The sequence below is a fragment of the Centropristis striata genome, chromosome 4 (genome assembly GCF_030273125.1).
Source record: "Centropristis striata isolate RG_2023a ecotype Rhode Island chromosome 4, C.striata_1.0, whole genome shotgun sequence".
In the NCBI taxonomy this organism is placed as follows: domain Eukaryota; kingdom Metazoa; phylum Chordata; class Actinopteri; order Perciformes; family Serranidae; genus Centropristis; species Centropristis striata.
The window spans coordinates 37,006,776-37,150,954 of record NC_081520.1 but is presented as its reverse complement, the minus strand read 5'-3'; the positions used below and the strand labels follow the sequence as shown (position 1 = coordinate 37,150,954).

The 144,179-nt window shown below is 37.8% G+C and overlaps 8 protein-coding genes across 12 annotated transcripts in view; 3 read left to right on the top strand and 5 right to left on the bottom strand.

Moving 5' to 3' along the window:
* Nucleotides 1–12,975, bottom strand: part of unc119a (unc-119 homolog a (C. elegans)) — a 29,658-nt gene extending 16,683 nt beyond the window's left edge. The window contains exon 1 of the mRNA XM_059330908.1: nucleotides 12,621–12,975. Within this exon, the coding sequence (XP_059186891.1) occupies nucleotides 12,621–12,744 (124 nt within the window). The 5' untranslated portion in view covers nucleotides 12,745–12,975. The remainder of the gene's footprint in view (nucleotides 1–12,620) is intronic.
* A 3,647-nt stretch (nucleotides 12,976–16,622) lies between these two features.
* crybb1l3 (crystallin, beta B1, like 3) lies at nucleotides 16,623–20,320 on the bottom strand. The gene is made up of 5 exons (XM_059330912.1): nucleotides 20,252–20,320; nucleotides 20,035–20,153; nucleotides 18,943–19,075; nucleotides 17,460–17,602; nucleotides 16,623–16,791 (listed from the first exon to the last, which is right to left on the bottom strand). Exons 1-5 carry the CDS (start codon nucleotides 20,315–20,317, stop codon nucleotides 16,623–16,625), a joined length of 630 nt encoding a protein of 209 aa, XP_059186895.1. The 5' UTR covers nucleotides 20,318–20,320.
* Nucleotides 20,321–27,236: 6,916 nt separating this feature from the next.
* cryba1a (crystallin, beta A1a) lies at nucleotides 27,237–32,124 on the top strand. Its single transcript, XM_059330909.1, has 6 exons — nucleotides 27,237–27,550; nucleotides 28,682–28,748; nucleotides 28,911–29,029; nucleotides 29,956–30,097; nucleotides 30,303–30,445; nucleotides 31,717–32,124. The coding sequence occupies exons 2-6, from the start codon at nucleotides 28,710–28,712 to the stop codon at nucleotides 31,862–31,864; spliced, it is 591 nt and encodes a 196-aa protein (XP_059186892.1). The 5' UTR covers nucleotides 27,237–27,550; nucleotides 28,682–28,709; the 3' UTR covers nucleotides 31,865–32,124.
* Nucleotides 32,125–35,088: 2,964 nt separating this feature from the next.
* Nucleotides 35,089–61,055, top strand: cpda (carboxypeptidase D, a). Its single transcript, XM_059330899.1, has 21 exons — nucleotides 35,089–35,870; nucleotides 37,667–37,914; nucleotides 43,844–43,986; nucleotides 44,099–44,268; nucleotides 45,325–45,761; nucleotides 46,728–46,919; nucleotides 48,913–49,080; nucleotides 50,491–50,600; nucleotides 50,804–50,906; nucleotides 52,352–52,494; nucleotides 52,583–52,752; nucleotides 52,842–53,141; nucleotides 54,030–54,225; nucleotides 54,885–55,020; nucleotides 55,844–55,990; nucleotides 56,342–56,440; nucleotides 56,530–56,594; nucleotides 56,755–56,886; nucleotides 57,094–57,279; nucleotides 59,178–59,280; nucleotides 60,367–61,055. Exons 1-21 carry the CDS (start codon nucleotides 35,221–35,223, stop codon nucleotides 60,591–60,593), a joined length of 4,125 nt encoding a protein of 1,374 aa, XP_059186882.1. The 5' UTR covers nucleotides 35,089–35,220; the 3' UTR covers nucleotides 60,594–61,055.
* On the bottom strand, nucleotides 57,514–58,900 carry LOC131969734 (uncharacterized protein C22orf31-like). 2 transcript variants are annotated; one of them, XM_059330911.1, is made up of 3 exons: nucleotides 58,742–58,896; nucleotides 58,552–58,656; nucleotides 57,514–58,419 (listed from the first exon to the last, which is right to left on the bottom strand). In XM_059330911.1, exon 3 carries the CDS (start codon nucleotides 58,408–58,410, stop codon nucleotides 57,880–57,882), a length of 531 nt encoding a protein of 176 aa, XP_059186894.1. In that variant the 5' UTR covers nucleotides 58,411–58,419; nucleotides 58,552–58,656; nucleotides 58,742–58,896; the 3' UTR covers nucleotides 57,514–57,879. The 2 variants fall into 2 exon arrangements, with proteins under 2 accessions (XP_059186894.1, XP_059186893.1); XM_059330910.1 differs by having other exon boundaries at nucleotides 58,552–58,900.
* A 3,768-nt stretch (nucleotides 61,056–64,823) lies between the features above and the next one.
* gosr1 (golgi SNAP receptor complex member 1) lies at nucleotides 64,824–93,405 on the top strand. Its single transcript, XM_059330907.1, has 9 exons — nucleotides 64,824–64,924; nucleotides 66,333–66,444; nucleotides 68,533–68,620; nucleotides 69,218–69,325; nucleotides 69,510–69,601; nucleotides 75,421–75,495; nucleotides 86,391–86,420; nucleotides 91,494–91,576; nucleotides 92,770–93,405. The coding sequence occupies exons 1-9, from the start codon at nucleotides 64,891–64,893 to the stop codon at nucleotides 92,892–92,894; spliced, it is 747 nt and encodes a 248-aa protein (XP_059186890.1). The 5' UTR covers nucleotides 64,824–64,890; the 3' UTR covers nucleotides 92,895–93,405.
* A 6,598-nt stretch (nucleotides 93,406–100,003) lies between these two features.
* Nucleotides 100,004–128,895, bottom strand: trarg1a (trafficking regulator of GLUT4 (SLC2A4) 1a). Its single transcript, XM_059330452.1, has 3 exons — nucleotides 127,953–128,895; nucleotides 105,034–105,160; nucleotides 100,004–102,673 (listed from the first exon to the last, which is right to left on the bottom strand). The coding sequence occupies exons 1-3, from the start codon at nucleotides 128,361–128,363 to the stop codon at nucleotides 102,663–102,665; spliced, it is 549 nt and encodes a 182-aa protein (XP_059186435.1). The 5' UTR covers nucleotides 128,364–128,895; the 3' UTR covers nucleotides 100,004–102,662.
* Nucleotides 128,896–133,489: 4,594 nt separating this feature from the next.
* On the bottom strand, nucleotides 133,490–141,370 carry aipl1 (aryl hydrocarbon receptor interacting protein-like 1). 4 transcript variants are annotated; one of them, XM_059330510.1, is made up of 6 exons: nucleotides 141,270–141,370; nucleotides 138,735–138,855; nucleotides 136,537–136,725; nucleotides 134,975–135,151; nucleotides 134,748–134,889; nucleotides 133,490–133,689 (listed from the first exon to the last, which is right to left on the bottom strand). In XM_059330510.1, exons 1-6 carry the CDS (start codon nucleotides 141,368–141,370, stop codon nucleotides 133,490–133,492), a joined length of 930 nt encoding a protein of 309 aa, XP_059186493.1. The 4 variants fall into 4 exon arrangements, with proteins under 4 accessions (XP_059186493.1, XP_059186491.1, XP_059186494.1 ...); XM_059330508.1 differs by having other exon boundaries at nucleotides 138,735–138,914; nucleotides 141,275–141,370; XM_059330511.1 differs by having other exon boundaries at nucleotides 134,748–134,817; nucleotides 138,735–138,914; nucleotides 141,275–141,370.
* Between the last annotated feature and the right edge of the window lie 2,809 nt (nucleotides 141,371–144,179).

Sequence of the window (144,179 nt, the reverse complement as noted above, 5' to 3'; positions counted from 1 at the left end):
GAGTAGTAATAAAAATCTTTTCAGATGCTCACTGTTTAGTGACAACACAATGAAGTGTGAGCTGTGGGAAGAAAGAAAGGAACAGAATACACACACTGAGCGATGAGAGTCATTTTCAGTCTGTGAGAGACGGGGGGTGCAGAGAGAGAGACATGGAGACAGAAGATGGTGCATATTTGAAGGGAAAATTTTTATTACGTCTTGACTGCCGTATCTGATGAATGTGGCCTCTTTTACAGCCTGTGGTTTGTCTTTTTTATGATGATCCAGGGCCTTGTTTCACAGCAAAAACAGATGTCTAGGCTTGCCTTTGGTAATATTTAGGATCATTGCATGATGCATTTCTAATTTTTGGCAAAACATTCTCGTTTCTCAAAGTGTAGACAGATTTCTGGAAAACATACAGCTGGGACGAATCTTTTAATTTACACATGGGCCCTTAGAGAATTTTATACTGCACAGTGGTTTTTGTAGAAATTAGTAATCAGAATAACAGTTGATCAACGACAAAATGACGTGCATGTCTTTCCACAAAAAAATGATAGACTTCACTATGGGAGCTGGTTTAGTGAGGTTTGCTGTTTGTCCTGAATATTAATCTCTAAAACATTAACTGCCTGGCTCTTCCCCCATGGGCATAAATACTTCCATTTTACACTAAAACACACATAATTGCATATTGTGAAGAGGAAGGTGAACCACAAACATGTAAATATGAAGAATCGTTAAAGGAGATATTTTATAAGTAACTCACATTTTACCAAGAGTGTCTGTCCTTTTTAATAATGGGCTACAGCCAGCAGTAGTTTAGCTTAGCTTAGCCTCAGCGTGGAATAGTCCGGCACTATACCCCCTTCAAAGCCACAACTTGTCGTTTTTGCTAGGATTACACAAACGAGATATGACATGTTAATTAGGGAGCTTTAGAGGTGCAAGTAGGCAGATTAAGCTTCTAGTTATAATGCTAAGCTAAGCTAACCAGCTGCTGGCTCCAGCTGCATATTTATCGTGCAGACATGAGAGCGGCATCTATCTTATCGTCTAACACTCGGCAAGAAAGTGAATAAATGTTGAACGATCCCTTTCAGATTTGCTCAGGTTCCGACACAGGTAGTCCTAGCAGTCATTGTTCTTCTGAAAGGAAAGGGCAGTACTGGAAGGAAATTTTCCTTGCAATAACATCAATGCCTAAGACATAGTATCCTACCAAAAACATTTTAATGATTATAACACTTTGGCAAATAACAATTTGTATGATATCTTACAAAAAATCGTGCATCATTTTTCATGCATTATCCTACAAATGTTCAGTAACATGAGCGATCGCTGGGCGCTGCGAAGGCAAAAAAACGCCCAATTTAAACGATCTATAACGCATGGTCCAAAGTGCATTTTGGTCACTTTTTATTTTTATGGCAGATTTGTCAATTTGGAAAAGCAGTTTTCTTCCTTTACTGTCAGTCCTCTGTCACATCACATAAACAACTCTATGTAATGCATCTTTGCGTGTGTAACAAGCCAAACGTACTTCATGCATCCTTCAAATAGATAAAAATACTACTCCATTGGCTTTAGACCAGTTTGTTATTTGTAAATGCCACAATGACTTTGTGCTGCCGACTTTGGAACGAACTGCCCGAGGAGATAAGGCAAGCAGACTCAGTGACTTCTTTTAAATCACTTCTAAGAACCCACTTTTAAAGCTTTTATGTAATCTTTTACATCTTATTCTTTTTTTAAATTTATTCTATTCTGTACTCTATATCGTTGTCCTTATACCTTTCAATTCTGTTCTTTTAACTTTATTTTCCTTGGTATGTGAGATTGTCTTGTAATGATCCTATGCTGTCTTTTATCGTTTTTATGTAAGAACTATTTTCTTATGCCTAATCTCTGCTCTGTTGGCCTTATGGCATCATTCTCCTTTATGATTAACTGCTCTCTGTCAGAGCAAGATGTTTTTAAAAGGTGATATAGAAATTAAAGTTATTATTAAGCTTAATTAAAACCAACACACCCACAGGACAAACAGCCTGAAACTACCACAAGTGTGACCTGTAGTGTCTTCTATGTATGTCCTCTGTGTACTCCAACAGTCAGCTAAACACCTTTCAGTCATGACCCTCGGTTAGATTTAGGAGAATATTTTGGCTTGTTAGGTACTTGTGTTAGTTAACTACCTGGGTTACATAACACGGGACACGAACAGCAGTCTCCTGGGTGAAAGCCATGTGTTTGTTTGACCCAGTCCTCCTCCCTACATGGACTTTCTCGCTCCTCACCAGACGTCCTCCTGATGATTATGTGTTAAATACCAATTATAGAGCATTACTTTTCATAGGTGGAGGTACGGAAAACTGAATGAGAACAGCCTGCTTGTAAACCACAATATGCATGTTCATACCTCAGTTCTTTCTTTCCTTTTTCCTTCTGTGTATCACCAACACACACACACACACACACACACACAAGTGCTCCACTTCACTTCCTTCAACACCGTCACCTAGCAACGCTCCTTCTGATAGTGTGCCAGCTCGATTAGCCTGTCTTTTTCCTTCCCCTCATCCACCTGGCTGCTCCGCAACAACAAGGTGCAGCAGCGAATCAAAAGAGAATATCTCAGGTTAGGCATCAGTGGTATGCAAATGAAATGTTTCACGTCTGATAAAGGTATATACCTGAGACATCCTCGTATAGTCGGAGGGCCTCATTTTGCCTGATTTAACAAGCTGGAGGCAGAGGAGGAATCAGGATCTGATGCAGAATATTAAGAGGGTGTGTGTCAACAATGGCTTCAGTTACAATACGACATGATAGATTACAATATGCTTTTTTGTCCCTGTAGGGAAACGCGTCACTAACTTTCATCACAGGTGATCTGCCATAATTACGCTCTCGTCTTTCTACATTCATCTGATTGTGATTTCCATGTGTCTCGTGTTGTGTTTTTCTCCCTACAAAGGGTTTTTCTGTGTGTTTTTTAACAGTCAATCTCATCTTTGCCAACACACATTAGTCACAGCCTCAAAGAGCGACAACAGATTCTTGTTAAACATAATCATTCTCGCTCTGCTGGAATACGAAGGCAATACAGTCCTGAAAAGATCCCTCTGGCAGCAGCCCCTCTAAAGAGAGTAAAATTAGCACCAAGTCTTGAGTCATGCTGTGCTCCTGTGTTCAGATACACAGAGCCTGTCTGACACCAGAGTGGCATTCATAAAGAGCAAGCGATCTGCCATTTATAGCTCCCTAATCCCCGAGATTAGCCCGGAGTTACAGACTTTCAGCCACAGGGATTGACTTCACATGCCTTATTCTTTCCATTTGACCCTGTGGTCTCCGATCAATGTGGAGACCGCATGTTAAATTAATCCCACAGCATGAGGAGGAACAATGCAGACATGTTTACTTATCTTCAAGTCATAATAATCCATAGCCGAAGGCAGCTAGTGACATTAGCCTTGATGTTCACATCGTGATGTACAGTGCACCTGCATGGCAGGCTGTTTCATGTCTCCTGGTTAACAGCACCTGTAGGCAAACTGGCAAACGCTGAGGTTGTCGAGAGGTTGCACTCTGAGCAGCTGAATGCAGATGAGATTTATTTTTTCCTCTTATCTTTCTCCAGCCTGTATTACCGAGTGGAAAAAATAATATTTTTCTGTGAGAGGGTTTTATGAGGACATACTGTGATTAAAGCTCACTGAACCACAAAGACAAAAAGATATACTTCCACATTTTTAGAAATGCTTACTCACTTACTTGTCGAGAGTGAGATGAGAAGACCACTCATTTCTGTAAATATGTAATAAAACTACAGCCAGTAAACGGTTAGCTTAGCATAAAGACTGGAACAGAGGGAAACATTAGCCTGGCTCTGGTAACAAATCCAGCCAACTGGCACCTCTTAAACTCACTGAAGGTGCAGGCAAATAGATTTTGTTGCCTTTGTTAGCCTTTTCTATTTTTATGGTAAACCCATTAAATTGTCTGTATCTTCCTATTTACCATAAAGACATGAGAGATGTATGTAGAGTGGTATTTTATTTTTATTTAGTCATATTTACATTTTATTGCTCAGAGTGTCTAAACAACACTGGGAAAGCTGTTTCCAATATAAGCAAAATAACAAAGAGCAAACAAAACAGATCAGGGGAACCATGAAATATGATTGGGAACAAATATTTCAGATAATTCCGACAGCATATAAATGCAGCACAAATCCTGCGACATAAACAAAAGTGAAAATATTATCTATCCTGTGATTTGGACTTGGATTCTTCCTCGGCCCAAGCTACAACCTTCCAGAAAGCTTAATGAAAATCAGGCAGGTAGTTTTTCTGTAATCCTGCTGACAAACAGACAACAACATATAACCTCCTTGAGGGGATTATACTTATTAAACAGAGAGAATTAGAAATAACAGCCTCTCTGTAATATAAGCCTGTTTATAAATGGCCTGGCACCTTCTGCAGTCGAAATAAATAAAGGCCCTGTCCACTGTTTCAGAAGTTACGGTAATCAGTGAGCTTTAGAGGTGCTAAAGCTGGATTTTGTTACCTTCTGATAGAGCGAGGCTAGCTTTTCTCTCCGTTTCCAGTCTTTATGCTAAGCTAAGCTCACCAGCTGTTGTTTGTTTACTGCTAAGACGAGAGAGGATGGCTTTCCATTTTCTCATCTGTGTAACTCTGTATAGCAGACAAGCATATTTCCCCAAATGTTAATACATTTTCATCTGAGGGATGAGATTATGTTAAATTAGAAAAATTGCAAAATCACTATGAAAAAGTTTTCCACAGAATATTTGGACTCAAATGTGCATAAAAGCAAATCAAGTGCCAAGAGGTTTTATAATCATCACACTATGGTTACAACGTACATCCTGTGCAGAACAATGTATGAATGAATTCATTACAGACACACACACACACACACACACACACACACACACTGCCATTCTCTCACATTTCGGGCTGTGAGAGGAACCTGGAGGGACACTAATGATTTGTCTGTCTTCCTCCAGTTTGATCTAAAAAGAGAAAAAGCCTTGCAGACAGTGACAGTTTGTACCCAGGAAGTTCTGAGAAAGAAGTGAATAAAAGTGTATCACTCAAATTAGAGCAATTCTGCAATATATGCTTTAAATATAGTAGAAACATTGTACTGTAATACAACACTGTAATATTTGTGCAGGAAATGCCCTTTTTCTATACGAATCACATTCACATTTGTTTGCAGCATGACTTTTGCATGTGTTATTTAAGCTATTATTGTCTGTTCAAGTGAGCTCAATAGGTTATTGGAAGTTTGCATTGAATGGTAGTGAAAAAATATTTCTTTCATTACTACATTATAAGATTGCACAGACGCAGACGGGAGTAGAAGCTAAGCAATATGCTGCTGTGGCCCTAAATAAAACATCAGTTTAAGTGTTTGCTTTATTTTTAATATTTTCACGACTTAACCTTCCCATCAGATAGCCAACAGGTGAACTGAAACTGCTATGCTCTCGTCAGTCAAACCCAACCAGACTCCATTGACAAAAACTGTAATTTTAACTCACAGAAGACAGAAGTTGCTGGTCTACCGCTCTGCCCGATCATTTAGTTTTGTGGATTCACCAAAGTCATACAAAGTACATCTTGGTGCTGCCTCTGTCCACAAGTGTACATTTAGTTTCCCTGACTGCATCCTACTGTAGCTAATACGCTGAAGTGCCTCATCCAACCTCACTTCAGTAGCTGTCTCTTTAAGGATAATTCACCTCTTACTGGTCCATGGAAGGCCTTCTTTATATGTTTATTTGGGCTATTATGATTTAGAACCAAAATTTGAAAGAACAGAGAATAATTATGGATTGTGCAAATTTTCTGGTTTTGTCAATTGAAATCCAAAATGCACACAGATGGAAAAAGTGTGGGACTTTAACACAGAGCTTCAGCCAGAAACATGAGCCAGTAATCACTGAGTAATTTGTATTGATCAATAACCTATCAAACTGTACAGGACGGTGCAATCTTACATAATGTACTCTGAATGTGATAACGTCTCTAACATGGAGTTCATATGATCGTCTGTGTGGTAACAGCTGCCTGATTCACAGAGTAAGCACTAGTAAAAGACAGTTTGCATGAGATCGTGTTGATTACTGATGTGGATGCAACAAGCCGTCTCTCTCCATGTCAAATCACTCTGAAAGAGTAACCTTGTGACAGCTGCGCATGGGAGATTAAGAACCGGCTGCACCAATCAATTTTAATTAAAGCTGTATCCATTGTGTTGGCAGACATCACAGAGTGGAAATCCCGCCCGATGTAGATAAAGCACTGCTCTGTGTCCCAGACTTATTAAGGCCAAATAATTGATCACCCATTAGTGTAAAAGGAACCGGGCTGTTCTGAGTAAATCATTTGGATGGAGCAAAATTACACACTAGTGTAGATTCTTTGAGTCAGAAAATACCTGCAGCATAGCGGAGGTTCCAGTGTGATCAAGCTCCTATATCCTATTATATAGTACAACATACTTTTTGAGCGCATCATTCCTTTAATTTCAAATATACTCACTTTTATGGTGAAGGCATTGTGATGCAAGATCCCCGAAAAATATGTAACTTTTAATACTGACCCTCTGAGGAGCATGTCCACCTCAAACAAGAAGTTTAGGATTCGAACTTCTCTCCCAAGCACTCGTTTCCCACTTTATATACGTATATTAGACACATGCAATGTCCCCTAAAATCCAACAGTTAACAGCTTTACACCTAAAACTAGAGCCCGACAGATATATCAGTTGACAGATATTATCGGCCGATATTGGCCATATATTGGTCAATGCTGTCTGAGATGTGCTGTTATGAAAACTTTTTTTCACACAATATATAATGCTATTAATGTTTTTATTATTTATAAATAATAGCATTGACTGACACAGAAGAGTAATAATGTTTATTTACCTTTTTATTTAATTCCCACTTATTCTTTATTTTCTCAGTTATAATTATATAATTGGCTGACAGCATAATGCATCGTATAATGTATAATAATGTATATTAATGTTAAATATTTAATAAAGTTTTATGTTAAGAAAGTAGCTCTCTGGGAACATTTGCAGAGTGGTGAAAAATGTGTGCACGATCCACATAAAAAAGGTCTATTTATTGTCCGCCATATTGGTTTTCGATTTCTGTCCCCCCTCTAAAATTATTATCAGTATCGGTCTCAAAAATCCCATATTGCTCTACCAAAACTAAACACTAAACTTGAACTAATGGACGGGTCTCTGGAGAGTCTAGCTCCATCCCAGCAGAGAGCAGCCACAGGTGTCAATGTGAGGGGAGGCAGAAGCGAGGCAAGTGAGCCAGGATCCAGGCTAGGCTGGAGAGTGGCCCTGCTGTAGCGTCGTACATGCACATGCTAGCTCGCTGGATGACATGCAAATAACCAAACACCGCACAGATAGCTGCATTATGGTGATAACGGAGATCTGGCTGCATGAAAACATCCCCGACTTAGTTTAGCCTTAGAGCTAGCAGGCCACATCATCCACTGAACAGAATGCACACCAGACTCCACATCACATCACCGCCTCTGCTGAGAGAATAATCTCCATTGGGATATAGCAAGACTCTCTGTCCATTGCTAGCCTGGGTATACCCATACTGCCTTGCGTGCTCAAATTTCATTTCGAACCTCCAGGCAGTCTGGCAACCAGAGAGGTTTCTTCGCCCTGGATCCAATCACAGAACGGGGAGGGACGGCAAGACGATGACGCGTACTACTCGGCAGACGGAAGCTTGTAGTTTTCTTACGGATCCAACATGGCTGCAGCAGACGCAAAACTCTCTTTAGCTGTAGATGGTGTTTTAAATAGTTTAGAGCGAAAGTTGAAAAGCGAAAGGTCTCTCGGCGGCTCCGCTGACCCCTGGCTCGTAGCGAGATCACCGGCGTTACGGTAGCGGGGCTAATAGCGGTAGCGTAACGCTACCGTTACGGTAGCGGGGCTATTAGCTATTGTTAGCCAGGCTAGTCCATTGCAATAGTTTCTTAAATGCAGAATCGCAGTTTGGGTGTAGGTCTTAATTTTTTGACATTTTAAGGTATTGCAGCTGCACTGGAGAACTCAGGGAGGAGGCGGAGAGGGTGATAATAATGAAAATAAGATGCAGTTCACTAATAGTACTCTTAAATGGAGAACGTGAGATGCAGTGGCTGCTAGTGAAGAAAACACAATGAAGTGCGCCCTCAGGTGGCCCTGAAATTGAGGAAACATGATGTGGTGCCACATAGGCGGCCTAACATATTGGACAACTTTCTGCAAAAGCAGCAGGTTAGTTATATTTTTTAAATTTTTTATTGAATTAAAGCCAAAAATCTGGCAATATCTTACGCATTGCACCTTTAACAATGTGTGCAGCCCCTGGCCAGGATCTGGAATTCTGAGGTTGCTATGATCCAACTGAAGAGTGTATTTTTTAAAATTTGTGGTTCACATTTAAAAAACTGAAAGAGCATATCCAGTAAGAGGCATGTTTTCACTTTCTATCAACAGGAAATCCTCCGTCTCTTGCTCTGACTGCTCACTCCAGAGCACTTAACATGGGAACACAATTAGACATGGTGGATGCGAGGGAAGCGGCTACAACAGAAATGTAAATAACAATTTCAGAAATGCACTGCATAAAACAATTACATTTATGAATTCAACAGCAGTTATGTTGATTATAACCAAGGGTAATCCAATTTTAAACTTGCAACTCTTGTTAGTAGAAGGTCACAATATTGTCCGTAATAAACGTAACATTTTGTCTGTAACAGCAGTATTTCTGTTTCTGTCTGCCTGCCTGCACATCTTAAATCATTCATCATGTAAACAGTAAACTGATAATATGCCATTTTTCATATCACAGCAGCGCTTCTCTGCTGCCTCCTGGATTATATTTCTTCTCCTCTCTCGCGCCTGTGTGACAATGAGGCACTGTGCCTCGCTTATCAGCACTGAACCACCGTGACAGACTGGAGCTGGGCTGCCCCAAAATGGTGGCATTTACCTCCCAAAAGCACAACTGGAAAAGTCATTTACACTGCAGGCTGAGGCATTTTCTGCTTCCCTCTTTTCACACTGCGATTTTCGTTCTCTTGCAGCAGAAAATGATAGCCTGAATTGTGCCGCACACTATGCTTTTCTCGGTGGTGCGGCCTGTCGTTTAGAACGGTTGGGCGTTGGAGGGAAATTTTTGTGCTCTCATCACTCAAAAGGAGACAAGGAAGCAGATTCAACATCATTTGTATAAGACCAAACATCTTACAGCTCACTGTTGACCATCACTTATCTAACTTTGAGTGTGATTCCACATATCATATCTTCTTTTACAATTTGCAGCTGTGTGAAGTGTAAATGACCGGTTAGAGGGCTGATATCCACCATGTGAACGAACTCACTTACAGCTGCAGGGTTATTAATTACCTGAGGGGTATCACGTCATCACTGCGTTACGGCCCTCCTGACATAATCCAGATTACTTAGATGTCAGTGGAGAGCGGAGTTTACTGCACCATCATGAGTGATTTAGGTATATTTGCACTGGTGGAGCCGTAGTATTGCTTGTTCGTTTAGGACGCAGCAAATGAAAACAGGAGTGAATGTCTGAAAGCGGTTCAGTGTTGGCTTCAGATGTCATTTGCTGGTTTAAACCACAGACTGTATATAAATAATGGACGTAGTCACGGTCAGGTCAGCCATTGGTTTGTGGACTGACCATTTGAGGCATTGAGTTCAGCGTTATACTCGTCGCCATCTTGTGTCGCCATCTTGTCTCCGATACAGGAAGCAGACCATATTTGGACTGTGGAGGAGGAGAGGGATCTGATCACTGACTACAGCCTCTCTACACCTCAACCTGACTGAGAGAAGCCACTGCTAATTCATGTTAGCATTAACTGGAACATTAACTGGGATGTTAATGTTGGCTAGCAAAAACCAAAAACAACAAAATGTACGTTACTTACCAAAGAAAAATGAACAGCGACTCCTTGGACTGTCTAATAGTACAACCAAACACTGAACAAGACATTAATGAATGAAATTAACTGAAAATAAACTGTCATTTAGTGAAAATACAGTGTGCAAGGGTCAAAGTTATGAGACGAAACCGGTAATGCTGTGGATGCGCATTGCTTTTCTTCTCTCCTGATGACAGCTCACCTTGTTAGTGACCTGTCAATCAAAGGTAGCCACGCCCCAAATCATACGATTCTTTATCTTCTATTTTCTTCTAAATGGGCCATTATTTGCTACTATCAACTATTGTCTTGAAGATTTCTTTTTTCTAGAGATTGAGTTAAAAAAAAAATCTGAGGTAATAAATCAAGTGAGAAGTTTTCTCATTTTGTATTAAAATGGATGGACCCAAATGCTTCTGCAGCAGCCTTCAGCCCCCCCGTTGGGATTTTTGGTAGAATGCAGCTTAAGGGACTTCTGGTTTACCTCACTGATCAGACCCGGAGGTTGCCGCTTGGTTTAAACACAAATCAATGAAAATTAAAGAAAATGTATCTTTCACAAAACAATGATAACAAATTTGTTTTGGTGTTGTCAGGTCATACAAACAGGTTTCTAATAGCAACAAAAAATACAGGTATTTATCAATTTTTTGGGAACCTAATGTGGGTTTTCTTCTTACGGGTGTATGTATTTGAAACATGGTGTAGGGTTAGAATTGAGGAGGAGTTCAGAATATCGTTAGACTTTTACAAAAAGGAAACTCATTACACACAAATCTTAACACAAGACTCACTATAGTATTTTTTCCCTCAACATCAATTATCAAAATGGTTGGCAAATAGTTTTCTGTTGATCAACTAATCGATTAGTCCACTAATCCTTGCAACTCCAGTCTCTAATGATAGAGTTTACTCACGTTTACTGATGGAGACCTTGAAATGAGGCTGAAAGCTCCAGAAAAAAAGCAAGTAATAAGTCAATGAGTTAAACTAATATTTAGCTACAAAGAATTTTTAACCAGTTATGAAAACATTGTCAATATTATATATATATATATATATATATATATATATATATATTGCCTCTATAGGACATACGTAAGTAAACAAGACCATCAGCAAAAAGACCGAAGGTTTCTATTTAGTTATTCTTAGCACCTATGACAGTGTCTGATTCGCTGATTTGCAGCATCCAGACCCGAAGAACGAGACAATGTTATGCTGTGAGTGGTAGGTCAGCCACTTTAAACGGAACCAAGAGATTCTTCTTTAGAAAGGTCTATTTTTGACATATTTTTTATGGTTATGTCTAATGCAGGATTAGCAAAGAGGAAGAGAAGCAACTGTTTGAGGAACAAAAGGGCTAAAAAGGGAGAGTGATAAGTGAAAACACAAGTTATTCAACAGGTTGACCGAACAGATCCAGAATTGTCCCTCTTCCTCCGAGACAGGTATGTTATATATCTTTTTCTTTCATAAAATACACTGTGAGACATCAATGATCATTGACATCAATGATTGATGTTGGTGGCTAAAACAGAGTTTACTTTGTTTCACAATCGATAACTAGTTGTTGATCTTCCATTGCCACAAAAAGATAATTTACCTCATCACTACAGTTGGCTTAAAAAGAAAAATAGTATTTCAAATGAGTTGTGTCTTCAAATGCTTCCACAGCAAATGCACAAGCAGCCAGATAAAGATCTTTAAGACCCGAGATGGAAACACTACTGCTTTTGTCCACAGGGGCCGCCAAAATCAACACAGAATAAAAGTACCTTGTAGTTGCTTTAAACCCATGCCTGTTATACATTTAGTTTGAACTCAACCCTCAAAAAAATAGCAATAATTTTATTAACCGAAAATGAGTAACCCAGGTGGCACTATGTAGTCCTCATGAAATAGAAGTTAAAAGTTTATGAACTCTGCTAATATAAGAGCATGAAACAGCCTACACTGCCCTGAATCTATGACATAATCTGTAATCGGTTTCCATAATATGTTAACCAACAGGCTGATAGTATTTGTTCCATCTGTGACGAGCTATAATCAGTGGATCCCATCTCCAGCCACCTGTTACCTCAGAGCCACAGGTGTCTTGAGGTGAGGATGTAGTCGGAGCCAGATTATTATTTTTTTTGCCAGCAGGATTTGGGAAGCACACCAGGAAGTACATACAGTTCTCTCTCTTCCAATGCCTACACACTCAGACATAGCAGAGAGATGCAAACACCCACAACCATTAACACTGGGAAACTCCACACGCTGCTTCCTATCTAAAGTCCAAAAAAACAGTAAATAAATGAAATAGTGAAAATCCTTGGGCGAGACACTAAACCTGTAAATGCTCACTGACTGTGACACACACCGGTTAAAAGTCTTATTTAAAGCTATAGAGACTCTGAGCTCCCCACATATGTCGCTGTCCATGGTATCTGTGTCTAGTTCCTCGAGACAGCCAAATAAAACCTCAGAAAACAGTAAATGAGCGCATTGAGAATGTTACATATATAGAAAGACACAATGAACACGGAAGCAGCAGCAGATGGGTCGCACTAATCTCCTCTAAGGCTTTAACTACTCTTCCCATCGTGCCAATTACAGTAGCAGGTTACTTACTCTTGGTGATCTTCTGTAGCCCGAGCACATCGTCGGGCGTTATTACGGTATTTCTGCGCAATTCTTCTTCAGTTCTAACCGGGATCCCCATGTCTGACGAGTTGCAGCCTTGCTGCACTTTCATGTCCAACAGAAGAGGTGCTGTTCGGTGCGCAACCTGACCGGAGCTGAGGCTTTCTGATGCTCTCGGCGTCGTCGCCGCAGGAGCAGATTTACTTGCGTCGCAGCCTTTAGTTGCGCGCTGGCTAATACACCGTGCAACAAACAGGCTCTGCGCTGCTACAAGAATAACTCATTCTCCGTGCCTCCTCCCCTTCTCGATCCGGTAAAAGATAAAAATCAGCCCTTAGCTCCCTCCCCTCCCGCGCTCAAGGCTCATCGGTTCTCTCACAAGCTATTTAATCCAAATCCTGTGGCTTTAAACCGACCAGTGGTGCGTGGCTGACAGACTGCGCGCCTCGTCATCTGCTGCTGATACACCAGTGCGTGCATGGCCGGGCTTTACTCAGGAGCAGTAACTGATTACTCAATACTCCTCTCTCAAAGCAGAGATGAGCTCCTACATCCGGTGAGGCAGAGGTCCACAGGTGTGAGGAATAACATCTTGAAATTATATTATGTTCGACTGTGCTGTTACCACTGTGTGAAAACAGAGGGCTGCTAATAAATCAGAATGTTTTTGTTGCTTTACAACGGTTTCTTTCCATTAGAAATATTGGCTTATACTGTGCATGCAGCTAAGATAAAACATCCCCTTGAAGTTTATTTTTGTTGCATTGTTCACATCAACAGGGAAGATATGAACATGTGATCTTTGTTTTTTTAAAACAGAATTAAAGGTTGTATCAAAAAGTATTTGCTGTCTAAAGATCAGGCATGTAGCAAACGATTCTGGATCCTGTATGTCTCTAAGAGTCCCTTCTCAAATCCACAGCTACTCATTCTCACATTTTTGTGGGCCCTCCCCACATGAGGGCCCTGTTTACTCCCCTTTCCCCCCCAGTATGACGCCAATGGTAAATATATTGTGGAGTAGCCTTAATGGTGCTCTGAGCAGAAAATTAAGTCCCACTCCCACGTTGAAACCAGCTTCTCTGCTGTTTGATTTGGTAACAAGCTGGTCCGTGCATGTGCATGTGAATCTGATGTATATGTATAACGTTTTTTGGCCACCTGGGGGCAGTAGAACAACCTGTTAACATTACCATATTATCGTCTTGAATCATTACGCTCACAAACAATTCCCTATTCAGCTGATTAGTATTAATTGGGAAACATGTTTGTCACCTCCTCATGAATGTACTTTGTTTTTAGCTCTATTTTGGTTTCTACCAACTCCTGAAGGAAAAATCTGGAGCTTTAGCTGTTCAATGCTGCAACTAGTCTAAAACTTTGCTCTGTGCCGCCATTTGGCAGTGGGGTTTATAGAGACTATTTTTTGATGAAAACACTGGCTGCAGCTACTGGAGACCAGGTTTATGAGAGTGGAACGACTTAACCAAAAGAGCAAAGTTGTGGGCCAGAAAATCTCTATAAACAGATATGCAGAATATGTAGGTAAAAGGACAGGTTTTTAGTATTGCAAGTGTTTCGGAACAGTTTCTAGTCCAAGTAGTATCAACCAATCATGTTTGAGTGTAGCTTTGTCTGACGGCAGCTTCATGTGGAGAGCCAGAAAGGCTGAATGCATTGGAATAAAATGCAATGTTGGAAGCCATCTGCTTTAATCTGATTTTGATTGAGCTTTTTATTAGCTTTTAAAAGATTGTATGTGCATTCATATGCAAAGGAACAATATTTTGCTACAGTGGCGGACTCAGACTGTTAGAAGGGCAGGGGCGAAAAAATGAAAAGGGCACATTCTGCACAACATGGAGCCCCACCAGCATGCCAAATTATGATGCATCATGTATGATGAAATATTAGCATTAAGTTAAAAGGAGATCCAGATCAAAGTAATTAATGATATCATACTGACAATTAAAAGTATCGAACCAAAGCATCTAGGGGGGTCAGGGGGCATGCCCCCCCGGGGGAAAATGTGTACATTTTTATTTAAAAGGCATCTATTTTGTGCATTTTGAGAGCTAAATGAGAGCAAACATCTCACACATTATACACAGTTGGGTGATACCGTATTATAGAATCTCTAGAGGGCACATCATCATAATTTATTGTATAAAGGGGCACCCTAGAGGGCAATCAATACGTTTTTTTCATGTGTAAAGGGCAGCCAATAAGGCACTTTCTCTCATTTTCACCACTCTAGAGGGCACTTTCGTGCGCTTTTTCAACCACGGAGGCACCAAACAGGAAAAAGGGCACCAGAAGAGCTCTCATTAAGGCACGTTATCAAATTTTCTTGCACTAGAGGGCACATCATCATAATTTATTGTATGAAGGGGCACCATAGAGGGCATCCAATCATTTTTTGCACGTTTAAATGGCAGCCAATAAGGCACTTCCTCTCGTTTTCACCACTCTAGAGGGCACTTTAGCGCAATTTTTCAACCATAGAGGCATGAGGGGGGGGGGGGGCGGTCGCCGCTCCTGCCCCCCCTCTGAGTCCGCCACTGTCTTGCTGTATGGTGAAAGGTTTTTTTTTTTGTTTTTTTTTCTGTAAAGTGAAATGCAGACATCAGCTAAATTTGTAATTTAGACAGAATAATCCAGTGCTTGTGACATTTCTTCATTAATTTTACCAATTTTTTTTTTTTACGGTAGAACTGTGTTTTCTACATTTTATGAAATTAAAGTTCTATTGTTTCATGATTTATGGTAATTCAATGTGTCTACTATGGTGATATACAATTTTAGATTTAATGGTCTATTTATGTTGCAATTTGATAGCGTTTTACTGTAACTTCTACAATTGTTTTTTTACAGCGCACATCTCAAGTTGTGAATCAGACTGTAACCAACGACTGGCACGCTAAAGAAAATAAATATTATATATGTAACATAACATAATATACCAGCTTGAATATCTGGACAGACCAATAGCTGATGGGTTCCAAGATAGACAGAATGCTCCTTAGAGTTGATAGACACTGCAGAGTTCACATTACATGTTTCTTCCATCCATAGTAATTAAACATATAAAATAGAGACATTTTAAATAACACCTGAGTATTGGACCATTGTGACCTTTAAGGAAAATAAAGAGAAGCAAGGAAAGAAAGACAGAGATGAGACTATCTTTCAGCTTTATAATATTTTTATTTCATTTTTTTTCATTGGAAAGTTGCTTTCCAGATGCCAGCATCCCTGAGAAAGTGTAAAATGCAAATCTTGCGGACCGCCCCATTAACGAGCTGAAACGGGCCAGCCAAAAGATATTCACATCTGAAAAAACACAACCCTGCACAGCCACCCTTCTCTTGTTTAATCACAGACTGGCCGGTTCCCTCTTGCTGTCAGTGAAGTGAGCCTATTGCTTTGAGATGAGGAGATAGTGCCTCCCTCTGCTTGGCAAACTTACTGCAGGGCATGTGCAGAGCTGAGAGCTGTCCATGGTAGTACTTTGTGAGGAGTGATATGATTGTTTATCCCTTTACTCTCTAAAATCTGTGGATCCCAGGAGAGGGAGAGCGCTTCAGTTAACAGGCTTATTGGCATCATGTCAGCTAGAAACACATATTAAATAAAAATAAAATAAAAGGGTTATAATAGCATTAAAACAAACTGATAAATACAAACTATCAACTAATCCCCGATAACCGCCCTTTCATAATCTTTCTATGAGGTCTGTAGACAGAGAGCATTGCTACAGTTTTTACCAGTGTTACAGTAACTCTGGAAGTCTGTGAACTTCTCATGAGGATCAATCACGATGCCACAAACAACCGAATCCTACCAGTAAAAGCATAACAATATTCAAAAGCCATTAGCTTATGTGGCTAGGTGGCTATTGAAGAATTTCCAAGGGATGGTTAGCAGCATAGCAAGCCTGAACCCTTTGTCATTCCCTCCTGTTAGCCCACTGTGGTCTGTTGGACTCCTCTATGCGGTCATCTCGAAGCAGCCCCTGCGATGCGTCTGCATGTCTCTCACCCTACGGATGGACTGGATCTGGGGATGGTGGGCTCCCCACTCGTTCCAGTGCTTGAAAGGGCCAAGCTCAAACACGTACTGGTAGCCACGGTAGCCAGGATACTGGTAGCCCACCCAGCTGTGAGGGAAAGTGGAGACAAATACCCATAAACCAAACCAAACCAAAAAAATCCTACTTATGTTGGCCAACAGCTTTTAGCTGCACTGCAAAAAAAGAAAAGTTGGGTGAACTCAAAATTTCAAGGCAACAAACGTCGATAAAATTTTAAGTTGGACAATCAAACTAAATATTTTAAGTTTTGTTTTTGAGTTTGTCAACTCAACTGTAAGTTGTACTAACTTATAATTTTACATTATAAGTTATAATAACTTTTAATCCTTACTTCTGCAATGTGCTGAATTGCCACGATTGTAACGCCGCTATGAAATGTCAGCTGATGTTGCGACCACAATTTTGAGTTAGCATTGATACGCTAATGGCTACTCTTGTAGCTGTAACAAGCAGCGCCGCTAGCATCAGTTAGCCGCTAGCTTTCGCTAATGACAGAATTTCACAACAAAGAAATAAGAGTATTGTCCCTTGTTGTGAACCCCAACTTAAAGATATAAGTAACAACAACTCATCAACTTGTTTTTGACCATACAACTGGTATGCTTTGTTTTGCTAAATTACATTATTGCCCTAAATGTCAACAATTTATATTTCCAAGTTTTACCAACTTAAATCACTGTTTTTGGCCAAAAAATACAAGTTTTTTTTTTGCAGTGTGGACAGAAAAGACTTACGTTCCACCGGTGACCTGAATGCTGGCAACGCGGTCCTGGAAGCCGTAAGACCACAGGCTGGGGATGTCCTCGTCGCACACCTCCATCTTACGACCCTCGAAGTTTGGACACTCAAACAGGCAAATCTTGTGATCCTGGGGATCCTATAACACACAAACATCCCTTTTAAATTAGTAGCTGTTGAACACTTCTTATACAGATACTGTACGACTTGTACATGCACTGTCAAGATGTTCGAGTCCATCTTGAAATGCCTGGATCATCTGCTACACAAAACATTTATGGACCAAAAAAAACATCAGTGGACGGCTCCTCTCTCTCTGTTGCAGGACGGAGAGATTCAAAAGATCCTTCGCTCCTACAGCCATCAGGCTGTCTCATTCTTCAAGAGCTAACAGACTGAATTTCCCCGTGGGGATAAATAATGTGATTTTGATTTGATTTGATTTGATTTGATTTGATTTGATTTGATTTGATTTTGATTTGATTTTCTTTTATTCTGGTGCAGCTCTGTGCCCCAGATTTTAGCCAACAGAGTGCTGCAGTGATGATGTTTTTTTGTAGGCCAAAACAGAAGTATGCGTCTCCCTTCACTCACCAAAAGCCAATGTGATTTTTCAATTGGATTTTGAATTATTGCAGAAAATAAGCTCACTGTTGAACAAAAGTTTACTGTGCTTACACATTCTGTTCACATAATCTTCACAAATGAAAACCACATTGTATGATTTTTAAAGCATGAATGCATTTGCCAGGAGTAAAAGCTAATGTTAGCTTTAAATAAACTACACCATAACTACACCTCAAAGCTGATGCTAACACCCCTGAAACCTCTGTAGAGTCATTTAGCCACTTGTTAGTAAGCACCTTTTTTAAAACATGTAAAAGCTTCAAATTTCATAACTGTGGTATTAACTGACATATCTTATGTCTTAAAAAGTGAAAATCCCATAAGCTTGTGTTTACCACAGACCTTATGTCAGGCTGCTGACCAAAGATGTCATTCACTTTAAGATTAGGGAACCTGAAGTGCAAAAATGTCCAGGTTTAGGGCTCATTCCTGCATCACTATACAGTGATTTAAAACAACAAAAGTCCAGTCAGGATCACTGAGGTAGAAGAGGTACAAATGACTATGATTACATGAGTTATTGCTGTTTTAAATAGAAATGTTGTTTTAGAAGGCAGGACTAACTCTCTGGGGTAAAAGCATTCAATTCTTGATTTTGTCTTAATTTTTTCCAGTCTGAACATCGTCAAAATTAAACATAGTGGCACAAAAATGTCAGCTAATAAAAGCTCTAATCCAAAAATACTGGCAGCGGAGTGAGCCTATAAATACACGTATTACTGCATCCATAAAAAGCACTTTCCCTCCTGCCAATAAAAGATAGATGCAAGCTATGAATGGAGCTTGACAAAAGTGATATAAATCAGCTCTTGCAGCCACAATAGACAGGAAGTGCAGTATAAGAAAACTCACCATCCTGAGGGGCCTGACTGACATGAAGCGGTCACACCTGTAGCTGTTGGACCAGGTGTCCCAGCGGGGGTACTCTCCCTTCTCCAGGATGAACATCTCACCGGTCATGTTCTGCTGCTCATAACCCACCCAGCTGGAAAATCAGACGCATATGTTACTTCGGAAAGAGACAAACTGCAAAAACCAACTGACAAAAAATGAGAAATAAATAACTAGAATTAAGCAAATACATGCTTGAAACAAGTAAAGCAATCTGCCAGTGCAGTAAGTAAATTTTTCTTTGTAAGAATTCATTAAGTAAGTAAAAATATCTAGGCACTAGAAAAAACAATGTTTAAATAAGTCCAAATATTCTTAATTTGAGCAAGCTGAAAAAAACATTAAAATAAGCCAGCAATACTTGAAACTAGCATTCTTTTTCTTCTAATTTCAGTATTCGTGGGTGGATACTGGTGGGTAGAAATTAAAACTAAAACTCAACTGGAGCCAATATTTTAGGTAACAACTCACCATATTCAACAGTTGAATAGATTGAAAAGCATGAAAACGCTAACAATGTTAATCCTAAAAAGAAGTCTTTAAACAAGACTGAAATCCCTGTGAAGAAGGGTTATTCACTAATATTTGTTATGAAATGACTTTTTAAAAAATGTATTATTAACTATACAACACAAAAAAGACCCGTGTTTTTAAAATAAGCACATAAAGCTATGGTCAGTAGGTAAATTATACTCAAAAGATAGATAAGTTTAGAGATTAAAGTGGCAAATCTACAAGAAAAAAATGCGTAGATTTATGAGATTTAAAGTGGTGAATCTGGGAGAAAAAAATTGCCTTTTTCCCACTTTTTTCCCGTAAATCTGCAACTTTTTTCACGCAGATTTGCCACTTTAAATCTCTTAAATCTGCAACTTTTTTTCTTGTAGGTTTGCCACTTTAATCTAGTAAATTTGCAACTTTTTTCTCGAAATATTACCTGACTCAAACTACCAAATATAGTTCTTTGCCTGATAAAGGGTTAAGATACTATTGCTAGATATAAGAAGAAAATACATGTTTTTTGCAGTATTGTATCATATTTTGATGACTTACGGTCCACACTCCACCCTGATGGAGCCGATTCTCTCGAATCCCTTCTCAGCCAGGTTACGGCTCTCTCCGAACAGGTCCATCCTACGTCCCTGGAAGTTCTCGTATTCATAGAGGTAAATCTGAAAAGGTGAACCAAGCAGAATGCATTAATATCTGACATGTAAACATATTTAAAAGCCTCATTTAGGCTTCATTTTTAAGGATTTATTGTAAGTACCTTGCTATTGCGCAGCCCAATGGCAGAGTGGCTGCCAATGCTTCCTTGAGCACCTGAGTGAGACATGATCAGATCTAGAGGGGAAAAAGGAGCACAAAGTCAGTCAGACGTGTTCACATATCAGTGTGGCGGCAGTGAAGAGGGTAATTACTGTTTCTTGACTGCTGGAATACAACATGTACACCAAGAGTGGTGTGAAAAATGGCAGGTGTGTGAGCACAAGGATTCCTCTCGTTGATAAGAGTCTAAAAGGACCCTTCAGTAGCAAATGGTTGTTCATTCGTCATTTCTTGCTCTAAAAGGAAGCATTTTGGCATTTCCTCACACACTACCTCTACCCTTGATGTCCACAGAGCTTTAAAGCTAAATGAGAAACATTTCTAGATTTACTTTCAATTTGTGATGGCTATACTGGTAAGTACTGCACTAAATCTGTCCCCCTCAAGAACAAGTAGACAGTCACAATGACATCACCCACTGATTTGTGGACTAGGGTTTTGAAGCCTCAAGTGTCACATGTGTTTCACAATAAAACTCCGCTTGCTGTACATTATCTCTTTCTTGCTCTTTTGTATAACTGAACTCCTTTTAGTGTTTTACATCCATACCAAAAACCCTTTTTGGTGATTCTTATCTCAAAATGTTGCTTCCTCTATACATTTCCCAGTACATCCCCTGTTGTTGTTTTGTCCGTCCCTTGAAAGAAAGAATTCTCATTAACCAGCCATAAAGAACTAACCTCTCCAAACCTGCCATCATCCATTTTTTAAGGATAAAGGATTTGGTTCTCATCCATCTTACCTCAACTAAACATGACAGCAAAACATAAAATCATAAACTGCTACTTTCTTTAAAAAACATCAATACTCCATCTACTCAGTCCAAAGTTAAGGTTTAAGAGAAGAGCCAATCCTTTCCGTCCAAAGAGTGAGCAGACAGGAAACCCACCAGCTCATATCCAATGGTTCTAGCAGATCTTAAAGAGTTAAAAAAAAACTCAAAGTGGAAACTTACAGTTACAATTGCAGGTTGAAACGGACCGACCTTTGGAGAAAGTGATGGACGCAGGCGTAGTTAGCGGGGATATATATATACATTCACATGCGAGTTGAGTCTATAGAGGCCGGATTCTCGCTTCTCATTGGCTGCGAGCTCTTTGGAGCACGGTGCGGGGTCAGAGGTCACGCTGCTTATCTGCGGGCGAGTCATGCTGACTCTGCTGCCTGTTTTGTTGTCCAGCACCATTGTGGGGGGACCAGGGACAGTCACTGCCATCAGCAGAAAGTTTGCACACACACACACACACACACACACACACACACACACATGCACACACACTTTTGCAGACGCTGCTCTCATGTTCTGTCCCTCACTTTCTTTCGGAATTCTTTTTCTTTTTTCTTTATCCTTCTCTTCTGTCATTTCCTCCACTTTCTCTGTGATGTGTTTTTGTCTTTCATCTCCATATTCTCTCTCTTTCTCTTGATCCGTGTTGCAGCCGTTCCAAGCCTTTGAGCCCTGTGTGTGTAATGTGCTGACTGCAGGAGAGGCATCCATCTCTCTATTGTTTGGACAGACGAGTGTTGGACCCTCTTTTGCGTATTAATGTGCTGGACAGGCTGTATCCATACATGCACATCTCATACAGACACACTCACGGCATGCGCTCAGTGCTCACATGCATTTGTGCATTCACACTAACAGAATACAGTCATGGAAAAAAAATATTAGTTTTATTATTAGTTAGTATTATTATTGTTTTCTTCAGTTTCTTGTTCATTTTAATGCCTGGTACAACTAAAGGTACATTTGTTTGGACAAATATAATGATGACAACAGAAATAGCTCATAAAAGTTTAATTTAAGAGCTGATATCTAGACATTTAACATGATTTTCTTGATAATGATTTTGGTTATTATCAAGAAAACCATGGAAACTGCCTAGATGTTAGCTCTTAAATTAAACTCTTATGAGCTATTTTTGTTGTTATCATTATATTTGTCCAAGCAATTGTGTACAAATTGTACCAGGCATTAAAATGAACAACAAATTGAAGAAAACAATGGTCTAATATTTTTTTCCATGACTGTATATATATTTAACAGATACAGATAGTACTGATGTGACCAAAAGGCCACAGACATGTTTCTGTTAAATGTCCTTTTAGCTCTAAATGCAAAATTAAGAGCAGAGCAAGGATTTTTGCAAGGTACTGAAATGAAAAAGAGAATGTAATAAAAATAATCGTGAGATTTTTGGCCTTTTAAATGTTTTTTTTCTCTCTTTTACATTCTTGATTGGATGGTGTTGATTGTATGTAAAGTATGAAGAGGATGAAATTGTGGATTAGTGGTAGTGATGAATACTGGAGAGAAGAGTTGGCTTTTGTGCACTATAAAAAAAGATAAACAATAGCTACTCAATAAAATTGAGGCAACAGTTTGCACGCAATATTTTTCATTAAATCTAACTACGTTACAAGTTGAGTTAATAACAAAGGAAGTGACTGTCAATTAAATGATTATATTTAATGTGGTCAAAACAAGTTTATGACAAGTTTTAAAAATCTCAAATTAACGGTATAAAAAGTTACAAATTTGTGAGAAAAAAAATCTCAAATTTGTGACCAAAAAATCTCAAATAAATGGTAAAAAAGTTGACGAGATTAAAGTGGCAAATCTAGGAGAGAAAAAAAAGCGCAGATTTATGAGATTTAAAGTGGTGAATAAAGTGAAATAAGTAGATTCTATCTCATATACGTTTTATATTAAAGTTACTTAAACAACTGCCTCAAAACCAAGGATGCATTTATATTTAATACATTTTATCAAATATATGAAGTAAAATTAAATGACTACAGAATAATTGATTACAGTGTGATTGGGGTAAGATTAGACAAGTATGTTGCTCTTCTTTTTGGAGCTGAAATGTTTATCTATGTTGGTAATTGAAAGCCTGTTGTACATGTTCACTGTTATTTATTGGTTATTTCTGTTTTATACATTGTCCCTCATAAAGTTGGAATAAAATATTCTTTACCTCTTTTCATGAAATGATTGTTACAAAGCGATTTATCATTGACAGATAAAGTGTATATATTCTCAAAACTTTATTAATTAATCTCTTCCAAACATATCACAATGGAAATGAAACCACAATTAACAGAGGATTGTTTCTAAAATAACATTATTCCAACTTTATGGGCAACAGTGTGTGTATATATATATAAATATAGTAAATAAAGTATTAGCTCAAAAAGCAAAATAAAAGATTCCCATTAATCTGACTGCTTTCTATGGAGGGTGTATAAGTATTTGCCCATGTATCTCTTGCACCTGTGGCACTACGATTTTTTAAATGCAGAATTAATTGCAAGCAGATGGGTCTTATAGGCACATTGTGATTTACATCTGATGGTCATTTTAATTATTTGATGTAGCTGTTAGAAGTGGTGAAATGCCTGCGGGCAAATATTCACAGTACGGATTTATAAAAGGAATTATTAGAGCGTAGAAAAAGAACCCACAGGAAATGTCATATTTTGTTTTTATTTTACAAAACATTTAAAAAGGAGAAACAGGAGGAAGAACAGAGAGACAACTTTCTTGTGTGATCACCAACATGTTTTCCTTCCTTCTTGTACATATTGACATCGGACCCTTTTTTAAGGCCAGGACTTAGGTCTGTTTCTGAGGTTAATGGATCCTGTAGTTATAGTTTTATCTTTACCTTTGCAAGTCATGCTACATTTCAATAAATCAATCAATCAATCAGACTTTATTTGCATAGCACTTTTCATACAAGAGAGATGCAACACAAAGCGCTTTACATAAAAAAGAAAGGAGAAAATAATGATAATAAAAAGATAACGAAGCATAGAAACAAGCACCCTCCATCCATCCCCAACCCTCCACCCTCCACCCCACCCACCTTCATCCCACCCATCCTATTAAAAACAAAGCACAAACTGAGGAACTGAGGAAGCGCCATCTCAACATGGAGCAGTGAGGAAACACTGGAGGCAGGTTAGAAATAAATTAGATAAAGGATAAAGTAAGATAAAATTAAATTAAATAAGATAAAAAAGATATAAAGAGATATATATATAATAATAATAAAAAAAAAGTAAAAGTCAATAATGACAATGGGAAGTATATATATATATATGTATATATATATATATATATATATATATATATATATATATATATATATATATATATATATATATATAATACAATAAAAAGCTAGATAAAAAATAAAAAACAATAAATAAATAATTAAGAACTAGAGCATGATAATATATATATATAGAAATAGACTGATTAATAGTAGCAAATAAATAAATAAATAAAAGAGAAGATTTAATAACACTAAGATGCATGAGCAGAAAAATCCCTAAAAATGGTTCAGGTAAAAGCCAAGTTAAAAAGATAAGTTTTCAGTTTGCTCTTAAAAATATGAACAGTCTCTACACAGTGGTTTACAGTTCACACAGTGGTCGTAAATGTATTCAGATCCCTTACTTAAGTAAAAGTACTAATACCACACTGTGAAATTACTCCACTACAAGTAAAAGTCCTGCATTCAAAACTTAATGAAGTTACAAAAGTATCAGCATTAAAATGTACTTAAAGTATCAAAAGTAAAAGTACTCGTTATGCAGAATGGACCCACTCAGATTGTAGAATATATAATTGCATTGTTTGTATTGATACATTTATGTAAGTCATATTTTAATTTTGTAAAGACAGGGCTCATTTTAACTACCTAATACGCAGTATATATTAGGTAGTTATGAGCCCCGTCTTTTCAAAATGAGGTATGAGGTATCATTTAAGAATAAATCTAATCACTTTAAATGTATCATGTTTTTCATGTTAAATCTGGACCCAAAAAGTAACTAGTAACTTGAACTGTCAGCTAAATGTTGTGGAGTAACAAGTACAATATTTGTCTCAAAATGTCGTGGAGGAGAAGTATAAAGTTAAATAAAATGGAAAGACTCAAGAAAAGTGCAAGTACCTCAAAATTGTACTTAAGTACAGTACTTGAGTAAATGTACTTAGTTACATTCCACCACTGCATTTGAATTTATTTAAACAATACTAGCTCTCATAAATATTGCAAGCTAACTGTTATACAAAGTAACCTGGTAGAAAATGTCAACATTGTTGATCACATCATCTCTCTGGTGTGATGTGAGTGAAATATCAGACTGCTAAATAGAAAAGCTCAAAGTCAAACTCATACATGCACAAGCTGTTTGCTGAAAAGCTCAGCCTCATATTAAACCTAAATACAAATTAAAATGTGTATCATACAAGTCATACGAGGGTAGTAAAATAAAGAAACATATACTTATTTAACTTGATTGCTAAATGACAGTTTGCTCCCAAATAAACTAATTTACTGTCTCGGACATTTAATTAATTCCTCATCAAACCAGAGTATTAAGCAGTGGTGGAAAAAGTATTCAGATCCTTTACTTAAGTAAAATTACTATTACCAGACTGTGATATTACTCCACTACAAGTAAAAGCCCTGCATTCAAAACTTACTGAAGTAAAAGTACAAAAGCATCAGCATCAAAATATACTTAAAGTGTCAAAAGTAAAAGTACTCATTATGCAGAGTGACCCCACTCAGATTGTTTTTATATATGCAAAATATGTAATTGTATTATTTTTATGCATTTATGTAAGTAGCATTTGAATTTTCAAGATAGGGGTCATTTGAACTATTTAATATTCTGTTATTAGGTTAAATTAAAAAAATGTCTTATCACTTTAAATTTATGATGTTTTTTATGTTAAATTTGGACCTGAAAAGTAACTAAAGCTGTCAGTTAAATGTAGTGGAGTAAAAAGTACAATATTTGCCTCAAAATGTAGTGGAGTAGAAGTATAAAGCTGCATGAAATGGAAATACTCAAATAAAGTACAAGTACCTCAAAATTGTTCTTAAGTACAGTACTTGAGTAAATGTGCTTAGTTACATTCCAACAATTAAGGATAAACTGTTTGTAATGCTGCAAGACAATACAAATATATTGTGACTGACTCTGTTCTATTATATTAATTGCATCTCATTTTTTTGTCGAAAAGGAAATGTAATCTTTGTACTGAATCTTTTGTGGTGTTGTAGATTTGAAGTTGTTATTGCCTGTTATTTTTTATATTTGAGGTGTATTTATAAGTGTGAGCCTGTTGGATTATCAACCAACCATACCTCTCTTATTCTGAGTGTAATCTATTAATAAATACTATCTTTGAGTATCTTGGTGTATGCTGGGATTTTTTGTTGGAGCATTGGTTAAATCCGCCATGAGTTTAGAGTTTAGACAGTGAGTTGAACTAGTTTAAAAACACTGACCAGTAGGAAGTTTTAATTTTGCATAAAAATACAACATAAATGTACTTTTGCAACATGTTTAGGCTTATCGGTAGTGGCTGTTTTTATTATTAGATGTTTTTATTGCCATAAAGAAAAAACAAAGTAACATTTGTAACACAAAGTAACACAAGTTGATTACTGGCTACAGGGATGTGTAAGTGTGTGAATTCTTTTGTATGCTCTGAATGCATGTGTGACTGCATGGACAGGCCTTTGCGTGCCTGTCTCTGTCCATGACTGTGTGTGTGCATGACTGAGCATGTGTGTATAGGAGTGAGTGAAAAGGTGAAAGGACCAGAGATGTGGGGTCAGTTGAGGTGGACATGGCGTGCAGATCAGAGATGGAGCGCAGCACAATGTAGAAAGAACTCAGTAAGTAAGTACGTTATTAATACACAAATTTAGCTTGATGTTCGGGCAGCTTTGCCAAGTCAAGTGACCTTTAGAGGGCATAATTAACGCAAATATGAGGAAAAAGTCAAAATGTTTTGTCTGTAGTCTGCTAATTCTGTTCTTTGCTTTACACTTGGACTCTAAATGTGTTTTGCGTTTTTTGCACCAGAGTCCCTGGCAAGGCTAACCACATCTGTGATGATCTGTTTCCTGGACCAGGCTGTGCCAGGACCTGGTCCGGCCCACTGGTCATGGCCCATTTGCAACTTGCGCTTATCTGCACTGGGCACGGTGCCCTCCACGCAGTCCCAGTGCAGCGAACTAAAGCCCGGCAGCTCAGTGCTGAACAATGACTGGAACAGCAATGTGCTGACTCCTGCCCCGACCCACAGGCCCAGATGCTTTTCAGCACCAGCATGTATAAATAGGTCCGTTTTCTCCGGGGTCAGGACATCGTTTTTGTGGAGCCCCCTGTGAGCACTGCACTGCTATTCTTTGGGGCCGGTCAGGTAAGCCCTCCATCTCAATCCATTCATCCTATAGACCTGTGCAGACCATTGTCACTTTACATTTCTGTGTCTTTTGTCTCTGTTGTTTCTGCTGAGCCACGTAAAATGTATAGACTGAGGTCAGACACGCACATGCATACACATACTGACTGCGCTGGGAAAACAAACGGCATTGTGCCTACAGCAAAAGCTGCATCATCAAGTGTGAGCGTGTCGTCAACTCCAAGAAAGGTTTCATAACCAAGCACATTATATGCAGAGGCTGATCTGCTCTTTCACGTAGGTCAGGATTATTTGTGCTGTATAAAACATGCTGGCACAAAGAATATGAATTAGAGTCTGACAAATTTATCAGTCAGCTGATTTTACGACTTGATTTTGTCTTAACACATATGTATCAATATGTACTTGTATTGACATACATTTTTTGATATGGCCTGATATATAATTCAGAATGGATGATTGAAAAATGTTTTTTATATAGCTTTTTATGTATTCTTTTTTAACTTATTTTTAAATGTCAGCAATTGAATGATACTTAACATAAACTACAGTTGAGCTATTTTTAAGATGTAAAATGTAATATTTATTTTAATGTCAGCAATTGACTGATACTGTGATTTTTTAATCACTATTAATCATTAATCATCATTCATCATTTTTTTTTATTTTGTCAGTTCTAATAACTAGAATTGGTTTAGAATGTAATTTATTGTAGGTATAATGTATACATTTACTTAATATTCTTTTTTTGTTGCTTTATTTACTTGAAGTTATTTGTTTAAGTCTTCTAAGTACCTATAGATGGTCATATCAGTGCAACATCATTGCACAATCAACATAGAAGGTCAAGTATGTTTCCAGCTCCAAAAAAATTAAAATATATCTGAAGCTGTAACGGATACATTTTCCCCAGTAGAAACAGTATAGATATTAATCTCCAAAGTCACATATTTGTCACGCTCTAATATGAATATACCTCTTACGTGGACAGTTGGTAACAAACATTAGCTCTAAAACACTTCTAGTTCTTGTTGCTGCTGAGAAAGTGACAGGTTGTGTCTGAACTATGTAATTTTTTCCTCTGATATTAACATATAAATATGATTTCCCCTGCTCTCTACACTGAAGGTAAATCAGCATTGAGACACACAGTAGCATGGCTCTGAATAATCCCAACCCACTGGGACCATGGAAGGTGAGTGTGATGTTTCGCCACGGATGATTAACAAAAAGCAGATTACTTTCTTTTTAATTTCATGCCTGGCCTGATGATGTCAATGATGTGTGTGTCCGTACACACCTCAGTGTGTGTGTGTGGCATGTGCATACTACATGTATGCATTTGTTTCCTCTCCAGATCACAGTTTATGACCAGGAGAACTTCCAGGGGAAGCGTCTGGAGTTTACCTCAGCCTGCCAGAACATCATGGAGTGTGGCGTTAACAACATCCGCTCCCTGAAGGTCGAGTGTGGAGCGTAAGTCAAACTAAGAGCTCTGCAGAACACAGGTGCATTATGGGCCCCTGGGCACAGACATGCAGTAGGCCCCAACACTTCTCCTACATAGGCACAGGACACACAGACAGCATAGATGTTTTCCCTATTGTTGTTGTTGTTTTTTGTCTCTTTCCAATTTAAGTCTCTTTATAGTCATTTTAGTGTCACTTTTTATGGTTGTCTGTGGTTGTATTGCACCTTTTGTAGTCATGTGTGTCTCTTTGTTATTATTTTGAGTGTCTTTGCAGCAGTTTTGTATCTCTTTGTAGCTATATCTGTCTCTTTGTAGTCATTTTATGTTTGTTTGTCAATGATATGTGTCTCTTTGAGTGACATTCTGTAAATGAAGGCCAGAGGGGCCACATTAAGACACATTAAGCCCCTGTGTGTGTGCCCACTTGGCCCGTCCTATAACCTTTTCATGGTGCAGAATAGTTCACACAGGAGGAAAATACCTACAGTAGACACATCTACCTGTCAACACGTTTTAGTTCCGCAGCAATTGACATGTTCAGCAGATCTAATATCTGATAACTAATCAGTTTACAGAGTTAAAATGAGCATACAAAAATACAAAAACTACAAATGACATAATTACATTACATGGCAAAACATAAAACTTGTGCTGTGTGATAGGCTAAAATGCATAAAGTCAAGTCCTGCTCCTTCTGCAGGCCCCTGCCTTATGACCATATCACTATTAATCACAGTTCGTTTGAGGATCTTCTCTTGCAAAAGGCCATACATTGTAGATTTAACATCAAACACCAAACCAAGACCTTGCAGGCTGGACCAGACTTCCTGGGGTCTAAAACACTCTATTAGCAGGTTGGCAGGTCTGTTTTACGAGAGTCCTAATGGTTCTGCATGTTGTGTACACGTGTCTGTCTGATTGTTGGGGACAGCTGGGCAGGATATGAGCACTCCAGCTTCTGTGGACAGCAGTTTGTGTTGGAGAGAGGAGAGTATCCTCACTGGGAATCATGGAGCGGCAGCAACGCCTACCACATTGAGAGGATGATGTCCTTCCGCCCCATCTGCTCTGCTGTGAGTCTCTGTCCCACTCAAAGACTTCTGTTTCCACTCCATCTCACTTCTCATGTGACTCCAGTTTCTTGTGTGACTTATGCCAGCTGCTGGTGATCTTATACACTATAAGAATCTATAGATGATTCAAAGATTTTAGGACTTCCCACACAAAGTAGATGAATACGGTGAATAGCTTGTTCTTTTCTGCGTCATGTGAACACAGAACCACAAGGAGTCCAAGATGGTGCTGTTCGAGAAGGAGAACTTCATGGGACGCCAGTGGGAGGTAAACGATGACTACCCCTCTCTGCAGGCCATGGGCTGGGGCAACAACGAGATTGGATCGATGCAAGTTCAGAGCGGCTCGTAAGTCTCAACTTCTGCACTCGGATAGATTGTTCTTTACAGGTTTTTAACGTGTGAATGATGGAAGAAGCCTGATTCGACCAATCTTACAGTCAATTTGTCACAGTGGTGGAAAATTTTTTGTTAAAACTTTTAATTTTAATTTAAACAGATATATTATATCCATATAAACCCCTTTAAATGTATTTATTTATTGCCCATATTTACCCAGATTGCCATTTTTGCAAAATAAGAGGGAGCAGAGGCCGGTTAATAAACAAACATTAATAATATTTATTAAGCTTTGTCATCACATTTTTTACATATAAAATACAAAAAAAAAATCACATTATGAATCAATTTATTTTCATTGTGAATTAAAAGATAGTCAGTGATCTACCTGGCCCTCAGAATTTATATTGTATGTTGCTTAGTTATCTGTGCATAGTATTACAGCATGACCTAAAAAAAGAGTTGACAGTATCTTATTTCTGTCATATTCACTAGACAGAAATACAGAAATCAGATTTCCCATTTTCTGATTGTAATCAACTCCGACAATGGTGATTGTGGTGGAATGTAACCAAGTATATTAACTCAAGTACTATGTTTAAGAACAGTTTGGAGGTATTTTTCACAAGTAATTCGACATAAGTAACTTTAAACTTCTACTTCTCTACATTTTAGAGGTAAATATTGTACTTTTTACTCCACTACATTTAGCTGCCAGCTTTAGTTACTTTTCAGGTCGAGATGTAACATTAAAAAACACAATCAATTTAAAATGATTATGCATGTTTTTAAATAAAAAAAACACATAACAGTATATTAAGTAGTTAAAATTAGCCCTACCTGGACAAGAGTAAGATGCTGCTTATATAACTGCATCAAAAATAATAATACAATAATATATTTGGAATATATATACAGTATATAACAATCTGAGCAGGGTCATACTTTAGGTACATTTTGATGCTGATACTTATGTATTTTTACTTAAGACATTTTTGAATGTAAGACTTTTACTTGTAGTGAAGTATTTCTGCAGTGTGGTATTAGTACTTTTTAGTTAAGTAAGGGATCTGAATACGTCTTCCACCACTGATCATATATCTTTTTAAAAGCATCCATTTAAATTAACCTGATAATGTTTCTCCGCCTTTCATATTTCACTGTGTCTGAATGGAGTCATGCTCACATAGACAGTTTTAAAGAGCTCTATAGAATTTAACTGCTGCCATCTTCTCACATAGATCTGAATTGTTTCCTCTCTTCCCTCTCTCCTTCTCCAGCTGGGTGTGCTACCAGTTTCCAGGTTACCGTGGTTACCAGTACATCATGGAGTGTGATCGTCATGGCGGCGAGTACAAACATTACAGAGAGTGGGGCTCCCATGCTCAGTCCTTCCAGGTGCAGTCGCTGCGTCGAATCCAGCAGTGAGACCTGCAGCCTCCTCCTCCCAAAGTCTCACTCTTTACCTCTTCCTCCTGCTCCTCCTCCTCTTCCTCCCTCCTTCACCCAGTCATTCCAAGCTTCAGCCAGCTTTGTCAGACCTCAGTGAACTGAGGCCGGCACTCTGCTGGTGCTTCACAATTAAGATGTTTACCGCACTTTTGTTTTGTTCTGTTGCCAAAAGAAAAATAAAGAGAAATGATGAAAAGAATTAGAAAAGAAAGAAAAAAACAGTCACTGAACCTGACTGACGCCCCACTGAGGAGAGGAGAGGAGGAAGTCAAAGGCCTCAGGGTGGAGATGTCACTCAGAGTCATTGCTCCTCATATTTGTGGGTAAAAATGGTGCAAACTGTGATCAAAAAAGAAGGAATGGGCAACAAAAAATAAACAAAAATACAAGAGTCTGCTGCTAACCTCCATAGTGCTCATTTGTGATTTATTTTATTTGTTGTTGGTGGGAAGTTTTATGTTGCGGTTCATGTACATCAAGACTTCTGTATTCATAACTTACACACAAAAGATAAGATGAGATAATCCTTTATTAGTCACACAGTGGGGAAAGTTGCAGCAACAAAGGGGATATTTAAATAACAAGATGAATCATTAAAATAGCAACAACAAAAAAACACAACAGAAAAACCTTCCTGCAAAAAAATACTATATAAAGGCAAAATATACATTAAAAAGCGAAAAAAAAAAAATGATCGAAAAAGCCCCCCGAAAAGCAAAATAACAGTAAAAACTGAATACATGGTAAATAAATATTAAAAGAATACTAAAAAAAAAATACTAAAAAATACTAGTATTAATACTAAAAAAATATAAATACATCAAAAAAGCTAAATGCAGAGTAAAAGTTAAAAAAAGGAAAAAAGTTAAAAGACAATATATCGAGCAAAAGTAGACATACTTAATGGCTGAATTCATATTGTTGCTCAGGAAATATTGATAATGCACAATTTAACAATTTATTAAACAATCTGAGCAGTGTAAAACAGGATAATGCTTGTATTGCAGTTTGAGAAATAAAAATAATGTATGCATAATCATCACCTTCATCATGTAAGCTAGTCAGTGCTATTGTATTAGAAATCAAGTTCTACAGTTTTCTTATGTGGGAACTCAATCCTCTGATATGGTTGTAACAAAGGATAAGCTCTTAAATGGCATATTTTTCAAAATGCAAACACATTGAGGTGTATTGTGGTTGTTCCACCCATACACACAATAAGAGCCATCGCATAAAGGTTACTGATAACAGTTAACAGCATAACAGCATTGATAAGAAAGCCAAGCAGTGAAATCCATTTTCAGAGCCTTAATGTTTTTTTAAAAGACCATTAAGAAAATATTAACTCGATAATCTCCACACTTAGCCAAAATTCCCATTAGGTAAAGGATTACAGACTTTCTGCTACATTGATAGCAAAAACATATTGGGTATCTAGTCTTGAAAGCATTGAGGAACACTAAAATGGTGTTCTCTGTGGCAATAGGAAAATATTCAAGCAAGTGAATGATCCTCCTTGTCTCAATTTGTCTGTCAGCAAACAGAAAAATATCTAAAAGCTGCTATGTGGGTAAATGCACTACCAACAGGGTACAGAACCCACAACTAAGTATTTAAAATCTGATGAACAGAGAAACTGAACTTTTTAGAGGACAAAAGTGGATATAGACTTGAGACATCAGCAGTTACAGCGGGGAAAACTAGAATAGAATAGAATAGGTCTTTATTTGTCATTGTCACATAAAAAATTAAAAAATTCAAAATTCAAAGTGCTCTCCAGTAAGTGCAACATTTAAGAGTCTATAAAAATATAAATATAAAAAGAAAAATATGTACAATTCAAAATACCCAGTTTAGACAAACACATAAACACACCCAGACATACATGCATAGTCGCACAGGAAAAAAACAACAAACAAACAGCATGACACAGTCGAGACAAACAACTCAGAGTGAACTGAGATCCTGAAACTCAGTATATATAACGTTAACGTGTATGCAGTGCATTTTGTCACCAAGTCAAATATCCAGTCAGTCAGTTTAAGGCTGACTAAATTACAAAAAAAAAGCCAAAGCATTTGACACAATGTTACTTGTGTTGTAGTGTGCATGGTGTGTTCACTGGTGTGTCAAAAAGGATGGGTTGAACGCAGAGGTTGACTTTCCCCATAGAGGGATTAATAAACTAACCTTAATGCAGCGCTAAGTGCCTTATGTTGCAAACATATAGCTAACAATAGCTTGCTAACAGCCTACTTGTCCTTTCTGGGAGACATAGAGTGCTAAAATAAACATATGATATCATCACACTGTTAAAAATAATCGCCTAAGTCATTTTTTGTCAAAGTTGTTGTTTTTTTCCTAAATCATCTCCACATGACGCCGGCCACCTATGGTAAAATCACCTCATCCTCAGTTGATCAGATCATGTGATTTTACCCCTTTAAGATCATCACTTCTTTGATAATTTGCCACATTCATAGTCATCAGATAAGAACCCAGCAAAGAAGAGCTAGAGGGAGATTGTTTAGTTATCAGTTTAGTTTATCAGAGTTTTATTGTTGACACTAATATTGGTAACATTTTACTCTAAGGTGTCTACATAAGAGTGACATGAGCGTGTCATAAACATGATATGGGACGTGTCATGAACATTAATGACACTTTGAAGTAACATTAATGCTCATGATACTTGTCATGTCATGCTTCTGACAGGCTTGTGTGACTCTTATGTAGACGCCTTCAAAATAAAGTGTTACCATATCTTGCTTAAGTCACAAAGGCATGTTCAAAAAATTGCCTGAGTCATTTATTTCTCTTAAGTTACATAATTTACAAACAGTGTTATTACTATGCCAATAGCCATCCTTTGTTACATCATTTTTGAGTGAAATGATCAATAAATGTCATATGTTACACTTTTGGTGAAGTTTTTTGTGTTTCCTGCAAAACTTGAAAAAATAAATTAGGCGATTATTTTAACAGGGTGATGATGTGCTTAAATGTAACAGTTATGGCGAGAAACAGGCATTTTGATAGCGTTTCAGACCATTGTGTATATTCTCCATAGATTAATACCCCTCCTCTCTCGAAGTGGGCGTGGTCTTCGGAGTATGACGCGTAACGTGCTGTCGCTCCGGCCCTCATTTTAAATATGACGTCACGGTGTAGCTCCGCCTCCGTGAGATGAGCGGAAGTAGATGGAAACAGGCAGGCCAGACTGGCTCTGACAGCAAAAATACGCCTGTCGCTGGGGAGCCAAACTCTCCGGATCTGGTGTTTGTTCTTTAATTTGAAAGTCCGAATGGTGTCGAAGTAGTAGATACGTCAACATGTTACACATTTGGGAGCATCTCTCGACGACTCCGAAACTCCGGGTGTCACTTTTCGCCTTTCTTCTCCTTCTTGTTGTCTCCCTTGGTGACGCCAGACTGCGGCGGACACGAAGCGTCACCCCCTCGACGGAGGAAACGGTAGAAACTTACGACAAATACTACAATTATGTTGAGCTGACCGGGCGTTTACAGTCCTTAGCGCAAAAATACCCTCACATAGCTAACCTGTCGAGTATAGGTGAGTCTGTGGACGGCAGGGAGCTCTGGGTGATGCGGATCACCAAGGACCCCAACATGGACACACCGGGGAAACCCAAATTCAAATACGTCGGGAACATGCACGGCGACGAAACCGTGTCCAGGCAGGTGTTGGTGTACCTGGTGGAGTACTTGCTGACTAACTATGGAGAGGAACCGCGAGTCACTGAGCTGGTGAAGACCACGGATATCTACATCATGCCCAGCATGAACCCCGACGGCTTTGAGAAGTCCGTGGAGAGTGACTGCGGTGGCAACAACGGGGGTCGAAGCAATAGCAAAAATATGGACCTCAACAGAAGCTTTCCTGATCAGTATGATGACAAGAAAATCAATCAAGATAGTATCCCCGAGGTTGTGGCAATGATCAGATGGATCCAGGAGAAAAAGTGAGTGCCCCTTCTTCTATAACAAACACAAACATACAGAGGTTCACCCACAGAGGTCTTGTTGCCCAGAGCACTGGCTGGAATGACTTCAGTAAACTCAAACACTTTTTGTTCAATGTTTATCTCCCAGTTTAGGATCTGGAGACTGACTAGCATTCCTGTCAATGAGCAACTCTGTTCATTGTCTCCTTTATTTAGACCTCAGGGGGTAGCAGGTGTGACTCACAATAAAGCCAAGAACTAACTGTGCTGCAAGACCATAATGGCATGGTGTGCACCTGGAAGCTGAGCAGAAACAATCTGCAACTAATTCCGTAATCGATCATGCCACTTCTTAAGGAAAAATGCAAAACATTGAGTGGCTCCAACTTCTTGATTGTGAAAAATTGTATTCTAGGGCTGGGTGGTTAATCAAATTTTATTTTCAATTATGATTTTGGTTTACAACTATTAAGAACAGAAGATAATCATGATGAAATGATTATGGTGTGGCCTTCTGCTTCACAATGATACTCAAGTTTCATCCTGTAGAAATCCAGCACACCCCTGTCTGACAGTGGTGCACCTTTGCACAGGAATATGATAAATATAGTTTACCAAAATGGTAATATGTCTTGGAGATTTCAGTGGGCTGTGACAGTGCACCATACCACATTCTATCTTATTTATTTTGGTCAAATCTTTTTTTTAAATTATTATTATTATTATTTATTTTTTATATAGTGAATATATGATCTTATCCATCTATTTATTAATTTATTATTTTTCATTTAAATGTATAAATTATTTTATTTATGTATTTATTTAATTATTTTACATGATCTTATTATTGTTATTCTTCTTATTATGTTTAAATAAGTTTTTCAGTTGAATTATATTTAATTTCGTAATCCAGTTTTAAAAAGGGATGTTTTTTTTAACTAAATAAGTGCATGATGTTTCCATAGTCAGTGAGTAATCAATTTTAAATAATCGCGATTCAAACAAGCAGTTTCACCTAAGGAATTGTATTTGACATATTTTCTTTTTTTTCTGACATTTTATAGACCAAATGATTAAACACTTAATCCAAAAACATAGTTGAGGGGTCGCCCTTGCTGAATTTTCAGGGCATATGCCATAAAAACAATGGTCTGTTGAATGGTCTGTGCTATCCGTTATACAACCAAGCCATAACTTTTAACCAAAAAAAGTAAAAAAAAACAGAACATATTTGTAGATTAATCGTTAATGAAAATTACATTAGCTGCTGCCCTTATCTAAACATTGACAGAGTAACTCTCTGACCTCAGTGGCTAACAGGTGTGACTCAAAATAAAGTCGGCAAGAACTGCTGTCCTTGAAAGCCTTAATAGAATAGAATAGAATAGAACTTCATTGTCATTGTACAAGACAACGGAATTTTGTTTGGAGCAGTCCTCCAGTTGCACAGTACAAAAATAGAAAGAAGTAGAAAAATACTTAAACAAAACACAAAACACAACATTATCAACGCTGTATAAATAAAATGTATGTCTAAGTAACAATGTTTTAAAATGACATGGTGTGGAAGACTTGTCTCAAACCCTGTATGTTTACGAATACACACCCTACTGGCATCAGGCCAGCCAAACAAAAAGGGAAGTTCCCTCTAAGCGTCTTCCTAAACAGAATTATTTCCTTCTAATCATTTCAAGGATAGATCACATTTTTTCAACCTTATTATAATAGAATGCCAATCCGTTGAAAGAGCCCATTTCTGCTGTTTGTACTGACCCTGAAGAGATCTCTTACTTCTTCTGGTATTGTCTCTCCAGATTCGTGCTCTCAGGGAACCTGCATGGCGGCACTGTGGTCGCCAGTTACCCTTTTGATGACTCCGCTAGGCACGTGCAGCAGGGCAGCTACAGCCCGGCAGCAGACGATGCCCTGTTTCGCTACTTGGCCCTGGTGTATTCCATGAACCACCCTGTGATGAAAACCGGTGAACCCAACTGTCCCGAAGCCCCCGAGGAAACCTTTAAAGATGGCGTCACCAATGGGGCTCAGTGGTATGACGTGTCTGGTAAGATCTGTCATTTTCCATTGTTTCCATTGACCAGTTTAGTGATTGAAAACGTATTATCATTCTTGGATTTTGCGAGAAAAAGGTGGCCACAGTTTTTTTTGTGGGTATATCTGTCAGGGTCACATCCTGTAAGTGTCCTCAATGTACCTTCTCAACTAAACGATGTAACACTCAGAAGTGAGGCACTTAGGGTGTTGATTGCAATGGAGATGGCTTAGTGGATTGGTGTGTTGTTTATTTGAATAAAGACCTATTGTTGTGTAAGAGGATGTTTTTTCCTGTGATTGTTCTCTCATTTTCTTCAGGCTGATTTTTGTTGTGGGGAGCAGGAAATTAAAAACTGTAATGACAGTCCAACCTGTCTTGCTGCTTGATATCTCCCCATCTGAAACTGAAGAATTTACCTTTAAGTTGTGCGGCAGTTTACAACATACATAATGTTGGTTGTACAAGTGGTACAAGCTACAACCTACAAGCTACAAGCTACAACCTGTTTGAGGAGACTCAAAGAAATGTGATTACTACTTACTTAACATTTGATGTAGCAGAGCTTAAGCTATTGTCATGGCAACACAATATTTTGTGAGCCGAGTAACTAAAGTTACTATATTCTACATTCCAGAGAGGAAGTTGAACAACTTCCTTTCCCAAGCTGCTTAGAGAAAGACTCCAGTGGCTCTATTCCCTCATTTAATTAGCAGAGTTACAAGGCAACATGAAGCAAAGTTCATTGTTACTGTGAGTACTGTTGCACATCATATATAGTGCATTGTATAACTTGTTATAGACAGTTTAAAGGGGACATGTTATGCTCATTTTCAACTTGTATTGTGGGTTCCTACTAGAAATAATTAAATGTTAAATTAAATGTTTTATGAGAATAGAATTGAACTACATCATATAGCATATTGACTTATTCTTCTTCGTAAACAACACTAGTAAATCACCCCAAAATAATTTCAGTTGCATATTTAAGTCACTGAAGCGATGAATACTGTGGCCTGATTTACGGTTTGCCAGGTGTCAAAACGCTGCAAAACTGTAAGCACTTAAGCTCCGAGTGCTCTGCTCACTGTGTTTTTCTGCCAAAGGCTGTAATTACTGAAAGTGTTGGAGCAGTAGACAGGTTGACCATAACAGCCCAGTCTGGACATTTTAAAGCCTATGGACTGGTAGAGTGAATCTTCTGACTCATCTTGGATACATATGGATATGTGTATCCCTGTTCTCTTTGAATTGTCTTTTAACAGCTGTAATGAATGCAGATATTGTTGTTTCTGGTTCATTTGGGCTCAGAAAAAGGCTCTTCTCTGTATCTCTTTGGCAGAAACTTGATCAGCATACTTTCTACTTTTGTTTTGTTGGTTTGTCTGGCGGGGGTAGGCGGGTTGTGTTGAAATTGTCTGCAGCTTCAAGTTACCACACTGCTGTTCCTGTTGAGATGTGCTTTGTTGGAGTGGATTTTCGCCAAGGATAGTGTGTCTTCCTCTTTGTGATTTCCCATAGATGAGCATGCATTTGCCTTAGTCCCAACTAGCACCTTTTTATTTTTGAGTGCCCAGTTTTTCACCATATGTTATGAAATTGCAATATAATGATGATTGTTTGGAACAACTGTTCTAAATCTGCAGGCTGCAAGCAAAATAGATATTTAAGACCTGCTCTAATTAAATTGAACAGATATTTTAATGAGGGTTGTTAAAGTGAAACATAATTTCAAGATTTCTTAAAAAAATAGTATTTGTTTTGTTGCAGGTCCCGGGCAAATGAGCTCAGCTAGTATTCCAAAAATGATCCAAAGTATTTAGAATACATTACTTAATTTGAATTATCCAATGAAATATGTAACAAACTAAATTTTAGTGCATGTATTCAGCAATCTGTAATGGGAAACCTTATTAAAGGGGCCCTCCAAACACTGATACTGGCTAAAATCACTGGATCGGATATTGGGGGGTAAAAAAGGGTAATCCAATAGAATCCAATAGAATCCATTATCCCAAACTCACACAGATGTGTGAAAAATGTTTAAATAAAAAAAACGAAGCAGCAGTATTGCTTAACTGAGTCATGCTGCGGGCCATGTATTTCTTCTTTTAGGGGAGGAGAATATTTTTAGATGGCTCGGGCAAGCAAAGTTCATCCAAACATATCTATTATTAACACTTAGTTGTTCAAGAGAGAAAGAAAGAACATGGTATTGGATTGGTATTGGTATCAGCTGATACTAAGGATTGTGGTATCAGAAAGTGTAGTGTCTAGTCATCCCGTGATGTTATGTCATGACATGTCACATTGTCTGTTTAAAACCAGGAACAGGAGCTGTGAATCATTACCAATGCCTTGAGCACACACTTTTAAACAATAGTAAAAGTTTGCCAGAACTTATCTGTGTAAATATTTGCTATAATTGTCATCAGAAATAATGACATCAGTCATTGCTGAATGGCGGTTTTAGCTGAAGATTACCTCTTTTGTTGGTGCTTTTGCCGGTATTCAGACAGAGAAAGTTCAGGCTGTAACCGAAGCCAGTTATTAAAGATTTTAGCAGCACCAATGTCTGTGTGTCAAGATAAAGATAGACAGTAGACAGTGGAGTAGACAGTGCTTGTGTCTGTCTCAGTGGATGAAATGTCACTGCTTAAACTGGGCTAATGGCAGATGATGGAAGCGGTCAGGACATTGTGTGACATAATGAGTGGCCCAGGCGAAAAGCCAGGACCAGGAGTCAGGGACAGGAGGTTTTTTGTGTGCCAGTCGGGGCTTGAAATAATGATTCAGCATTCTATGTTATCTTGACTCATAATCTTTTGACACAGTCTGGCCTCGGAGGGCGTCCTTTACTTTTGACTTCATGTAACTCAGCACATAACTAGTCTTTGGTGTTGTTGAGAGGCTGTATTGTTGGTTTTTTAGCTTTTTCTTTGCTTTTTGATTTGCACAATATCCACATTGTTGTGCAGTTTCTCATGAATCCAGAGTCTAAATGGTTTAAACGGCTTATTCATAATTTGTTGCAAGATGGAGGCAGAGGTTGTTATAATCTGGTATGTGTTGAAAGATACACTGTAAAAAATGTCTGTAGATTTTACGGTGAAAAACTGCTAAACCATGACAGTAAAATACCGTAAAATGATAAATGAGTTAATTCAGTTTCAGTAACAATGAAACACTGTAAATATATATATCAGCCAAAACTGTTTTTTTTTTAAAAATACATAACTCCACTGTAAAATACACTGGCACCTTGTTTGTAACAAAATATATTGTAATATATATACAAGCCATCACTATAATTTTTGCATTTATTTTTTGTAAAAATACTTTTTCTCACTTTTAAATGTACTAAACACCATATCTCTAACAGAAATATACTGTGATATTTAATGTTAAAATCTTTGTATTATGCGGCATTTATAATTATAATTAGTATTAGTATTTTCTTGTCAATTATATGGCAGAACAGTTTCTTTTGATTGAAAAACTTTTTCTTTTTTACAGTAAAATATGGAATAAAATGGCAATCTTAAACATGAAATCAACAGTGCTAATATCATTTTACCGTAATATTAGAAAAAGTTGCACCGTATTTATTACGGTAAATTTCTGGCAACCACAGCTGCCAGGTTTTTACCGTAAAAACAACAGGTTTTTTTTACAGTGTACAGAATCCAGAATATAATTTTACTTTATGGAAATACAGCTCTCTTACTGTGATAATCTGAGGTTGTGGAGGTGCCTGACAGTCAACTGCTGACAGTCATATAACTTCAATGCTGTTTTTCCTCAATAACTTTAATGTTTGACTAAAAATAGCTGATATATTTCCTTGTACCACTTATACCTTAAAGTCATCATGTTATAAACATCCTGGTACTCAGCGAGTTCAGCTTTCAGCACTGACTTTGGCTCCATTGTCTGGCCAGTGGTTTCCTCTTAGGGTGTGTCACCAGATCCGGCACATAGACAGGAAAACTTAAGGTGGGGTAGCCTGTCTGTGTGTTTGCCATACTCTGTTAGCATATAAGCAGCGTTTACTTTAAGTAAATGGAAACTTCAGTGTACACAAAGTTCTCAAAGTAACTTGGCACAGGATGATGCCAAATGTCTCCTGACCGGAGGAAAGGATTTTATGTCTGGATTTCCACTAATTGTCACTAATAGTCATGTATCTCTCGTGTTATTTGCTCATTAGGTGAGATTTATTAAGGGTTAAATATGGTTTGGTTGACATAGCACCCTGCTGCCACCACAGGGGGTAAAACCTCTAATGAACTACACAGACACACCACCACATTCAAAATAAGCTCAGAGGACGTGCTCCCTATTGTCCTGTGGTAATGTTTGTACCCATAAGTTCAGTAGTGATGCATCACTCTGGAGCTTACAATGAGGAAGTCCCTCCTGTATTTATTAAAAATTAAGCCTGTCTCATAGTGAAACGGGGAACTTAGAAACATGTCTGCAACGAGTCAAATAAGAGTTTTTTACTTCTTCTGAAGTGGCCTTTTTACAGTTTCCAGTGAAAGGCCCAGCAGCGAGTCAACCTCGCCAAGTTTGAGACCGCTGAACAGCTGCTGCTTGACCGGGGATGACTCTGAGGAACTTGTGTTTGTGGTGTATATTTTGGTACAGCTGCTCTCAGAGCCACAGCTTGTACACAGTTTGCATTTTTCTCTTTAAAGGGATGCATGTTATTTTCTTTACTTATTTCTTACAGTCTTCAAATTGGTTAGTAATGGGACTTCTGGGGTGATATCAGATTGTATAAAATAGGCAGAAGAATGCACAAAGCACTAAATGAAGCACTACGCATGGTGCACCATGATAGAACTGTGGTGTTGTAAAGTATTGTAAAGTTTTCGGGTTGTGGATATTTGGTGTTTTATGTACCATTTTCATAAAAGCCTTGTTAATAAATTAATGTGGACCTATGGGAAAATAATGATCATCTTGTCACAATTGTAAGGTTGTCGGGATACCAGAATCTAATATTAAAAAATCAAAACAAAAAAATACTTGAAGCCTCTTTGATACCCCTGCAAAAAGAAAAAAAAAACACTTTCTTAAAAAAAAAAAGATTATTATTAATTTGTTTATTTATTTTTGTATTTGGTTTTGTATTGTGCTGTTACAGCCACAGGTGGAGAACAGATTGATTTTTTTTCCTGGTGTTTCATCTTTGCAGCCTTGGGTTTAAAAATCTGATTGTAGATTTGTGATATTTTTTTTATAGCTTTCATAGTTTTGATACTATTGACTGTATAATTAAATGAGATTGCGTCAGTTTAAACATGTGGTATCAAAAAAGCATCAACACTTTGCTGCATGACTGATCATGCAGCTTCATTGTGCGTCGTTTCCTGTGGCGGTGTGCTTGGTGTCTTCCTCATTCCGACCGGTTGGAGGCTGGTTGCTTTGCTGAAGTTATTTGTCAGTTTCTGGTGTGCGAGCCCTTTTACTTACTTTGACTGTTGCAACGTGGCAAAAGGTGGCTGATTCTCTGGGTTCCTGCAGCTCCCCAGCAGGCAGTCATGGCAACCCTCCAGCCAGGGAGCCTGTGGCTGCCTGCTGTCGATCCAGTGGGACGGCCAGCCGTACAGCCTACCCTTCTGTGCGCCTTTCTGTTTGCTTTACTGCAGATGTCAGGGCCTGTTGCCATGTTAAACACTTTCTTTAAACTGTGGCATTAAAGAGACAAAAACAGGCTCATGTCCTTCTCCGTTAAATAAATAATCCTGGCACCAGTGGGGGTCAAATTTAGAAATTTAGAGAAGCAGAGGATGTTTAGGAATTGACTTTATCATTACATGTTTTGCACATCGGTTTAAATCCTGGATTTAGACTAATCTGTGTCTTTTATGTAATATATAATTCAATGTGTTCTGCTATTTCTAGCTTGATTTGTTTCTGCTGTGTTATCCAGGAGGGATGCAAGACTACAACTACCTCCATGGAAACTGTCTGGAAATCACCATGGAGCTGAGCTGCTGCAAATACCCTCCTGCTTCTAAGCTCCATAAGGAATGGGATCTGAACAGGGAATCTTTAATAGCATACATAGAAAAGGTAGAGTTCAAAAATACAAAAAGGAGTTATGATATAGCAGCATTCAGTGAATGGTGAACCATTTTCAGTTGTGCAAGATGCCCTTGGTATTTACAGTAGTGTTGTCTTCCAGGTCCATATCGGTGTCCGTGGATATGTGAAAGAGGCCGTCAATGGCTCTGGCCTCGCAAATGTCAACATTGTGGTGGAAAGTATTCGCCACAACCTGACAACAGGAAAATATGGGGACTACTACCGCCTTCTACTACCAGGAACATACAACATCACTGCTGTGGCCCCAGGGTCAGTCACACCGCTGATGGATTATGGATGCTTAAGAATATTTTATAAATATCCAGCTTCTTATCAGATCTTATCAGGCTTTTTTTAAATTTTGGAGTTAGACCATTAAACATTTTTCCCCATTTCTGTGTTTAAGATTTTTTGGCATGTCTAAAATCATGACTCAATAACACACTGGAGCTTCCTTATCATAACTCTGCCCCCAACACTATATAAATATCTTACCAAGAGTGGCTAACCTTGATACACTTACTGATAACGTTAACTTGTGTCAGTGGTCATAGCAACGGAGACAGAGAACAGAGACAGCAGCAGAAAGTCACCAGAGAAGTTGGATACGAGATATCAGGTTTCAGCGGACATGCCCTCAGCGTTCCAGAGCAGAGAATACTGCTCATTCTTTCACTATCTTAAACCACTTGTCTTTTTTTCTGATTCAAATTTGGCTGGGTGTTTTAATAACACATTTTTTCTGTGATGTGGAAAACTCATATAACATATATATATACACTACTGGTCAAAAGTTTTAGAACACACCAACTTTTCCAGAATTTAATTGAAAATGATGCAGTTTAATGTCTCAGTGTACTCTGAAATGAATGCACATTTGCAACATTTAAAATTCTTTATTGTGCATGATAGTGTTTTGAAAGTAAAAAAAAGATTCAAAATCACATTTTATGTTGGACTAAAGGACTAAAAAAAAGACACAAAGTGACCAAAAAAAGACACCAAAAGACACAAAATGACCAAAAACAGACACAAAATGACTTACAAAGACATGAAAAGAATTAAAAAATGGACAAAATGGCCCAAGACTCCATAGAGTTAAGTTGTTAACCCACTTCTTGTTCCCTGAAAAAGGCCTACTTGTTTAATTCTGAAATGTACATTATTTTTCAGTTTTGGTTAAGCTTACCTTTTTTTATTTACCTCTGGCAGTTCACCACTTACCTTCGTACCCTTTCAAGCTGTTCATTTGACTTGAACTGCTTGAATTTCAATAAAAAATGGAAAAATTGGACTTTAAACAAGAGTGTTTTTTTCTGTACGCAGGTACTCACCAATGACAGTCCATAGTGTCCGGGTCGTGGAGGGCACAGCCACAGAACTTAACTTCACGTTGGTACCTGTGGTCAGAGAGGCTGCTGGTAGCATCACTGTAACAACAAACTCCATGCCATCCACCAATGAAACACACCCCTCCACCACCACCACCACCACCACCAGCACCAACTCTTCTGACACCACCCAGACTCGAGTTCTTCCTTCTGAGGGGAGCAAGAGCAGCCCTCCTGTACTTCCAACTGAAAATCAGCCCATTCAGCCTCAGGAATTTCGTCACCACAACTACGACGACATGGAGTTGTTCTTACGCAAGTACAGCAGCGACTTCCCCTCCATCGCCCATCTTTACTCAGTCGGCCAGTCCGTAGAACACCGCGCACTCTATGTGATGGTCATCTCAGACAACCCTACTGTCCATGAGCATGGTATGTCTTAGATGGTTACTAAAAAGGAATTATGACACTTTTGTTCATGTGTCAAGGAGACTTTTATTTTAAAGGGAGACACTACAGATGAAAAGAGTCATTTTTTTAACTTATACATATCACCATGAAACCTCCCCAGTTTGTTATTTACATTAAGGCAATATTTTCTTGCATTATAAGTTTTCTGAAATGTTGAGTTTAGATATGCAAATTAGGCGTGAACTCATTAAATATGCGCTAATTGCATATAATTCTCGGTGAATATTGGATAAAACAAAAATGGGAAGTTCTTATTTTGTTTTGTTGATAAATTAGTTTTTTTACAGAATGAAATTGAGATATCTCCTTTTATCATTTCATAAATCAGAAAATACTCTCAAAAGCCTTAAAATCTATTTTCGACACAATTTTAGGAATTGAATCAGGGTATGAATGAAATTTAGACAAATCCCCTATTTAAAAAACCTTCAGAATATAGTTAGGAATAAAAATGTTAAGTTTGGTTTTATGCACGTGTAGCTGAAGTTGAGATTTATGGCTCAGAGCATGAGAAAAATACTAATTTTCGAAAACGGCCTTTAAAGACATTACATTATATACATTCTTAATGGGAATTACTATTTGAAGACAAAATATTGAATCTAATTCACAGCAACAACAATATATAACATGTAAAACACATTTTATTGTGCAGGAGAGTAAACACTAACTTTTAGTTAATTTAGGAGATATCTACAGATGGATCAAATATAGTAAAATATACACCTAAATGTTTGATTTGGATGTTATCTTTCCACTACTATGAAAGAAGACATGGAAGAAAATAACTCAAAACCTTAAAATTGACCAGTGCATGAACAAAACTGTTTTTGCCTGCAGTGTCTCACCTTAAAATGTTCTGATTTTTGTTGTAAGTTAATATTATCTGTTCATTTTCACTCTGACCTGTTTTTCTTTCCTTGTCAGGCGAGCCAGAGTTTAAGTACATTGCCAACATGCACGGTAATGAAGTGGTGGGCCGAGAGTTAATGCTCAACCTCATCGAGTACCTGTGCCGTAACTATGGTACCGACCCGGAGGTCACTCAGTTGGTCAACAATACTCGCATCCACATCATGCCTTCTATGAACCCTGACGGCTATGAGGTAGCCAATGAAGGTAACGGACACACACAGGGACAAATTAAAGTTCTTACAAAGGCAACAAAAGTACCTGCATAGCATGAAATTACATCTTTTAAAAAAACTTTAAAACTTTAAAAAAATTTAAGTATACTGTCCACACAGGTGTTACAGGCAATTCTTATAGGAAGCATTTTGACGTTTGTCATGCACTTCCATTTTACTAAATGTATTAATCCAGACTGACTCCTGACTCCTACATTATTGTATGCTTTAAGTGCACTTTTGTTATGTTTTGTGAAGCATAATTGTCACAGACAGCTGTTTAAATCACACAACTATCCCGCCGTATATACACTACCGGTCAAAAGTTTTAGAACACCACAATTTCAAGTCCAATGAACAGCTTGAAAGGGTACAAAGGTAAGTGATGAACTGCCAGAGGTGAATTAAAAAGCCAAAACTGAAAAATAGTGTACATTTCAGAATTATAGAAAAAGGCCTTTTTCAGGGAACAAGAAATGGGTTTTAAAACTTAAAGCAGTTCTGCAGCAACGGAGGTTGATCAAGCCTTGAAAGTTGCTAAGTTGCTACCAATTCCTACAGGTGTCCCAACTTTTCTTGATCACTTACAACCTACAAGTTGCTCCACATTTAAGGGAACTTCTGCAACAGAGTTGGGAAGAACTTTCTGAAGAATATTTGATTTCCATTGAGTGTGTTCAGCTGTTATATCTGTTAAGGTGGCTACTTGGATGAATCAAAAGTTTAGAATACATTTTCCTTTCTAAATTGATTCTCTGATTTCTTTTTTAACTTCAATTGTTTATTTGTTATATGCATTAATTTCAGAGTACACTGAGACATTAAACTGCATCATTTTGTTCTAAAACTTTTGACCAGTAGTATATGTATTTTGAACATATTAACTGTATCTACATTGATCGATCGATTGATTGAGGCTCTCAGTCTATGAGTTTGACTATTTTGCCTCAGGCAGATTCCCTACACTCGCTACAGTCAGCGGAGAAATAAAGTCAATAAGACGTACAAGCAATGTTGAATTCTTCCCATGAAGCTGACGTGAGAACTACTTTTGTTCAGTTAATTTCTGCTGTCAGTCAGTCTGGTGATGACAGGTTAGCGAGCTGCTGGCCACTCAGCTCCTCAGTAACTGCTGCTGACAGATGGCCGGAGGGCAGAGTGGTTACGGAAGAGTGTCAGAGTAGATTGGATGACAGAACACCTACTAATGTCTCTGTTCTGTCCCATTTCAGAGGATACGTGAGAAAAGATGTAACGTTTGACAGTAATTTGATCACTTGACTAATATTCCTCGAGTGTATGTTCCTAACTGCTATCAAATTTACACAGTTGTAAATGAAACAGGAGCTGCAAAATCAAATTCGTCAGCATGGGGAATGTTGAATGAAGAAATATTGAATATTTTTGTTGAATGTTTATAGGTTTATAGGAGGTACCACATTAAGCATTTTCAATCAATTTGTGTTATTTTTGCATTAAATCTGCTCTTTAAATTCCCTTTGTGAAATGGAATATATTACATTTTGAACACTTTTTATGTTTTGAACAGGCACTGCATTAGTATTTTCCAAACACCAACCTGTTCAAGGCAGCAAAATCACATTTGTCGGCACGGGGAATGTTGAATGAAGAAATATTGAATATTTTTGTTAAATGTTTATAGGTTTATAGGAGGTACCACATTAAGCATTTTCAATCAATTTGTGTTTTTTTTTTTTGCATTAAATCTGCTCTTTAAATTCCCTTTGTGAAATGGAATATTTTTGCATTACTATCTCTTTACATACTGCATGCTTGACTTATCTGCTGGTTGAAATGGCTTTAGTTGCAACACTTTTAACATGCAGGAAATCTCTTTTTGCCAATCTCTTTCAGTTGATAGCTGCTACTAATGGTTAATAGGAAGATAAGGTGAAGTGAAGTGTATATCTAATCAGCTGATGCAGGGAGATTGTATTGACTTATCACAACTTGTTCCCTCTCAGGTGATGTAAAGGGCTACAAGGGACGCAACAACAGCAACAATTTCGACCTGAACCGCAACTTCCCAGACCAGTTTGTTAACATCACAGAGCCCAGACAGCCAGAGACTACAGCTGTGATGAACTGGATCAAGAGCATCCCCTTCATGCTGTCAGCCAACCTCCATGGAGGTACGGTCTCATTTTGAGGTTTTAAAGGAAAAGATCGTTGTCATTTATTGTCAATGCCACCATTTAATCAATCCTTTGTTAATCTCCTATGGAGGGTAGCAAAAAAATAATTGGATTTTGAAGTTTTGCTGCTATGATTTAACGATCAAATCTACAATCATGGAAAAAAATTATTAGACCATTGTTTTCTTCAATTTCTTGTTCATTTTAATGCCTGGTACATTTGTTTGGACACATATAATGATAACAGCAAAAATAGCTCTACAAGTTTAATTTAAGAGCTGATGTTTTCTTCATAATAACCAAAATCATTATCAAGAAAACCATGGAAAATGTCTAGATATCAGCTCTTAAATTAAACTCTTGTTAGAAAAATTGCATGAGGAAACCTTGAAAATTGATAATCTGTCACCAACAGAAAAAACCTCACCATTTTTCTGCGCATTCGTTGATGGGGAAATGAAGAGCTGGAGACGTCCAAGTTTCTCAGTTTAACAAAAGTTTTATTACAATACGTCAAAAAATGTGCACTTTACAGAGATTCTCCGGGTTCAAAACTCATGTCCCTGAATACAAACAGACGTGTTTCAGTTTGTGAAGTCTGAACCACGACTCTCTCCCTGGAACCCATTAAAATAACCTTACAATTGTTTACAAAACATGCTGTTCGATTTCCTCCAGGAAGTCCCGCCCTCTTGATCGCTGATTCGCCAGTTTTAATTAATACAACCGCACGTCAATGCCAGCTGGGCATACGATCTTGCTGCCCCGGACAAGGCCACCCTGGCCTCTTCTCCAGGACATTCAACAAAAAACATTCTGTCTTGTTATTGTCTCACAAAGATATTATGTCTACAGAGTCAAAGGTTTTTCACTGTGTCACATAGATTGTAAATGTCTAAAAAATATGAACCAGACAATAAAATATATGTAGTCAAAGTTTCTAAACCAAAATTAACACACAAACATAATCATTGTATCAAATCATATTGTCTGACTTAATATAAATGCACAGAGATATTTATTACACTCAAGGTTTAGTGAATTACGCATGCATAGTGACCTGTGATGACTGTTGGGAGAAAAATCACAAAGAGGAAAAAGAGAGGAAGACAGTAACATTTCATTTTCAACAAGTATAATATTCAAATTATTTTAACACTCTTATGAGCTATTTTTGTTGTTGTCATTATATTTGTCCAAACAAATAAAAAACAAAGTACCTTTAGTTGTACTAGACATTAAAATGAGCCTGAAGGGTCAAAAGGGGGGTCTAATAATTTTATCCATGACTGTAGATATTCGACTCGATTATGAAAGGTCAATCAGTTATACGTAGCAAAGTTTATTGTGACCATACATTTAAATGTTTTTTTTCATTGGTTTGTCTCTGTGTTGTGTGGAATTTAGGTTCTTTGGTGGTCAACTACCCCTACGATGATGACAAAGAAGGGATGTCTCAGTACAGCCAGTCGCCGGATGACGAAGTCTTTCAGCAGGTGTCTCGAGCTTACTCACAGGTAACTGGACACTGTTGGATCTGTTTCAGGCCGGGGTCACGTCTGCCCCACGGGTTTCATGTTGTAGTTGAAAACAAAATGTAGAGTAAGGTTGGATGAAAGCCACTGACTTTTTGTCAAATCTAATAGAGAGACAAGGTTTGAAAACCTGACCACAACAGTGCTCATTGTTGTGTTCTCACTTGTGTGTCATGTGCGTGCAGGAGAATCCTTTGATGCACAATGGACACCCTTGTGAGGACCTGTACAAAGGCGAATATTTTGAGGATGGCATCACCAATGGTGCCAACTGGTACAATGTGCCTGGTAAGCCTACATCTCTCGTCCTTCTTTGTTACTCACCAAATGTTTTTTTGATTTTGACATTTTCATTTACAAAGTTCTGTCAGTTGGTTTGTCTGCAAAAGTTTAGTTTTAGTCTAAATGAAGCTGCTGTAGTTGTAGGCTTCAGTGTTACTTATTATTCAGTAGGAGACACTATTGCAATTACATGGTGGATATTAAAACCTGCAGCACAGAGCTTTTGTCTCCCCCTTCTGGCAGTGAGAGTAATTGCAAAAAAAAATGTTGTCAATGTGTGCTTTTGACATACACCTGCAGGTGATTTTGCCTCATCTCCTCTGACCCCAGGAGCACCCTGTTAAAGTATTTCTGTGCAAATAATTATGAGAAAGCACGTTTTGAACAGGCACTGCATTTTCCAAATTCCAACCTGTTCAAGGTTAAGTGAATTCAGGTGCACCAGTGTGGGAAAGTCGCTGCAGACAACAGACAAAACAACCCTTTTAAGTAAATCTCACATTTAAAGAAAAATCTCTAACCTGAAATTTAATTGTTGCCACTATGTGTTGAATTCGATTCTGCTTTTAAGGAGCAGTGTGTAGGATTTAGTGCCATCTAGTGGTGAGGTTGCAGATTGACACAAACTGGATACCCCAGCTCTCACCCTGTCTTTCCAAGCATTTAGTATAGGGCTGGGCAATATGGACCAAAAGTCATATCCCAATATATTTAGGCTAAATATTGATATAGAATATATATCCTGATATTTTTATTGCAAAGTGAGAGCAAATGTTCAGTCAAAGTCAAAGCCAAATATGACATGTCACAATTAGTTTTATTGGAACCGTTTATTTCAGTGAACATAAATACTGTATAACAACAGGAGTACCTTTTAAAAAAAAAAAAAATCAAAGCTCCATAAAGTGCACATTTGAATAAAAAAATATCAGAAATAAACATAGCCTATGAAATAAATAATCCAATCTTTTTCTAAAATAAATATATTTATGTGAGAAAAGAATAATGAACATTACAAAAGAACTAAATAAGACAAACCAGGAGCATTTATATATAAAGCAGCTTGCCTGGATCAGGGATTACAGTGCAAATTTGAACTACCGTATATCGATATATGCGATATGGTCTAATTTCATATCACATTTAGAAATATATCGATACATCGCCCAGCCCTAATTTCGTAGAACCTACAGTGGCCTACAGGTATGGAAGCTGCAAAGGGCTCTCTCTAGAGCCGATGTTTGGTTTGTCTATTCTAAGCTATTGTAGAAACATGCTGATGCAACATGGTGGCCTCTATAGAAAAGCACCCACTCCCTATGTAGATATAAATGACTCATTTCGGGATAAAATAAACACAATTATTCTTAGTTTAAGGTGATTAAATACTAATAAAAAACGGAAAGTGAAAGCTTCAAAGTTTGAGATAAAGTTTAAATGTTTTTCTCCAGGTGGCATGCAGGACTGGAACTACATAAACACCAACTGTTTTGAGGTGACTATCGAGCTCGGCTGTGTGAAGTACCCCAAGGCCAAGGATCTTCCAAACTTCTGGGAACAAAACCGACGAGCCTTGCTCCAGTTTATACACCAGGTAATAAACACAGATCTTTACATTCCCCCCATGCCTTTTTATCCCTTTACTCAGTTTTCCATCTGCTCGTGTTTATGTGTCTCTGTAGGCTCACACTGGGATAAAAGGCACAGTCTCTGACATTAGGGATGGCCAAGGAATTCCCAATGCTACCATTAGCGTGGAGCAGATAGAGCATAACATCTCCACAGCTCGTACAGGAGATTACTGGAGACTGCTGACCCCTGGGACTTACTCTATTACTGCCTCCGCCCATGGGTAAGATTTCTGAAGGACGAACAACATATTTCTGCACTGTTATGTCCCCTTATATCCAGTGCTATTAACTTTCTTTTGTTTTTTTCCAGTTACAAATCTGTGAGGATCTATGCCACAGTCTCAAAGGAAGGAGTCGAGGTGGTGGACTTCCGACTGACACGTTTATCAGACCTGAATAGCCAGTCTCTCAAGCGTCCCCCACCCACACCAAACCCAACCGAGAAGGAGTTCCAGAGTTTAATTAAGGAGCTCTCTATGGGCCAGGGTTTAGAGCAGCTGGTCAGGAACACGGCAACAGAAAACAGCTTTCGCTACAGACGCTACAAAGAGCTGTCCGGCGTTCTGAGAGGCCTCACACTTAACTTTCCAAAAATAACATCTTTACGCAGGTATGCAAGCTTTATCTTCCCCCAAGCGCTCGAGTTAAACCGGCTAACATAATTTCCTTTTAAGTGCATATACAGTCATGGAAATGTTTTTTAACCACCCTTGTTTTCTCCTTACTTTCTTATTCATTTCATGCCTGGTACAACTAAAGGTACATTTGTTTGGACAAACATAATGATAACAACAAAAAATAGTTCATAAGAGTTTAATTTAAGAGCTGATATCTAGACATATCCATGGTTTTCTTGATAATGATTTTGGTTATTATCAAGAAAACCATGGAAAATGGCTAGAAGAAATTGAAGAAAACAATGGTCTAATATTTTTTTCCATAACTGTATATGTTTGACATTTCATCCACTGTATGCCAAAAGTCAGTGCTGACCATATCTGCTGTGTTGTCGTTTTTCCATCATTGAATTTGTATGCACATTCTGAAGATTTGCTTTTTCGACATAGCAAACATTTAACTCACCTGTTCTCATCAGCTGTTTCTGTGATATGAAAGAACAATTATGAGTTCCCCAATTGAATCCAATTCATGGAGACTTCTCTCCATTTCGCCAAAGTTGTCCGATTAGCAACCTCTTTTTTGTTGTTTTTACTCTGTCGTGCATTCTCTATTTCTTCTACTGTTTACTGACGGATTAGCCTACAGCAATACATTACACTGCCATCTTCTGATGAGAGTTTGCTCATGCAGCTTTGTTAATTCGTACTAAACCAGTTGATGGAAACATCCCTAAGTCGCATTTTCTTTAATGTCACATTTCAACGTTTGCTTCAAAATTCACTTCGGCTTTAATGGAAACACAGCTTGTGTGTCTTAACTTTAGCAAGGTTACTTAAAATATTGACATATATTCTGGTTTCTCCTCTTCTGCTTCCAGTTTGGGCCAAAGTATAGAGTTTCGTACTATTTGGGCTCTGGAAATCTCCAACAATCCAGAGGAAGCTGAACCGTCTGAGCCCAAGATCCGTTTTGTAGCAGGTATCCATGGCAACGCCCCAGTGGGCACAGAGCTGCTGCTGGAGTTTGCTGCCTTCCTGTGTATCAACTATGGAAAGAACCCAGCCATCACCAGGGTGAGTTTTGTTTGTCTCAGGTAATTCACTTTAACCTTTTTAAAAGGTTTTTCTCATTTGAATAAAAACAATTCTATTTCCTGTAACCAGTCCCAGTACAGTATTCAATTCAATTTCCAATTCAATTGGCTTTATTGGCATGACGTAACAATGTATATATTGCCAAAGCAAGCATCAGAGAAAAAGATAACAAGATAAGGAAAGCAATATTTACAATAAATTATTATAATTCTGTTATTCATTTTAAAAGAAAAGAAAAACTAATAGCAATAAAAGAAAGCAATATTTACAATCATTGTATTACAATCAACATATAATTTATACAATCTAACTGTCCCAGCAAAAAAAGAAGAAAAAACAAAATAAAAAATAAAAACAAAACAACCAACAGCTGTGTGTCACTCGCTGTCTCTCAGTGTGTGACAGGCAGAAACGTAGACTGCTGCTAATCTAATCTACAGCTCTGTGACTCTTCCCCGAGGAGGAGCGGAAGTTTTTCCTCATCTGACCATTTTAAAAAACCTTTTTTGACGGATTCAAATTTTTTGGAAATATGTTTCTCTAATTAGTTAATATTTTTTACATTTGGTGAGGAAGTGTATTTTCATACAGTATATGATTCATCCATGTCTGTACTTGTTTGTTTTTTGTGTCTCTAGCTGATCAATGAGACCCGGATTGTCATCGTGCCTTCTATCAACCCAGATGGACGAGAGCAGGCTGTTGAGAAGCAGTGCACCTCCACGCAGGGCATGAGCAATGCTCATGGAAAGGATCTGGACACAGATTTCTTTGGTCAGTTGTATGCATTTGTCTGTGTGCAATTGAATTGAGGGATATAGACCAAAACAAATCACCTTACTTAAACTACAACTGTCAGAGATTTGTTGTAAATGGCACAAATAAATGCCATTGCTCACTGTACATACATTCTTTGCTGCTGTGTGTTGGGGCAGCAGCATCAGAGCCAGCGACACCAACAGACTTGATAAAATTATCAAGAAGGCTGGCTCTGTACTCGGTCTCAGGCTGGAGACTTTTGAGACTGTGGTGGAGAGGAGAACACTAAACAAACTGCTGGCCATCATGGACAATGATCAGCACCCTCTCCATCACACAGTAGAAAGACAGCGGAGCACCTTCTCTCACAGGCTGCTCCAGCTCCGCTGTCATAGGGACAGATACAAAAAATCTTTCCTTCCACATGCCATCACACTGTACAATAACAAATAATAGCCTGGTTCATTACATACTGTCCATGCGCTTTATGTGTTCTTTATGCACACTGTTCATTGCACCTTATTTGTTTCATAGCACCAACATTTTTATACTGTATATTCATATTTATTCTGCACTGGAATTCTATTCTACTCCTTAATACATACTCCTTCTTTAGACACTTTATATTTTATTGTATTTTTATTGTATTTTTATATTTTATTGCTTGAAGTATGCCTAGGTTGTTCTTTTTATTTAATTGTCATTGTCTATGTGTGTAATGCTGCTGCTACACTGTAATTTCCCAGCTTGGGATAAATAAAGTATATCTATCTATCTATCTACACTTTCCATAAAACGCTTAGCATGTTCCATCATTTTCTCTGTTTCACCTTTTTAGGCAATGCGTCCCAGCGTGTGGTAGAGGCCCAGCCAGAGACCAGAGCCATGATGGACTTGATTCAGGACAAAGGCTACACTCTGTCTGTTGCCCTTGATGGAGGCTCCCTTGTTGCTACCTACCCTTATGACAAGCCTGTCCAGTCTGGTAACAGCATGATGCAGAAAACTGCTTTACGTTTGAATATTTATTGAAGAAATTGTTAAAACTAATCTGCATTGTTAAACCATTTATAGTAGATTGCGCATCACTTTATCTAAAGTGTTTCAAATTGAACCACCTGTTAAATTGCACACATTTAAGGGTGTTTTAAAGGGTTTAGGGGCAGTATTCGGGGATGTTTGTTTCTGTTGTTTAGTTTTCCTCACAGCCTGCAGGTGGACTTGACAAGCTGTAGTTATAAACATACATTATACTGCAGCAATTTAGGAAGAATAGGACAAATAATGCACCATCTGAACACTGAGTTTGGCTTTTATTGTTGTCTTTCCCCCACAGTTGAAAATGAGGGCACATTGAAGTACTTGGCAAGTGTTTATGCCAACAACCACCCGAAGATGCACCTCGGGGACACCGGATGTTTAAACAATGGGCAGAGTATGTCATTTTAGTACTATATATATAATCCTTCTTGTTTTTTATTGAACCAGTCATTTATAACTTAATTTAACCTTTCTGTATCTCAGTAGGCAATATCCAAGATGGAGTTATGAGAGCAGCAGAAAGACAAAGTCACATGGGCAGCATGAAGGTAAATCTCTCTGTCAAACACTTTTAAGATCCTGAATATTATTTATAGTATTGATTTGGAGCGGTCCACCAAATCAAACGCAAAGTTAATGCAAAGCCAGAAATGGGCTGCTGCCCCGGTACTGTCTCACATGTCTTCTTGTGTATACGTGTCTTTCCAGGACTTTAGCATGGACTTTGGCCACTGCCCAGAGATCACAGTGTATAGCGGCTGCTGCCTGTTCCCTCCTGCTGAGCAGCTGCCCACACTCTGGGCTGAAAACAAGAAGGCTCTCCTGAGCATGTTAGTGGAGGTATGATGCAAGATTTGGGCATGTTTAATAGACTAGTTTAACATTTCCTACAGATTTTAGATGAGATTTTCAGAAAATAATGCAGCAGTATGGAAACATATTAGACATACTGTAATATATAGTCTTCAGATTGAGGATTTTTGAGATACAAATTGTTCCCCCTTCACCACACAGCCTTAATCCACCCTTAATGTCTTCCGCATCCAGGTCCATAAAGGGGTGCGTGGCGTGGTGAGGGACAAGAGTGGAAAGCCTATTGTTGGGGCGATCATTGTCCTGAATGGGGGAGTGAGGGTCTTTACCAAAGATGGTGGCTACTTTCATGCGCTGCTGGCTCCTGGGAACCACAACATTGAAGCTGTGGCTGATGGCTACCAACAGCAGCGTCAAGAGGTACTCAGTTCATACTCACCATGTATTATACTGTCTAGAAATGGACTAGCATCAAGCCAAAGTCTCTGATTTATATTTTACGTTATGATTTTACTCAAAAGATTTTAACCTAAGTGTTTAAATACTAGAGAACACAAACTGGATCTTTCTAAAATTTAACATTCAACATGACAGGATGGGACTGAAGTGATTGACGGGTAGCGCTGAGTAAAAGAAGAGGCTTGCCGTGTCTGGTTTTGTGTATTGATTTTTTATGATAAACTGTTAGAAAGCAGAAGTCAGCGGTGTCTCGGTTGCACCCACATATAGGGCACATGTGGTTGAACAGATGATGATCACACACACATGTACAGTACAACACGGGACAAGATCCCAATTAAAATGCAGCATTCACAGGTTTATTGGCTTCACTTTGTCTTGCATAACTAATCTTTTTTTCAAACTGTTTATGAAGAGATGTCAAACATTTGACATAATGTCTTTTCAACTTTTGAAATATAAATCTAGCTGCTGCATTACATTTCAAGGAAAATGAAAATAGTCTTAATTGGGTATAAGAGAATAGCACACTCATATCAATGAAAGTCAATGGGGGGAATATCACTGTGGTTCCCCAATACTGTCTATATCTATGAAAGGTGTCGAGCGGAGCACACAGAATCTCTCCACCACCTCCACCTTTCCATTTGGCTGCTCTGAAATTTGAAGTGTTGGGTAGGCCAGCTCTTTAAACAGATGTTCCTTAATGTTACGGCCCAGCTTCAGACTGTAGGCTGCGAGTTTCCCGCAAGGCCCAAAGAGCAGAGGATCCACCACTGAATGATACGTCTTCTGGTACTCTGGCACTGTGAAGCCGTGGATCATCAGAGGTCCTGGCTGGATGATTGACACGCTGCTGGAGCTCCTCTCTTCAGAAATGAGGGCTCCGTCGCTGTGGGGCAGTTTGAGATCTGGAAGAGCGGCAGCATTCCTTATATACCTGTCAGCCAGGGGTTTCTGGGGGTCTGCTTCACTCGGCTCACATTCAAAGTCCAAATCATAACTTGGGGCCAAGTTGTATGTCCTCTCTTTAATAGTCTCCCCATATTTTTTAGGACATCGAATGCTCTGCCTTAGGACATACGGACGCATTTCATCCCCCTGGAAATTAAAGTGACATTAGTTTCAGTGTATGCTCTGTAGTTTCTTCTGTGTCCTGCTTTCAGAAACAACCAGCAAATCACTTTAATAATGTAAAAAAGGAGATATATTAGGATTAAGAGGTGCACTTACTCTGTGACAGCAACTCTGATGTGTTTTCAGGCCACATTACCAAATCAGGTCTGAAATCCTTCTTTCTTATGCTTTGAGTCATGTTTCCTCATTTTCTAAACTGCACTTAAATAACAAAAAACATCAAATAACAACATGCTATGGAGAGAAAACAAGCAAGTTAATTCTGAGATGATGGTAATTTACTTACAGAAGGTATCTGTGTAATTTAGGATTTTTATGAGCCAGCGCTCAAAATCTATTTTAGACATACAAGACAACCTGCACCACATTATACTAAGCAGTCACACCTGCAAATGAGGCTTGCTAATTAGGTAATTAACAACTTCTGCAGGGGGCTTTAGCAGGAACCCAAATCCCTTTTTACCTCTGTTTTTGGGAAACAGCCAGAATGGATGACATGATGTGGTAGAGCTCAGTGTTTTCTCCATGTTGTTGCATTTTTGAGTGTTTTAGGAAAAAAAAAGAGTCAACAAGTAAAGCAGTTTATATTCAGAGGCATAAACACTCAAACTAAAAACAGAAAAAATAGCTGATTCTGATGTTTGATGCAATATAATCACACAATGTGTCAGGAATGCTCAGAGGCTTATTCGAGTTTTTTGTTTTTTTTTGCCGTGTTGCAGGTGGTGGTGTCTTCCTATGAAGCTGCTCGCTCCATCATCATTGAGTTTGACATGGACAACAGCATCTTTGGCCTGCCCAGAGAGTTTGTGGTGGCCAGTGCAGGTAAGCATGTTTTATATAATGGCCGTTTGTAACCAGTGATGACTACATGGGTTAGCTGAACTGCTCACATAAGAAATAAAGCCTATATTATTGTGTATCTTGGCTACTGTACAATGCTCAAACAGTAATCCAACCTGCAGTTTCATTTTTGATTCAGTGTTGCTTAAAAGATTTTAACATTACCATGTGTTGTAGCTCTTATTGTGCAACTCTTGCTCGTGATGAGAGGCAAACAGTTCTTCTCTTAAATGGTTTCTGACTCCTCCAGGAAGTTGACTACTTACTGATCTTTGCAACTGTTGACTTGCACTCAGTAACTGATTCCCTTATTTGAACAATACTTCATTTGCACTAACTTGAAATAGCAAAGCAATATATGTTTATATGATCCAGCTGTACAATGTAACTAGGTACATTTACTCAAATACTCTCCTTGGGTACAATTTTGAGGTACTTGTACTTGACTTGAGTTTTTCTATTTTATGTACCTTTTATACTTCTATATTTTCAGGCAAATCTTGGACTTTTTGCTCCACTACATTTAGCTGCCAGCTTTAGTGACTTTTCAGGTCAAAATTTAACATAAAAAAACAAGATCAATTTGTCAAGTGATTACACATTTTTATTTTATTTAACCTCATAACAGTATATTAAGTAGTTAAAATGAACCCTGCCATGAGAAAATCCAAATGCTGCTTACATAAATGCATCAAAAATAATAATACAAGAATATATTTGGAATATATAAAACAATCTGAGTGGGTCCGTTCTGCATAGCGAATACTTTTACTTTTGTTACTTTAAGTACATTTTGATGGTGATACTTTTGTACTTTTACTTGAGTAAGTTTTGAATGCAGGACTTTTACTTGTAGGAGTAATTTACAGTGTGGTATATAAAGTAATAATAGTGGAATATTGGTGCAAATCTAACTGTAGTCTGTGTTTTCTTATGGTAACTTTGTGTTAAGTGTGCGTAATCAACAAAACAAACGCAGATTAATTTGATTGCTAGTTATTAGCTGGGAGAAGACTTATTCTGAGTGTGCAGCCATGCTGAGTTTAGTGTTTCTCTTCCTCTTTGCAGCAGCCTCCATGACGGCGCTGGTCGTGACCGCGTGCATCATCTGGTGCGTGTGCGCCGCCAAGTCCAATCGTCAAAAAGACGGCTTCCACCGCTTACGTCAGCACAGAGATGATTATGACGACGAGATCCGGCTCACCTCCATGGGCTCCAAGAAGTCGCTGCTTGCCCACGAGTTTCAGGACGAGAGTGAAAGCGATGAGGAGACACTGTATGCCAACAAAATCTGAGTTGCATCGATTTGGCTTTTGGCAGAGTATTTTATTTTGATCTCCCCCTTAGATTTAACCAAGGAACAGGATGAACTCTTGATCTCTTTATGATGGAGATATGAGTGATAAAAGACACTTTGTTCCGTTGTAACAACAAGCTCTAAGACACCCAGTCACTCAGTTATTAGTGCTACTAAATTATTACTTTGAGAGCATCCTGCTGGTGTCTGGACTGAAGGGCTTGCTCCATCTCTACCTGACTGGATCAGGAGGAAAAGGACAAAGAAAGTGCTTAAAAAGAGGGAGAGAGAAATAAAGGATTGCTCCGCTGTGGCCCTCATCCGTCCTTTTTATCACAGGTTTTGAGTTCTGCAGCTTTTTCCATTTCCGAGCCATGCAGTAGTGCTCTTTTAAGACCACTACCTGTCCTGCCTGGCTGAGGGGTTCCAGCCAATAAGTCCAAATAAACCTTTTTGTTTAGTGGATGTGTAATGAACTCTGAATGCAAGTGCTTAATCTCACACAATCTCCCTGCTGATATCCTGCATTTCTTTCTTTGAGGTGAGAATTTAGGAATATATCTCTTTTATCCAGAACAGCATTGCCACATTGAAGTGTCCGAGCCTTTGGGAGACTGAATCCAACACTGTGCCTTGGCTTCTGTAAAGTTTACAGTCTGTTTGGGCTGTAGTATGTGACAGAAAGCAGCAACGTAGTGAATAGATAATATTTGATCCATCCTATTCTCAGGCAGTAGGAAAAGAGAGAAATTCTGCTGAACTCTAGTGTTGCACTGTTTCTGCACAGGTGACTCTAGGCTGGTCGGTGCGGGTTCAGTGGTTTTGTATTTTTCCAGCAAGTCAATGTTGTGGCCAGAATCATCATCATCATCCTCATCATCATGGGAGTGAGCTTCTCAAAAGCTTTAACCATCAGGGAGAATCTGTTACCAATAAAATGTCTGAATGAAACCCTTCCCGGTAAGTGCAGGTTGCTCTAACGGAGGCAACCTGCAAAAAATAGAAGGCAAATATCATCCCACATCATTGGCCAAGAAATCAAACTATGAATCTCTAAATATGTAAACATGAAAAGAATGTATTTTTGGTTTTTCCCTTTTTGTTTTAACACTAGGTTGTAGTATATTTTCAAACTGTCTGTACTTGGAAAGTTGAGTCTGTGTCCTGTTTTTGATTGAGGATATGCATACTCACCATGTCTGAGGAATATCAGTTATGTGAATGGATTTGAATGTTTATTTTCCCACTAAACAATACTTCAAACTGTTTGTCCGTCCATTAATGATCACTGTCGGCAGATCAATATCAGAGCCACAAGTGCTACATGATTTAAATGTCCAGTGTAGAGAAAAATCAGCGTTTTTTTTGCAAACTTCTTGTAAAATAAAAGGCAAATGGATCATAATCCATTTGTTTTAGATGTGGTTGAAAGTAGCAAATGAGTCACAAAAAGCTTCAAGTGTAAATATAATATGCACTACTCTCAGGGTGCTGAAAAACAGGCTACTGACAGATTGCCTTAGTGACTTCAAAGAACAGAGCAGTCTGTTGCGGAGTGATAACAGTAATTTGCCATTTCTCTCACGTGTTAAAGAAGCTCATTAGTCACTGGATGACACTTCCATTTGAGTGGGTTATATGGACAAATCTTGGGAGCATGTGTGTGTGCATACATGCAAGTAAATTGGAGCAATATTAGAAGTATGACCTCTCTGTTGGTAATCCTGTGCTGAAATATGCAACACGGCATAGAATTTAACTTGAACTGCCAAAAACCAAACTTGGTGGTGGTTTGACAATAATTTCTACATTGGAAGTCTGCTTGTAATCATTCCAAACTAAATTAAAATCAATGCACTGGATCATTAACATCATGTGGCTCTTTATTTTGTATTGCAATGCAGGTTTTTTTCATTGAATTTTTTGAAGGAATACACTGTCCACTAAGGAATTTGCCTTGATTTGCAGTTACTTTGAGAAGTGTTTATTTCCTTTTCCTTTTAAGAAATGCAGCTGTCATCAGTGAACTTGAAGCTGATATCTGTGTGGAGTGACAGTTTTGTATATTATTTTTCTCTCTTACACTATCTGTGAATGTGTTTGTATGGGTTTTGAAAGCTGAGCGTGTGTCTGACTCACGCTGTGTTAGTGTGAATATTTTATATCAACTGGACTCAACTGTAAATAATGTTTGCCAATTGTGAATGGGGAAAATAAATGCAATTCATGTTAACCATACACACAGCAAAACATTTAATAAAATCCTCTGTGTGATCATGACATGCTAACATGCACAAAAACCCATGAAACATGAAATAAACACCTCACAACATCTCTTGCTTTTGTGTTGCATTGTGCTAGTTTTAATAATTAACATGTCCTTGAACATGAAACTGAAGGTGTTATACATATAAAGAGTTGAACTGAGTACAAAAATACAAAACCAAAATTAAAAATCACATAAATTGACTAATAATATATTGCAGATATGTGGACTTGAGTTACAAGATGTTTAGGCTCAAGCCAGATTTGAATAACATTTAATAACTTTAGACTGGACAAAATCTAAGAAGACTTGCAACTCGACTTGGACTTTAACACCAACGAGTCATGATTTCACTTGGACTTGAGCCTTTTGACTTGCAAACACTTGATACCTTCCTCTAAACCCAAAGATTAAAACGTGTGTTGCTTAAAAAGTGTGCCACAAATAAATTGTTTCCCATTTTTTGAATCATCTATTAATGCTATTCATTAATTTAAACCATCTGACATGTTTCAATCATTATACTTTTATTGAGATTTTTCACCATTTTACATAAAGATCCAGTGTAAAAGAAGGTAACCTCTGCTGAATATCATGAAGGCACATATCATCGCTTAGATTATAATCTAACAGTCACATTTTCATGACAATGAGGGGAACAGAATTTGACCTTTGACCACAAACACTGCAAATTCTAAATGCTCCTGCAAGCACCCTTTTATCTAACTTTATATTGACCAGATATCCCTACTGTACGTATACATACAACATGTCTTGTCTTCACAATTATTTACAACATCAGTACCAACTATAACTACATTGTATATCAGAATTAACTAAATGTTTAGAACTCTGCTTTGAGATCTGCTCAAGCTTTCTTCAGAATATAAGGTTTATTTTTTTCCCCCACTCTTACCCTTTTTTCAATACTTTTTTCTCTGAACCAGTGATAAATCACCCCTTTGGAATTAACATCTACAATGAAATAGAATAAAAAAACAAAACAAATAAGAAAAACGCCAGAGGTATATACAAAATACATAACGTCACACTGGTAAAATAATTGCCTAAGTCATTTTTTGTCAAAATTGTTTTTTTTTTCCCTAAATCTTCTCCTCATGACACCGGCCACCTATGGTAAAATCGCCTACATCCTCATTTGATCAGATCATGTAATTTAACCCCTTTAAGATAATGGCCTATGTCAAATGTGTGACTTAAGCAGATTTATTATGCCTAAGTCAAAATAAAATGTAGCTTAGGCAATTTTTTGAACATGCCTTTGTGACTTAAGCAAGATATGGTAACACTTTATTTTGAAGGTGTCTACATAAGAGTGACATGAGCTTGTCATAAACATGACATGGGATGTGTCATGAACATTAATGACACTTTGAAGTAACATTAATGCTCATGATACTTGTCATGTCATGTTTCTGACAGGCTTGTGTGACTCTTATGTAGACACCTTCAAAATAAAGCGTTACCATATCTTAAGTCACAAAGGCATGTTCAAAAAATTGCCTAACTCATTTATTTCACTTAAGTTACATAATTTACACACAGTGTTATTGCTATGCCAATAGCCATCCTTTGTTACATCCTTTTTGAGTACACTTTTGGTGAAGTTTTTGTGTTTCCTGCAAAACTTGAAAAATGAGTGAGGCGATTATTTTAACAGGGTGACGATAATAAGAAAAACAGCGCAAATCTGCAGTTGTTGTGCAAATGACCAATACTGTTATTATGTGGTGGTAAAACTGCTCCCCATCAAGGAGCAGTTAAAGTAGTTTAGAAGAAGGAAAACACAGCTATAATAGTTGAAACCTATTGTAGCGGGCCCACATGGCCTCTAGGTGGCGCTGTTTATATTCCTGGGGCTGTTACTTGTGGAGCCCAGGGTGTTGTGCTGCCTGAAAGTCTCAGCTGAGGGCCATTAAAACTCTTTTTTTTTTGTTTCGCTGAGTGAAACGTCTTCTTCTGTCACGTGACGCATCCCGGAACTGGGTGACGTCGCAGGACAACAAAGATGGCGGGTATAGGAGGCAGCAACTACTGGGAAGGTAAGACAGCGAAATTAGACACGATTTAAGAAAACAGCAAGAAAGGCAACATGTAGAGCAGTATTTATATTTCCAGCTATTCATTTGCCAGTGTGACTATCGGCGTGTTTGGCTCTTATCCACGGTCTAAACACATACGTGTCTCTACAACGACCAGCACCCAACAAGCTAGCCAACATATCGCGTTGTAAATCACACTATTCTTTAAGCTGTTAAATCTGTGTGGCCTCTCTAAACGGTTCATCAACTACACATATTGACAGTGCGTTGTGTCAGCTGTTACACCAATTAGAGGGTTATTAGTTGAAACTGGTTTCTTTATCTCTCCCTCGGTTTATTTAACCCTGTGAAATCTTTGGCTATTATGTCCGTTAAAAAAATCTGTTTAAAAATCTTCACCATGCCATGTTGGTATCAGTTTTTTCAGCGTTACCTCACCTATATGTCATGATAAATTCATTTTTAACTTTGACTTACTGGATCAAAATTTTGAACCCAAAAGAAACAAAGGAAAACATAAAATCGGATCTTGAAAATTATATTGCAATACATAGAATTTTAATGTTACAAACATAAATACAGGTTGCAGATATTACATATAACAGGTGAAATGAGGATAATCTCTTGTTCTATATTTTTATACTAAATATATTTGACATTATCTCCGGATTTACTTGGCAGAATATCATCAAAAAAAAAAATCTGGTATGGAGTTTCAAGCCAGAACTTTAGAGGGCAGCTGATGGAGAGACTCAATGTCAGTGGTGGGAAGTAACTAAGTACATTTACTCAAGTACTGTACTTAAGTACAATTTTGAGTTACTTGTACTTTAGTTGAGTATTTCCATTTTATGTAACTTTATACTTCTACTCCACTACATTTAGATTACAAATTTATAAAACATAACAGTGTGTTCAGTAGTTAAAATTAGTCCTATCTGGACAACATTAAAATGCTACTTATATAAATGCATCAACACAAATAATCTTATAATATATTTAGAACATATATAACAATCTGAGTGGGTCCATTCTGCATAACGAGTACTTTTACTTTTGATACTTTAAGTACATTTTGGTGCTGATACTTTTGTACTTTTACTTCAGTATGTTTTGAATGCAGGGCTTTTACTTGTAGTGGAGTAAATTCACAGTGTTTTATTAGTACTTTTACTTAAGTAAGGGATCCTAATACTTCTTCCACCACTGCTCAATGTTGCTTCATTTTTATGTCCTCACATCATGAAGAAGTAATATGCCGGTGCTTTCATGGACTCTAGAGGGTTAAGTTAGCTCGTTCAGCTCACTCCAGTGGTACAAATGAGTTCATAACATAGCATTGCCAAAAAAATAAAATTTGAATGTCTCTGTTTTTGTCTCCGTCTCTGTCTCTCTGTCCCTGTTACAGATCTGCGAAAGCAGGCCAGACAGTTGGAGAATGAACTCGACCTGAAGTTGGTCTCCTTCAGCAAACTGTGCACCAGCTACAGCAGCTCCAGGGATGGACGTAGAGGAGACACGTAAGATCTGTCACATCTGCACAGTCATAAAGATCTGATGACATGTTCAGAAGCGGCAAAGGTAGCTTTACTGGAGACTACACGGTTAACTAACAACTCCAAGTACACACAGCAAGTCAAACTGGTTTTGACAGCTACCAGGCAAATCAAGGCAAGAAGACATTTGACCTGATAGAGACAGAACGGTTGAGTTGTCTCGATGCTGCGGTTGAAATATAAATGTTAGACCTGAAATAACTTAATAATCAATTAGACTTAGACTTAGACTTTCTTTATTGTCATTGCACAAAAACACAACAGTGAATCTGGCAACGAAATATCATTGCTTGGCTACCGCAGTACACAAAACACAGAACTGGTGAGCAGTACCTGTTAATAAACAAATACTGTGGACTGTTACAATAAATATAAACTTGTATAAAAATAAAAGTGTCCAAATATGTAAATTAATTATTGCACCCCAAAAGTTAGCAACAGAGTCTGAAATATTGCACAGATGATTAATATATATAATTAGTTTATCAACAGATATTATCTGCAACTATTTTAAAATGTGATTCATAATTCTAAATGCTTTTTTTTTTCATATTTTAAGGAAGATTTCAGCTTCTCAAATGTAATGATTTGCTGCTTTACTATGTCATATATGATGACACACTAAATATTAATGGATTGTGTATTGATGTTTAGAATATACGAGGAATTTTAACGGGCTACACAGTGTTGTAGTGTCGTGGTTCGGTTTGAATCTGACTTGTGGCTCTTCTCTGTGGAGTTTGTATATTCTCCCAGTGTACGCGTGGGTTCTCTCTGGGTCCTCCAGCTTCCTCCCACAGTCCAAAGACATGCAGCTTAGCTTTAATTTGCGACTCTCAATTGCCCGTAGGAGAAAATGAGAGCATGAATGGTTGTCTGTCTGTATGTGTCAGCTCTGTGATAGTTTGGCGACGTGTCCAGATGTACCCCGCCTCTCGCCGAATGTCAGCTGGGATCGGCTCCAGCCCACCGCGACCCAAGTTTGGATAGGCGGTTAAGGATAATGAATGTTTGAATTAATGAATAATCTTCAGATTAATTGATAACGACAGTCATTGTTAGTTGGTTCTCTAAGTAATTTAAGCCCCCCTCATTTGTACTCATGACTGCATGATGAATATACATGTCCTTGATTTAATGAGAATGAAAGAAGAACACACTACAAGGCAAAAAGCATTTTCTGGTCACAATTATTCCAACATTTATTTAACAATGTCAAGGATCATTAAGTTGTAGCGGTCAGAGCGCCTGGATATGCGGGGGAAGGCTTGCCAATGCAGGAAAGTGTTGGCTGCAGGAAGGAAGTATCTATGAACAATACATGGAAAACATACCAACTTAAGTTGATCACTAGCAAAAATTCCATAGAAGTACCGCAGGTTAAGGAGAACTTCCCTTTGGAGATTTTATTATCGAACACCTTTTTGTTTCTTTTGGGAAATTAAGCCACTACTTGCAACTTGTAAGGATGAAACTTTGAGTTATAGCACATCTTTATTCTTGAAAACAATTTTGGTAGAAGGAGTCATCTGTAAATAGAATATTATTTTCTGCCAAGTGCTTCTGGTTTGATGCCCCAAGTAACAATAAGAATACACTTCTACTGATGAATCCTTACATGGGACATTTATTAAACCATCACCAGCTAAGAAACCCTTAACTACCCGTATAATTTAATCTGAAATACTGTCAATCAATCTTATGATCCATGAGTGGAGGGATGGCTGTATTTTGTCCCGATGAATGTCTTGTCTGCTTTGGTTTCTACTGAATGTGGATGATGTTAGTAAGGCATTTTACACGAACATTACTCATTAAAGTTTATTATCAGTAATTACTGATTCAACTCTTATTTTCATTCTTCACACAAACGGTATTCCTTTAATGTCAACATATCAGTTATAATAAATATCAGTATATTTTGTAATATTTAGACGCAAGAAATCTGTAAACAGTCTTCTTTTTAAACAATTGTAAAAAGTAGCAAGCACCAACACACAACTTTAAGTCTCCTTTCTAATTCTTCCTCATTTTTTGTTTTTCCTTCTCAAGGTCAGACACCACCCCACTGCTAAACAACTCTACCCAAGACAGGATGTTTGACACCATGTCAGTGGAGATTGAGCAGCTGCTGGCCAAAGTAAGTAAATTCTCATGGGCCAGTGGCCCGTGAAAGGCCAGCAAAAAGACTGTAATAAGAACAGCACTGGATTTATGCCATGGATCTTGTCTTTCATCAAGGAAAGACTGCAGGCTCCACTTTTTCACATGATTTGAATTAGAGCCTTAAGTGTTTTAATGTGTTTGACTCAGTTTAATTAAAAAATGACCCATAATTTCATTGCTGGTTTGGTGGTCCCCGGGCACACTTCGCAAGGAACAAGAGATCATAACAAGAATATAATTTAATAGTATTCATTTGATAAGTTAATGACACAATTACAAGAGATGTAGGTCAAAACAAACTGCTACATAATTGATAGTAAATCTCATCTCAAAAGGGTCCAATGCATTTATCCATATAATGTATTTCGTCATCTGTTTGGCATGAAAGACAACCCTATACGAATACGAAAACTTTATTATCCATATAAAGTGTACATACTTAAATAGACACAACTCATATGTGTGTTAATATGTTTTACAAATGTGCCATGTTGAAATTAGATTATTTTGGGGTCTTTAATACCTTATCTGCTGATCTCATTTCAATTAATTCATTTTCCATCTCTGTCAGTTGACTGCAGTGAATGACAAGATGGCGGAGTACACCAACACCCCGGGCACAGCTTCTCTCAATGCTGCACTCATGCACACTCTCCAGAGGCACAGAGACATCCTTCAGGTCATATATTGTCTATATCCTTTATGTATTCTGTCTACGTGTTTTTTTTTTTACCTTTAGAACACTCTGTAAATAAACTTTACTAAATGCCCTGCAGATTATGTTTCCAGTTTGTCCTCTTGTTGGATGTTTGTTTTTCCTCCACGCCTTCTCCATTTTAACCTTGATTTGTTTTTTTCTGCAGGATTACACACATGAATTCCACAAAACCAAAGGCAACTTTTTGGCCATCCGAGAAAGGGAAGACCTGCTGGGGTCTGTCAGGAAAGACATTGAGTGAGTACCCAGTCACACCACCTTATGGCCATGCAGCCATAAGGTGTTCACAGTTATGAGAGTATGGGCTCTCTTTATTATTCACACTGTAAAATGCAATCTCAATGCACATAACTATTGATAACTCATTAAACGCTTTGAATAGTGACGGTACAGTAAATGAGTGGGCAGAACCAACACACATTGTCTCGCCCACACTAAACTTTTCTTGGTATTGCATACAAAATAAATATTATTGTCATTTGATGCATGGCCTGTGTTTGCCCTTTGTGGCGTTGGAGGAATAAAAACTGCCAAGCATTATTCACAATGCCTATATGTTGTAGACCTTATACCTCAGAGAGATGGCTGAACCTTGACTTCCACTTGGCACAGTCCTGAGGAATGTTGGCCATTAAAACCTAAGAAGATTCATGGCCTCTTTGGCCTTGTATTGAGAAAGTGTGTCCTCTGCTCAGATTGGCTCAGTTGTGAGTGATTGTATTGAAATGAGATGGAGGCTCCCCCAGACCATGACTCTTTTTTTTTTTTTTTGTAATGGCTTATTGATCTGTAAGACGCAGCAGTGAGCATATGGTGAGCACTGCAGGATTCCTATTGATCCCTTTCCATCCATCTAGTATGCAGATAGTCAGCGGATGATGAAAATCAAACACGTTTCTTCGGCCTCACAGTCACTCTTTATCATAACTCCTTCTTATTAACCCAGTTGAAGGTCAGTCCTTATATTATTATATAATCTGATTTCTTCAATTCTCAGTGTTTTTTACTTGTAAAATGTTATATCAGAGTAACCATAAACCAACTTGTACGCATTTGATTTGGGGGAAATAAAACAGGATATCAACAGTTGAACACAAGATAGCCTAATCTTCTTTTTACTCTAAATGGGACCATAATTTACAAAATGAACGCTGCATTAAAGTTGACTTGAAATTGGTTTTCTTTTGCAACCACCGGAGTCGCCCCCTGCTGGCCAATATAAAGAATGCAGGTTTCGGACAGTTTTGCATTAGCTTCACTTTTCTGATCAGTGTTGCCCCTCAGGATGATCATATTTTCCCCTTGAACATCTTTCTTTCTATATATGTAAATAGACAAAATATAATTGTCTCTTGTGATAGTGCATTGTTTCATATTCCACAAGTAATTGTATTCTTCAGGTTGACCTATTTTAAAACTAATTGTATCAATGCACCACCAGGCTACTAATGTCTAAAGATAATTTGAATTCATGAAGCACATTAGCAGTCACATTATAACCGTGTTTCTAAACAGTTGATAACACCACATGAAATCAGCACTACATGCAACAGTTCCCTCAATCTTCTCATTAAATCACATTACTAAGGAGTGCCACTAATAGGCTTACTGCTGATGAAACTAATGCATAATAATGAGCCAGTCTTGTTGACCCATTGCTCGGGCTAACGATGACTAATGTGCCCGGGAGCTACTAATGAGGGGGCCGTTTGAGCTTACAGGTAGGGGAATTACTGCTGCTGCTGCTGTGGCGCAGTGCAATGAGATGTTGAGTCATGCTTTACACAAGACAATTTCTTTTGAAGAGCAATTTGCTCCTAACCTCCCTATTAACCTTTGCTGGTGGGGCATGGGAACGTGATATGGTAGAACTTGAGAATATATGAAAGCAATCGATCCTGGACAGCTGGAAGGCGAGCGTATTATTTTTCAAGACTTGATCTGTTGAACTGCCTGATATTTTCAGAGTTGCGTACAGAGAAAATCACAGTTTTACAAGTTTACATAGAAGTGTGGTCTACAACAGTAAAAAATGCAGTTAGAAAAATAAAGACTAAACACATTTTACCCACATCACAGAAGCAGGGGGGCAATCATTTATGATTTTGTGATTTGTGTGTTAATAGTAGTGCTGGGAAGGTTACTTTTGAAATGTAATAGGTTAAAGATTCCTAATTACCCTGTTAAAAATATAAGGCAAGGCAAGGCAAGGCAAGTTTATTTGTATAGCACAATTCAACACAAGGTAATTCAAAGTGCTTTACATAAACATTAAAAACAGCAAGACACAATTGAAAACAGTAAAAACAGTCAATTAAAACAGGGAAATAGAAATAAAAATATAAATAAGAACTGTAACAATGTAAAATAATGTAACAATTTTAATTACTTCATCCAAGTAATGTCGCTTAGATGTTTCCTCAGGTTCTGTTTTGCTGTTGATGTGGATTTCAATGTTCTTTTGTCATCGTTCTGCATTTTTGTGGATGCCATGGCCGCCCACCTTATTGTGGTAGACCGGCTGCAGGCATGGCAGACTCCATTAGATCAATGTGTATTTGATTTGACTGACAGACTAGAGGCAAATTCAAACCAAGAGAACCAATCAACAACGCACAAAATCTCAGTACATAGCCACAAACTGGAAATGAGCAGAGGCTGTGGGGACGTTGAGACACCTCCTTGTAAAGCCGTCTTACTCTTGATAGGACAAATTTAAGTGCAACACTAAAGGCTCTGCTGGCCAGTGTTGTCTGGAAATATGCCAAAAGTTCCTGCAGTGAAAAGAACAGAAATGATTGTTATGTTCTGCATACTGTATAAGCCTTTTACTGAAAAGAATATATTCAAATGCAACCCCTTTGTAACTCTATTTTAATTAATAACTGTTATTATTATATTTGAAATGGGTAACAATCATTTATTTTGTAATCTAATTACGGAACTCAAGCAGTTACTACACTTACACCAGGTAATTCTCGCAGTTGTAACACTTTTTATAACTATATTGTGGTTGAGGTTGTGTTTAGAAAGCAAAATGCTATGGACAGTTGGTTCTGATATGTGTGCGCTTTCATGTCATTGCTATATTGATGGTTGTTTCTGCAGCAGCAGAGTCTTTGTCCCTTTTGTCAGGCAGAGGGCAGTAGAGATCTTGGGCTTGGAGTAAACCTGGCCAGGACGCTGTTAACTGATGATTTTTATGTGTATCGGGGTTGTTTACACTGCCACACAAAAATCCATACTGATTAAAAGAAATGACGCACACTCTCTCATTTATGCTAGGACATAAATAAGCAGTATGACAAAAACTGTGTCAATATCTTTCAGTGTGCTTGCATACATATTTTAATGCACGCACACAAAGCCGCCACATTCACAACAGCAGAATGGAGCAGAGCTGAGGCGAGCTCAGACCTAACGCTCCCTCTTCTCCTGCTTTGATTCTAAATGTCAGCAACAACAATGACAGCTCGCCTGTGATTTACATTGGTGCCCTTTTAAAAAGCCTTGCTGGAGTGATGAAGCTGGCTGTCAGTACAGGCAATTCTTGCCTCACAAAGGCACCAGCTCTGCTCTGCTGGTGGGGCGACCAGCTTGGGCTCAAGGCAGCCACTGTGGAGCATGCTGTGTGTGCACTGAATATAGTATTTCCATTCAGTGGCTTTGGATGGCGCACTGGGGATGAAGTAGGCACATTTGTTCTTGGACTGCTCACAGTAAGCTGGGTGGGGTAGGATGTTTATGGTATGTGTGTGTGTGTGTGTGTGTGTGTATACTCTTATGTTTCACAGCTTCCCCCCTCCACCTCTCCTCTTTATCTCATTGTCACCCAATATGAGGGTGGGGTTGTGTTAAATGACCAGAAACCCAGGATAGCACTGGGAGTCAGGAGAGCACTGGGAGTCAGCCGTTCAAGGATGCTGATAGCTAGAGCTGCATCAAGCAAAAGAGAATGGGGATGATGTGTTTGCTCTGTGAGAGGTTTACAACACATCCATTCACTTTGACAGCTCTGCCACAACATAGCGTAGTAACAGGGAACACCACTTAATTTCTGCTTATTTTTTTAACTTGTGTAACCGGTCTCTTTTAAAGGAAATGTATGGAATAGTAAAAGAATTGTACTCCAGTCTAGACATCCACCCACTCCATTGTCGAGGAGGAGCACAGGCCAAGCAGCCTTGAGCCTTTTCCCCCTGCCCAGTATGGCATTTTGTAGCTGTGTTGTGGTATACAGAGCTGTGAGATAGGCATTTCTACCAGAACAAGGCTGGCTGGCTACCATCTCTGCCTTTCCATGTCGTGCTGTTACTGTAAACTAATACGTGCTTCTTCCAGAAAAAAGAACATTTGTTTATCTTTCAATATGATTGAATGTCTTTAATGTATGGTTGTTTTTTTAGTACAATCATTCTGGTGCTATATTTGTTGTGTTAAGTTGCTGATAATGCGAACCGAATATTTCCTGCTGCGTACTTCACATTAAAAGCTTTCCATTGGTGAACCACAAGAGGGGTTTTACTGTAAAGCAGTAAATGCAGTGGTATTGGCGCCTACGGCTATTTGATAAAAACGGTCTATACGGCAGTTACACCAGTGCTTTTTGTCAGTGGATCCGATTAAATGTTCCAATGAATAGTAAAATAAAATCAGCCACAGTGAGCTAGTTAGATAGGCCCACCCCTTTCACCGTGCTAATAGGTCCCTAATGTTGAGTGGGGCGGGTGAGTAAAAAGAAGGTAGTCACCTCATTCATCAAAACAAACTAGCAAACCATTTTCACCCTGTGGTCTTTTGACTGTTAATGAGGAAGTGGTGGGCTGCCATTTAGATAGCTCTTTCTTTGAGTGGGTTACTCCAACACCCACTGCTCTGAACAGACAAAAGTCTTTAGTGCCGGACATGCTGCAAAAGCTACAGCTGATGGTCAGGATCCTGGCTGTCGACTGTCAGTTAACTGTCAGCTTTGTCTGTCAGGACCTAAGAGGTATCCAAAGCATCGTTGTGAGGTTTGGATCGTTTTTGTATCAAGCATCATTTCCACTGCTTGGATTGACCAGACTCGGTACCTCTTGTTAACAGGTTCTTTTACATATTAAGCACAGCAGTCACTGAATCAATTTATCAGAATACAAAAAGAGGAACTTCTGCACCTTGCCAATTGTAATTGCCATAGTGTACAGTTTAGTTTTGTGGACTGCTATTAAAAAAAATCTGGGGCAAGTCAATAAAAAGCAGCCACTATTGACAGCAGCTTGGCTATTTAGAAGTGGCAGGTTTTTGCAGGATTTCCTGTGTCTAGTAGTGATGATTCTCTCTGAGCCCTCAGTGGTCTGCAGTGATTTCACTCCACTTTTTATAGGGCTTTTTGACCAGAGCCGGTTCAACAGCGGCACCAACTCTTTGCTGGCCTTGAACTGGAACCGATCACGTCAGGGGCTTGGGGCGGGGTTATTTGACCAACAAGACCAAGTTGGTTCCATTGAGAGAGACCAACTTAAACGTGTATGACTCATTTATCTGATTTGTTTAACTGCAATGTGACTTAACTGCTAGCGTGCTAACGTTAGCGTGCTAAAGTTAGCTTACAACAAAGTCCAACATTAACATCTTACGTTCAGAGACATACAGACGTTAACAGTGACGTAATGACGTGGCTCACATGGTTCGCAAGTTGAACCAACTGCGAACCAGCCCTCAAACTGCTTTGGTCGAAAAGGGGTATTAGTTCTCTTGGAACTGGAGCTGAAACTGCTGGTACCAAAAAAATATGTGCCAGCTACCAGATATTATCCACAGCTTTTTCTAGTGGAAATCAAAAAAGGAGCCAGTCAAGGTGAGGAGGGTGGTGCTGCACCATGCAGTGGAAATGTGGCATTAGATAACATCATTTCATCTTTTCCTGAATGCAGTCAATTGCCATTCTCTCATTGTTTTCACATGCCCTGTCACATTCACCAAATAGAAAATATTGTACATATCTTTCCTCAATCTGTGTCCTTATTCAAAGTGAAAGTATTGTTTTTACCAGTGTATCTGTGTTCCCTTTTCAGGTCATACAAGAGTGGCTCTGGGGTGAACAACAGGCGAACAGAGCTGTTTCTGAAGGAGCATGAGCATCTGAGAAAGTAAGTGTCCACCACCTTTCTTTGCTGCATTTGAAGTAATCAAAAATCCAACTTTTTAATTCATTTAGAGCAGAGTTTTAAAGCATATTTAGTAGTTAGTTTTTATTGTATCAATCAGTTAAAAGTAGAATATAGTTGCTATTCTTCCAGAGCTGGACAGGCTCTCCTCACATAGCCTCAGCTTCCAAGAAATCCATGCTGGGATAACTCATCTTGATGGTGCAGCACAGCCATTTAAAATAACACTGGAATTCATTGCTGTTACTGATGCTTGCTTTGTTAAGCTCTGGCACTCTCTGGCACTTTATCTCTTTATGCTTTTACTCTCTAGGAGATTGGAAGCCACTTTTTCATGATGTCACATTCATTAATCTAGAGTTTGTTGTATAATTCAGGACAGAGAATGTTGCTTGGATTTGAGTGCTTTCCTGGCTGGTGGAGACAAAATCTTTGCCTATATTTTCTACAACAGGACATTAAGTAAAGCACACAGAGAGAGAGAGGTTTAGATTTACTTGTAGGAGGGTTATTATAACGTGCTGCAGAATAAACTTATCCATTACATTTCTGCTCTGCTACACATCTTAGCATCTTAAAGCTGTAAAAAGTTAGGCATACTTTTTATACTGACACAATAGGTCAAACCAGGATCTGCCAGCAACCTCATTAGTGTCCTACTATCATTTGGCTGACTTTCACTACAGAACTGCATGAGGTAGCAAACTTTGTGAAATCTGTACGTGTGTGTGTGAGGAGTGAGAGGTACCCTGCGTGGAAAGTAAAATTAGATGTCAGCAGGGCACATGCATGCACACACTCAAAAAAAAAAAGCACAAATAAAATCGAGAAGAGCTTTTACCATAACCTACATTTGAGGATCACATCTGATAATTTGAATTTAGCAAATACAAAGCAGTCTGACTGGTTTTCTCTATGGCTAAATATTTGTTTCTTCTTTCAACCTGTCAAAGGGATAATTACTCAATGATTGCCCTCTTAATTTCACAACAGGCTTCGTCTGCTTTACCTGCTCTGACATGGCAAGGCTAATGTTTATTTCTCAATTGATGAAATGAAAAGAGGTTTATAGAGTGACTCATATACAGTAGCATAAACTCAACAACATTAACACTTTGATGCAGTGCAAGTTGTAATTAACAAGATAACCATACAATGACATGGCAACTTTTACAATCAAGATAGTGAACACTAATGTGATTTCTACGTTCTCGTGCTTTATGTACTGTACAGTGAAAGACTGTCTAAATACAAACATTTTCAGGATTGTTTAGGTAGTTTTTTTCTGGTTCAGCAGATTTAATAATCATGATAAAGACAATTAAGACAAAAAACAAACAAGGGGTGATCCATTCCACATTAAATCCACTTTCCTTTTAGGCCTTGTACATGTACAGTATGTGCATGCGTGTGGGTATGTTTATTTGTATGGAACGTGATGATATAAGAATTTAAAACATATAAACAAGATTCTGTTGATACATTGTCCATTTCCGTTTTCAAATGTTTTCAGACACTCATTTTTTCCACTGTTTAGCTGTAGTTTGAAAAAGTATGTGACCAGGTCGCCCCTTTGAAATAAAAAACGAAGTGGGAGGTTCCAGATTAAAACACCTTTGTGAATTAGACTTCAGGCTATTAATCAACATTTCAGAATACACAATTTAAAGTAAATTTGAGAAAAAGAGAGCACTTGTTACAGTGATACTTGGTATTGACGGATAGTTGACTTCAGGACTCGGAGGAAAGAGTTTTACCAAGAAAGTGATGTAGCTGCAGAATGCACCCCTTCTTGACTTGTTAAGTTCATTTATTAATGAAGTTTAATAGCAGTAGCATTCTGCCAGCGAAGTTTCACAGCCGTTTTCAAGAGTCACATAGACGCTCCAACTTTGTGTCAAGTTGTATTATGATACTCACTATAACTCTACGAGGAAAGACCCAAGTGAACGCCTTAATGGATTCATGTACTGAGGCAGAGAGAGGCATTCTTCCTGTCCCGTCACTGAGGGAGTGGCCTGGAAAATCGATCATATGGTTACTTTTCTATGTGTAACTTGTAGTCTGGCTTGAGGAAGGAAATGAAGATAAGGCTTTATCTTTCCTCATTTATTCAAACAGGGCTGCAAATAGCCAAACTGAATACTGATGATGAAAACAAGATTGGCTGATAATGCTTTGTGTTGAACCTCCACTGGGTCCCTGCAGCCATTTGTGCCAATCCAGCTCAACTGATCAGGATATCGATAATGAAATTATCTCATAAAACCACAACCCATATTAAAGGGCTTCCCCAGACCATTGACCAAAGATGAGAGGGAAGGAGATTGGAGATGAGGATCGAGTTACGCTTGATTGATCCTATTAAAGCTATAAAACAGGAAAGAGAGCCGTAAGAGCGAAGAGCGAAAATGTGTTAGTGGGCAGAGAAATGGTCTGAAGTCTCACTGAAGGCAGAGCATGGATTTTCAATAAAGATTTAGTTGAAATGCTCAATATTTTTTCCAAACTGCCTGACAGTCTCACTGGGCAGCTCCCTTTCATAAAACAGATAGTTTTATGAATAATGAGGTGTCCCTGATTTGGACTTGATTTGTTGGTATCATGGAGGTTCTTTTTTAGATGTTTTGTAATTTAATATTACCACTGTGAAGTGTCAGTGGAGTCATGTTTCAGCTCAGCATGTGATTAAACGCTGCTTTGTGCCCTCAGCGTTTTTACCCGAGGCAAGTGAGCCAACAAGAGAACTCAAATGTTCGTCTGTCTCTCCAGTGGTTTTAGATGATGTCGTGTTTGATCAATATACATTTGCACAAATGGCATAGGAGGCATTATATGGGGAGTGTGTTTAAGTCTATTATATATTGGCAAGTGATGGTACCAGCATTGCCAAACTGATCAGCTAAGACGATCAATTTCTCAAGAAAAAAAGAGGAGAAGAAAACAGCTAATCTACAAATTTCTGCATTGAGTGGAGTGCTTGTCAGCCTCCATTCATTGTCAATAGAATCTAATAACGCTGACATACCCAGATTAATTCTCAAGATAACCTCCTCTTTAGTGGACTTTGGACTTTTGTATAGTTGGTCATCAGTCAGACCTGTCTATACATTATGTCTGAAAAGCTGGCATTGTGGGAGACAATGGTAAAAAAAAAGAGTGAAACTTCAGGTGCTTTCAGTCAGTGAGCAGCGTTGGATACCAGACACAGGCCCAGGGGCCCAGGGGCCCAGGGGCCCAGTGTTTCAGGGGTCCCCTTGGCCTTCATCCACAAAACCACAAAGAAATACTAAATTACCACAAAGGGACAGAACGTGAACAAATGCAAAACAACCACAAGGAGACAGAAAATGAACAATGAAGACACAACATTACAACAAGGACTACTAGGATGTCAACTAAAATCACAAAATGACTGCAAAGAGACACCAAAAGACAAAAAACACCATACAATTGAGAATCTTGCCCCTTGTAGGATCAGTCAGGGTCCCATTCTCTTCTAATCCACCCCTGGAAGCTTTAGCAAAGCCAAATGAACACTCTCAGCTATTTGGTGCAGCATTCAGAGTTTACGATTGTTCAACTTTTTCAAGTCTCCGCTGCAGCTCTCTGGTTGCTATTGTCAAACAAAAGCAATGTGAATAGATAATATGAGGTGGACAGCTGCATTCTGTGGTATACAGGCTGGTAAGATCGCTGGTGTGCCCCGTGCTGCCGATTCAGAAAAAGACAGAACATCGATTTTTGCCCGAAAGCACTTTTTATACTTTAGCAAGTGTTTGTAATGGCATGTGGTTTAGTTATTAGAGTACTGTTGAAATTTCTGTCAGCATATGTGAGTTTGCCTTCTCTCTGCCTTGTTCTCCATCTTTGTATATCTGTTTTTCCATCTCTCTCTGCCATAAAGGTCAGTGCTCATGAATAAACTAGAAGGAGAGAGGGGCAGGTCCATTAAAAGTTCATGTAGGAAATGCTCTAATGGTAGCGGTCACTCTGATAAGGACTTCCTGTCAAACGGAGGATTTATTTTGACACAGCAATGGAGTCAGTGTGAAGTACAACTTACACTTACACACATTTTCTTCAATTCAATCAAGTTTTTTCTCTGGCAGTGATTGAACCCTGTTACTTATTAATGTTTCCTATGACTTTCTATACAGTCACGCAGCACCTAAAAGTCCTAATAACTTAATACAAATGAATGAATATTCTGCTTTACTTTCTTCAAGGTCCTATATGTTACAGAAAAAGTCAAAACATAGAAGTGCACAGTGAAGCTACGCAGCGAATGGAAAAAAAAACACAATTCAGTGTTTCCCACAGACCAGATAGCTATTTGTGGTGCTCCACTGACACCGGTAAAGTCCTAAATTATTTAAATATATCACTTTATTGACATTTCAAACATTTTTAGGCGAGAAAGTAGCCACTTAGATTCCCAGTGCGTCGTTAACTTGTCTAAATACCAGCTGTTTACACTTTTGTTACGGTACTCAAGCTAGCCATCGTGAGCAACGCACTTCCGGTTACATTTACAAAAATAAAACGCCCGTTGCCCTTTATAACTATAGAATTTGTGCTTTTACTTTGAAAACAGGAAGCGAACCTACCCTCAATGTAGCTAGCTTGAAGCAGCCGTTTTGACTGCTGTCGTCCCGTTAACGGCATTTGCGGCAACCATTCAATATGCCTTAACGTTACCGGAGAGTCTTGCCAGCTCTGAAATCGGCCTGGTTCATTGTAAAACATTTATTTATTGATGTGAATGCGGTGTCTTCTGTGCGTAGGCTAACGTTACGGACGTTACAGTTTTTTCAATGTCCTAGAGAAGGGAAAAAAATAACAGAATCATTTTGTGGCGGTCGGTCTCCATTATGTGGGGGTGCGCCACAGAATGGTCTATGTGTGGGAAACACTGCAATTATCAAAAATCAAAAAATATATTGTTATTGGGGGGTGCTTCGTCATTCAATAGCTTTTCTCCCAGCATATTGAACTATTTTATTACCCTTGTGGCCACGTGTACAGCCTCTATCTGAATGACTTTCCTGATCATATTTCAACATCATGACCTAAAACTCATGAACACACCAACGTCAAAAGAACGACTTCCCAGCTTGTGAAATGGGACCATAAGAGGAGCATGTGAATGGAAGGCCAATGGTCTGTATCCTCCAAGTGCCAGTCTCATTCTCCTTTTCTGTCTCCTCTTGTCCCCAATTTTGAGACCCTTGCTTTTAGTCTGCCTGGATTGTTGCCCATCATTTGATCTGATCTGCCAGTTCCCTGATATGCTAATGTTATTACTGGAGGAAAGCTCTGAGGATTCAGGATGAAGTGCGGCCCAGCTCTCTCTGGCTCACCATAGACATCCAAATCAGTTCAGAAGGTTTTGAGGTTCAGTTGGAGGTTTCCCTAACAAGAATGTGAGAAAACGTCCTGAGCAGTTAATTTCTGTGCTTTGCTTCTAGCTGGTTATCAACACAAGCTCCTACAAATAAAAAAGCTTGATCTGAGTGCTTAAATGACAGCTTTTGTGGACCGCATTAACCATTTTGGTGCACTACCTCATACATAACTGTCCATTATGAGCTATTACAAGTGCAATTTCCTGTAAAGACATAAGATTCTGTTCCATTTATTGCCACTTTCTTAATTGATTCCAGTGGGTTTGGAGTGTTTTGCTGCTTGTTGATACACACTGATTGTTCAAATTGGGCAATTGCAACACCAGAGCACAATGTTTTCTGTCTGAGCGATTAAATATTCTACACCCTCCCAATGTGTTGGGCCATTCCCTCCAGATGAGCTGTTGACATCAAAATGTAGGAATAGTTAATGGCTCTTGTTGCTGGTACTCTAACTGCAGGTTTTTAGATGTGCTTCCTGCTACTTTTAATTGTGTGCTAACACAGGCACATGTGATGGTGATAGAAACATTTCAAAGTGCTTTTCTTTTCTTTTTTCAAGATTCCAAAAAAAAAAAAATGTCTACCTACCAGTGTCCTGTATTAACTGGCCAAGGTTGGTGAATGGCAGCCCTGCTGTACAGATCATCTCTGTGCTGGGCATTTAGCTCTGAGCTTTGATTTGTGACCATTTTTCCTCTTTGCTGATGCAGTGTGCTTTCTGCAGCTGTTGCCAAGATTTGCTCGACTGTTTTCTAGGCAAAGTAATTAATGTTTCAGTTTACCTGGCTGATTGTACGGTTGCCTCATATTGCTCTAAAAGCCAAACTGACAGAGCATTACTCTCAGTGGGCTGCTGCAAAGCATTTCCTCTCAGAATACCACTTGAATAATCAAATAATTGATGAGTCGACACAAAATAAATTGGTTATCATTTTGATTAACTATTAATCTTTGTGGTCATTTAGACTTTGAGTGGTACCTCTAACCACTGCCAATGAAAGCATCGTTTTTCCCCACTGGTTGTGGTTTTGAATGTAAAAAAAAATGTACACTTGCGTTTGAGCTTTATGCAGCCTGTATGTTTCTGTGTGTGTCCGTGTGATTTTGCTAGAGAGGGCAAGGAAGCAAGTGGGTGAGGGTGGATTAATACATCAAACTGGGAAAGGCTATTAGCTTAGAGCTAATGAGCGATATAATGACTGCAACAAAACGCCACTGAACAGGGGAAACGGAAAGAACCCACTCAGAGCTGTAACCACAGAAGGATACACATAAACGTGATGGCACAATCAAACTCACCACTACAGCTTCAGCTTAATGAGGGAACAGATGATAAATCTTTTGCCCCATCTCATGTCTGCATATAAAAACTCCATAAATCAAGGCTCACCTCATAGCCACTCTCTCTTTTACTCTTCAGCTGATGATTTACAAGGTGGACACATTCAACAGACAGTTACAGGTTTAGTTTTCTCTGTCACTCATTCTTCCGTCCACCCTGATGTTTTTTCTTCCATCATTCCAGACTGATGTCATGCAGCTGTCTGGCCTTCACCTTTAACCACATTCTACTCAACTGCTAGGTTTTATCTCTTTTGAATCAAATAAGCATAATAGGTTTCTAAGAATTTTTAAACGTGCCTTGACAGTAATAATAATAGTGGTTGTCATGCTGCCATTGTTAACTGATTCTTGGCCTTTGGTTGCCATCAGTGGGAACCACTTTTTAGCACATAAAAAAATAGAAACAGTAAAGATCAAAATGTGCAGTCTCTTCGGCTGTATGTGAGAGGGGATTAAGCTGTCTGCTTTGAGAGATAACCTCCAATCTGACTTGATTGATTCTGTTCAGAGATGATGGACAAGCTTATAATGGTGTCATTTAAGGGACCCACAGTCCAAAACTTCAATACTGTAGGGCCAGTGGGTCTGTGGTGGGAATCAGCACAAAAGTCCAGATAATCAAAGCTGAACGGGAAGAAATGGATGGACCAGCAACCATTGAGTTTCTTGATCCATTTTTCAATGATCTATGAAGAAACCACAGAAGGCCACACATACATGTTCAGCTGCACTACTGGTATTTCATCAGGAACTGAGGGTAGATGAATGCTGACTGATAAAACACAAACAACAAACCCCCTCTTCAAAAAAGTTGGGACGTTGTCTACAATATCATCACAACAGAACACAATAATGTGCTAATTCTGACATAGATTCAATTGAAATCTGTATAAAGGTGATATATCTTTAACATCTCAAAACCCACTCGCCCAGTATCTTAATAATTCAAAATAGAAGGTGACTAAGATGGTAAAATATATACAGTTTCAGCAACCAAAAGCTAATACCTGAACCCTGTAAAATGGCAATGCCAGTTGTGTTAAGGCTGAACTGAAGAATAAAAGTTGTTGCTGACCTGTTAATTTTTTTGTATAGACTCCACTGTGCTTCGTGTTCAACCGACCCATAATTGGAGTATTCTTTGCTTCACCCACCTGCTCCCACAATCAGTTTGTGCCAAACTTGACTGCCAGCCTTCATTCTGAATTATGTGCCAGTTACCATCCCATTTCCCCAAATGATTTGATTTCTCTAAATGATTCCAGCCCAGTGTGACTAACACAACAGATATATGACAAACCACTGCCAGATAGCAGATTGGTGCTTGTGTGTGCAGCGATGATCCAACAACAGAAGGCTGAGCTGCCCACACCATGACTGCAGTGGTCCTTGCAGTGTTCATTCTCATGGGCGACACTCTTGGGATTACAACAATTAAACGCTTACACTTTGAGGTCAGTCCTGTTTCCCCACGAGCAGAGAGAATGACCCTGACATTACAGGTCATCAGCAGGACCAATCTCAAGTTGATTACACCAATATATAACCCAGGACACAGTCTGTCCTCTGAGAGATCAGTTGGTCAATACTTGACCACATAAGTGACCTGGACATGGTCACTTGTGTGGCCCACAATCAAATCTATCAGAACCTCTGGTTCCCCAAACGCTTTATAATAAGGTCCTTAATAACCATTAATTAGCAAGTAATAAGGCATTGTTCTTGCTTTAGATCCGGTAGTTGAAAAAAGCATAGTTAACTTATAGTTAGTAATAAAGTATATTTTAATATCAATAAGCAAACAAAATAAGATTAAGGCATGGCAAAGACATAATGGGTGGGTCATGGGTGTTTGTAATGCCATTATTAACACTTATATAAGCTTATAAACACACAATAATGTTAATAAGCATCTTGTAAGGACTTACAAGGGCCTTATTACTTGTTAATTAATGGTTACTACAAGGACCTTAATATAAAGCGTAACCGAACCTCTTGATGTCACTGCTTGAATTTGTCTGCCTGAATCGCCCTTTGCAGCGTTTTTCTGAAATAGTGAACTTGCTTTTCTTTTCTTAAGTTTATTAGATCTTCCTTGAATTCATCATTTTTGATAAACTACATCTTTGAAACTCCTTTGAGGGCTGCCCACCATCTGCTAGATGAGGAAAAAACTGTTAACTCAGCAGATGTACTTGCCAACAATGCATGCGCACATGCAGAGCCACATGGCATGTTTCCTCCTCACTTTAAAGGAAAACATCTGTAGGGGAAAGAAGGGTCACCCCATCAATGTAACATGACCTACAAACTCATCCATCTTACTCTGTAAGTTTGCCATGTGATCAGATGAATGGGAAAATAACACCTGCTATTATAACTTAAATGATGTGATAAAAGTGATCTGTCTCTCAATGCCAAAGTTAAAATTAGCCTACCAGAACATATAAACAGTGCATACACTGTACAGGATTGGAATCAGTTTAATTCTGAAGACATTTTGATATGTCACACAAGCACAGGTGTAAATTTTAAATAATGATGACTGAATTATTTTGCGGTGCTTCAGTCTCAAGATCCTGGCGTTGTGCAGTCAGCTAAAATAATTCCTATGGAGTGACAGAACTGTGTACTTCTTCAGAAGCTGACATGAAATTATGGATCATCATGCTCATGTGACAGATCACTAAAACAGTAACTTGGATGTATGTATTAGATTGAACATAATGAGCCGTAATGCTTTATAATAAGGTCCTTAATAACCATTAATTAACAAGTAATAAGGCATTGTTCTCGCTTAAGATCCGGTAGTTGCAAAAAGCATAGTTAACTTATAATAGATGAGCAATAAAGTATATTTTAATATCAATAAGCAAACAAAATAAGATTAATAAAGGCATGGCAAAGACATAATGGGTGGGTCATGGGTGTTTGTATTGCCATTGTTAACACTTATATAAGCTTATAAACACACAATAATGTTAATAAGCATCTTGTAAGGACTTACAAGGGCCTTATTAGTTGTTAATTAATGGTTATTACAAGGACCTTAATATAAAGCGTTACCTAATGAGCGTTAAGATGGTCAAGACACAGTATGAAGAGAATATTTAGGTAACGGTGGTGGATTGAGGCAATGCAGGACTCTTTGAGAGGCTTTCCCTCTCACTGTTGGTTGGTTGGATTTATAAGGAGACTAAGAGCTTAACAGAAACCACACATGGAGCAGGACAATGAGCATGTGGAGTTGTTGAATGGATGCTGAATGGATGTTGAACTATGAAATACAATCCCTGCAGCGTTGTTTGTTTGGTTTACTTTAGTTCTCTGAAACATTATCCAAATTGATTCCAATTAGGGAATAAACCGCTGAGAGCATTTTTGTTTATGAGCAACCCGAGACACAAAACTGGTGTTACAACATAATAGGTTTGTGTGTGTGTGCGTGTGTGTGTGTGGGTGGTATTCTCTGTAGGACAAAGGAAAGCCTCTGACACTCCCTGCTTGATGTAGCTGTGCAGAAGCCCCAGTAGCTCTAAGGTGGAACCCTCCTTTGGGTCTATATAGTCCAGATTCCCTGTTGTTGAAGGAGTCATCTATAACGAGAAGATAAACTAAACAAATGACTCAGTGGTCACACTAATTGGTGCAAAGGTTAAGCAGAAATTAACAATACCAATTTAATTTTGATATTTTAGTGTTTTGTGTGACAAATTGTATCTGATCCTCATTCACTGTTGCTGCTTTCTAAATTGTTCACACAGCATTTTTACAAATAAGACTTTCTGTTGTTTGTGTCACAAACACACACAGATACACAACACACATAGATGTGACCACACAGATGCTAGTGGGAAGATTTAAATGATGTTAAGCTGTGTTCTGCCACACTGGTCTGTTCATCACTATGTGGGAGTTAATTAGATTGATGCAAAGAGAAGAAAAGGAAACCCAGTCCAAAACAACATGAGAATAATTTCAGTTAATTGTTGGTTGCTGCCGATCTGATAACAAAAAACGGCCACCACTTCTTTTGTTTATTAGCATTCCGTGTTTTTTTACATGCCAATAACTAACCAGTCTCTTCATGTCTTCCTCCCCTCACCCACTCTTTGTCTGTAGTTCGGACCGACTGATGGATGACACAATAAGGTAAGACCTGCTTTCCATCCTCCACATATGGCAATTTGCCATATGTGACAACTCCCTACCCCCTTCTCCTTTGTCAGCCTCAAAGGGCCTGTTGAGCCTGGTCCTTGTTTGATTTGAATTTTGTTTATTTTGACTCACTTCAGCAGCCACTTTAAGGTAGAAATATATATATATATATATATATACACTACCGGTCAAAAGTTTTCGAACACCCCAATTTTTCCAGTTTTTTATTATTATTGAAATTCAAGCAGTTCAAGTCAAATGAACAGCTTGAAAGGGTATGAAGGTAAGTGGTGAACTGCCAGAGGTAAATAAAAAAGGTAAGCTTAACCAAAACTGAAAAATAATGTACATTTCAGAATTATACAAGTAGGCCTTTTTTCAGGGAACAAGAAGTGGGTTAACAACTTAACTCTATGGAGTCTTGGGCTATTTTGTCCATTTTTAAATTCTTTTCATGTCTTTTTTTGGTCATTTTGTGTCTTTTTTTTGGTCATTTTGTGTCTTTTTTTTGTCCTTTAGTCCAACATAAAATGTGATTTTGAATCTTTTTTTTTACTTTCAAAACACTATCATGGTCAATAAAGAATTTTTAATGTTGCAAATGTGCATTAATTTCAGAGTACACTGAGACATTAAACTGCATAATTTTCAATTAAATTCTGGAAAAGTTGGTGTGTTCTAAAACTTTTCACCAGTAGTGTATATATATATATATATATAAACATATTCAGGACACACTCCTGAAAAAACAAAAAAACAAAGCAAATAGTTTTTAATAAAAGAGAGAAGTACACTTTTCACATCAGCACTATATTTTTATTTCCTTAATATTTATGATGACTTTAATGTTCCTTACATTGTAACACAGATGACTCCTGTATATTTTGATTGTGATATGTCATTATGTTATAGTCAGTGGTCAAATACTGTATATCTTACATTTATTTTATGAGATTCTTTTCTCTTTGCCAAATGTCTCCGGCTACCTACTGAGGCTCAGCCACCATTAATGTGAAAAGATTGCTATGCAGCTAGAGTTGCAAATTCAATATTTTTTATTGTAGCAGTCAGGACAAAACACAATACTATAGACGCTGAATTAAACTAAATCCAGAATCTGAAAGTGAGTCGATTTCGGGCTGAATGCATTCACACACTTTCTCAATAAAACGTTAACAGAGCAGGAAACCAGATTTTGTTGCTCAATTAATAGATGTGTTTCCTGTAATGCTCCACAGAATGTTGATGTAAATCATTTGGGACCTTGTTTTTTTTAATTTATTAACTTTTCAATGCTGTTCGGTATTGTTCTGGTGATTCTAGTGTGGGGAGTTTCGTGCACTGGAAGTGCGTCAGCTGGATGTCAAAAAATATTGTGTGTTTTTGTGTGTATGAAATGAACAGGGCTGTTGTAAGCCCAGAATAAGTCCTCCCAGTTCACTGATTTATAGTTACTATCCATCTCTCACTAATCCCTGTTCCTTCCCTCCCTGCAAACCTGCACAAATGACAAATATGTTGCTTAGGATTTTCCCTCCCTCCTGCCAGGCTGCTTTCTCTCATCGTCCTCCCTCGGTCCTCTCCTACCGATTGCCTTTTTCCATTTCCAGTCCTTGCATCTCATAAACTATGCTTACCCGGGGATTGGCTTGGCCTGCAGTCTGATTGGTGGATTTTTGTCTCTGAAGTCGTGAATGATGCTGTGTGATATCCCTCACATTTTATTTCATTACCTTTCTTTCCTGTAATTGCTCATTTTTAATCAGCCCACATTATTATTATTGTGAAACCAACCTATACAGTAGGATTACATTTCTTTAGCCTAATCCTTCACAGATTAATATGGGAATAAAGTATAGAGTGTGATGGTTGTTCAGGTTAGATGTTGATGCACATGGTTGTTGTATACTGTAGCCTATTTTAAAAGTGTTTTCAGTGTTTTCACACTGTCGGTGCAACTAGGAGCTTTTCAAGTCATTTCCAGATTAATTTTGATTTAATCACATCTGAAATTGTTGCAAAATTATACGGAAATTGGTTTCAATTATATCTCTCTAACTGATTTTCTTTGGGACTTAGTTCCTGTTAGATGATATTAAAGCAAAAGGCACCCATTCAACTTCCAATCATTAATAATAATGATAACTTTTATTTTTATAACACCTTTCATACAAACCATGCAGCTCAAAGTGCTCCTTGTTTAAAAAAGAGAAAAAAAATAAAAGAAAGGTAAAAAAGAAAACGGGTAATGAATAAAGCAGTTAGTTTTACAGAGAAAGCAATCTGTTGAAAAGATAATCTAATAAAAAAGATATATGAAAATATAAAAGTAATTTTAAAACAGCAATTTTAAAATAAATGAGTATTAGCAGGAGTGTCCTCTTCCTTAGGTAAACAAATCAGACTTTTATTTCCCTTTGGTGCATATCATAACAATAAAACAACCCTGAAAATAAGTTGCTTAAAGAATAAATGTAAAAATGTTGTTTTTTTAAATCTGATTTGGCTCTGGATTTATGATAGATGGTGTCGCATGTTGCGCAGATTGTCCTCCGAAGCAGATTTGGTGTTAAAATTGACTTCAACTTGACAGGTTAATAGACAACTTGATCGTATCCAGTGAGTGTGAAAGGAATCTTTATCCTCCAGCTCTGATTCTCATGAGCTGGTAAACGTTGAGGCAAAGGCTTGTTGAGGTTGCCGGAGTCAGCAAAGTGTTTCTTCCTGACTGAGGAGAACATGATCCCCAAAACAGAGCTCCAGGCCAAGACTGCGGACTGTCAGGAGATGCCATGACCTCACCCTCACCCTCACTCACACACACACACACACACACACACACACACACACACACACACACGCCTACACATTCCCCGTAGACGTGCTCATCAGCTTTGCCAGCCAAGAGAAAACAACCACAGGGATTTCATTTACTTTGTTTTGACCAGCCTCCTGTGGGGCCCCGTCACTGTGGGATCTGAGGAGTGTGTCCCCTGTGGTCAGTGCTTACTGGTTGTCACCCTGCTCTTCAACAGAAACTTAATGCTGTTGTGCCACCTGTGTTTGAGCATATTAACACTATCCTCAACTCAGTATTTTTTACTTTGTCCGGTAGCTTTTTTGTGAGCTGATTCTTCACTCAAACGCTGCCACGGTGAAGGGCTGAAATGAGGGCTCAGCATTGATTACTGTGTGTTACAGAGGGCAAACACACAGCCTGAAACTTTTCCTGCCAACTGCCCAGCTGCACTTTCCTGCACTGAAAGTTGCTGAGGCCAAAGTTTGAGAGCAAGAGAGCTACAATATCACAGAAATTCTATACCTTCCTTCGACAAGCCAAGGCGGCTCACACACATACTGTAGGCACCCACGTACAGCAGGAGGAGAGTGATGGGAGGACTCATGTTTCACCCCAGAATCTCTCCTTGTAACAAACCTACAGATGTTTTTAAACATTGCAACAGGGGAGACCAAAATCGGCTAATTATCTTTTTTGGTTGTTTATACAATCTATGGTTGTTTCGGTATCCTCTGTCTGCATGATTGTTTATTATATAGAGCCGGTTAAACATGTCTAACTTCTTTCAGCTTGCTTAATGTCTGATTAAATACTTAAAATCAAAGTATGCAATGTGAAATACACTATATAGAAAAAAAATATTTGGCCACAACTCTTAATTATTTAATTCAGGTGTTTCACAGGTGTATAAAGTCAAACGCCTAGCCACGCAATCTCCATTTGCAAACATTTGTGATGCAAAATAGGTCGTGCTTAAGAGCTCAGTGACTTCAAGCATGGTACTGTGATAGGATGCTACCTCTGCAATAAGATGGTTCGTGAAATTTCATCCATGCAGGATATTCCACGGTCACCTGTAAGTTATATTATTAGAAAGTGGAGGCTGTTATAGGTGCAAAAAGGGGACCAACTCCATATTAAAGGTTATGGATTTGAACTGAATCCCATTAAAGTCCCTGTTGGTATAATCGTCAGGTGTCTGAATACTTTTGTACATATAGTGTCTGTCAAATATAGACGCTTGGGGTCTGTGATTAGTGACCACTCACCGATCCACATCTGCCATATTTGACGACCTGGTAATGAGACTCAACAATCAACTATTTTTCTCCAGTATCACACATTTGGATTCATACGATTGTGCAAGATTAAACTATCAACAGTGATTAAACACATAAAATTTATGTGCAAATCAATAATTAGTGGGTTTTCTCTCCATTTTCTATTTATGGTTTGAAATGCATTATGCTGGCTGCACGGTGATGTAATGGTTAGCAGTTTCACCTCACAGCAAGAGGGTCGCTAGTTCGAATCTGGCTTGCGGTTCTTCTGTGGGGATTTTCCATGTTCTCCCTGTGGGTTCTCTCTGGGTACTCCAGCTTCATTAGTTCAGATGAACGGTTAAGTTGGTATGGCTGACAAATAATTATTTATAGGGTGTATCTCAATACATTAGAATATCATGTAAAAGTCCATTTCCAGTAGTTCAAGTCAAATAGCCCCAACCAAGTATTATTACTTTTCAGAGGCCAGCATTTCCATATTAAACATACTTTTAAAAATTGGTCTTTTGTATTATTAAAAAACTGAATTTTAGGTCTTCATTATATGTAAGTCATACTCATTATAATTAGAATAAATTAAATAAATTAAGACATGAAATATTTCATTTTGTATGTAATGGATCTATATAATGTGTTATTTCCACTTTTTGAATTGAATTACTGACAAATAAACTTTTCTATTATATTCTGATTTATTGAGATGCACCTATAGGTAATTATTGGTTATCAGAATCAGTTGGGGGAAAAAAAAGTGCGTCTTTAGCACAGATGGTGAAGCTGAAGGAACATCTTTTGACAGCCTGTAGCTTCAAACTCCACCTCTTCTCTTATAAACTGGATGCTCATTTCTCCAAAAAACATCTCCCGATGGAATTGAATTTCTAATTATATGTTGCAGTCAGAGGCACTTTGCATCACTAATGAGTGCAGTTGCACGCAGCTTATTGTCACTTCTTAACTTCTTCCTCCCTCTTGTCTCTTTAGTATTGCCATGGCAACCAAGGAGAACATGACCTCCCAGAGGGGCCTGCTGAAATCCATACAGAGCAGGGTCAACACACTGGCCAGTATCCTTTAGTGTGTGTGTCTGTGTGTGTGTGTGTGTGTGTGTGTGTGTGTGTGTGTGTCTGTGTGTGTGTGTCTGTGTGTGTGTCTGTGTGTGACAGACTGTAGATTGGAAGCTGAAGGTTTGTACAGATGGTAAAGTCCCCTGAGGCAAATTTTGGATTGGTGATTCTGGGCTATAAAAATAAAACTGACTTGACTTGACAATCGTTCCTGGTATGAAATCACGACTTGTCCTTCATAAATCAATGCTCATATATTGCTTTTCTGTGATGGCCAGTGTTTCTTTGTTTTCAAGATCTATAGGGATGCAGCTATTAGTAGTTGGGTCATTAACACAAATTGTTCTTTGATTTATTTGAGTTGGAATAATGCTAAAAGGTCTGAGTAAAGGGAGTTTCACTTATTCACTTTGTTACTTTAGATCAGCAATCAGCTTTTTATTATAATATCAGCCCTATAATGTCACCCTTTTTCTTCAATTTCTTGTTCTTTTTAATGCCTGGTACAAGTAAAGGTACTCTTAAACTCTTATGAGCTGTTTGTTATCATTTTATTTGTCCAATCAAATGTTCACAACAAAAATAACTCATTAGAGTTTAATTACTAGCTGATATCTAGCCATTTTCCATGATTTTCTTGATAATAACCAAAATCATTATCAAGAAAACAATGTTAAATGGCTAGATATCAGCTCTTAAATTAAACTCTTTTGAGCTATTTTTGTTTTTATCATTATATTTGTCCAAAGAAATGTACCTTTTAGTTGTACCATGCATTAAAATGAACAATAAATTGAAGAAAACAAGGGTGGTCTAATAATTTTTCCCATGACTGTATGTTGGTATATGTTCAGTGTCTACCAGCAGTGTGAGCTGAAAAATAACTACTTTGTCTGCCTAAGACCTTTTCTTTTTGCCGTGACCTTTAACCCAATGAGGCCTAAAACGGCTGTAAAACCTCTGGGCGATTTTAAAATCAGCCCCTAAAACCTGAAGTTTTCCTGGAAATTCAACAGAAGTGTCAACGCTTCTACTAAATAATAGATTTTTCAGCCTCTGTAGCAGATAGAAATGAAATTCAAAAAGTATTTGAGAGCTTATACATATACAACAAAACAACGTATATCTGCTTTCCAGGCTTCAATGGGTTAATGTGTTTATTTGTGGTCTTCCTTGACTTTTGACTCTCTTTGACCGTTTCCCAACCATCAACAATCTCATCCAGCGAATCAACCTGCGGAAGAGAAGGGACTCCCTCATCCTCGGCACGGTGATCGCCGTCTGCACCATCCTCCTCCTGCTCTACGCTTTCCACTGAAAGCCAGACCTGGAGAAATCTTTATAGCAGGGATAACCTGCTGTTTGTGACATGGGACCCCCAGGAGACTGAGCTCAGTGATCGGAGGACTCTGCAGGCTCCTGAGCAGAAGGACATTCAGTCGGACAGGAACAGATTTGGCCGACAAAAACTACTGAACTTGTATTTAGCAGTGGGACAGATGGAGGGCTGCCAACAAGTGAATGGAGACCAAAAGTACAAATAAGATTAGATTTTAATCAATGGTATTGATAATACACTTGGAGAGAAACTGATGAAAGTGTGAAGAGACTGAGAACGTGTGAGGTATAATTCATTTTAAAGGTGGAAGGATTTTTATTTGAATGGTCCTTTTTAATTGATGCAGTGGGATGGATAGTTCATTGTGGGCTGTAAAATGTGAATTAATAAATTATTCATATATATGTGCAAGAAGTGTGTGACACGACTAGATACTGAACATTTAAAACGTTTTATTTTTCAAAATATATCAAGTGAACTCTACTGAAAAGTGTTTTGGGTGTTCTCATTTCTGAGCAGGTTGAGCCACACAGGCAGCAGGGCTCGTATAAATATGATTTATATTACATATCCATGTCTAAGAAATACTGCTGCTGCTTTTTTCTTCGTCTTTTATGTGTTTCTTAGAGAGATGACTGAGGGGGAAAGATGGGGGAAGAGTTAAAACAAAGTTTGCCGCATTTGAACCGTAGACATTGTGGTTCATGGTCACTCAGCTCACAATTAATTTAAAATTAGAGCTGAATTAATCAAAGTGACAAATGAACAGAAATTGAATCGGCAACCAATGGGATGATTGATTAACTGTTAAAAAAGTCATTTTTCAAGCTAAAATTCCAGCCTCTAAAGTTTGAGCCTTTCCTTTTAAAATACAGTGAACTGAATATCTTTGGATATCTGAAAGCTGCTGAGATGAAACAAAAAAAATGTGATGGGCTTTTTTCACTATTTTAGGGCAAATTGTTAATTGATTAATCAAATAAAATTAGGGCTGAGTGTTGTTTGAAAAAAAAATGATAACAGTAAAAATTAGTTTCATCAAGATACGAAACCATATCGATTCTTTGGACAACGATACGATATTTGCTCATATCACAAAGTCTGCCTTTATTCAAATTAAATTAAATTCAGTGGTCACAATATCATATGTACCTGTTTAACACAATCAGTTATGTTTATATCAGCTAAAAATAAAGCATCTAAAATATGATTCAGCATTTTTAATCTAAACTATTCCAGACATTTATCATTTATCTATTTATTTCAATTAACCCTCCTGTTATGTTCGTTTCTCAGGAACAGCAATAATGGACGTGGGTCAATTTGACCCGGGGCATGTTTAATTATCCAAAAGTGTCAGAAACTAAAAAAATCCCAATAAACATTGTTTATATTTCATTAGTAACTCCATTACTAACCATGTCAATCAATATTTAGTGCAAAGGTGTTCTTTACCTCTCACAGATCATGGTTCAATGAGGATAGTTCACTTGTTTTTCATAAAGAATGCATGTTAAAACTTTATGTGCATTGGAAAGACTTGCATATAAAATACAATAGTTTTACATGACGTTAATTTAAAAAAAATATATACATTTTAATTTTTTTTCTTTTTATGAGAAAATAATTTCAACAATTTTTTTTTTCAGATTTTTCTACTTTTTTAATGGGTCAGTTTGACTCGCAATATAACAAGAGGGTTAAAATACTTTTTAAAAAGTTGGAATTTCAAAATAAAGGCATATCTTAATGATATGTATCAAGCTGGTTATCCTTTTTATTAGATTTATTCTGTCCCTGCCTTATTTTTATTTGAGATCTGTGTACAAAAGGATCAAATGCAAGTATTCTTTAACTGTAGATGTTTTGATGCAACTTGGTTCTACACTGCAAAAAAGCCAAATTGTATTTTTTGTGATTTCATTTGGTAAAACTTGGAAATATAAATTACTGTCATTTAGGGCAATAATGTAAGTTAGCACAACAAAGGAAGCCAGTTGTCTGCTCAAAAACAAGTTGGTGAGTTGTTGTTACTTATATCTTTAAGTTGGGGTTCACAACAAGGGACAATAGTTCTGCTAACTCTTATTTCTTTGTTGTGAAATTCGGTCATTAGCGAAAGCTAGCAACTAACTGATGCTAGCGGCTAACTGATGCTAGCGGCTAACTGATGCTAGCGGCGCTGCTTGTTACAGCTACAAAAGTAGCCATTAGTGTGTCAATGCTAACTCAAAATTGTGGTCACAACATTAGCTGACATTCATAGCGGCGTTACAGTCGTGCCAGAGAAATTCAGAGTTGAGCAAACTCAAAAACAAAACTTAAAATATTTAGTTTAATTGTCCAACTTAAAATTTTTTCGAAGTTTGTTGCCTTGAAATTTTGAGTTCACCCAACTTTTCTTTTTTTTGCAGTGTAGGTTATTGAGTACTGGTACCTAGCCATAACCAAGTATAAAAATAGTAGAAGGTAAAAGGCAGCTTCATTTTTTCTTTTTCTGTTTGTGTTTCTTAGTTTCCAAGTATCCAAGAGGTGTCTATCGTGGTTAATTTACTCATTTACCTTTATTAGTTATCCACCTTTGTTACTTATTCATCTTCATGTATTAATAAGTACCATCAGTTCTAATTGACAGACAGTTGAAAGATGTTGAGTTCATATGATGGCGGGCATGACAGAGTTATCAGATTCTCAGAAATAGTTAAATGTCTTAAACACCAAAGCGGCCCTTTTTGTTGCTTTAAATGCAGTGCTTCTAGGTTTCTACAGAAGAAAAATGGAAATGTACTTCTTTGATGCTCGGCTGCTGAGGGAGTTAACCATTCTGCACGTATAGTGTGCCCGGCAGCACCCACGGACCTTTATTTGATTCCCCTCCACCTGAAACACAAAGTGACGTGAGCATTTGACTCGTGAGATTAAAGTCTTTGACGGTGTGTGTGTTGGAATGTAAAAAGGGAGGCGGCTGTGTGAGAAACATCAATGTGTTTTTGTCTCACAGCATCAGGCTCACTTCAATGGACTGAAGAGGATAAATTTGGTGTCTTGTCCTCATTCCCTCTGTTTGATGCCGTCCTCACAAAGAAAGACAAAGTATAGAAAACAGTTAGCCTGACGAGCTTCGTCATCTCCCCATGAATATCTCACTTCCTCTCGGAGGGAAATCCTGAGCTGAAGTCTAAATTTGGTCCAAGCTGTCAGGAAGGTGCTGATGCATTGAGCTCCTGAATATTTCAGCCACTCAAACTGAACGCCACCCAAGCAGAACTAAGCGCCAGATCCTCTCACTTAGAAGGGTCGCGCTACAGTAACTTCTGACAAGCACAAAGTCTGTTTATTCACAGCAGCTGAAATGTAAGACAGAATAGTCGTCTGAGTCTGTGTAGACACCAGACGGCTATTTTAGGCAGCTTTAGTTTTGGGAACATCAGGGAAGCTTCACTCATCTGAGGACCTCCATCACTTTTCACCGCAGATGGATTTAAAAGCTTCTATAGTGTGAAGTTCAAGATGCCGTAGTTCAAACTTTTTACATTTTTTGGCAAACTAAAGATGAGACTGTATCTGAAACCCAGAAAAAGGCCTTCTATGGAAGAGGATTAGGGCCAGGTAGGAGAAAAAAGGTAACGATTTAGAATAAGGTCCTTAATAACCATTAATTAACAAGTAATTAGGCATTGTTCTCGCTTTAGATCAGGTAGTTGCAAAAAGCATAATTAACTTATAGTTAACTTATAATAGATGAGCAATAAAGAATATTTTAATATCAATAAGCAAACAAAATAAGATTAATAAAGGCATGGCAAAGACATAATGGGTGGGTCATGGGTGTTTGTAATGCCATTATTAACACTTATATAAGCTTAAAAACACACAATAATGTTAATAAGCATCTTGTAAGGACTTACACAGGCCTTATTACTTGTTAATTAATGGTTATTACAAGGACCTTAATATAAAGCGTTACCAAAAAAAAAATCATTAAGTTCAAGAAAAAAGTCGTAATGACTAGAATAAAGTTGAAACACCATTTAGAAAAAAAGTGTTTTCGAAATGTTGAGAAAATACTTAATCTAATACAATATACAGTCATGGAAAAATGATTAGACCACCCTTGTTTTCTCCTTGCAACAACAAAAATAGCTGATATCTAGCCACTTTCCATGGTTTTCTTGATAATAATTTTGGTCATTATCAAGAAAACCATGGAAAATGTCTAGATACCAGCTCTTAAATTAAACTCTTATGAGCAATTTTTGTTGTTATCATTATATTTGTCCAAACAAATGTACCTTTAGTCGTACCAGGCATTAAAATGAACAAGAAATTGAAGAAAACAATGGTCTAATATTTTTCCATCACTGTATATGTCTAAAAAATTCACATAAATTACATAAAAGATTTTCCCCAAACAATAGTTGTGGTAGCCTACTACCAAGAACAGCTCATTTATGTGTAAGGGGATTTAGCAGTACTACCCCCTCAGATATTGTAGTTATTGCTCATGTTATGACATTTATGAAAATCAGGTTGTAGCTTGCAGGCTATCTAACGGTTCAGATAGACATGTAGTTTCTCTGAAAACAATGTTACTCTGATTACTTATCTATTTACTTATTTGCATTAGGGCCAAGTATGAAAAAAAAATGGATCCGGGGGAGGAGGGTAATATTTCGAGAAAAAAATGTGCAAGATTAAAGTGGCAAATCTAAGGAAAATTTTTTTTGCAGATTTATGAAAAAAAACCTCAGAAAAATAGTGTTTTGTCTTTGTGAAGGAACCCTGAACACCCCACACTTTTCAAACTTGGCCCTCGACACGAATCTGTGAATATCCTTCCAACTTTACCAAAGACAAAAAGTTTACTTTATTCAGTGGCGGTTCTAGACCAATTTTACTGTGGCCAGTGTTTAATCAGAGGGGCACATTAAAAATTGTCAAAAATGATATTTAAGCATTCAAAACCTTTATTTTAGCTAAAAGTCTCATATTTGGAAGAACTACATTGATTGAAGCAATGGGACTTACCAACATTAACAGTTATTTTTGTACGACAATGACATTTGTCTTTTTTTTTGCACAATCACTTTTTTTTGTTTTGAAAGTGCAGTACAGTGAGAATGATCTTTATATTTAGCTTTTATTGCACAATTAAACTATTATACAATGTACACATTCTGGGTTCCTTTTGTGTACAATGAGATATTGTTTGAACAAAAAATAGGTAAGAATTGTTCAGTTGTTCTTGTTATAAATTGATCATTTTATTATTAATTTGACACAGGGGCCACAGCATGGGCCAAGGGCTTCTTCACAGGGGCAGTGGCCCCTGGAGGCCCCTGTGTAGAACCGCCACTGACTTTATTCTCATCATTTCGACTTTTTTCTCAAAATTGTATTTCAACTTTGTTCTCGTCATCTCAACTTTATTCTCGTTATTACGACTTTTTTCTCAAACTGCATAATGAAAAAAATATCCTCCTCTCATTATATTTTTCACCTACTTGGCCCCAATCCGTACCTTCTCTCCAGCGCTAGAGGAAAGGACGCAGGACTGTGGTGTTGTAAGGATTGCATCAGGCAGCTACTCTGCAGACCTCTAAAAGTGCAAAATCTGTCACAGATTCTTTACTTTCACTTTTCCCCTCCAGAGCCATCTATAACCCAGAGTCGCGGTGGCCATGATGAATGGTGTTTGTGTGCCCTGAGGCGCAATAGTGAATCAGGACCTGCTGTATGTACAGGCTCTGGATTCAATAAGAGCAGCAGCTGTGCAGTACAGTACAATCCAATACAACAGCACAGTTCAATCAGCCTCTCTGATTCAGTCTCAATAAAAAAGTTAATACTAAAATACTAGATTCGTTCAAGACAAAAGTCTTCCATAGTCATGGAAAAAAATATTAGACCACCGTTGTTTTCTTCAATTTATTGTTCATATTAATGCCTGGTACAACTAAAGGTACATTTGTTTGGACAAATATAATGAAAATGAGCCATTTTCCATGGTTTTCTTGATAATTCAAGATAATTGGTTTTCTTTTTAACTTCTTAAGTGTCCTTGTTCTTGTTCTATTCTGTGTTTTTTTCTATTGTTGTTTTTATTTATGCTACCTCAGTATTTTATTCTATTGTATTTTATTGTACTTGAATACCGAACTGCTGTGACAACCGAATTTCCCTTCGGGGATGAATAAAGTAATCTATCTATCTATCTATCTATCTATCTATCTATCTATCTATCTATCTATCTATCTATCTATCTATCTATCTATCTATCTATCTATCTATCTATCTATCTATCTATCTATCTATCTATCTATCTATCTATCTATCTATCTATCTATCTATCTATCTATCTATAATTATTTTTGGTTAAAGATCCTTTGCTCCTACAGCTATCCGGCTGTCTCATTCTTAGAATTATTCTTAGAGTTACCAAACTAACTGAATTTCCCCTTGGAGATAAATAAAGTAATTTTGATTGATTTTTTACTTTTAAAAATATCTAGATATCAGCTCTTAAATTAAACTCTTATGAGATATTTTTGTTGTTATCATTACATTTGTACAAACAAATGTACCTTTGGTTGTACCAGGCATTAAAATGAACAAGAAATTGAAGAAAAGGGGTGGTATAATATTTTTTTCCATGACTGCATTATCTTACAGGTGTGGCTGTCATTGTGTGGCTGCAAGGTAAGTAAAAAAAATTGTGTAGACATGATTTTGATGTTTCTTTGTCCTTTCTGTACCATTTCCATTTCTTCTTTATAAATCTTTTTTATTTATGTTTTTGCTGGCTTCATTTGGCCCGCCTCCGCTCCATGCCTTTGCCCATTTTTTTGGATTAGCCAGGAGTTACAGGGATTCATTTACTGCCAAGATGGCGGCGCCGGAGCCAGCACACTGAACATAACAGCTCTTCACGTAGAATACCTCATACAGTCTGTGCTGCAGCGTTTATTTCAAAGCACTGCTATGCCTAAATTCAAGCTTCAAAGAGCCGCTGCACAACAGTAAACTCTTCTTTTTTTTGTCTTTTAAATTGGCCGTCAACACACAACCACTCAAAAACAGTAACATCAAAAGGCAAAAACTTGGACCATGCATGGTAACATTTATTCCAGACATGCAAAATGTACACCACAGAGATGAAAACTGGCACATACAGTATACTGGAAAAGAAACACAGTAATAATTCGGAATGAAACGAAGGTTTGAACTGATCTCATTGGCGAGACGGTTGGCTCTTTAAACACCAGATTCAGCAATGGAAAATTTGTATGTTAGTGAGTAACCCTAGAGCAGTAAACTACACTCGGTGTGATCTACAGAAATTACACACATGTTGCCATGTGAGATTTTTGAGTTTGGTCGTAAACATGGGGGATCTTTGGATTTTGCTGCTTAAAGATGTTTGGATAAAGAATGTTTTTATGTACAGCTATGAACTGGAATGGAATTGATTACAGCTCATTTTAGACAAAACATTGTGCGTTACAGTGTTTATACTTTCATAGATGGATTATGAGACAATGGGCCCCTGGACACAGACAGGTTTCATGTTCCTTTGTTATCATTTTATTTTTTCTAGTTACATTTTGTAGTCTTTTATGTCTCTGTGAAGTCATTTCAAGTCAATTTGTAGTCATTTTGTGTCTCTTTGTGGTTGTTTGCCCCTTCTCATTGAGTCTCTTTGTGTCTTTGCAGCTGTTTTACATCTCTCTGTTGTTGTTTTGCATCTCTTTGTAGTAATTTTGTGTCTCTTCGTTGTTGTTTTAACCCTTTTCATAGTCATTATGAGTCTCTTTGTTTATCTGTGTGGCTGTTTTGTGTCTCTTTGTTGTAATCTTATGTTTCTTCACATTCATTTCAAGGTTCTTTGTCGTCATTTTGTGACATTTTATGATCGTTGCAGCTGCTTTGTATCTCTTCGAGGTCGTTCTATGTTTCTTTGTGGTCATGTTGACTATCTTCCTGGTTGTTGCAGGTCTTTTTTTCACATTTTGTGGGTGAAGGCCAGTGGACGCCCCTGATACTGTGTCCAGTCGGCCCATTCAGTAATCCATCCGTGTAATTTAAATATGATCAGATCTTTAGCTGTATAGTCTAAACATTTCATCACTCATTAGTCGAAATTTGCTGGTGTTTCTCTTGTGTCACTTGTTTGAGCCCTTAAACAAACATTTTACCACTTTAAAGGAACTTTGTCCATGAGTCCTGATTTAAATTGCACAAATAAAAATTAAAAAGACAATAATTCCCAAAGAAGAGCAGTGGATTTAAATAATGCTACATGGTCTTACAGTGATGTCGCCTGTGCTTGTAGCATAATGTGTCAATACAACAGTCCTGTGTACCCACAGGGGACGTAATACAGTGACTTCTCTCTGATAAAGTGACAAATACAGACAATCTGTCGTGCTTGGATTTTAAACAAAGGCTCTTTAAATGCTTTTTGTTGTTACTCAGTCAAACTTGTAGGCCTGTTCGTTTACAAAAAATATATGTGTGAGCCTGTTTGGCCCGTAGCATGCGTACATATTGCATATATATTTTCCCATATAAATACATTTGATACCAATACAAGGAGCGGAAAAAACATTCAGTGAAACAATGACATTTAACAATCAATGTATAACAATGTAAGAATGATTTTGGGAGCTATGTTGTAGAAAGGTAATATGTAAAATGGATGTTAGGGGTCAAAATGAACAGACAGAAGCCATGAAATGAAGGTTTGTGGTACAGATGTGAAAGAAAAAGGAGGAATTTGGGAGGTTTGGCATGCTTTCAGTCTCTGCCAGAGCAATGCAAGTTCAAGAGGAGACATAAAGTGATCACAGTCCTCACACATTCTGCAGTGGCTGGACACAAATCACTCTTCCATGTGCAAACCTGTTCTCCTTAATAAGAAAAGAGACAACTATTAACAGTCAAAACGAAGGCAGAATTTTGGTTATCTACATTCAAGCATGCAGTTGGTCTCTTTTTCTTTCTTTTTTTTAGTTCAAAAAATGATAATAAATAACAAAAATTTAAAATGTGTTCCCTGCCCCTTTTTCACAAACCCTCCACTGATAATCCAAGTGCTGACACAGCAGCCATCGTGACAGTCTTAACAAACCCAGCACTACTTGGCATACAAACATTTTATAAAATGGACATCTATATATATATATATTCATATATCCATATTTCAAATATATCTGTAGCTGTATATGCTTTGAATGCAAGAGGTTCAGTAAGGAATATATGAGGATTATACGCAGCTGTCCCAAGGTTGAAGTCCGTTTTTCAAAGACATAGAAAACGTCGATCGTTCGCTCTTCTCCTCATATTTAGATCATCAGCTTCGTTTTAAGAAGTCCATTATTCCAAAAAACACACATTTATGAGTCCTCCTGTCCTGCACACACAAATCTGCATTTTCTTTTTCATCTGTTTTAACCTGAACTCGATTTTATATCAGGTTTTTTTTGTTATTTTCGTCAAGCAAATGTTACTGGTTTCTAATGCATGCATCTCTGAAGTTTTCTCTGAATGTTTTTATTTGTTTACTTGCTGCAGTACCTACTCTCATGAGTTGCCTATTTTTTTCTCAGGTTGGTCATGATGTAATTACAATATGGTATAAAGTTAGGAATTCTTGTTTTTTTGTGTCGGAATGGGATCCCCCCCCCCTGTTGCATCCATGGTTTGGCTTTTACACGGTTCCTTATTTTGTCCCTCAGCTCGTCCATGTCAGTGGGTCGCTGCCAAAGAAAGAAGAAGAAGAAGAAGAGAAGTGTGGCCTCGTCAGAGAAAGTCAGGTCAGACACAAACATTACATGACATTACATGTCATTTAGCAGACGCTTTTGTCCAAATCGACTTACAATAAGTACATTCAACCTGATGGTACTAGACATAGACCACAGGAATCAAGTAAGTACATAACTTTAAGAGCTAACTGTCATCGTTACAGGAGTTTTATATGCAACATGGTCTCACAGAAATCCGTGAAATAGCCACGGATTTCGCTTAACTCAAAATCCGTGGAATGGCCACGGAATCACTCAAATTTCCGTGAAACTGACATGGATTTCGCTACAATGCAAGTTAATGACAGTCATATCCCGTGGCTATTCCAACATACAAAGTGATTATGTACATTCACTGAGTGAATATTTAGAAAAGAAAACATATATTTCTCGCTAGAAATGTGATCAAAATCCATTTTTATGCGGAAACAAAGTCAAAATATTATTTTTTTCACTAAAAATGAGAGAACTGTCCGCCATGTTTTTTATTCTGACCGCCGGGACCTTGAAAGTCACGTGACTTGGAACAAACCAATAGGAACAAATATCCATGGAATAGCCACGGGATATGATGTCATTAACTTGCATTGTAGCGAAATCCGTGTCAGTTTCACAGAAATTTGAGCGATTCCGTGGCTATTTCACAGATTTCTGTGAGACCAGGTTCGTTATATGTTAAAGAAGAAAAGAAGAAGAGAAAAAAGAAGCACATTTTTTTTTATTTAAAAAAAATAATAAATATATATGATGAATATAATGGTGCAGCTCAAGTGTGAAGGTTTTGAGCGGCAGGGTAGAGCTGCCCTTGCTGCACAGTCAGCCCACTACAGTCACTGCAGTGCTAAATCAATCTGCACACACACACACACACACACACACACACACACACGCACACACACACTCGGCTTGGAAATGTGCTGAGTTAAGACATAGAAAAACACACATCTCTTGCTTGTGTGGTGGTGTCATATATCACCCTGTAATTGTAATGCAGTAGGTATTCTTTGTTGTTGAGCACTTGTTGGTAAAGTGCTGTGTGTATGTGTGTGTGTGCCATACACACTATACATCATTTTTAACTGTTCCATACATTCCATACATCCATACATTGTTTGGTCCAGTACATTTGCCTCCAACCTCCATAGTATTTATCTCATTCATAAAAGATTTGTTAGAACTGCCACATTTTCAAAACGACTAGATCCTTCTGCTCCCCTTTTCCAAAAATTCAAGATGATGACAATTTTTCTGATCAATATATACCAAATATGCATTTTTATCTTTAAGTATATGTATATTCCAAATTCCATTCCTAAAGCTTTCAGTGAATATTTCCACGTCAATTCACAATTACATAAGTACAATACTAGACAACTGACAAGATGTCACCCGCCTCAACACTGTACTAGCCTTGGTCAATTTTCCTTAACCCTTTATCAGGCGAAGAACTATATTTGGTAACTTTAGCGGATATCTAAAATGAGTAATAAATAATAATAATTCGAGAAAAAAGTTGAGAATTTACTAGATTAAAGTGGCAAATCTAGAAGAAAAAAAGTCGCAGATTTAAGAGATTTAAAATGGCAAATCTGCGTGAAAAAAGTTGCAGATTTACAAGAAAAAAGTGGAAAAACAACAACTTTTGTCTCGTAGATTTGCCACTTTAATCTCATAAACTTTTTTCTCAAAATATGACCCCCTTCCCCCGGGTCCGTATGTTTTTTTACACATTCTGGCCCTATACAATATCCTCCAATATTCTCTAGGGTTGAAATTTGTAAGTATTTCAATGAGTGCCCTATTAAGGGTTAAAATACAGAGGAACAATACTCTGGAATGATTATTTAATAGCTCAAGACAGTTTTCCTCTCTTAACACATACAAGCTCAGCTAACTAAGTAGTACACACACATACACAGGCATGCGTACACACACATTTCTACCCTTTTGTTTTATTTTACTTTTTAATATTATTATAATTGTATTTTATTTATATGTTAATTCTTTTTTTTTCTATTTCATATTTATTTGTTTTTAATTTAACTTGTGAATTTCAATATAGGTAGAGGCCTGTATAAGCACTTTTGGGTTTCTTGCCACTACCTTGCACCTTCCTTTTGTTGATATTTCTTTATCCTTTTCTTTTTTGTGTTATTATTGTGTGAAATAAAAAAATGTCAAACTTCTACGCTATACTATACTCATGAAGTTAATTTCATGCATACGTACAGTGCATTATTGAGGCCGATACTGTAAGTAAATGTGTCATGATGGCACACATGAAAACTAGAAATATGTCCTTGTTTCCTTACATGCGATTGAGGCGTAGACGACGATGCTTATGATTCCCAGGATGATGGAGACGATGCTGAGCAGACGAGCGAGTCGACCCAGCCTCTTGGCCCCGTCGATGTCCCCCACCTGGTAACTGTTTCTGGACTGGAGACACACAAAAGCACACAGTATTACCAAGAGGAAGAATAATATGGTTCAGAATGGTACATACAGTTGAAACCAGACGTTTACATACACCATATAAAAAGACACATATGCTTTTTTTCACTTCACTTTCACTTTTCCTGTTTTAGGTCCGTTAGGATTACTAAAATTATTTCTATTTGCTAAATGCCAGAATAATGAGAGAAGGATTTTTTTTAGACAATTTTTATTACTTTCTTCAAAGTCAGAAGTTTACATACACTAACATTATTATGCCTTGAAACAATTTGGGAAAACCCAGATGATGCTGTCATGTCTTTGGAAGCTTCTGATAGGTTAATTGACAACATTAGAGTTAATGAGAGACACACTTGTGGATGTATTTTAAGGCACACCTGAAACACACTGCTTCTTTGTGTAACATCATGGGAAAGTCAAAAGAAATCAACCAAGATATCAGGAAGAGAATTGTGGACTTGCACAAGTCTGGTTCATCCTTGGGTGCAATTTCCAGATGGCTGAAGGTTCCACATTCATCTGTTCAAATAATTATACCCAAGTATAAACACCATGGGAATGTCCAGCCATCATACCTGGCCATCATGCCATCATATATATATTTTTTGCACATGTTTTTTGCACATGTATATTTGCACACCTGTTTATGTATTTACACACCTATATATTTGCACACTTGCTGTAACTGTTATCTATGAGTAACAGCTACTAATGCACATGGACCATCCATTCCACTTCCTCTATACTAGGCTATGTATTGTGGGCTCATGTTCTGTATAGGTGGAATATGTATGTATACATGTGTTGTGTTGTGTTGTGTTGTGTTGTGTTGTGTTGTGTTGTGCTGTGTGTATGTTGGCTGCTGGAACACCAAAATTTCTCTGCTGGGATGAATAAAGTATTTCTTATCTTATCTTACCGCTAAGGAAGGAGACGGGCTCTGTGTCCCAGAGATGAACGTGCTTTGGTCCAAAATGTGCATATCAACCCAAGAACAAAAGTAAAAGACCTTGTGAAGATGCTGGCTGAAGCTGGTAAAAGTGTGTCATTATCCACAGTGAAACGAGCCCTGAGACATGGGCGGAAAGGCCACTCTGCCAGGAAGAAGACATTACTCCAAAAGAAACATAAAAAAGCCAGATTACAGTTTGCAAATACACACAGGGACAAAGACCTTAATTTTTGGAGACATGTCCTGTGGTCTGACAAAACTGTTGTCTGGCTGTATAAGACGCAGATACCAAACCATATTATATAAGGGGAAAAAACAATAACAATGCATTGTATTCCTCTCACAAAGAGAGGAGTGGCCATTTTATTCCTAACAAAGTATATTTTCAACTACCTGCTGAAGTCAAAGACACAGAAGTTATATTCTAGTTGACATGTGGATGAATCTTTATCCCACCGAGAAGCTATTTACCTGATAACTCCCCTTGATTTTTTAGATTAGACAACTTTTTATCGTCTATTGCAGATATTAGATAGAATAGAATAGAATGCCTTTATTGTCACTATACACATGTACAATGAGATTAAAAGCTGATTCCAAAAAGCAGTGCAACAGTAAATAAAATGTATATAAAATATAAAAATATACAATACAAAGATAGGCAAGTAAATGTAAAGAAAATATATAAAATATAATCGATAGATATGTCGTTATATACCAGTATTAGTGATAATCTTAATATTTAAAGGAAGAAAAATTGATATGTTAATAATACCCAAATTATAATTTCAGTTTCTTACTTTTTCTGTATTGTTTTGTTTTGTGTTGCCTTTTCAGTACAGTAATGTTAAAGATGAATTTGAATGAGAGAATTTTTTATTTTTTATTTCTATAGATATTGCAATAATATTGTTCTTGTGAATCCTTATGGCCTTGATAATCTTGTAGTAAATCTGATATGATTTTACAGATAAATAACATTGCAAAGGAAGGTTTCTTTTCCCTTCAGGTCAGAGATTTTTTTATAAAGAAATTAAACATACAGAGTTAAACTTACTTGCTCAATGTATTCATTGATACATGTAAAATTAAACATAAACATATAACATAAAAAAATACAATTAAAAAAAAACCCAATAAAGCTAACCTGTTATCTTTGTCAAACAGAAACATTTTATGAGAATTATGGGAAAGTTAGGATAAGTCAAGTCTACCAGCTCAAAGTCCTGGAGAGAGTTCTGTTTGAAGATCATTATACAATACTTTGTGACTCCAAAACTGAAAGGTATTCAAAGGGGTTATCGGGGAACAAATTTATAAATGTTGGCATGAGATTGCTAAAGAAATAACAACAATAAAAGGGCTACAAATAAAATGCTCTTTTGCCATATTTTACATGCGGAAATTCCCAGACAAACTCATGGCTCCGGATAAATAACTTTAATCTAAAATTAAAATAATTTTAGCTGTTTGCAAGAAAGCCGTCACAATGAAACGGCTGCAGCAACTGTCAACAAAATAAACTATATGGAGAAACTGACTTCCACCCTAAAGGGAATATTCACCCCAAAATCAAACATACATATTTTTCTCTCTTACCTGTTGAGCTATTATCATCTATCTATTTATCAGGTTAGATTTTTTGATGTGAGTTGCAGAGTGTTGAAGATATCGAGAGATGTCTGTCTTTTCTCCAATATAATGGAACTAGATTGCACTGTATTCGTGGTGCAACAGACCGTGTTGTGAGCAATTTCATGTAGGAAAGAAAAGAGTTCCTAAATAAAACTGCTCACAACAAGGTCTGCAGATTATCTAGATAACTGGGTCATGATTTTTGGAACATTGTTTTTCAAATGTTCTTTTTTTGGTGACCTGAGCACCAAAAGCAACTCACAAAAAAAAAATCTAGATACATAAATAGCACTCTGGGTAAAAGAAAAATATGTATTTTTGATTTTGGGATGAACTGTCTCTTTTTTTTAATACTATGATATGATCAATATGTAAAATATCAGAGAAAATCAGTCACTTTTATGTGTCTGTGAGATGTAACCCATATGTCAGTGAAAGATACTTTTCCTGTAGAAGTATAATGTAAAAATAAAAATAGAATTGCAAAAAAAACCCCTAAAAAAACTGTACTCTGGCTTACTCATTTTTGACTAACCGTATATATGTTTTGGTTGAGTCTGTAAACAACTGTGACATATTTCAGTCGTCCACAGTGACACTCCCCAGTGAGCATCAATTTACTGATACAAGCAACCAGCACCAAAGAAAATGTTTATATTTTTGTCATAGACAGTGAAAATGTTGAGAGAGAAGCACTCATAAAAGACAACTGACTCAACAGGAAGCATTTCATCAGAAAACTAACACACAAACCAAAGAGATTCACAGTTTGGAGTCCCTCAAACATACAGGTTTCCATTTAATGGCAGCTGAGTTATTGTAAAAGGGGAAATGATGATTTAAAAAAAATCTGTTTAATTTATGGTAAAATACCAGCAGCATTGGTTGCCAGAACTTCATGGTAAAAAATACAGTGAGTGGGTTTTCTACTGCAAATTTAAATGTTAATATTATCAAAAACTAATTTTGACTGAGTAGTCCCTTTATTTTTAGGGTTATTGTGTCCTTGTGACATTATGGTATTTCTCCTTTAATTTTACATACAAAAAACTGTTTTCTACAGTCTAAAAGTTTTGTACTATTCCTTGATTTACTGTAATTAAAAGTCTAATACGGTGATATTCAATTTTTAATTTTACGCCCTATTTCTGATGCAAAAGTGTTTTACTGTCATTTCTACAAACATTTTTTTTTACAGTGCACCCATACAGTACAGGAATGTCTTTTACTTATTGCTCAGTTTGTTCTGTTCATCTTCCTCTGAGTAGAACATAAACATTTGTTAAAAACTATGTTGCACACATACTTGGCAAATTTAATTCCCAGCTGGTGAAATTGTCTATTTCAGATCGGCAGATTGGGATTGATGGAAGGATGTGACATGCAGAGCCAATTGGATGGAGAAGGTGAGCGCAGCGGTGTGAAGGGGTTGTAGATCAACTTGATGTTGTATGTATATTGCTTTATGTATGCTGCAGATGTGGAGACAGGATGATTAATGTGTGTGTGTGGGGCATGACAGATGGCTAGCCTCAATCCTTCTGCTTTGCTTTCACATACGAGTCCAAAACAACAAATCTAACAAATGGTTGATGTCACTTTCTTCTCATCAACCTTTGTTGAATTTGGACTGCTTTTCATTTGTGACCTGTTCAACATTTATTACTGTAAAGGACACATACACAGGTGGAATTTCTTTCCATCCTGGTGGCATAAAGCAAATGCTCAGTTTATGAATTGTCAATTTTTTTTTTTAAAGTTGGTTTTAGTCATTGAGTGTCTCATATTACAAAACCTAAGATTTCCATGTCTCTTTTTGATTATTAAATAGGTCTAGGTGCTATATAAATACTGTGAAAGTATCAAAATGCTCAATCCACAGAAAAAATGCACACAAGCTGCATTAATAAACTGTGCCTTTAAATTAGCCTCCGGGACTCGTGTCAGGTTATGATGTCACAACTTTATTATACATAGATAGAAAGCACCACCACAGTGACTCTACAGTCATTCCCCGGCTGCAATGACAGTGCAGACACGCTGAAAGCACAGATGTGGAAGACCTGGAAACACTGATCAGTCAGAGCAGGCCAGGCTTTTTCAGGAGGGCTTCATAAAAAGGAGAGCGCTAAAACAGAGTGTTTCAGACAGACAGCATGAGAAAAGTTGTTTTTTTTTTTTTTACATTTAAGCGAATAGAAACACAAAATATAAGTATGAATCTGAAAATGAGCATAATCTTTAATGTGATTTGTTGGAAATGAGAAAATAGACTAACATTGGATCAGGTCAGGTTTGATTTCATCTGCAAAGTAACAAGTCATATAAAAAAAGGATCAAGTTAATAAACATGATACTGCAACAGTGTCAGGTTTGAGATTTAAATAGGACAACAATTCCGTTATTGACTCATTGAAGTCATCAAAATTTATTGAGGTCATGTCTATATATCATATGATGATCCAACAACGACAATAAATATTGTTTCACAGTTATTTCTGGGAACATACATCATTCAACAAAAGTAGTCAACATAGTAGTGTACTTTTTTTTTTAACCTTACTATTATTTTCTTTATTCATTTATATTAATTTATGTACTTTATTGTATAATTCAATTTTACAATTGTAAATTGCCCACTCTAAAAATATATAAACTTGCAGGAATGCGACAAGTATGAAGAATATGATTTGTAAACAAATGCAAATTTCCTTTAACTCCTGAAATAAAGTATAAAAAAAAAAGTACTTATCGTGACAAGCCTAAGGCCAACAGGAAGTGTGCAGAGCATCTTGATGCTGCTGCCCATGATAATATAATAATCATTATGCATAACCTGTTCCACCAGAACACAAATGTGGTGTGAAGGCTAATGGCCCGAACTGAGTCATGTTTCTATCAGCGCTAAACAGAATTACAGGTTGTACCGCGGAAAGAAACAACAGCCCAGGACACTGGAGAGTTGGAAAAACAACGCCTGGTGTGATGAATTCCACTTCCTGCTGTCTCACCCTGTGACTAAATGCATCCATCATGCAGGGTGAAAACACTGCAGTGTGATGGTGTTGATTACATTTGCATGCTACTCACTGAGACCCTTCATAAGGAGCATTTGAATGCTACAAGACTACTGACCGTCCCTTTGTGCCTGCAGGGCCAGCACCTTTTAATGAGCTAATGCACCATGCCAGAAACTGTGCAAGAATGCTTACGTGAATAAAACCATCAAGTTATGCAGTGGTCTGAACAATCTCTAGATTTCAACAGCTTGAGCTGTGTGCACAATACCAGCTTGTGTGAGTCAGCCTGGGTCAACATCCCTGTGGGGCGGTTTAACTACACTTTAGGTCCATGCCCCGGTAAAGTGAGACTGTTCAGAGGTCAGGCTCAGGGGGGAAACAGTATTAGAGAAGTGTCACTCATACTCAAAGACAGAAGGAGAAAAGATCACATGAAACAAAGTCTGAATTTAAGCCAAACAGCCGTTTGCCTCGCTCCTGTGATGGCAGCACCTTTTACTTTTCCAACCTGGTGGAAACTTTCAGAGCTCTCCGTGGTGCTGAACGTCTTTTTAAACCAGAGGCTGTGTGCAGTGCAGCAGGAAATGGACCTCTCACTCCTCTCATCTATATTAAATTACACCACTATATTTCTGTCGGGTGCTTTTCTCCTGAAGGATAGTGTGGTATTAAATGGAATAATTACTACCCCTATCCAATTAAAGTATACATATCTATATAAAGAATAGCCTATAAAAGCCAATTTAGCAGTATAAAAACATTGATATCTAATGCCCTACCTCTTTCATTAAGCTTCAGTGAATGTATATTTACTTTGAAAGGTATTATGGGAAAAATCAGACCAAAAACAAAACAGAAAAGGGTATAATTACTGTAGAAAGGATGTTACATGGATGGATGAAACCTTATTTCAGTGGGGGAAAAAATGCATGAAAAGTACTAGTTAACCCATTTAGGCCTAAAATGCCTGTAAAAAATGCCTGTAAAACCTCTGGGCGATTTAAAAACATTTTTTTTCTGGAAATTCAACAGAAGTGTCAGCTCTTCCTACTAAATAATAGATTGTTCAGCCTCTGTAGCAGATAGAAATGAAATTCAAAAAGTATTTGAGAGCTTATACAAATACTACAAAACGACGTATCCGCTTTCCCGGCATTAATGGGTTAATCATGATAAAACCCTATATTTTATAAAGTTTACTACTTTTATATTACTTATAAAAATGAACCAAAGCAATGCATTTTAAATAATAATGTGTTGTGTGTGTCTAAATACTGAGGGTGCAGAGTTGGGGTAACCTCAGTAAAAGATAAGATTACACTGCAGAGACAGAGAGAGAGAGAGAGAGAGAGAGAGAGAGAGTGAGAGAGAGCCCTCCCTCCATCCTCCTCGTTACTTCATCCTCTCACTCCCATGAGCCTCTCTGTCTCTACGCTGTCTCGAGTGTAGTCAGATCCCACATACACTTAGTACAACACGGGGTGCAAAACAGTGACTGCTGGACAATTAACTACTTTTAAATAAGTATGCTGATATTCCAATGAGTTTAATGTTTGTGATAATATATATCATTAAAATTATGTGTAAACTGCCTGCATGCTACATTACCTCCTTGGACAGATTCAGCCTGATTTTTATGAACCTTAGTGGAAAGATGTAGCATAGAACCCATTCAGTTTAGGAGTAGATCCAAATCACAAGGTGGATGCATTAATTATTTTTCCACCTTTGTCAACATTGTGAGATTCACATGGTGTTGAAATAATCTGAAAAACTAGTTTCTGACTGGGAAGATTTGTGACAGCCACCTCAAGTCAGAATTTTAATTGAGGTTGAGGTCTGCGCTCTATCAATGCTGCAAAAAACATCATTATTGGAGTGTAAATACCCAAGATATTTATTGAGTGAGATTTCACTTGAACGTCAGTGTCTGTGACATGATTTATTTATTAGGCTTTCGCTTCACTGCCAGACAAAAGCATAATAATGCTTTGAACGACAGTGATAAACCACTTAATTGACAAAAAAAACGATTTAATTGATTAATATTTCAATTTTTTTCAAATTGGCTTTGGCACAATTTCAATGTGACTTCAGTTACAGAAGCCAAATCAATGCACGTGTCAATCTGTGCTCCTGATAGTAAAATAAGAGATTTCTTTCTCTCTCACACTTCAGCTTCTCACTTGCAGGACTGCAATGTGAAGCTATGGTGCAAACTCAGTCCCGGTGGAGGCTTTATTGATCCAGACTCACATCACAGAGAAAGGCAACATCAGCACCTTAAATCAATGGAAGCTCCTTTCAGAAAACACTGTCTATTTAGTCTGCTTGGAGAGAAAACATTCATTAAGGTGATTATTTTTTTCCAGTCCATTATAAAAAGGAAAAGAAGAGAAAGAAAGAAAGAAAGAAACAAGCTTGGGCTACGATGTCAGCATTCTTGTTTAATACACCCTGCATTGTGTGATGTTAGCCTCGGGGGCTGTGAGAGATTTAGTGTGTGTGTGTGTGTGTGTGTGGTGTGGTTGGTGGGAGGTACCCTTCGCTCAGCTGATAAATGTCTATATTGATTCACAGCAAGAGTAAGCCTGGTCATATTTGTTTTCTGAATGGGAAATTCTACCCTCAAAGTGTCTTGTCCAGTATTCATTGAGCTACCAGTGTACACACACACACACACACACACACACACACACACACACACACACGCACGCTACTCTCTCTGTAGTTCATGTGTTCAGCAGAGGGAGGTAGAGGCTAGTAAGTCAGTAAGTGCTCCCTTTCTCTCTTATCATTAATAATGGAGAGCCAGCAGCAGCTCGGTGGAGAGGGACACTGTACAGCCAGGAGCTGCTGTGTAGTTATGTCTGTTAGACCTGCTGTTCTGATCTTTTGTTCTCAACTTAAAATTGTTTATTTGCATCTATGCAACTTCTAAAATGTTCATTTTTTGTTCATACTTTTCATTTTATGTGTCTCTCTTCAGAAAGTATTCCACATTTTTGTATGTATTTGACTTAGAAAGCTTAATTTAAAACAGTTTTCCAAACTTGAGGGTTGAACTTAATTCATAATTTTATAATTGTGGCCATTTTATGCCCTTAAAGAAAGAGAACAAGGCTGTTGGTTTAAACTGTTTTGGCCTGTTTGGTGTAAGGAGCATTGTGGCCTCTAGGGGCCGCTAAGGAGGGCTTTTAGATTCAGTCTTGTTACACTCGAATCTCCATTAAAATTGCAAACCACTCAATGCGGCCAGATGATCAAATCTGTCAGACCCATGATGGCACCGCTCTCATTCTCGAGGCTATAAAATGCATTCTAGCTGCTGCTGCTGCAGCTCATAAATTTGAACTGTATTTATATCTTGGTTAGCTTGTGAATTGGAAACACAGCTGGAATAAGCTAACTAAGCTCAGAGTTAGCACCACAAAAACACAAGGCTAAAAGAAGCCCTGTTTATTTAGATAATTCAGGGTCAAGTTTCATCATTTAGTTCATATCAAAGCACGCTGCTCTCAAGAATAACAGGGCATACTGCTATTAGTGATGTGTTTGTCAAATAAAATGAGATTATCTTTTAACAGTTCATCTACAAAGTGCTGGCACGCATCTGTATTAAACAGTATCAGATTCAAAACAGGAAGAGGGAGCACTAATAACCAATCAGGAGTGAGATTGTCTGGAACCATCAGAGGATTTAAAATGGTGAGCTGATGAAGTCCAGTTACAACATTAAGTACATGTACTTACTTCTTCAATGTGATGTTAGGCAGGTATCAAAATCAAAGCAAATCAAAATTACTATTTAAAAAAAATTACTAATTATTATTTATCCCCGAGGGGAAATCCAGTTAGGCTGTTAGCTCTTGAAGAATGAGACAGCCTGAAGGATCTTTTGTATTTTGTATTTCTCTCTGTCCGGCAACGGAGAGAAAGGAGCCGTCCACTGCTGTTTTTTTGGTCCATAAAGGTTTTGTGTAGCGGATGATCTGGGTATTTCAGGATGGACTCAAACATCTTGACAGGTCATCTCTCCACCTCCTCCTCCAGTGTGTCCAACCTGGCTCCAACCACAGAACCAGCTCTTTAGACCAGTCTGTCCAACCGCCTTCATCTCTGTGTGTGATGCTGCCTCCCCAGCAGACTGCAGCATAAAACAACACACTACCACCACAGACTGATAAAACATCTGCAGCATCTTACTACAGATGTCAAGAGATCTGAGCTTCCTTAAGAAAAAGAGGCGGCTCTGCCCCTTTTTGTAGAGAGCGTCAGTGTTTAGGGACCAGTCCAACTTATTATCCAGGTATACACCTAGATACTTATAACTTGGCACCACCTCCATGTCCATCCCACAGGTATTCACTGGCTGAAGAGGGGGCTTGAGTCTTCAGGTGTTCAGTAGGAGATAGTTCTTGTGACTCCAGTCACTGAAGGCTTTTATCAGATCCCTATATTCAGATTCCTGTCCATTCCTGATACACGCCACAATAGCAGTGTCGTCCGAGTACTTCTGAATGTGGCAGGACTCAGAGTTGTATCTGAAGTCCACAGTGTACAGTGTGAACAGGAGTGGAGCCAGAACAGTGCCTTGTGGAGCCCCTGTGCTGCTCATTAATGTCCCAGAAACACCGTTCCCCAACCTGACATACTGTGGTCTTCCTGTCAGGTAACCTGTGATCCAGGAGATGAAGGAAAGATCCACTCCCGTCTCTGTGAGCTTGTTTTTGAGTATGTTGGGTTGGATGGTGTTGAATGCGCTTGAAAAATCAAAGAACATGATTCTCACATAAGCATCAGTTTCCTCCAGATGAGTAAGGGAGGAGGAGGAGGAGGAGGAGCAGCAGCAGCAGCAGCATTGGCATTGTCATTGGGTGAGGCCGCTGTATTGAATCTGTTGAAGAACTGTTCATCAGCTCTTTCTACATCACCCGCCACTGGCTGTCTTTTCTTGTTGTTGTAACCAGAGGTGGTGTTGATTCCTCTCCACAGTTCACGGATGTTGCTGTTCTGTAGATTTCTCTCCAGTTTCTTCTTGTATTTCACCTTTGCTATCTTTAGTCTCTTCAACTTATGTTGTACTTGTTTGAGCCATGCTTTGTCACCATCTCTAAAAGCTGCCTTCTTCTCATTGAGGATTGCCTTTAAATCACTAGTAATCCAAGGTTTGTTACTGTGGAAACAACAAACAGTACTAGTAGATATGACCGTGTCTCTACAGAAGTTGATGTAATCAGTAAAGCAGTCAACGAGTCTGTCAATGTCCATACTGTTCTCCTCTGTTTCCAGCAACACATTCCAGTCTGAACATTCAAAGCAGTCCTTTAGAGCCTCTGGTGTCCATTTCCTGACTGTGAGTTTAGTTGCAGGCTGCCTCCACACACAAGGTTTGTAACAAGTCTCCAGTATAATGGTTACCATGTTAGGCATTTGTTAAAAAGCACACCACAGAGTACAGGTGACGTGATGCAACTGTTTTTATTTAGTCATAAACTTAACTTTATAAACAGATATCTGCATATAAATGCAAAGTCCCTCTGCAACAGGACAATATTTTGGTTTCAGAAGTGTTCCGGTTTGCAGATCAAGTGTTTTTGAACAATTACGTTTGAGCGGACTTTAGTTATATGCAGCTAAACAGTTTGTCTCTGAACCCATCAGCTATCATCTGATGACGATTGAGCTTTTTACGGCTTTTTTTTTTCTTTTTAATTTCTCCATTTATATATCCATCCTATACTGGCTACTTGAAGCGTACGTTATATGAAACAATCCGGTCATAGACGTCGTCTTTCTATTCCAACTCCAACTCTTGTGTCTGAAGTTGCTCATTGGACTGTCAACAATGACTAGTTAATGGAAAAGGAGGTCTTGGTCCAGATATATGTACATGATGCAGATAGAAATATTGGCAGTTGCTCCCAGAGAATATCATTGTCAGATTTGTCAAGATTGGACCAGCTGTAGTATCCACTTAATGATGATGCTTCACAAAGAGGATTTTTACAATTCAACCTGAGGGGAAACATCAAATCATAAACCAAATGAAATATAACTGATTCAACAGTTATTTCATTCTGAACCAAACTGACTGACAAGCTGAGTTAATCATCCTTAGAGCCACGCCGTGAGCAAAGTGATTAAAAACCAAATGACATGAGGGCATACAGGATTGATTTGCACTTACTAAAGTTAACATATATACTGTATGTAATAACGTTGTGCTCAGGGAAATACTGCAATAAGGTGAAGCTGCTCACATTCGCACTATCTGACTCTTCATGTTCAACTTTAAACATTGACATCTGCATTTTATAAATTATTTGAATAACAATGCTGATAAAATGAAAATGTCAAGAAAATTTAGCAATAAATAAACACTATGTTGGGGTACTATAACATTTCAATTTAATATTCGTATTAGAGCCCCTACTTGACTTTAACTGCTGACACCCCTCCCCCTGCCAGGTACAGCTGTGTGGCGCTCTAATGCCATCACTTGTAGCCAAACACGGCAGTGTTAGCTTTCATTATAGCTCCTATTTCATCCACTGTGGGATAATAATATCACTACCTGCAGAGGCTTTACATTACAAATAATAAATAAATCTATTTTCTATTATAATCTGAGCATTCTCTCACTGCAGGACTCTGATAGGCTTCATATAATAGGCAACAACAGTATAAAGTGCTCTCTCCCGCTATATCTGCAGTATAAGACTGCTAATAAGAAGTAATTTACCTACACACACACACACACACACACACACACACACACACACACAGTCATCCAGTGCAGCATTGCGAGTCCATATTTCACAGGCAAATCTGCCGAGCCTGCAATAACGCTCCTGCAGTTTGGGCCTTCCCATTACTGGGATAGGCTGGTCTGAGCAGTAAAAACCTATTACCCCTGCCTCTCCAATCCACATAATTGACTGCACATCTTCCGTGTTTGCCAGCCGCAAGCCTTCCCCACCACAGCATCTGTCAGAGATCTGTGGCTGCAGCCAGCTGGAAGTCGGCTTTTAGGAGGTCCCGCTGCTGGAAGTGGTGGTGGATGATGATGGATGTAAATTTTGGCGGGTCCTGTTGTTAGCAATGCGCCATCTGCCAGGATAAAAAAGATGCTGACTCCTTTTACAAGGCTAAATGAGGCCTTAACACATACTTTAATTATAGTTCATTCTGGCCATTGACAGGATTAAAACATGGATACTGTCTCACTGTTGGATGTTTCCTGTCTGAACATCAGTTCTCATTCTAATTCAATTTTTCAACATTTTAAACGAAAGCACATTAGATAATGTAGACATAAATGGTGAGAAGAAAGTGGAATATTTTTGGTCTTTAGTGGCCAAATGCTGCGCTCCATTCACCAGCTGTCTCCTAACTGTGTCTGTTTGCTGTTTAGTGGTGGTCAGGTTAGTATACAGTGGGTTTATCAGAGCTTTTTTTGCTTTAGCCTGCAGATGTGGACAGCTGAAGCAGCCATCAGAAGATGGGAACAGTGTTGTCATGGAGGGATAGACATAGTCAGCAACAATACTCAGGTAGGATGTAGCGTTTAAATGATGCACAATTGGTACTACAGGGCCAAAGAAAATATCCCATATACCAATAGACCAGCATCAGCAGCCTGAACTGTTGATGCAAAGCAGAATGGATCCATGCTTTCATGCTGTTGACCCGACCATCCCAATGTTGCAGCAGAAATCGAGACTCATAAGACCAGGCAACGTCTTTCCAATCTTTTATTGTCCAATTTTGGAGAGCCTGTGTGAACTGTAGCCTCAGTTTCCTGTTTTTGGCTGACAGGAGTGGCACCCAGTGTCTTCTGCTGCTGATGCCAATTCGCTTCAAAGTTTACATTTACATTTAGTCATTTAGCAGGCGCTTTTATCCAAAGCGACTTACAGATAAAGGGAAACAATCAAGGTACAGTGCGCAGTCTGTAGTGTGAAGCGCTTTGAGCGGTCGCAAAGCGACTAGAAAAGCGATATGTCAGTGCAGGTCCATTTACCATTACCATAAGAGGCGTTAGTGCCGCAATAAGTGCTAGTGACGATTCTTTAAGGAGTAGAATTGTCGTGTGGTGCTTGGTGAGAAGATGCTCTCTGAAGGTCTTCCGGAGTTTTTTAAAGGTAGAGAGGGACGCCTCTGCTCTGGTAGGAACTGGTAGTGCGTTCCACCAACGGGGAACAAGAAACGTAAAGAAGTTCAAGGTGTTGGGTGTTGTTTGTTCAGGGATGCTTTTCTGCATACCTCAGCTGTAACAAGTGGTTATTTGAGTACTTTCTATCAGCTCAGACCAGTGTGGATATATTCTCCGCAACAAGGCATTTTGGCCCAGAGAACTGCCGCTCACTGGATGCTTTCTCTGTAAGCCTTAGAGATGGTTGTGAATGAAAATCCCAGTAGATCAGCAGTTTCTGAAATACTCAAACCAGCTTGTGTTACTGGGATCAAAGTAATTTAAATCACCTTTCTTCCTCTTTCTGATGCTCGCTCTGAGCTTCAGCAGGCCATCTTCACCATGTCTACATGCCTAAATGCATTGAGTTGCTGCCATGTGATTGGCTGACTAGATATTTGCATTAACAAACTGTTGAACAATAATGAATTTCATATCAAACTACTGTTTATGTTGGGAGAAAAAAAACACATTAATCCATTTCTGTCTGTTGATAGTTTCCTTAAGTCTGGGCTGTTTCCCTGCATTAACAGCATTTATTAAGAGCAGATGAGCCGTTTTTTCTCTCTCTTCGACTTTGCCGAAGTATTCATTTCACATGGGCGAGGAGAATATTAGCACTTAGCCGTGAGCTTGCACTCCAGGGCTGCATCGTGCGGTTATCCACCACATCACTTTTGATTCATTTGTTCACAGCGAGCGTTGTAAACCTCTGTTTTTCCTGCTCTGACTCACTCGCACTTATCTGACATCAGTGTGGTATCTGATTCAATTCCTCCTTAATCCAGTGATAGGAACTACTTTATAGCCATTTGCCGTCTCTCACACCCCTCTGCCCTTGTAGCGAATGATGTTTTGATCTTCTATGTGAAGCCCGTATCCCCTTTCCATACCCGCAGGAAAGAGAGAGGATGTTGATTGCTGCCACAGAGCTCGGCTAACTGCTGCAATCTGCCCTCTGCAGAGAAACTAAATAGACTTTTCTCGCCTTCTATTGAGTTAGCGGCCAGCTCCAGTTTCTCCCTCCTTCACTTTTCTTTCTTTTGCCCTCTGTCAAAGCCTCTCTGTCTCTCCATCTCTCTCTCTCTCTCTCTCTCACACACACACACACACACACACACAAACACACACACTCTCGGTGCCATTAGCGAGCGGCTGACTTGTGAATGTCAGTGGGTTCATGATGATGGCTTGTGGAAGTACAGGCTGTCTTGTGGATACTGCCTGATATTCCCTTTGGTGTGTCGAGCCCACAGGAGTGATATTACAGAACTAATGGGTTTACTGCATTGCCTTTGCCTTGTTTCTCTGTAGATCTGAGTGCTGGCTGCTGTACAGTGTCAGAAGTAAAGAGCGTTGAAAAACACAAATGGCCGTGCCAACACCAGCTAAGCTGCCATCAGCCAACAGGAGTTAAAATCCTGACACAACAGAGTTACTACTGATGCCACAAAGAGACTTGTGGTAAAATCCTGCCAGATACTCAAAGCAAAGCCTCATTTATCTGCCAGGTACAGTCGACTGGTTCCAGTGGTGGAGAAAGTATTCAGGTCCTTCACTTCAGTAAATGTACTAATACCACACTGTAAAATTACTCCACTACAAGTAAAAGTCTTGCATTCAAAACTTATTTAAGTAAAAGTGCAAAAGTATCAGCATCAAAATGTACTTAAAGTATCAAAAGTAAAAGTACTCGGTATGCAGAATGGACCCACTCAGACTGTTTTATGTATTCTAAATATATTATTTCATTATTTATATTGATGCTTTTATGTTTAATTATATGTTTAATTTTGTAAAGACAGGTCTCCTTTATTTACTTTATATACTGTTATTAGATTTAATTTAAAAAAAAGTCTAATCACTTTAGAGTGATCATGTTTTTATGTTAAATATTGACCTGGAAAGTAACTGAAGCTGGTAGCTAAATGTAGTGGAGTAAAAAGTACAATATTTACCTCAAAATGTTGTGGAGTAGAAGTAAAAAGTTACATAAAATAGAAATACTCAAGTAAAGTACAAGTTTACTGATTGATACTGTATGTTTTATGTGGTAATTATGTTTGATGTTTGTTTGTGTGTTGTTTAGTTTTAATGTGTTAAAGTTCTTATTTATTATTGTAGTTTTATTTATTTATTTAGGTTGGTTTTGTGATTTTGTTGTCGTTTTTTTGTTTTACTGTGTTTGTCCATTGGTGATTTATGTTGTGTTTTCTTTAAATAAATAATAATTAAAAATAATAACAATAATAATAATAAAAAAGTAAAGTACAAGTATCTCAAAATTGTACTTAAGTACAGTCGTTGAGTAAATGTACTTTCCACCACTGAAAAGTTTTAATACAAAATAAAAAAAATACTTTGTTACACGAAGGTCCTCTGTTGAAAATGTTACTTAAGTTAAAGTATGAAAGTATAATCTGGCAAATGTTCTTAAAGTGTTAACAGCAGTAGCAGCAGGAAATATCAGGTGTCCTTGTGTAATTCAGTATTCATCCTTTTCTGTTTTGGGGATCAACATGTGGAATTCCTACAAACTCAAAATCAACTGTTTTTAAATTGGTATCAGTCATGTCATGAATCAGCTGGTGCATTTTTTATTGTATTAGTTCGTTTTTTATACTGTTTTGTCTGTATTTTCTTGTTTAGTTCAGATTTTTTGTGTTTTTAAAGTACACGGTCGCACACAAAGTTGGAATAATTTTGTTTTCAGACACGACACAATTCTGTTAATTGTGGTTTAATTTTTTTATTGTGATATGTTCGGAAGAGATTGATAAGATTTTGAGAAGATATACACTTTATCTGTCAAGAATAAATCACAATGCTACAATCATTTAATGGGAAGAGGTAAAAATATTTTATTCCAACTTTATGAGTGACCATACATTTATTGTATTATTTTGAGTTTGTTTTTGTTACTGTGTCTTGTGTATTGTGAATTGTCTGCAAATTAGCTTAGGATATAAATGCTGTGGTGTGTGGTACACTTTGGTTTTCATCACATACTTGTCCCTATATAAATAAACATGAAATAAATAATAAATATATGTAAAACTTTGAAAGAAAAGTCTTGCTTATAGACTGTGATTCTCCATTTTTTCCAAATACAAACATTTGTCCCCCCCCCCCAACGAGGAAGGACATACGTTGTTCTTTTAAAAAAAAAAGTCTAATAGCTTCCTATTTTAGTGTAATTCCTATCTTTAAGTTATACAACACTTAATTTAAACCTGTGAAAACCCTCAAGGAGACAAAGTTTCTGTTTCAAATGAAGCAATATCCCATTGAAGGGGTCTATAAGAAACCAAAAAAAGGGCTTTTGTGTGATTCAACTGGAGATTTTATCATGATGTACAGTTCTATGTCTATGGATTTTGTCACTCTGACAACCTTTTTACTCAAGATTATCAAAGATCACAAATTGAAAGGTGCAGGTGGATTTCTGACAGTCCAGTCTTTTCCTGCTGCAGCACAATATGTGAATGTATGAGATTTATTTTACACACACACACACACACACACACACACACACACATACACACACACACACACAGTACTGTAGTTTGCAGTACATAACGACACATAACTTATTGATCAGCAGGCATTAAATTATGTCTGTAATTACCTAATTGAAATAAATATTGGGCAGTAAGCATTTGCAGTTCTCTCCCCATCAAACCTCGACATTTATAAAACTTCAGGTATCGACTTTGTGAATTTACAACAACACAAGAAAAACAGTTTTATTAATAGTATAATGTATGTGCCATATCTGAAGATCTTTCTTAATTACAAAATAATTCAAATTATCCTCATTTTTTTCATACATTCATTATTATTAAGTTACGTTAGGTTGATTTATTTTATTTCTAGTATTTATTTTGTACAGGTTACACCTGTATCTGTCAAATGTTGATTGTTTTGTGTTGTTGGATTGTTTAGTTCATTATCAATATTGCTATTTATGTATTTATATGTTTGAAAATGCAACAACATGATGCATCTCAAGGGGGTTTATCCCCTTATTAAATTTTGGGTAACGCTTTATATTAAGGTCCTTGTAATAACCATTAATTAACAAGTAATAAGGCCCTTGTAAGTCCTTACAAGATGCTTATTAACATTATTGTGTGTTTATAAGCTTATATAAGTATTCATAATAGCATTACAAACACCCATGACCCACCCATTATGTCTTTGCCATGCCTTTATTAATCTTATTTTGTTTGCTTATTTTAGTTAACTATGCTTTTTGCAACTACCGGATCTAAAGCGAGAACAATGCCTTATTACTTGTTAATTAATGGTTATTAAGGACCTTATTATAAAGCGTTACCAAATTTTGAAATAAACTAATATATCAGACATGAAACGTACACATTTCAAATCATGTTAGATGATTTATATGCATAACGCCAAGCAGTATCTCTAGATGTTGCTCTGGCTGACTTTATTGTGCTACAGTTCACGACTATTACTGCAGGCTTCTCACCACTGCAGAGGGTGACAACAAGTACACCGTCAGCTTTACGCAGCCCCAACATAAAACTTACAGACTTAATTACATGTGCTGCGATATGAATACAAAGAGGACTAATTGTGCATAGGTGGGTTGGAAAGAGTGTTTGAGGACTGTGTCCAGAGAATATTGATTGGACAGTACTGAACAGTAGCACCGTGTCAAGCCTCTGAGGCGGCCCAGCGTGGCTTCAGTGTCTTCGCTGCATCTTGTATCAGCATTTCCTGCATCCTGAAACTTCCAGTGAGAGGATTAATCACATGTCTGCACCTCTAAACCACAACAACCAGCAGCTGATGATGCACTGAGATCTATGTGTGTGTTTCAGTGAACCCTATTATATTTATATATTGAGGATATTCAGATACGTCATCAACATGGTCTCACAGGAATCCGTGAAATAGCCACGGATTTGCTTAACTCAAAATCCGTGGAATAGCCACGGAATCACTCAAATTTCCGTGAAACTGACACAGATTTCGCTACAATGCAAGTTAATGACAGTCATATCCCGTGGCTATTCCAACAAACAAAGTGATTATGTACATTCACTGAGTGAATATTTAGAAAATAAAACATATATTTCTCGCTAGAAATGTGATCAAAATCCATTTTTATGCAGAAACTAAGTCAAAATATTGATCTTTTTCACTAAAAATGAGAGAACTGTCCGCCATGTTTTTTGTTCTGACCACCGGGACCTTGAAAGTCACGTGACTTGGAACAAACCAATAGGAAAAAATATCCATGGAATAGCCACGGGATATGACTGTCATTAACTTGCATTGTAGCGAAATCCGTGTCAGTTTCACTGAAATTTGAGTTATTCCGTGGCTATTCCACAGATTTTCAGTTAAGCGAATCCGTGGCTATTTCACGGATTCCTGTGAGACCAGGTTTGTCATTATGCTGACTTGAACTGAAACTGTTCTGTAGAGGCTGAGGGCCTCTCTGGTTTGAGCGGAATTGCTTTTTTTTTTTTTTCAATAAATGTCATCCTCAAATGATGAAATGTGTGGAAATATGTGGGACAGACAATACAAATTCCAGTGATTCAGTTGAATCAAGAAACTGAAACAGGCATTTTTTGTGTGACATTTGATTAATTGGTTGTAATTTATTATTCAATAACACCAAATATTTGTCGATCTGGCCTCTCTAGTGGGTTGATTTGTTCCTTTCATCTGTTTAATGTTACTGTAAATTGGATTTTGTGCTGCTGTCCCAACATATTAAGTCATTTTCAGACGTCATCCTGGACTCTGTTGTGAAATTTGGCTTATTTTTTTACCCCGTGTACTGTGATGTTGCAGGAATGTCCTGAACAACAAATCACATTTTACAGACATAAGGAAAAAATATCAGATGGTACAGATCCTTTCAAATAATTAAAAAAACCCACACGGTCATTTTTAGGGATGCACCAATACATATTTTCCGAAACATTATATGGGCTGTTTTTCTCCTTGTTGACTGCCATCATGTTTATGTGACTCTGATGTGTCGAATCTGTTTTGTGCTGACTAAATGTTATAGTGGTTATTTGTGGTCAGACAACAGTTCTGTTGTTTTTTTATAATGAAGATTTGTTTTCCTGGCATAAAAGTTTTAATAAATAACAACAAAACATCTGTACGAGCAACAGCTAGCAACCAAATTGTTATTTTAAACATCAGAAACAGCAGATATTTTTTTCATTAAGTAATAAAATGACAACAATAGTAACTTAATTAAATAAAGAACATGTCTTTCAATATTGGGAATCATATATTGCAATATTAGTCAGAAGAATTGCAAGTTTTGTGCATATGGGATGAATATTCTCCTCCCGAGCAGCATTATATCCATCCTTTAACAAACTAATATTAAAATATTTACTTTCTTCAAAACATCAAAATAATATGTAGACAATAGTGGCGTGACAATGACACATGTAAACATTAACTGCAGAAGATAATAAAACTATAACAGACTATTGCAAGTGTATAGCTGTTTTGGCACGCATGTTCCTTTCTGAACCAGATTATGTTAATATCAACTATATTTTTAACAAGATATCATGAATATTACAAAGTTTATGATGTCTAAGATTAAATAATTGCAAAATAAAGACAATATATCGCTCTTTTTTTAAATATCTCCATCAACGATAATGATGATGAACATAGCACATCAGCATGTGGTCTGCTCAAAACATCACACACACACACACACACACACACACACTACTGCGCCCAGGGAGCAGTTTAGGGCCACTCAACCCTTGACCTGTCAGTCCTGGGACTCGAACCAGCGACTCTTCGATTACAACCAAATTCTCTTACCATGGGTGGTGTTTTCACTGCCATTATACTTTAATCCTTGTGTAGTCTTAACATCTGGGCAAAAATGACCCTGTCTTTAAATCTCTAAAATAAAGCAGTTATGTTGAATTACAAACAAAGAAACATCCTCTTATGCATCAATAACTTTGTGAATATCAGGTTTTTCCATCTTTTCAATTCAGAAAAACTGAAGTGAAACAATGACAAACTTGAACTTCTTTGGCGTTACAGTTATATGGTCTTATTTACTGTACAATAAGGAAATTGTCTCCAATATATATATTTATAATACTCATCTTTTCCCATTTTTTTTACCCATTGCCCCCAATCACAAGATGTATAAACAACAGTTAGTAATTCTAAACCTTTCAACCAATATTCATCTTGAAAAAAGATAATTTATGGTGTTTTTTTCCTCTGTTCAACATAGTGGCAGGTCAGGTTTGTCCCTTAACCCTTTATTGGGCGAAGAACTATATTTGGTAACTTCAGTGGATATCAAAATGGGGTCCCCATGTCTCTCTGTTTGGTCGTAGAACCACATGGACTTGTACGAGGAGAACTTGACTATGACGGCATATTAAGGCCAAGTATGCAAATTTACTAGATTAGAGTGCCAAATCTACAAGAAAAAAATGTACAGATTTACGAGACAAAAGTGGGGAAAAAACGACTTTTTTCTTGCAGATTCACCACTTTAAATTTCATAAATCTGCACATTTTTTCTGGTAGATTTGACACCTTAATCTCGTAAACTTTTTTTCTCAAAATATTACCGCCCTCCCCTGGGTCCGTATGTTTTTTTACACATTCTGGCTCTATGTAATGTCCTCCAATATTCTCTCGAGTTGAAATTTGGAATTTGCAAGTATTTCAATGAGTGCCCTATTAAGGGTTAAGACAACGCAAGGGTTAAGGTTTAGGTGCAGTAACCAAGCTGCTTTGGATACTACCTAAGCCAAATCAATGTAGAATCAGTGTAAAGAGCATCAAAACTAACTCATGACTCATAAATCTAAAGGTTGTAGCGGTTTGCTTGTGGACAACTTTTGTCTTTAAGCTTTTTGGGTGTCCACAATTATGTGAAATAGCATTTTTCCCCCCATCAAAATTTATTTCCCCACAAAAATATGGAAAACATCAGGGCCGGTTCTACCGCATATATGAGGGGGCAGACAGAAATGTGAAGGGGGCATCATACGTTCACATCATGCTTCAGCTAGGGGTGGCTGATAAATACCAGAGTAACAAAGTACCAAGGTAATGAAATACCAGAGTAACTAAATACCAAAGTTTTTTCTTTCATTTACAAAATCAACACACTATAGTCCCATAATCTAGTGTTTTTCTATCATTTTTTTAAAGATAATACTATGACATGTATCAACAGAGTATAATTGGTCCATTTTTAGCATTTATTAGTCATTTTTCACAAAAATAAACAGACTATAGTATGACTTTTTTGAGGGTGTCAGTTTTGGACATCCCATAATATGGTATTTTCCCGTCATTTCTGGCCATATTTTGATCTAATATATATCAACAGACTCATTTGAAGCATTTTTAGACGTTGACTATACATTTTATGTCATACAATTGTTGGACATCCCGAAGTAACTAGATACAAAAGACTATAATTGGTCCATTTTAAGCATTTTAGTGATTTTAATATTTGACCTTTTGGACGCTTTATATTAAGGTCCTTGTAATAACCATTAATTAACAAGTAATAAGGCCCTTGTAAGTCCTTACAAGATGCTTATTAACATTATTGTGTGTTTATAAGCTCATATAAGTGTTAATAATGGCATTACAAACACCCATGACCCACCCATTATGTCTTTGCCATGCCTTTATTAATCTTATTTTGTTTGCTTATTGATATTAAAATATACTTTATTGCTCATCTATTATAAGTTAACTATGCTTTTTGCAACTACCGGATCTAAAGCGAGAACAATGCCTAATTACTTGTTAATTAATGGTTATTAAGGACCTTATTATAAAGCGTTACCTACGACTTTTTTTTCTTTTCTTCCATTTGTGGACATCTCAAAATCTGGTGTTTTTCGCTCACTTTTTGCATTGTTTCTGCATTGTTTAGTTTAGTAAAGTGCCACTCACCATGATGGAGTACACCAGGGCCACAATGCTGACGGGCCACACGGGGCAGAAGCAGGATAAAATGACGAGGATGAGGTAATCTTTGGGCTTCGGGTTCACCTGGACGGTGGCGTTCCCGGTGGAGGAGCGGCTCAGACTGGCCTTGGACGGGGACAGGGGGGCGGCGGCGCCCAGCTGCCCGGCGGAGCCCGACCTCACGGCGACGCTGTGGCCGTTCTGGTCGGCCTCCTGGCCCTTGTCGCTGTCTATGTTGACCGTGAAGGAGGTGGACATCTTCATCCCGTTTCCTCCGGGCTCGGTGGTCAGCGCCAGGAGTTTCTCCGTCTCATGGGGGTCAGAGGACTGAGGGCCTCCTCCACCTCCTTCACTTAAGTTGGACTTGAGGAAGTCGGTGTCCGTGTTGATGGCCATGTTGAAATGTAGTAAATTAGTAATCAGAAAAGGAAATATTTTAAAAACTGGTTGAAAAATTAATTGCAAGCAAAGATGCGTCCCATAATACAGCTGAGTGAATACAACTAATCTGTCAACTTTGAGCCGAGGTGATAGTTATTTTAAAAGGCTGGAACAGACCAATCCACATAAAAGAAAAATAATAAAATCAGAGAGAAGATGAAATTCCTGCAGTTATCATTCCTCCTCTTCAATCACTTTCCGTCAGCTTCCTTCACATCCGCCCTGTGGCTCATCTCCGAAAGGGGTCTAGATCACAAAACCTCCCCTCCTCTCTGATAACATCCAATGGAGGAGCAGCTCGGTCAGAGGGGCTCCTGTCCTGTCTCCAGCCTTGATCCAGCCTACAACACTTTCCTTTAAGTCTGTCTGTTGATGTAAAGTAGTGTGAACGCGTCTCTCTCCTTCTCCAAACACACAGGGATGAATGTGAAGCGTCTCTCTCACAGCAGACCACAAATCACTCACTTTCTCCTCCTCTCCTCCACTGTCTCCACGATGCAGCAGCACAGCGACTGTACTCAACTTGGGACCAGTGTCAAGTCACTCATATTAAAGCACGACACTTCCGGTGGAGGCACACAAAATAAAAGCCCCGGCCATGGCAATAATTAACCCACATAACAGTGGTGGAATGTAAGTACATTTACTCATAACTTAACATAACTTTAACCTCATAACGGTACATCAAGTCGTTAAAGTTGGCCCTATTTTTTGTTTGTTTGTTTGTTTTGTTTTTTGTTTTTGTTTTTGTTTTTAACTGTAATTATGTATATACATTGTGAAGCACATTGAGTCTGCCTTGTGCATGAAATGCGCTCTATAAATAAAGTTGAATTGAATTGAATATTTTTGTTGTTTTTGCAAGATTAAAACACCACTTAGGCCTACATAAATGCATCAATTTAAATGAAAAGACTATCTGAGTGGGTCCATTCTGCACAATAAGTACTTTTGATACTTTAAGTAGGCTACATTTTGTAGCTGATACTTTTGTACGTTACTTAAGTAAGTGTTGAATGCAAAACTTTTAACTGTAGTGGAATATTTCAGTGTGCGCTGCCACATAATAGACACTATTTAACATCTTGCGGACATTATAACAATAGAGAATGCAACATGAAGTTTAAAAAGGTATTATACCTCAGCACTTTTATTTATTTTCTTTCTTTCTTTCTTTCTTTATTAAAGTGGTATCTACATCTATGCATTGTTTGTGTTGTTAGCATCATATATATCTAAGTTAGCATGGTGTGTGAGTAGGTGGCGCTCTCATTATTTTCTTTTCTTTTATCTTTTTATTAAAGTGGCAGCGACGTCTCTGCACCACCCTTACAGCACGTCAAGTGGCACAAATCAAACACACCCACAGGTGCACGCTGCTTCTGCCTGACAGGCTGATTGCTAAGATGCTAACGGCGGATCCTGCAGGTGACTTCACTCAGGAACTGTGAGGAGTTTCTGCCGTTTGTGACTGCAGATGCTCATAAAGTTTACCATGTGGAAAGTAGTTGAGTGGGTCAGAGAGGCTGAACGGTGGACTGAGAATGAAGGAGCAGAAGAGAAGGAGGTGACATGCAGCAGAGTGAGGAGAACTTCACCTGCTGAAGACTCAAACAGGTGAGGACTTGAACAAACTTTCTCGTACCAAAATGTGCCCCTCTCTCTTTCTGCTTTGTGATTGTTGCTGCAGTCACTGGATTATAGTTGATGCATCTCTGTGTTCTTTGCGATTGGGATGTTTTTATTCTGCAATATAACACGTGGCGGGTTTTGATTTACTTTATAGTGTTTATTGCATCCGCCGTGATGTCGCTTTTGTTTCATTTCAGGTTGTGTGATTGATAATCAGTTGTGATCAGGCTGCAGTGTTGGTTTGGATACAAGGCCTCTGATCTGACATGTAACTGATATAATATTGCCTTGGCAATGCACTTTATTTTGTAGCCTAAAGACGTTTAGTTTAGTTTATATTAGTTTTAGTTTAATAGGTAGGCCTATATCATGTGACATAATCAGCACAAGTGTTTTCTTCTTTACCCTGCCAGCTGGAAAACAAGGATGTTTTGTTTTTTTTGGAAATACTTTTGTTCTGTTATGTAAATCTCTTTGATTAAAATAATAGATAAATAGTATGTAGTTTGTATGGTGTGTATAGCTCGGATGATGGAGCAGGTTTGCTGGTTATTATCGGGGTGCTGGTTGAAAATCCTTCTGCCCACATGCCAAAATACAGTAACTCCCAATGTCAGCTATGTAGTTGGGGAATGTTTTATCTACAAGTGCATCCCAATACATTAGAATATCATGGAAAAGTAAATTTCCAGTAGTTCAAGTCAAATAGCCCCAACCAAGTATTGAGTCATATAGATGGACACTTTTCAGAGGCCAACATTTCCGTATTATACATACTTTTTAAAATTGGTCTTTTGTGATATTAATTATTTTTTGAGACAATGAATTTTAGGTCTTCATTAAATGTAAGCCACAATCATTATAATTAGAAGAAATTAAATAAATTGAGACATGAAATGTTTAATTCTGTGTGTAATGGATCCATATAATGTGTTATTTCCACTTTTTTGAATTGAATTACTGACATAAATAAACTGTTGCTATATATGACATTCTAATTGATTGAGATGCACCTGCAAATAAAAGCACTTACCAAATGAATGCCATGTTTAGAAGAATGAAAAATAAAGGAATCAGTTTTTAAAACAGAATCAATACATTAAGTATGAGTTGAAATAATATCAATGTAACAGTAAAAGACTAAAACAAGCAGACAAGAAATAATAAAAAAAAAAAACCTTCCTAAATTTAACAGTTTATTCTGGATGCACAATCACTCTACTTCCTGCCTGAAATTGGCTTCCTCTGGCTAACTTGCTGCATCTCATGTTAGAGCAGGGCAGTCTGGCTGAGCCGCCTCCTCCTCCTCCTCCTCCTCCTCCTCCTCCTCCTCCCTTTCTTCCCCTCTTCTCAACATCAGCACCAGTGGTTTATGGAGGAGAGCCAGCAGCAGATTGTGCTGCTATGCAGAATTTACTGTAGTCCTGTGTTTCAGTCCGGGGCAGGGTTCCCAGCGGCACAGCTCGGCATCATGAATCAACTCTTTCTAAGTCCATTTTCTAAATAGCCCTGATGATATTTAAGTAGAAGATTAGGGAAAATGCTTTCCTGGATCTGAGACAAGAGATGAATTGCATGTGGTCTCTAATGAGAGTATGAAACCCCAGTTTGTCTCCTTGTTTAGTCGCCTCACATGAGGCAGGAACTGCATTAGTAAAGGTGGTTGTAAATGGCTTGGTGCTCTAGCTTGAATGTTTAATCACGATCCTCAGTGGGGATTTTTTTTTCTTAGATCTGCTCCTATTGATTTTTTTCTCATCATTTGACTGGTGCATTAGCGTCGGCCTCATTTCCCTGAGTGACTGCTACACTGCACCGTGACCTGTGGTAGTGATGAGTGGGGGAACGGTGCAGATAGTGATGAATGGGGATTCCCTGAATGAAACTGAGCTCTCCGTGTGATGTCATACTATTGATTGAATATCTAATATTTTATGTTGGTGCACAAACATAAGTGCATTGAAATGTGTTTTTTAGAGCATTTCCCAGATGCATTAGTCCCAACTCGCCCTCTGCAGCTCCCTCCCCTCTCTTGTTTTAACATGTACAAAGGCAAAGAAGGGAAGGAGACGAGCAGTGGATAGGATCCAGATCATTTATTTTTATGAGCCCCTCGACTCTTCATGGAAATGAGAATGCTGCTGATAGGCTCAGGATTATTTCTCCTCCAGGGTTCAGGTTGAAGCGGAGGAATAATTGTGGTCAGAGCCCCACCTTGTGGAAGGCAAATGTGCTTACAAGACTCAGAGAATTAAAAATGTGTAAAGATTTAGATTTTACATGACTAGTGGCTATAGATTAAAATAACCAATACTTCAGTTCTTCTACATTGATTCGGGAAATGAGTGGCAAAGTGTGACATCTGACTTATAGTGGTGCTCTTGACACATTTAAACACAGAAATCAAACTAAACTGCCCCAATAATTTCTTCAGAGAACTGCACAAGATACCACCCTCATGTCTTTATGGTATGACTGCAGCTGCCTGACTTAGCTTAGCAAAAAGAACGGGAAACAACGGGAAAGAGCCAGCCAGGCTCTGCACAACCGACTGGTATCATCTTCTCATCTAACTTCCACTAATAAGTGTAATATTGCTTTGTAATCATTAATCTCACTCACATCACTTAAAAACATCCATACTCTCAGAATGGGTAAATCTTAAATAGATGAATAGAGCCCGACTGATATGGGATTTTTAAGACCGATGCTCATACTGATGTTCGAGGGGGGAAATTCATCCATAACAAATATGATGGCCGATTTTTTTTGAGCTGGGATGAAAATGAAACTTTTTTTTATGCGGATTGTGCACTGATTTCTCACCACTCTGCAAATATACCCATATAGCTACTTCCTCAAACATAAAATGTTATCAAATAATATTTAACTTTAATCCTATAAATGACTAACTGAGAAAATAAAGAATAAATAGCTAAAAATCATAATTACTGCTTAGTTTCAGTCGGGGAAAAAAAATACAATGCAAAAATGAATAGCTAACACCATTTCTAAATCACGTCAAGCATTATTCTCTGCATTATATATTGTGTAAAAAAAGTTTTCATAACAGCATATATTGGACAGCATATCGATATACCTTTGATAGACCAATATTGACCAATAATATCTGTCGAACTCTATTGCTATTTTTTTGTTTTTATTTTTAACTGTATTTTAACTGTAAAGCGTCTTTGTGTACCCTGAAAAGAGCGCTATAAATAAAATGTATTATTTATTGTTATAAGTGCAATACAAATATAGAAATGACAAACACTCAAAAAATAAGTTAACCATTAAGATGATAAGGGTCTTTGTCTCACTCGTTTTGAGGAAAACAACAGAAGAAAAGGGGAGGGGCTTATACAACCAGATTTAGTAAACCCGGGTCATTTCATTGGACACAGTTTGTCTCTCTGGCCTGTCCGACCTGCTGCCGTCTTCCCCGCTCAGAACATGCCTTTGTATTTGTTCTTGTCTTCCTGGTTCTTCTCCTCCAAGCGCATGCTGAGCACAGCCAGCTCCCTCTTGATGGCCTTCTTCATGCCCGGGTCCAGATCCAGCGCCCTGCTGAAGTCCTGCCGAGCCTCCGCCTCGTTCCACACTTCGGCGTGGGCCTTCCCTCGCACGAAGAAGGCTTTCACTGCACCTGGAGGACAAATATAATGAATAATTTTAAGTCTTTTACAGCTGAGTTTGATCCTCATGTGCATCTATGAACACATGCACATACAGGCTGTGCACACTGAAGTTCAGGCAGCAGACCGTTTTATCGGCTCACACTTCCATAGACACATGAAACGTACATTTACAGCGACCATAAAAATTGCAGCGTGAAAACACACCCAGCTTGTTAAAAGGCTAAATAAACTGTGAGGCTGTAATGCTTACACAGCATGACTGTCTTGCAGTATATCAGGTGGCTGGAATCTGATCATCTAATTAGCAAAACAAGCCTCTACTGCTTTAAAAATGTCTACAGGATCCCTCAGTGCACCATGACATCACATCAGTCTCTGGTTGTATCCCAAAGTCAAAGAAGGATCCTCAAACGGCTGAATTTGAAGGATAAAGAATTTAATTTAAAGAATCTTCTTCCATTTTCACACATATATGTGGAAGAGTGCTGATGCCAAAGCCATATCCATGTCATGAGCAGGTTTTGAAATTGCGGCGCTGAATTACGCAATGACGCACATCTGCACACTGAAGGCTGTTCCAGTATACCAGTGATTGGAAGGACTCTGGCCTTCACTGTAATAAATTATTCTGTAGTCATTTCATTTTACTTAATATATTTGATAAAATGTATTAAATATAAATGCGTCCTTGATTTTGAGGCAGTTGTTTAAGTAACTTTAATATAAAAATGTTGAGATAGATTCTACTTATTTTGATCACATTAAATATAACCTTTTATGTGTATGTAATTCTAAATCAAGAGAATTTTGAATGACTCCAACACAATAGAATTAGTCTGTCAATTTTTAATTGACAGGCACTTCCTGTTAAGTTTTTATTAACTCAACTTGTAACGTAGTTAGATTTAATAAATAATATTGCATGCAATCCATTGCCTCAATTTTATTGAGTAGCTATTGTTTATCTTTTTTTTACATTGTTGCCTCTGGAGGACCCGACTCCGTAGAAAGGATCCTAAGAGAAAGGATCCTTAACTTTGGGATACAGCCTCTGTCGGTACCAAACCTGGGTGCTGGTTGATGATGTCAGTGGTGTGCTCGATGACCTCGTAGTACTCCTCCATGCGCAGCAGACACTGGCAGTAGTTGAGCGTTAAGGTGTTGGCCATCTTCTCCAGCTTCATCCACGGGACCTCCCATGCTTTCTCCTGCAGAGGAGAGTAGTGCAGATCAATGTCTATGAATTCTGTTTCATAGGAGCAAAGAAATCTGTATTTCGGACTGTTTGATCACCTTCGTCTGAACATTCTTGATGCAGATGAGGGCCTCCTTGTACTTGAGTGTGGCTTCTTGGTAGCGTTTCTGTTTGTAGAGCAGGTTGCCCTGACCGTGCAGCACGGGGACCACCTTCAGCCTCTCCTCGTTGTTCATGGCCCACGTCTCCCTGTTGTACTCACTGGGCTGCTGCACCTGTCAATCACACACATACAGGTGTATCTCAATAAATCAGAATATCATAGAATGTTTATTTATGTCAGTAATTCAATTAAAAAAGTGGAAATAACACATTATATAGATCCATTACACACAGAATGAAAGATTTCATGTCTTAACCCATTGAAGCCTGGAAAGCGGATACGTCGTTTTGTAGTATTTGTATAAGCTCTCAAATACTTTTAGAATTTCATTTCTATCTGCTACAGAGGCTGAAAAATCTATTATTTAGAAGCGTTGACACTTCTGTTGAATTTCCAGAAAAACTTCAGGTTTTAGGGGCTTATTTTAAAATTGTCCAGAGGTTTTACAGGCGTTTCATGCCTCAGTGGGTTAATTTATTTAATTTCTTCTAATTATAAGGATTATGGCTTACATTTAACAAAGACCTAAATTTCAGAGTCTCCAAAAAATTAATATTACAAAAGACCAATTTTAAAAAGTATGTTTAATATGGAAATGTTGGCCTCTGAAAAGTATGTCCATCTATATGCACTCAATACTTGGTTGGGGCTATTTGACTTGAACTTCTGGAAATGGACTTTTCCATCATATTCTAATGTATTGAGATGCACCTGTACTGTATATAGTGTGTATGAGGGCTGCAACTCATGATTATATTCATTCTTGATTAATCTGTTGATTATGTTCTTGTTTGCTTGATTAATAGTTTGGTCTATAAAATGTCAGAAAAATAGTGAAATATGTCCATCCTGGTATCTCTGATGTCTTGTCTTTTCAGTCCAAACCCCAAATATGATATAAAACTGAGAAATGTAGGATGTTTACATATTTGAGAGGCTTTGAGAGACATTTTCTGCTATTTCCCCATGAAAAATCACTTTAATTACTTATCAGTGCAGCATTAGTGTATATCAGAGGGTAACCATTAGGCTAGGGAGGCCAGGGACCAGTTATTGAATATTAATATTAATATTTCTCAGATAAAATTAAGACACATTGAAGAGCACAAAATCAAATTGCAGGAGCTCCACACAGGGCAGGTGTATTTTTATGCTTTTTACTGCAGTCTGGCACCTTATTTACATTGAAAGTACAAAAAAATCACCAATGTGAATCTACCTTTTTTCACTGAGAATTAAAAAAAGGTTGACAGGCCACCTGGCACCCTTCAACAGGCCCCCAGGCTGTAAGATGAGTGTCACTGCTTTAGGACCTTCTGCTGTCTCTTCTAATTCATATTTTATCCTAATTTTCCACAAAGTCAACTTTGCTTCTGAAATGAAAGGGTTACTGCCCTGAAACCATTAAAATAGAGTTCATTTATTTGCTGTTGTGAGGTTTTTTTTTGTTTGGCACTGATCCACACGCGTCCATCTAGTCATATCTTTCCTTCTCACCTTGCACAGCTCCAGGACAAAGTAGAGAGGCTTTGGTTCCTTCATCAGCTCGTCCAGGTCGTCGTAGCCGAGGGTGCTGTAGGCGAACATGTTGGCCATGCCACATGTGTGGAGGTGCCAGTCCACGGGGTCTTTGCCCTCTGCGATGCGCCTCATACTCTTGGCCACAAGTGGATAAACACCAGTGTGCTGGAAAGAAGAGAGTTCAAATTTAAATTAAACTAAAGGTGACTGAGGATTTCAGCTACTTTCAAATTTGGTCTTATGCACCTGCTCGGTTAGTGAAGAGTATTATTGAGATTTTGACCATTCTCCTCCTATACTACTATTATTATTATACCGGCCTTATCTATTATTATTACTATAACTATTATATATTTATATATTACATATCATATTATTTTATTTATAATTATTTTATTTATTGTTATTTTATATTGTTACTATTTATTATTACATATTATATTATATATTATATACTATACTATTATTACAATTATATACCGTCTAGTCACTATAGCATTGTTGCCATCATATCATCAGTATAATTATAATTACCATCATCTAGCCAACCTACCAACTGATCTTCTTTTTTAACTTCTTAAGTGTCCTTGTTCTATTCTGTGTTTTTTTTTTTTCTATTGTTGTTTTTATTTATGCTACCTCAGTATTTTATTTTATTCTATTGTATTTTGTTGTACTTAAATACCGGACTGCTGTGACAACCGAATTTCCCTTTCGGGATAAATAATCTATCTATCTATCTATCTACTGAACTTGCCCTGCAAATAAATTAGTTGTCTATTTATTGGGTCTAACGTGGCAAGTTTGCCCTCCGCTGGATGGGAGTGATAGTGCAGTGTGTGGCGCACCCATGTTGTTCAGAGAGGAGTGAATAAATGCTCTAAGCCCGTCAAATCTAATCAGAGTGGAGGCGAGTCGCTAGTGCTGATTCAGCAGGAATCAGAGCCGATTAGGGAAAAGTGAGGCTGCTGCAGATTAATGACAGTATGCCTCAACCCATCTGTCTCTGACACACACACACACACACACACACACACACACACACACACACACACACACACACAAACTCTGTAACACCTGGATCTGGTTTAGGGGCATATATATGTGTGTGTGTGTGTATATATATATATATATATATATATATATATATATATATATATATATATATATATATATATATATATATATATATATATTCAGACATCTGGATGGGACAACATCTTTCATAAGAGGAGGAGGTCACACAGCAACAACTCATAAGGACAAAACATTGCTCACATCGAAAAATATGTGGGGAATTCAAATAAACACAACTGAAAGTGAATCAGATGTCCCAGAGGCAGTGTTCTTCTTCATGTTTGTTATAAACCACATGTATTACTGTTATTATTATAGTCCAGGCAGCCTGTTGATCCAGTTGTGAAAAAGTTTTCTGTTTGCCCCAGACACTCTGTTCATTTTATACAGGAGGATGCAATATATGCTTGTGCTTTATAAGTTCAAGCTTTAAAAGTTTAAGCGGAGCATGCAACACTTGTCAAACTGTGTTGTTTCATTGGTTGTCACTGAGAGCAGAGTCGTCCACATCTGCATTAAGTGAACAGTCAAACCTCTCAGAAGAGATTTGCAGGTAACAGACAGCATTTTTAAACAAAATTTGACTTATACTCTTAAAGGTAAAAAGGAGGCCTTTGATCTGTTTGAGAACTTTCTAGTGAATGAAGATACGTTTTTAAAGCATTTCAAGAGGTTCGGGAAAAGTTTGAGTGATTAATGAAGGACTATGACCAGGGAGGATAAGTAACCTTTTACTTCACTCTTTTTCTATATTTTTAAAATTGATTTTTAAAAATATATATTTTAACTTAATTCCGTTGTGTTTTCTGCTGTATACCTTCTGCTATGAGAATTACAATATTATATAATATACGAGTGACATTTTCATTCTTTTATTTAAATTATTTTAGCATACGTCATGATGTTTGTTTATTTCTTTCTCTTTTAATGTTAGAAATCAGCACAGACAGTGTTTCACCCCCCCCATTAATAAATAAATAAATAAATTATAAACTACAACCCTTGTTCCTAAAAATGACACTGAAAAAAAGGGTTAATAAAATGATTTGCACATCGTTAGAGGAAAAAAAAAAAGTTGTTGTTGTTTTGGCACTCACAATGATGTCACACCAGAATTCGGCCACCTCACCGATCCTCATGGAGGACAGCAGAGTCTCCCAGATATCCAGTTTAAACATGTTGCCGATCACAATCTCCATGGGCGTCCCCACCACTTTGCTGTCATCTATCACTGTACGTTCATCGTCACATAGCTGGGTGCGGAAGTGGAAAGTCACCTGGAGTCCATAAAGAAGGAAAAAACTGTTAAAACTTAATAGGGCACTCATTGAAATACTTACAAATTCCAAATTTCAACCCTAGAGAATACTGGAAGATATTACATACTGCCAGAATGTATATGTGTATGTGTATATATGTGAAAAAAGTTGCTCTTTTCTCGTAAATCTGTGACTTTTTTCCACACAGATTTGCCACTTTAAATCTCTTAAATCTGCAACTTTTTTTCTTGTAGATCTGCCACTTTTGCAACTTTTTTCTCAAAATATTTTTATTTTTTATTTTGTATATCCGCTGAAGTTACCATATACGGTTCTTCACCCGATAAAGGTTTAAAACTGTGGACAGAAAGTGGAAGAAAGTATTTAGAATGATGTCAGTTTTAGAGTCAATGCAACTCTCTTCGTAACACAAGATGGCTAAAGTGAATATTGGAGAGATATTAAATAAAGATCACAAACACAATAAATGAAAAGAAACAAAATGTTCAACAAACAAAAATGTTACAAACTTCAGACAGCTCTGTTATTCAGACAGGCATGAGGATATGCCAAGGTTGTATAACATCCAAGGAAAAAAACAGCTCCTTTTTAATGAGATTTTCTCATATTTCATGATAACAGCGCCCTCATATACAGAACCAGAACATGTCAGGAGGGATTTTATGAACTTCAGATGATGTCAAATGCATTTAGTCACTCATCAGTTGTGGAAACTATTCAGAAAACTGCTAGAAAAAGAAAAAGTTTAAAAGAATGAAGTGGTTATTCTTGATATAATGATCACACTCACATCGTATAACAGCGTTTTTTAATTTGGACTCATTTTGTCAAACCTCATGCAGCTGGTTCAAAGTGTATTGATTAAGCTCTGAAAAAACTGTTCTCATTAAAGGGGCATTGAGTGATATATGTCCTATCAGCCTCTACTGGTCGCCGGGGGCAACTGCATCGTCCTCCTCCACTCACTCGTCATGTTCAGCTGCAACGGCTTCAAATTGGCACAAGCCGGGAAAATGAAATCCATAAATCTCAAGTAATGAAGCCATGCATCAGTTAAACCTTCACAGATCATTGTTCTGCTTTCCACAGGCCAATAACAGTCTGTTACTTATTGCTCCTTTAAGCCTTGTGCACATTAAAAAGGGATCGTCAAAGAGACTCGACAGACACAGCTGAATTGTTTGGAAAGCCAATAATAGCTCTCAATATATAAAAACAAAGCCTCTGACATTAATAAATATAGCTATGAAATAAATCCTGGAACAGATAAATGAGGCAATAAATATAAATAAAAGTTAAATAAGGGTTTTATTTAAATAGTGGTTTTCAAACGACTACTTTTATGTATTTGGGGGAATTTTTTTTTCACAATTCCATACTTAAAATAATAAATGTCCCCTAAAGTAAAATAAATAGATGCTGAATTATGAAATAAAAATATCTCATAAATAAAAGCAGTCCTTTGTAAAACATCCTTACAAAAATAGAAATGTTTATCTTCTAAAAAATAAATATATAATGTATTTATACATGCCTTATTATTTGAAGATATTTTTTTTACATAGCCATATCTATTCCATATGCCTATTTATATATTTACATACATATGTATTTATTTTTTAATTATTGACCTTAATGGTATTCCATGAATTGACCTTTTTATTAGATAATGTATTAAAAGAATATATATATATCTGTCATGTTTATATGCTTGTCACAGAAAGATTTGTACAATTCTATTTTTTTTTTTGGTCTCTGTATGCTCAAAATGCTTTGTGTATCTTAACTTTTATTAGAGCCTCTGAATAGCTTTAAAACATTTCAAACTGGCAATACTTTGGTGATGCTGTATTTTATTGCGGCCGTGCCAATAAAGCCTCTTTGAAATTGAGACGTATTTTCAACCATTTGTCCAGTGAGGTTAATTTACCGCACAGTATAAAAATATTATAAATAAATATTATTATTTTTATTTCTCTAATTTCACTACACTGGAAAAAATTGCTGTTTGATTAGTCATCATTTTTGGATGACATTGGATGACTACTATTTCAGTTGCACGGATTTATTGGAGTGAATAAAAATGTAAAGTTATTTTATATCTGATCCAAGATGAAAGATGGCAAGTGTAATCTGAAGATGCATTATTGGAGGGGTTTGATTTATGTATACCAGATGTATGCAAAATGTTTGTTAAAATGTTCAATAAAAAGAAAGTAAAAAAAAAATATAAATAACAAATAATAAATATATAAAAGGAATTCTCTACGAACTGTGGAATCACACAACTTGGTGCTCAGTTGGTTATTTGGACATTTATCAGAAAGTGTAAATAAATAACTGGAAGCCGACGGTACCTTTGCCCCAGTGATGAATTTTGGGATGTCTCCGCTGCCTCCATGCAGGATGGTTTTCTTTATTCCCTCCAAGCCCAGCAGCATCGTGTCCTGCATATCCGATGCCATATTTTTGTTGTTTGTTTATTGCTCTGGATCACCTGATATTACTCTGCATATGCATATAACGAGCACGTCTGTGTGTGGAGTACAACATGTGTGTAAAGGGTGTGGATGACTTGTTCCTAGTAGATTAGTCTGGGTCGGGATAATGAGATTATGTTTCATCATCTCTGTGTGTCGGTCATCATCAGCACTTTCTCTGAATCCAGAAACATCCAGAAACGGGAGAAGAAGAAAGAGATTTAAGATTATCTGTATCGGGCCGATGTCTCTGCTCACAAAGGGCAATTTTTTTTTTAATTAGAGTATTTCACTGAGCCAACAAGCAAGGCCACTCCACTAACATTGTTTATCTTTAATTTATGTAAATATTCTTTATCCCTCAGAAACAAGGAGATGATGTCTGCTAATAAATGCTGTTTTTTAAGTTCAACAAAATAATTTATTTTTTGTTCATTAGTTTTAGTTAGGTATAATCTTGTAATTATCTGTGGACATTAACAGTCATGGAAAAAAAAATATTAGACCATTTTCTTCATTTTCTTGTTTATTTCAATGCCTGGTACAATTTGTACACATTTGTTTGGACAAATATAATGATAACGACAGAAATTGGCTCATAAGAGTTTAATTTAAGAGCTGATATCTAGCCATTTTCCATGGTTTTCTTGATAATAATTTTGGTTATTATCAAGAAAACCATGGAAAATGGCTAGATATCAGCTTTTAAATTCAACTCTTATGAGCTATTTTTCAAATTTTCAATATATTTGTCCAAACAAATGTACCTTTAGTTGTGCCAGGCATTAAAATGAACATGAAATTGAATAAAACAAGGGTGGTCTAATATTTTTTCCCTGACTGTATTTAATTTATGAATTCCTAAAATTTCTAAAAAAATAAAAAAATAAATAAAAAAGACCAGCATTCTTTATATCTTCCGTCAGCCTCACTGCTCTCTAAATTTTGACTTCGGGCATTTAAAAAGTCATATTGGTCAACCACTCGTCAGAAGTGGATCAAGTTTTTGGAAGGATTAAATTTGTTTATGTGCATATTAATATATATATTTATTTTTTTTGTGTGGAGTCCAACCCTGTTGCATGTACCCTGAGACTGGAACAAATGTGTGTGTGCGTGTGTGTGAGAGAGACAGAGGTGAAAGAAATAAAAGCAACACAAATATGTCTGTGAAAGAAGGACATGGTTTCCATTCCAGAGGAAATTTCCTGGATTTATGTGGATGTGGTGATCTGAACAATGCCGAGAATACTGAGAAATGGTGGAGCAGACAATTACTGCATGGACTCCTTGACCTTGTCTATGAAACATCTGTCTCCCATCTGGGCAGCGTTTGTGCGTGTGTGAGTACTCCGAGTTCTCCCGTAGTGTTTGCTAACAAAGTCTGCAAGCAGTTTGAGGGGGCAATTATTCTAAAACATTACCCAGTGTTAATGCCTTATTCCGTACTAATTGCGCAAATAGAAAACCCCATAACTGCACCTTGGCAGCGTTCGCAATTGTATAACTTTACAGCTTTGTGTTTCCTCTGTTGAGCAGCATGCAAGACCTGGTATTTCACCATGTGTTAACAGGCGAGGCTTCAGCCTTATCTCTAGTCAAATAAGACTTCTATATGCTTTAAAAAGATCTTTAACATCCTGTCAAGTTAGCCTTTTTTACCCTCTAATGTGACAGACAGGATTGGGCAACAGTTTGGTATGTACTTGGCAGCCCTCCAGGTCCAGGCCCCGAGTGGTGCTGCGCCCTCTTGTGGAAGAGGTTGGTACTGCAGCAGAAGTTGGTCCTTTATAATCAAAAGTGGTCTGATTTGGGAGTATTGCTAATATGAAGGAGTGGAAACCCTTTCAGACATTTAAATGGAACACTGGGCTACACATAAACTTAATTTAAGCTCATTATTCTGTCACAGATGGTGACCCGGCAGAGGTGGCAGCAGGCTGAGGTGATAGCTTCATCAGAAATGCTATAATCTTAATGAGAGGATATTTAAATAACATATAAAAACAGGTAAATTATATTCCTCCTCTCTCTGGATTTCTCTCCTCTGTCTTCCTCTGTGGAAACATTGGGCATATGGTGGGGTGCTTCTCTTGGATGACAGGTTTGTGTTGCTATAGTTACAGCCTTTTACATAATTATCATATCTGTGAGTTTAAAACCCCCCGAATAAAACGTGTGATTAATCATTGTTGGACCCCTGTCTGTAATTATAAAGCTGAAAGAAAATCTCACAAGAGGTTTGTAGTGAATATGGCTCGGTGATTTAAAGTTGTGTGTGTATGTGTGTGTGTGTGACTTCACCTTTGGTCAGTTTTCATGTGAGCAGCGATACATCCAACCTGTTGTAGAGGTAATACCAAGACAATGGCTCAGGCTTTGTGTCAGAGTGACTCATAATGCTTGCGTCACACCGCCTACATCTTCTCTACTGCTCTGATTATGTGTGTCTAGCTGCATTTGTGTGTGTGTGTGTATAGGTGCATGCATATGTGGATTTGCTGCATGTACATTATAGCGGTAGTGGGGGAATCGAATGTGCTGCATGAACACACATGTTTGAGAACAGGCTCCCAGCTACATGCAGGCCTGCCAGTAGGAGCTACACCCTGGCCTACCGTCATATTTAGCCCTGCTGGAAACCCGTTGCTGATGCATTAGTTCCACTTTAAGCAAGTCATACTCTATTTCTGGAAAGTACAGTCGTGGATTTCCTGGGGAGGAGCCATTCCCTGTGTAGGAGCCATTCATTCATATACATAACCCACGGGGGAGGCCTCCT

Coding starts and splice junctions, on each gene's coding strand:
- cpda (XM_059330899.1), top strand. CDS start 35,221: ATGTTACACATTTGGGAGCATCTCTCGACGACTCCGAAACTCCGGGTG. Junction 56,441..56,529: donor ATGTTTAAACAATGGGCAGA/GTATGTCATTTT, acceptor TCTGTATCTCAG/TAGGCAATATCCAAGATGGA. Junction 56,595..56,754: donor GTCACATGGGCAGCATGAAG/GTAAATCTCTCT, acceptor GTGTCTTTCCAG/GACTTTAGCATGGACTTTGG.
- cryba1a (XM_059330909.1), top strand. CDS start 28,710: ATGGCTCTGAATAATCCCAACCCACTGGGACCATGGAAG. Junction 29,030..29,955: donor CTGAAGGTCGAGTGTGGAGC/GTAAGTCAAACT, acceptor TGTTGGGGACAG/CTGGGCAGGATATGAGCACT. Junction 30,446..31,716: donor ATGCAAGTTCAGAGCGGCTC/GTAAGTCTCAAC, acceptor CTCCTTCTCCAG/CTGGGTGTGCTACCAGTTTC.
- gosr1 (XM_059330907.1), top strand. CDS start 64,891: ATGGCGGGTATAGGAGGCAGCAACTACTGGGAAG. Junction 66,445..68,532: donor GATGGACGTAGAGGAGACAC/GTAAGATCTGTC, acceptor TTCCTTCTCAAG/GTCAGACACCACCCCACTGC. Junction 75,496..86,390: donor GAGCATGAGCATCTGAGAAA/GTAAGTGTCCAC, acceptor CTTTGTCTGTAG/TTCGGACCGACTGATGGATG.
- aipl1 (XM_059330508.1), bottom strand. CDS start 141,370: ATGCAGGACACGATGCTGCTGGGCTTGGAGGGAATAAAGAAAACCATC. Junction 136,726..138,734: donor AATTCTGGTGTGACATCATT/GTGAGTGCCAAA, acceptor TCTTCTTTCCAG/CACACTGGTGTTTATCCACT. Junction 133,690..134,747: donor CATCATCAACCAGCACCCAG/GTTTGGTACCGA, acceptor TTTGTCCTCCAG/GTGCAGTGAAAGCCTTCTTC.
- LOC131969734 (XM_059330910.1), bottom strand. CDS start 58,410: ATGCGTCCGTATGTCCTAAGGCAGAGCATTCGATGTCCTAAAAAATAT.
- crybb1l3 (XM_059330912.1), bottom strand. CDS start 20,317: ATGTCTCACTCAGGTGCTCAAGGAAGCATTGGCAGCCACTCTGCCATT. Junction 17,603..18,942: donor CAGTCAGGCCCCTCAGGATG/GTGAGTTTTCTT, acceptor TGTGTGTTATAG/GATCCCCAGGATCACAAGAT. Junction 16,792..17,459: donor ATTCAGGTCACCGGTGGAAC/GTAAGTCTTTTC, acceptor TTTCCCTCACAG/CTGGGTGGGCTACCAGTATC.
- trarg1a (XM_059330452.1), bottom strand. CDS start 128,363: ATGGCCATCAACACGGACACCGACTTCCTCAAGTCCAACTTAAGTGAA. Junction 105,161..127,952: donor CCCTGGTGTACTCCATCATG/GTGAGTGGCACT, acceptor GTGTGTCTCCAG/TCCAGAAACAGTTACCAGGT.